The sequence below is a fragment of the Durio zibethinus genome, chromosome 11 (assembly GCF_047325235.1).
Source record: "Durio zibethinus cultivar Kanyao isolate XHJ-2024 chromosome 11, ASM4732523v1, whole genome shotgun sequence".
In the NCBI taxonomy this organism is placed as follows: Eukaryota; Viridiplantae; Streptophyta; class Magnoliopsida; order Malvales; family Malvaceae; genus Durio; species Durio zibethinus.
Window position 1 is genome coordinate 24,065,944 of NC_143172.1, and position 144,179 is coordinate 24,210,122.

Below are 144,179 nucleotides of genomic sequence, written 5' to 3' on the forward strand. Positions count from 1 at the left end.
AAGATTTAAGAACTTACGATGGCGTCTTGGGCAGATTGATCTCTACAACTGTCTGATCTTGTGTAGCAAATTAAAGGGAGCAAGAGATTATGAGGCAAGTAGCCAAGCAAGAGAGTAAAAGGGAGGCAAAGATGCAGGAGATTGAAGGAGAGCAAACTGCAAAGGGCAGAGACATAGTAAGCTGCAATAGAGGAGGAGCAAAGAGCAGAAAAGGGAAACGGCGTGGGTGGATGAGTTAAAAAAGGTAAGTTAAATTTAGGTTTTTTTTAAGAGAATTTACATACTTACTCTTAGTTATTATAAGATCGGTTAATTCGGTTAATTCAGTTATCAATTTTAAAAATCGATAACCAACCAATTTAACTAATTTAACCGATCTTAAAATCGATTACAACCGAAAACCGATTAAACCAAACCGAAATGACCATTTTTCATAATTTCAGTCGGTTAAATCGATTAGAACCAATATATGCTCACCCCTATATATTTGGGCTTTAAATGGAAATGATCGAATTATATATGTAGAAGTCAAACAAACTCAAATTAACCGAACAAAATTAAATGTTGACAATTGGTTCATAAAATAACTCATTATTAGAGTAGAAAACAAACATTAGATTATCAAAAGCACAAGGTTGTTGTGATTCCTAACTTTTAAAATAATTCTGTCCATAAAAATCGTATGTACAAATTTTTTACATATTCTGAAACCATTAAATGAGATGTATCCGGGTGGACTTTTCGTTTAATCAAACTTCTCCAATTTCATTTAGAGAACTTTGATCTTGGCGTTCATGAAGTTTTGTGGTTTGGCCTTGCAATAAGGACACGCAGATAATGTAATTCACCCACGATATGACAGATCTTAATTGCAAATTGAAATATACATGCCACGAAAAACAACCCTGGATGATCAGACATCGTCAAGCCCTCCCACTTTTCACTTTTTCAAGTTGTTTTTCCTGGCAATGCAAATTGAAGAAGATTACAGAAGAACATGGATGTTACTGGTGTCCTAGCTATGTAGGAATTCTATAATGGGTGATGCGGAATTCATCTTCAGGTCTACGAGGTGGATGAGTCTTGTTCCTCAAGTCTCAACTGCAGGTACTCATTGTATTGGAATACTCTGTACTTAGGATGCTCTCCAATGTCTTCTGTGAACTGTGGCAGTGGTTCAACCCAATTCTCGCCGTGCAAGTTGTAGAAGAAGACAACTGAGTACCGGCTTCTCCCTTTAGGCCTCACCACTCTATGAGTTGCGCTCTTGAATTTGTTGTTGCTCAATACCTTACCATGATCAAAATAATCAAACGGATTCATTTTTGAAATGTTAATAGTATAATTGAATTTATACAAAAGCTGAAAAACTGAGTAAACAGAGAAGAAAAGACATCGAAAAGGAAAAGTAATGTTGTACCTGAAGAACATCGCTTCTGTTGACCACTAATATGACCGGTAGAGGGATTACAGGAATCCATTCCCCGTCCTTGCAGACTTCTAGACCACCAACCTCGTCCTGGAACACGGAGTTGATGCAATTGGAATCTTCATGTTCTGTTAATCCATTGTTATCAGTTTCAGTAGCTGGGAAGTAACGAAGTGCTACCATGAAATCCCAGCTCCTATCATGATTGAATTCTCTGAGGAAATTGGAAGGGAGACCCAAGCACCGATTAACAATGCTCTCTACAAGCGTGCCTGTTTTTTTCAAGTTGGAGAAAACATATTCTAAAACTTGCCTACCAAAATCGATTAATCAAATGGTTTATCAATATTTGTTCAATATTGCCTCTCTTTAGCTTTTTTTTTTTTTTTTTTTGCAGAGTACTGATTGAAAGATAGTATATGTTTGTAACAAAGATAAGCATTGAGATAAAAAAAAAAAATACTTGAATTCAGGTGGGTTATCAGGGAAAACATTGAAGCTAGACCCTGGTGGAAACATCAATGAAAACTCGTTCTTGTCAGGTGAGTGTTAGGCTGCGTGTTGTATCCTGCAGGAAGAGGAGCATCTAACGCTGGACTACTTTTTGAGTTTCTCTTCTGCTGTATACTCAAAAGAAAATCCTGGAAAGCTTAGGCGCCCGTTGCAGCAAGTGTATGGGCACGCCATGGTTGGCAATTTGGAAGAAACCATACTCGGAGCAGGCCTTGGTAATGACTTCCATGGCCTTCCTCTTGCCATCCTCATCATCTTCGCCAAAAAAAGGTGAGAGATCTACGGTAGGAATGAGGGGATCAGCCATTCCAAGTTTTATTCCAACTCGCTTGAAAGTCTTTGAAGTTAGAACCCAAGACCTGCCATGTTTTTTTTTAATATACAAGTTCAACCATTCAAGTAACTACAATTCTTTCCTTGCCTCTTCTGTAATGATCCACCACCGTCTTTTCAAGTTCTGTCTTGATGCAAGTTGAATAGACACCTTTTTCCTTCAACAAGATGATTGAAAGAGAGTTGCTACCAACTAATTAATTTTAAGGGAAAACCTCAAGTAATTTTTTTTTTCTTTTTTTTTGGCAAGGTGGAGGAAGGAAGAAGCTATCACTATTTTCTCTTGATAAAAGTTTGGACATCAATCATTACTTACTGCGGCAGATTGGAGGGTCGCCTATGATCGCCAATTTTACTTCCATTGTTGATTCTGATAAGAAATCAGATAAAATACATACAGATGATCGAGGATTTTGCTTGCCTTATTTGCAGTTTGCTTTAGGCTGAGCTCGCCCGATGGTTCCCTTGGCCCATAAAAACCGCTAAGGCTAATGCACATACTGATATTAGCAGTGGCAGACATCAATTCTATGTTCATGGAACATGAGCATTAACTTTTAACATGAGCATTAACTTTCAAGATGCGTTGGTGATATAAAGACAAACTCGTACTAAAGAGTCATCGCAGAACTAGTTAGGCAAAAATATCAGCTATATGGATTAACGTCAATTCCACTATATCATTTCCTATAACAAAGTTAATCATAAACAAACTTCAAATTTTTTTTATTAAAAAAATCATAATTTGAGAATAAATAAGAAGTTTACATATACTGAAATTTAAATTCCAAATATGTTAAATACCATCTATTAAAAGTGATTTCATATACCAACTAAATTAAACAGAACTACAGATAAAAAGCCAGCATTCCAATATCATGTAGAAACTTTCATGTTACCCACAGAGAGGAAACCAGAAACAAAAACATAGAAAAGAGATCAAACGGGTAAAAGCGGGATAGGTAAAAAGAAATGAGTCAGAGCTACACTGACAATAACGCCAATTGCTTATATAGCAGAGAAAGCTATCTTAAAGATGGTTATCCTCCCCATAACCGCACTTAGTGAAGACTGCGAGACAACTTTACACAAGTTCTTACTGAAGCAAGGCAAGCAACTACCATGATTAAGCCCATAAGTGATTTTAGTCATCACCATCATCATCATCATCATCATCATCATCGTCATCCTCGTCGTCTTGATCATCATCATCGTCAGAGTCATCATCATTTTTTCCCTGTCAATGGACATATATAAGATAACAAGATAATGAGAAATTATTGTCTGTAATTTAACAGAGTTCAACAAAATTCTATCTGTTAAAGCAATGAATAGGGCTAAATGGTAATAACACCATTGAGGAGTGCTTGCTGGCAAAATTTTAAAGAAACTTGAGACAATCAGAAAGAATGATGTCTATGTAGTATTAAAAAAAAAAAAAATCCATCTGACATAAGAATGTGCATGTAAATGATCTAAATATATAATGCATTACCATGATTACATAAATATACAAAATTTTGTCAGTCTCTGATATCTTGGCCATCTTTAAACAGAATAGATAATTAAGCCATTAGCATTTGACCACGATGTTGTTATGTCTGACAAATTTAAAAAATTTCAAAAGCAGTTACAAATTCCAATAGAGCTATTACCTAGACTGTGACCCAGATGAATGTATTCCCTAAGAATAAAGAGAAAATGCATCTAAGACTTTCTCAAACCACAACATTTCCATTATTGAAATTTCAGCCTCATTCACCCACTTTCCTCTATACCACTAAATAAAGGACTTCACTGATCAATATACCAAACCATAAATATCATCATTCAGAAACCTGAATCTTTAATTTGGTCAATGATCATTCACCTCATATCAACTAATCTTTCTCTACATGAAATGTATTCCAAACAATTACCTTATGCATCTCAAATTATATTATCAGACACGTGCCACCGGAAATCTCAGAGTGCTTCTTCTCCAATATAAGATTGTAACCATGTTCAATTGGGTAAAGAGTTCTAGAGCTAAACTGATCCGAGACATAATCTAAAAGGCATGCATACATAACAAGATCAACATATCCAATCCCACTGATTTGGGCCGATGGGATAAAACCCCTGCCCAATATTGGTTTATGAAGCACTCGAGTATAATTAGGCCAAAACATAGAAGACAATGTTTTGAGATGTAGAAACATGAACCTAGCTCCTATCACCATCTTGTTTCGCTTCTCCAGATTTAATATGGCAAACATTGGCATGCTGATATATTTACATAATCCAATTGGTTAATTCCACATTACTTTAGCACAATCGGTAAAAGAATTTTTATCAAAAGAAACCAGCACCTTATAGCATCCACTACATTGTAGAGGAGTACTCTGGGTTGACATAATGCTATTATAAAGACGAGAATCATAATTTACAACATAAACTAAATCGTCTTCAGTAACTATGTAGCATATCATTATTAGAATAACCAGTTAAGACTAAATAAGTAACCACGCAATGCATGAAAAGTCCAACTGCAGGTCCAACAAGCAAATTCATACGGCAAGCTCTAGCAAGTATAACTCACACAAATGTCAGCATAATTTAAAACCACCCCAGCAAAAGGAAATGAGCAATTAAATCCTCATCACCATATATTTGAAGTAAAATGATTCAATCCTTTCCAACCATTTGATAAACCCTAGTTATTGCTGTCCATATTCACATTTTTTGTTATTACCAAAACCTGATTCAATTGATAAATTCATATTTTAACAGCAAGAAAAACTCTGGTAAATATACTTCCCCCCAAACATATATTGAACAAAAATGGAACAAACTACTCAATCTTTGGTGAAAAACAAACAAAACAAATGTTAAAATAAAGACCACAAAACCTACAGCCATGCAAATTTGAACTGAAAAGAATATAAAAAAAAAAAAGAAATATAGTAAAAATGGTACACAAAAAGGATGTATTAAGTTTTTCAAAGAAAAAAAACCAAAAAAATGTACCTCTTCATCCCCTTCATCGCCATCAAAGTCCTCTTCATCAGCCTCCTGCATCAAGGAAGTGACCAATAAAAATTAGCAAAGGAAGCAAAACATGATGTCGAACAACAGGTATATAACAAAAGCAAGGGAAGAAGCCAATAGAAAAAGAAGTTACATTGTTGAAATAAGTGAGAGGATTGGGCCATAAATCCTCCTTGATAATCTCTGCTACCTGTAATGTTTATCAAGTGAAAGTTTAAACCAGCTCTGTTAGAAAATGAGTAAAAAAAACTAAACTGCAGATAGATAGTACATTCATAGAGAATTTACCTCATCATGAATTTCATCCATCTCATCTTTCTGCTGAGCATCAGTAAACCAGGTAAAGAAGCTGCACACATTTGTGAATCAAATTTAGCACAATACAGAGCTGATTTGCAGCGTAATTGAGAGTGAGAAATGAAGAATCAAATACAAGACAAAGGATTAAATGGATGCAAACTTTAAAACACAGCAAATGAGTAGCAAGTTAAAGTTATAATGCAACTTATAAGAAACCACTAAGTATGCATAAATACATAGCATCTATAAGAACACTATACAATATTTGCCAATAAATCACAGTAAATAAAGCTTTACCAGAGCAACTAGACCAGTACTAAATAGTACATAGTGCATGTATAAATGTAAATTGTCTACACTAAAAAGGAAACTCAATCTGTCAAGGTTTGCCTCAATAAAAAAGAAGGATGATGGCTCATAGAATAAAAGAGATTCTTATAAAATGCTAGTCTAAAATACAAGAAAATTATTAAAAATATTGAGAAAATGGTAACAAATCGACTACATTTCACAACCTGAAGACATTAAAATAAACTAATCTCAAGTTTTATGTTACTGAAGTCCTAAGACTTAGAGAAAATTGATTGACAGATACAACAAACAAACCTTTCTTCAGCAAATTGCCGCTTGTTTCCTTTCTTCTCATGATTAACTCCATTTGGCAAGCCCTTCACATTTAAGGAAAGTAATTTAATATGGTATCCAAGGAAAACAGATAACATGAAGATGAATAGCCATCAAAAGAGGAGAAACCCTCACCATGCCCTCTTTCCACTTGATTTGGGTGGCTGTAATTTTGGTTCCTTCATCAAGGAAGGTAAACGTCTTCGTAAGTTTTGTATCTTCAAAATACGGATTGGAATTGAAGTTCTGAAAAATTATAATAGAAGTCAGTCAACAAAAAATTAGGACAGATTATAGCATGAATTATGTTTCTTCTACCAGCAGTTGAGTGCAAGAAAAAGAAAGCAAGAGCAATTTCAATTGCCTACAAAATAAGGTAAGAACAAGAACATGGATGAACTTACAAATGTAATAGAGTATCCAGATTTCAGATCTTTAAAATCCTCCACTTCAAGCGAGCTAATATGCTTGAATATCTACCAAGTAATAATAATTAAAAAGATGAAGAAACAAGAAAGCGTTTAGCTAAAATTAAATACCAGGCAAACATCCAGAAATATCTTTAAAAAATAAAACCAAAAATCAATTTTGGGAAGTAAAATAAGCACAGAATGAATAATTTCACTTTGGGAAATAAGTGACATTAAACCTTGTGATCCTCTTCAGTCAAAAGTTCACCAAGAGCAGGATGACTCAAGAACTGCAAGTGAAAAATACAGCCCCATTTAAAACATTCTTCTTAACATGTAGACAACTCTTAAAAAAAGGTCCAGTATATTAATAGGAAAGAATAGAATCACTTACAGCTGTTAACCAGAAATCAGGAATCGAATTGATGATCTCATTCCGCTTATCATAGACCGGCTTGCGAATCTCATTGTATTTCTGCTCCACTTCCAAGACTTTCTCACTCGCCTCCTCATTGATCTACAACAAGCCAAAAAGGAACAAAAAAATTAAATATAGAAACATCATGCGTAACGATTTACCACTTCACTGATAAGCTTGTAAGCAAACATATCCACATTAAAGGGAGCTTCTAAATACACCCAAAAATCTTCTATATACACCCCACAAATTTCTTTCCAAAAATATTTACATACCAAATACCAAATTTAGCCTGAAATAAATGACAAAAATACCCTCATACTCTCATACACTCCATACCTCCTTCTTCGTCCTCTTCCTTTTCTTTGTTCTTCTTCTTCCTCTTTCATCCCTTTTTCTCATATACTAAACCCTAAATCTTTAAAATTAAAACTAAAATTTTGAAATCGAGCTTCCAAGAAGCTTTAGAGCTTCTTGGAAATAGATTTTCGAGAAGCTCAAAGGCTTATTAGAAATGGATTTCTGAGAAGTCTTTAAACTTATGGATTTCTAAGAAGTTTTAAGGCTTATCAGAAATGAATTTCCTAGAAGTCTTTAAGCTTTTGGATTTTCAAGAAGCTTTAAGGCTTCTCAGAAATCCTTATCCAAGAAGCTCAATTTCACCTAAATCCTTTCATAAACCGTAACTTATATTCAAATGCATTTTAATCAAATTTCAACCAAATCAATCAAAAACAAGCTAGAGATCTTACTTTTAATCAGTGTAAAACTCAAAAACACAAGTGATTTGAGGTAAGTTTGATGGATTTAAAGTTCTTTTTTGGATTAAAAATGAAGAGAGAAGAAGAGAGAATGAAAGAGTGAAAGGGTAGGAAGGGAAAATAGAAAAATGGAGTGCGGGTTTATTTAGTAGACATAGGAAATTTAAGTTTGAATTTGGGGTGTATTTAGTAGCGGGGTGTATAGTGCAAAAATGGGGGTGCAATAGAATTCCCCCACCTTAACCCTTCGAGGAAATAAGACATGATACCCTAAAGTAACCTCCCAAAAAATAAAACATGTTAACTGAAGCAACAGGTCACTTAGACACACGGAAGAGAACAATTAAAGTAATTAATCTTTCTACAATAATTCATATATATCCAGCATATAAATGACATTCGAAGCCTATCAGGTACAGAAATTAAAAATCCACATTATAACACCTTCTCCGCAATAAGACATAATAACCTAAAGTAACCTCCCTAAAGAAATTTTCCTGAATTTTTCTCATAAACCCTAAAAAAGCAAAAAAAAAAAAAAACAGGAAATCAGCAATAAATGCATGCTATATAAATGGAAGTAAAATGCAAATAAAAATGGACCTTCTCAAGCTCGTCTTGGACCTCTTGAAACCTCTCGATGGAAAGGACGAGGTCTCCATCGATTTGTTCAGAGTTCTCTTCCTCTCCCTTCTCTGGTACTTTCATCTTTTTTCGTTTGTCCGCCACCATTTTTTTCTTTCTTAAACCAAACAAAAAATAAAATAAAACCCTAACACTTAAAAATTCTGCCTCCTCTCTCTCACTTTTGCTCCCTTCTCTCTGTTTTATCCTCTCTCTAAAACCCTAATTTTTTCTCCCTTGGCATCGACAAGGGAGAAAAGTGAGACAGTGAGTGGAAGGGCAAAATGCTAGGGTTTTGGGAGTTTATATCTGCTATGTTGGGGATATTTTGGGATATACAAATGGATCAATCACAATCTGAAAGCTGGACTTATTGGTATTATAGTCATTTGATTTTGAGTTATAGGGGTATTATGGGTACTTCTTGGATGGATTCCTTATTCTTATGTTTGGACACAGAATCTTCTAACTGCTAAAGTGCTTCACCCCCGGGCTAAGGTTGACATTAGATATTTTTACATTTTTAGCATTAAAATTCGAAAAATCTTTAAAAAATAAAAAAAAAAATGTTATTTTGAATTACAGTGGCTAAAAAAAAAACAATAAAATTTCCTTATTCTAATTAATTAGTTTCTTAAAAATTAATTTTTATTTTTCTTATCATAATTATTGTTACGTCTCTACTATTTAAAATTAATTTTCTAAAAGAATGTTTTAATTTTGTCCACAATCAAATTCGAAATAGAGAGTAAAATATTTTCTTTTTTTTTTTTTTAAATTGCAAACTATGTTGCACACAAAATATACTCGTAGCAATTATGTTTTGACTCGACGATTTTATTTGTTTTATTAAATATGTTAATACAAAAATTATTGGATTTTCTTTATTAATATTAATAGTTTTTAAATTTTAGAGTTTTATCTTCAATATTTTATTCTTTAAAAAAATAAATATTGATAAGAAAAAAGAGATCCTTACTTATAAAATCAGAATTCAATCCTTTAGATGTAAAGTTGTTTTTCTCTCAACATCAACACTTGGTAAGTTTTTTTTTTTTTTTAATTCAATGATTTTACCTTTTTAATAGACATTAAGATCCTACATTGAAATTAATATTTTTCTTATGTTTTCTCTAATACAAAATACATAAAAATAAGTTTAAAAAATATTAAAATAAATCAAATTTTTACAAAACTGAGAATATTGTTTTGTAATATTTTGAAGATGAGTTTTTTTTTTTTTTTTCTTTGCCAAGGTTTTGAAGATGAGCTTAAAATTACCATTTACCCTTTCGAATTAGCAAAAATCTTAGGTATATCAACTTAGAAATTTGCTTCCAAATGGTCCATTCGTTACTGAAAGCATAATGGCCGATATGGAGTTTTTGTACCAACAAGAAATTGTACATCGTAAGCCCAAACTAACACCTCATGATGGGCTCTGTTCCATTTTAGTTCCAAGGGTCCAATTTGAATTTGAAATCTACCTAAAGCATTTTTGTAATTTGAAAAGTTTTCAACCTTTTTACAAACGTGGTCCTATCTAAACTAGCAGTTATATGTAGTGTAAAAAAAAAAAACTAGGAGTAATTTGCAATTCGTTTTAGATTTAATTATTAACAATCCGATCCGGTGATGTGACCCTAATTTTCAAAATCGAAATTTTCGTTGAGAAAAAATATGCTACCAACTGCTGGATTTGGTCTTTAAAAAGTGCTACCGACTTGACAATTATGGAAGCAATAAGTGTAGATGGATAGGGTTGAGTAGATATTTCCGAATCAAATCGGGTTAGATTTGGACTGAACTTAAACATTATTGTAATAAATTTTAGGTTTGACTAAATTTGTTTGTACTTAAATATGAATCTAGTTTTGTTATTCATGTTTGATCTATTTTTAAAATAAGCTGCTCAAGTTTGTTTATACTTTAATTTACAAAAATAAAAAATTTTATAGTTAGTATTAATTATGAAAAAAATTAATAATTAATAAAATAAAATAATAAATGACTTTAAGAATTTAATTTGATGCTTGAATGAAATTGACATATATATAGATATTAATCTAAAGACATATATTATTTAATTATATATTTATTTTTATGTAATAATTATAAATATAAAAAATATATAAAAATTATTTGAGCCAAATATAAACTTTAAATGTCATGCTCAAGACTTAATCCATTTTTTAAACAAGCCTAAAATTCAAATGTATACTTATTTATTAAGTTTAAAATTTAAATCTAAATTCTATAAAATTAGAGACGAATTTTTTAAATTTTGGTAGATAGTCCACCTTTAAATAAGTTAAAGTTAAGTGAAATCAAGTTCAATTAATATATTTAAAGTTTTGTTCAAGATCCAATTGATTTGTTATAAAAATTCATTTAGATATGTTATTATTTAAAATAATAAAAACTATTTATATAGTTAGATTTTAATTTTTAAAAAATATTTTAAAATTAAATTTAGATATAAAATAATTTTTTATTAATAAAAAATAATTGCAGATCGAATCAATCGAGATTAGATGCAAACTTCATGGAAACCCGACATGAACAGGTTTAGTAAGAAGCAAAGTAATTTATAGTAGTCAAAGATTTTTTAAGTGACCAAAATGTTTAGCATATGACTTTTCCCAACAAAATTTTTTTCAAGGGTAAAATGAGCATATAAACAATACCTATATTTTGAATAGTGATTGTATCAAGTTTTGACTTCAGGGACAAAATCTTAAAATTATAAAGAAAAAATAAAACAATTAAAAGTAAAAATAAAAAGTGTTTTATGTAATAAATAATATATAAATAACTTTATTTATAAGAGAAAATGAGAGGTTTATTAAATATAATAATGATATAATCGAATTGATATAATGTTATATAAATCAAATCAATTTAAAAATAAAAAATATTCTTAATTATACAATTTGACGGTGATTTTAAATCCAAACAAACCATAATTAGTTGTTATCAAATTGCAAATATAATTTTTATTAGATGTTGATTTATTTCTTAATGAACAAAAACGGTGAAATTAATGGTGAGGAACCGTGGATTATTAAAAAAAATGGTGTGGATTATTGAATAGATACTATTGTTTTAGAATTTATGATTATAAGTGCAAAAACCAATTTCAGTACGATAAAATCATATGGTTTCACACCAATTTCAATATGATAAAACCGTGTGGTTTCACATGGTTTGTTGTCCCCAGGTTTGTATATCTCCTTCAGTAATAATTCCATTAGTTATGCTTCCTTTTCAGGTGCAATTAGTGGGGTCAATCTTTATGGTTCACAAAAACTATTTATGTCTTTCAGTTTGTATTTTGTCCAAGACATTCCTACAAAATGTTATAGCCTTCAATCCATTTTATCTTGTTTTGCCTCGCCAACATACCTTTCTCAGTGTTTTTCTTTCTGGGTTTATGCTGATGTTAGAATTAGATAACAACAGTGGGGGTTTTTTTTTTTTCTTTTCTTTTAAATGGTTCAAGTAGTGCAGGGTTCATGAATCTCATTTCTTACGCTCAATAATCATTGATCATTGGATGTGTTTTTTTTTTTTTTTTAAGAGGTCGAAATGTGGATAGGAGAAGAGATTATAGTTATTGGGATTTGAGTTTCAAAGTTGTTGAATGTCAAGTTGTATAAATCAACTTAATTAAATCTCAAATTTTAATATGCCTCTTTTGGATATGTACCCTTGAACCAGACATGATTGCCTGTTCTAAGTGGACCATGACAACTATTTGTATTTCAGCGTCTAACGATTTGAAATTTAATGCCATTGAATCATATTGGTCCCTTCACAACATTCCATTGCCAACCTGTGGCTTAATTTATTAGATTTATAAACAACTATTAGAATTTTCTTGATAATTCTGATTTAATGTTGATCTTTTAAGATTGGATGTCATGGAAAACCTCTCCTTTCCCTCTTTCATTTGCATTTTATGGTGTAGCATTCCCTCTTCATCACATCATGCACTTAAGTCATGACTTCAGAATTCTAACATCTATTTGTTCCTTTCTGGGTGAGTTTTTCAAGGTGCAGTCACATAATGTATGTTTTATGCATTATAAAAATAAAAAAAATAAAAAAGAAAAGAAAAGAAAAGACTTTAATAAGTTTGTCAAACATGAGATATCAAATTAAAAGTTTAATTCAGTTAGTTTATGCACATAATCACTGTTAAGAGGTGATATCCAATAAGTTTGGAATTTGAATTTCAGCATCAGTAATTCTTTACCCTATCCCTAGGCGGTGTTTTACTTTGTAGCAAAAACAAAAGATATCTTTAATGTATGTAACATCTGTAACATATATAGTATCTCAGTTTTATGTGTATATAGTTTTTGGGTTGAAGTGGATGTTAAGTTGTGTAATTATTAGCAGTTTTGCAAAACAAATTTGTTTAATGTCTTTAATGTCAGTCCGATTCTAGTATGTTGCAAACTAAAAGCTCATATTCCTTCATATGTTTGCAGTTCATATGTCTTTCTCAGTTTGCCAGGTTGATTTTCACCATTAGACCTCAAGTCAACAAGCACAGAGATTTTGCTGTTATGACCTGATTACTTTATTTTATTATCTGATAGGATTTTCCAAATCAAGAATGGATTGTGTTTACTAGATTCCCTACCTAGTTTCTATTAGATGAAAGGGAGAGAAGAGAGCGTGGGATCCACTCCAACATCAACCTTTAATTTTAAGATGGTTATGGAATTTATTGTAGCTACCCAACTTACTGCAGCATCTATATCTGTATGACTGCCTGTCATCAGTTGAACATGTCATTGTGGGCAACATTCATATTAGTTTCCATCATTAAATTATAACACCATTGAAACTTTCAGCTTTCCATTAAACCCAATGGGAAAGGAGAAATTTGATGCCACAATTTTCGAACTTGTGGCGCTTTGTCATCCTATTGTTTGCATTTCCATCTGTAACATCACTACTTGAAAGCTGGATTATCCATCTTTCAAACAATTAAAATACTGGATAAGACTAATTATATTTTTTCCTAATTACTACAAGTAAACGTAAAATTTATCTCAGTTGATTCTTCTAGTTTTTCTTAAGATGTGACATCCAATAAATTTAAAGTTTAAATTTTAGCACCTGCAATCCCTTTTTTTATCCTAAGGTACAGCCTCTTTTGTAAAAATAAAAAAAAATACAAGCAAAACAAAGAAATACAAGATCTTGTCGTTGAGGTCCTATATTTCAAGATGGCACATATGGATTGCATTGTTTATAATTCATTGCCACTTTTCTGAAGCATGTGTCTTCAAGTTTTAGGATCTTAAGTTTTGGAATAGGGGAATAAAAGCCAAACCAAAGTTCTATGCTTGTAGGCTCTTAAGTGAGGCAAAGATGGCTTGTTAAAAGCAACTTCACTTGAAAGTTGGAAAGAAGCTCCAAAACATGAATGTCCCTCCAGTTGAAAATCAAGAGAACAAGAATAAAACTTGAACTAATGAATAAAGATAATTGATTAGACAAGTGTGGTCAGGTATATGTGGTCTATTAACCCTCTTTTGGGTCCAATTGCCTAGACAAATTCAGATTCTCCTTTTATGTTTTCAGGCTGTTGTGCATTTTAGTGACAAACTATATGGATCATTGTGCTAAATTTTCTAGAGAGAAAATCAGTACTTAAAAGGCATACAGAAAAACAATACAGCAAAGTTGAAATTTATACATGTAATATTTTGGAGAAATTACATAATTAAGAGAAAATTTTTTGTCAAATAGGAAAGTTTTCAGCTATCTTCTTCCATAATCATCTTTGATTTACCCATGCCCTGCTGCATAGGCAGAGGCAGTAATGCATGTGCTAAAAGGTAGAAGAGAAACAGTGAGTTTCCTCATGGAAAAAGCCTTGTTAAGCTTATGGGAAATCAAGATCTTTTACCTTAATATCAGCTTGTAAGAGTCTTGCTGGCATGGCGGTGACTGATTTTGGAAGCTGGTGCAGGTGAGAAGGCTGCTTTGTGACTAATCTCATCTCTTCTGTATGTAGTTTCAGCAACCATGACTGCTTTGTGACTCGTGCACCCCAATATCCCACCTGATCGGCTTCTTTGTGCCTCTTTGTCTGGTAAAACTTTGGCGTTGGCCATTCTACTAGCTGTTTTTGATCCCGGAGCTCTGATATTTTCTTCTGATTTCTTTTCATCATAATCTGAAACAAATGAGTAGTCCGCTGCACTGGCAGTGACAACACTCCATTCAATGCTGGTCTCGCTTGGTGCATATGGGGTCATGCAGCTAGACATGCCATCAGATGCTTGCCTTGTGAGCATGGCCTGACCACAGCCGGATATGTTATCTATCTCAAAGAGATCTGAGCTAGCATCACTCTCAAAATCATCCACTACCTGGTTGCTTCTGGAAATAGATGAAATGGTTGGGGCATTTGGAATGGCATCCCAAGTTAACATGGACAGTTTCCTCTCCATGTTCTTGGCTATGTCTCCCTTCTTCATCGCAGTGGAGCCAAACACTTCAAGGGAATTTCGTGGATCATCCCATTCTGTTTTAACTGTCACATTTTGAAGTCCAGGTTTCACTGGTGGTCCAAAGTACACTTCTCTTTTTGATTCCACGCTCATCTGATCAAAACTCTGGTTGTCAAACTCATCTTTCACCTGAAATTTTGCTTGAGGCAGCTTCCTTCTATCCATAATGATAGGCCTGTGGTTGATTTGAATGTGTTCTTTTCTGTAATCCTTTCCATGAACCCTTCCATGATCAACATTGTGATTGACATAAACAGATTTCCCATCTGAACAAGACCCGCCGCAGCTAAGACTGGAGAAAAAGCTCCTTCCATCTGCCTTCTTTTGCTTGTTTTCAGATCGGTTCCTCATAAAACTTCGTAACAGAACAGTTTGGCTGTTCCAGCTTGCTTCAGAACTTGCACTTGGAGTGCCAGGCCAGCGCCTTGGAGTCATCTGATGCAGATTAATTTGGTTTTTAATCTTAAGACTCTGCTTATTTGAATACTTGTCATCAAGCCTGGGACCATCATCATCCAGCGTCATGTTGAAGTATTTTTCAGCACCAAAGACACTGATTTCACCCTCTTCGGTCTTATTTCTTTCTAAGCGTGCAGGAGCGTGAATTCCTACAGTTGGAGCAATGGCAGGATAGGGATGCTGAATTGCAGGTTCTGCAATCTTATGCACAGAAATCTCTTCTGCTGTGCCAAGATAAGAAGAAAATGAGACCTCGCCGAGACTGGTGTTCTTCCTCTTCTCACCATCCATTATCTGTAACCTGCAGGTACAGGAAGATGTCTTGGAAGTTTTGAGGAACTCTATACGCAAGTTTATAGGAAAAAACAGTTAAACAGACACATAAAAAGAACTACAGGACACAGAATTGGTTCCGTTAAGAATTTTTTGATTCGAGGAAGGACTGGAGATCACTGGGCCTCTTGGGAAGTAGAATTATGTATATGTAGACTTCTAGGGATGCAACTTTCCAAGTTTTGATGAGGCCCTTCTTGCCTGGGGCTGCTTGATTGACAATACATCACCTTTTCTCACTAGATGTACTTGTAGTTTTCTTTTTCCAACCAATTTCATGCTATGGGGAATTACCTTCATTACTATTTCAACATTGTGCACGTATATTGAATACTGTTTTCGTCTTCAGTCTGCTTTCTATATGGAAGGTGTGGCGACAAGTGGCACATGGCTGGAGTTTAAGGTCTCTACCATCTATTGGACCAAAGCTGGCCGATGGAATGACAAGAGCTCAAATCAATCTGAATAGAACTCTAAGTTGTTGCTTCATTCATGCCGTTTTTTGGTTTAAGAGGTCCAACAATGCGAATGATTGTTTGCTACATGATTGTATATTTACTAAGTAACCCCCCAATTCAAGAATTTAAAGTTGTACTCTTCCTAAATCTATGTTCAAAGTACATAGGTTTCAAACTCTTACTAATAAGTCATACTATTAAAGAGCTATGAATCTAAAAACCGGCTAACATGGAAAGTTGTATAGTAGCTCTCAGACAGCAGACTTTGCTTTTTTTTGTTCATCTGAAAAAGTTTGCTTTACTGCTGACTGAAAATGATGACGGTAGTTAGCGTCATGGACAAAATAATAGATTAGACTTAAAAATTTTAAATATGTAAGGAGGATGTTATGATACGAAAATGAGGTAAAAAATAAATAATTTAAAATTAATAAAAAAATTTATTTGTTATATGATATGTCAATATGAATTATAACATTAAAACTTTCATATTTTATATATATTTAATATAAAATAAATACAATATAAATACATAAATTCTTTTTTATAAAACATATGATAAATTTATGTAATGCATAAAACAACAATACACAGCAGAATCATGAAATCAAATATCTTAAACCATCCAGAGCAGTAGTTGAAAAAGAATCATTATGGAGGGGGTGAATCCGAAGTTACCAATGTTCACAATAATTGGTAGCAAAAATGTCATAATCATTGTGGTCATCATCATCATCATTTCGTAAAGGAAACAGCTTTTATTTCTTTATAAATTGGTAATCACATTTTTTAAAAGTGAATAAAATTTTATTTTCTGCAAAAATATTCAAAAAGGAGAAAAAATAGAACAAAGAAAGAAAAATTAGGACCCTTTAAGGGGCATGACCACTTCCTCTATGAAAAGACTGAACATTAAAAACCATGAGATAAATAATACTGGAGTTAAAAGAAAAAGGATATAATGGCAAAAAGATTATGCTTCTCTTTTTCTTGTTAGGATTCGAATCCATCAAAAACTGTAAAAAGATAATTTTTTATGAATTCGCGAATTTCACGTAATTAACCTTACTTGACCGTTCTGGAAAAAAGAATTTACAACACCAAAAATCTCTTACCGATTGGATTAAAAAAAAAATGAAAAAGAAAAAGGAATCTTCTCAGTCTAAGACAATGACACTGATATTTGTAACAACAATTCTTCCAAACATCTTTATCCTCATTCACTACATTGTTGTGCTAACGGATAAATGAGTTTCAGCCATCCGATCACTGCGGCCGAAATTCCTGCTCTAGGAATTGGGTTCAATTGTTCATCCTTACAAGAAATGGGTTCAATTATTGTACCATAGCAAAGCTACTTTCTCATTTCCTTGCAATTCAAGGCCATTTCTCGTGTCTCAAAAACTTTCCCTTGAGACCTTCCATCACTAAATGGAAATGTGGGAAGCAGGATTAAAAACTGAAAAGTGGCACCGACTAAACACTAAAGGTGCACCACTCCAAAAAGGTCCAGAGCAAAGCACGTTTTGACAAAATTCCTCTGTCATAATAAAACATAAATGTTCCAGAGAATTGACCAAAAACAGTAAACCCATATGAAAAAATATGATGGAAGAAAGAATATAAATCTGAAAATTGGTTAACAGTCCAGATTCAGACAAGCCTGAATGGAGTACAAAGAGATAAGGTATATTTGACCAGAGAAAACAATAAATGAGAATCAATAATATGGAGCTTTTTGAAAGAAGGTGATCTAATCTAAAACTCCTTTTCTGTTTTGAGAAGAACACAGACTAATCTATGACAGAGAATGCTGATGCTGGATCACAACCAGCTTGTTAATTGCTGAGATGCATATAGGTGTTGCCATCAGTTTCTTGAATTTACTAGAAATAATTGTATTTCAGGATAAGATCAGCCTAGAGGTTCCTCAGTTTACTAATTTGATCACTCCAAGGATGTTGTATCATTTTCACCAGCAACCCAGTACTTTTTTACTGCAAATAGTATCTTTTCTGAGACAAGAGGACCATCCTCATGATCTACCATTCTTGTATTCCATCTCATTAATCCCACAATTTTCTTTACCTTGTTTAGCACGTCGACTTGATCACGGATTATTACTGTCCCTTCAGGTCGTAAAATTCTATCCATCTCCAAAAGAATGTCTTCAGCTTTACATCTGCAACAGTAAAAACAAATATAAGATTCCACAGAAGTTAGAAGTAGTTCTGCTGCCACCAAAAGTGGTGCACATGTGCATGGATGAATTCAGTCTATTGAAAATCTGGACAAAACATGCTTTCTAGGCAAAGTAATTTAAAATTAATTGTATTCGAGGTGCCTTCCATTATATGCATATTCCAACTGCCGAGTTCTTCAATTGGTACTAAAAAGAATACCTTCGTTCTCTATCAGAAACAGGTGAGGTCTAATGTTAGAGCGAAGACTTACATATTCTTGTACAAGCTGAAGATACTGTTTGCATGAATGAGGTCGTATGTCCTAGGATATGTGGAGAAAGCTTCACACCTGGCATAAAAACAGTGTAAGTTATCCAATAATGGAAACCATTACAAGCCAACAGCTGGGTGATCTGATGGTAGAGTGTTGGACTCTTAGTTCTTGTATTCAAGATTCAATCCTTGACGTCCTCAATTATCAAAAAAAAAAAGGAAAACCATTACAAAAAAATATATGTCAAAGCTATAGTAACTTGATTTAAACTTCAGTAAACCCTTCTTCGATTCCCAAATATTCTATAAAGAAATCAACACATAAACCAGGAAGGATGGAATAGTAGTTTAGATAGTGCAACATAACAAAAGTTGGATACGTTACAAAACAGTACCAGACTCAAGTAGGATCTGAGTTACAATGCCAGAAAGGCAAGGGGAAGACCAAAAATATAAGAACAAGTGGATTACCAAGGGAATAATTGCTTACATATTTTACTTAAAGCATGGAACTTATAGGCTCCGTTTAGTAGATGCTTTTTCTATTTGCATTTTGTTTTTTTGCAATAGAAAGTGAAAAAGTAAAAAATAAAAAATGAACTAAAGATAAAAGATAGATAGCAAAAAGTAAAAAACAAAAGCACCAAGCAAACGGAGCTATAGTTATATTTCATTTAAAGCATGGCACTTATGGGTATATTTCATTTGAAGCATGGCACATACTTCATTGAGAGTGTAAAACAAATCCCTATTGCCAGTTCTAAAGAGTTTAGACAAGAACCTTTTGAGTTGATACCTAAAAAACATATAATTGGACATGTAATAAGGTTTTCCATGTTAAGTTTAATGATTATTCGCATCAAGCAATCAAAAAAAAATAAAAAAGGGAAACATCACAGGAGGTACCAGTCATGATATATGCCAATCAATCCACGCTCATAAATAACCCCCAGTGTGTCTTTCTCAGCTATTGTTGGCATAACATTCATAACCCACAACTTTTGAGATTCAAGGGCAGCAGCAAAACTTCCTAGACCAGCATTCATGTCCATGATGTTGCGATACCTCCCTGAGTCAATGATGTTGTTAATACTCTTATAAGCTTTCACATGCTTCTTCCATAACCGCACATCCTTGTGATACATCTCAACAGATACGCCAGGGACAGATCCGCTAGATATTCTAAAAGGGACAGCATTAAGCCTCTCAGGAAACTGCTTCCAGTCTCCACCAGCAACTTCATCTGGCCCAGTTGTCTCAGGATAAGGTGTAGCACACACTTCCATTTTCTTGTACCTATGTTCCAGGAAAACAATACAAAGATTCTTCAAAATATGCAATGTAATTCCACTGTTCAAATAATTTTTTTTTTGATACTTCCCATTGCTTCATTTCCAAATTCACAAAGTGAACAAACTTTATGGCCCTGGATACAGGCAAGTGATGACTAGAAACTAAAAATGAAAGGCATAATAGGGAAAACCAATATTACTGCCTTATATTACTATAACTTAGAAGAATAGCATGCAGCAATTGTGGAGAGTAACAAGCAGAGCACTAATAGTTGGTTCCATAGACTTTTGTGCTCAAATCATAGCAAGCTTTGACTTGCTGAAGTAAGAGCACGGTGCATCTAACTTTTCCTGAAATTGTCATTTATGTTTTGCCAATAAGCATATTAATTTGTTTGAAGGAGAATGAGTAAATGGAATGAATAATATACCAGACATCATCTGGATTTCTTGATTCACATAAAGTAGGTTTTGTATCTTGCTGGTGGCATGAATCATAATTTGTTCTCTTCCTCCAAACAGAAATCTCACCCATCTTATGCTTCTTTTCCCAGCAAAGGAGTTTTGCAGTCTCTTCAATCTTCCTTTGTTCCTCCTCCAGTTCCTCTCTAGGGCGCTGCCATGCTTGGTAATTGTTCCTCCAGTTGATGGGAGGACCAGAAAGCACCCAGTAACCACCAGGTCTAAGAACTCGATCAACTTCCATCATGTACATTCCATCTGCAGAGAGATGTCCAATAACAATGTTATAAATGGTGCTAATTAAATAGTAGATGTAATCTTAGGTGTACCTAGTGCTGCCCACGAGCTCCTCAAAAGCCACCTTAAATGTCAGAAATCAAAATCTTTTTATCAATTTTTATCCTCACCATTTGCACCCCATGGAATCAAACACCGAGAGCAGTGAGCCATGTCAAAGGCCCTCGAAGGATATGGCATCTTTATAGTTCCCAGAACTCCAATAACAGCCGGCACACCTCTTTCCAAAGCAAATTGAACTTGTGCTTCGTGAGAGTCTCTTGGTGCAAATGACATTGTTAGAACATTCTTTTTGAATAGATATGCACCCAGACTTGCAACCTAAACACCATACCAGGGAAATAAATCAACTGCTACAAAATAATATGAAGCCGTCTAGTAAATATTTCATAAGGGAAGAACCAAAAAAAAAAAAAAAAAACTGAGAATGCATATGAACTCTGCTGTCAGAGGAAGAGGTGCTCATAAATGTTAATGATCCACCCAGAAAACAAGATGAATACGTAAAAGGAAAAATGCTCAGAGTGGTTTCATGCACTAAAGTCAATCAAGATTTTAGATCACTGAATAGTAGTCACGACTCACGATGAACAACTGAATGCATAGTTTCTTCAATGCTAATTTTTCAATTACATCAAATAGAATGTAAAATTTTACGAGAACATCACAGAAACAGAAACCTGATGTAAAATTTAACTTACCCCACATCCAGTATCTAATGCAGTTCTGACCATTCCATTGTCTATTGGAATCACAGATGCAAGTTGATTGATATATCTATCTGCTCCTTGAGGAAACTGTGTTCCTCCACCTGGGAACCTAAACACATTTCCCTCATATTGAATCCAGTTCTGTACTGCTTTCTCAACTGTCAAGCTTTTATAAGGAGCATTTGCATAGGGCACATAATCCCTACTCTTTGGCCATGGAAATGGAGTCGCATATCCTTTGGGTGCTGGAATAAGACAATGCAGCTTCTCTTCTTCAGGTGGACAATGTCGTTCCCTATAGATCATATTTTCTCGAGGAAATGTCATTGCCCTCATTTGATCTTGACAGGGTGTGTAATCAGAATACTTATCATCACACGGTTGGAATTCTTTGGCTGCTGAGTCTGAACCATCAACCGTCACAGCATCACCACCAAGATGAGTCTCATAGTTAAGATTGGAAAGGACGCTGCAATCAGTTTGTCTGGTGATAGCTGAGGCTATCTTGTCACCCTTGCCAAAACCACTTCGCTGCCACGCGCCCAATATATAGAAGAAACAGCATAAACCAACCACTATAAAAATAGACACCGAGCTCCTGGTTTTCAGCTCCCCGGCGTTCCCTTTTGTTGCCATGATGCACCTTAAAACTGCTACCCAGAAAGGAAAAAAAAAAAAAAAAAAAAGAAAGATCAAAGATGAAAGTGATAATACAGATATTTTATATATATACACACACACACACACACACACCTCCAAAAAAATCAAAGTGATCAAGTGGTTTGGACAAATTCAATGAAAGGCCAAAGCTTTAATGACATTCAATAGCAAAGGTTGAAGCTTTTGAATGAATCAAAGTTCACAATTATGACTAGTTCAACAATGCATTAAAACAAAACCAAACCCACTTTTAATTTTAGCAAAAAACCCAAGAAGAAAATGATTGAATCAACATGTTAGAAAGTAAAAATGTAAAGAGAAATGAGAAGTAAGGATCCAAAGTTCTTACAGATCACAAAAAGGAAGAAGAAAAAGGCAATGGCAGTTAGTGGAATCTAATTGTGATTAAATCATAATCATTGATTTTGTTTTGGATTATGACTTTGTCGCAGTGTGGGAGGAGATTCCTAAGATGACAAAAAGGAAGTTTTCAGATTTGGTTTTTGCTTGTAGTTTTGACTTTTGTGGGTAAATGTGTTTCGTTGAGAATCTTGCTCTGTTTTTCGTAGGAAACTAGGAGCTTTGTTCCTGTTCTTTGTCCAATCAGAATAAGCCACTTTTTTCCGTTTGAAAATAAAAAATCATATAAAATTTTTGCCATAAATAAGGTTAATTGTGGAGAGTGGGATTTGAACCCACGCCCTTTCGGACCAGAACCTTAATCTGGCGCCTTAGACCAACTCGGCCATCTCCACCTTTGATGAAAGATGTCGATAACTCCATTTAGATTTATATTATTACATAGCACTTTCACGTTGTTGCCCAATGACGATTCTCCGAAGAAGGCCAAAGTCAGAAACATAGGATTGTTAATCTTAAACATTTTAAGAAAGTTTTTCTGTTTCAAGTTTCAATACCCCAAAGGCTTATGTAAATGAGGTACATGTTGCATTCACGTCACACAATAAAAGCGAGGGACAAGTGACCGGCTACTCTTTCTCCTATATTCTCATGCACTACCCAAGTAATTTGCCTCATCTTTAAGTTAAAATCTTTGTTTTAGATGTATTAGGCAAGGTGGTTTACCTGATTTATCAATTTCATTGTAGTTATCTAGTTGAAGAATTGGAGTACCACAGAGTAAGGCTTTTGTCCCAGTGAAGAAAAAGAACTTTAGCTATTTCATTGATTCACTACTAGAAAAAAAATGTGTTTTTGAGTCATCAACGAAAGATAAAGAGGACAGAACCAAAAATTATAGTACGCAAGATATTGATCTTAATGGTAATCTAGAGAACATTCATCATCATCCTGCATCGAGACCACTGTTTACTTAGGTGTCCTTGCCTAAACTTCCATTTCAAGCTGCTTCCATCTGTTTATCCGTCATAAAATATTTCAATTCATTGCTGTCATGCTGTACCCTCCCAGTAATTTCCAAGCACAAGCCATTGACAGGGCTCCTACTTGGCTGTTTACTCTTAGAAGGCTTCCTACTTGGAGCTGGATTTATAAAAACTGGTTGCAGTCTAAGGTTTGGATTAGGTTTAATCCTGTTCGCTTCCCTTTCATCTGGTGGTCGTAGAAGTATGCTGTTCTCTGATTCTAGTTTTGAAACTTCATCTTCGTTCAATAGGACCTGCAAAAGTATAAATACCATATGTTTGAAGAGAAAAAAGAAAGAAGTGATATCTATTAATATCCAAAAACAATTAATGCACAAAAGAAATAATCAAAGCAGTTATAGCTACATGGCGGAGGCAAGAATCCTTCAAAAGAAGTCAGACGAAGTGAACTTTTCAAGCATTGAAGAAAATAGTGACTACAAGAAAATGCGTGACCGGGAGGTAGGGAAGAGTCAATGCGATTGAGATGCTAAGCAAAATGTTAGATTTGAAAATTTATCAGTAAAATGTCACCGTTCTGTGCCATGGTCATGCACCTTACAAGGAAAAAAAATTGCAGGTAGAAATCAGGTCATTGGGAAGAGCTAATACCTTGCGTCCTACCAAATCAAAAGTCACAATCACTTTACTTCGTTTTAAGCGTTCAGCTTCTTCAATCTCCTCTTGTTTCTTCTTCAAAAGTTCCTTCTCCTGGTTGGAAAAAAAATGCAGTGAAAGTGAATTTCAAGCAAATTCATGCAGAACAAACCTCCAATCTCCAAGAATAAGAGTTTAGAAACAAGAGGTACCTCCTTTGACAGCCAGCTGTTACCCTCAATCTCATAGTAGTCACTTTGGTCATCAATAACTGTTGTACGTGCTGCAGAGTTTCTGTCATATTCAACAAGCCTTTTTGCATAAGCTTCAGCGGCTGCTTCAGCATCTGATACGGGTGTGAAGCTTCCTTCTAGACCAGCATATGTGCTCCCTTCTCTAAGCACCAGAGCACCACAGAAATTGCAAGGCCCCTCTCCCTCCTGCTCACAGACTATCTTACCACAGGAAAGACAATTACTTACCAGCCTGTGCTGACGAGCTTGGCATGAGCATGGTTTCCCCTGCTGGAAGACAATTAACCCTTTGGCTGCCTCAGCAAGTGAAACAACTTTGCCAGCTTTCTTCTTTTTAGAATTACCTTGGTTTCCTTTATGGGTATTTCTTGGATCACTAGCATCATTCAGGATTCTGTTTTCCTGATTACCAGAAATGACATTCTTCTTTGGTTCAGATTGAGAACTGGAGCCTGCTGCCTCTTTTGGAGTTTTAAATGGTTTCTTGGATCCACTGAGAGAGCTTTCACCTGAAGGTGGTTTGACATAGGCTTGAAGTTTTGAAGTTGGGATGGCGGCATTGCCAGTGCAGAGATCTGAGTGACCTCTCCGCCGCAAGTACTCTTCAGTCACACTTTTTCCTGCTTCCTGCCCAATAATATTCTGCAAAAGAATGCAAATTAACATATGGAATACTTGCTGTGGTTGCTCAGAAAACAACTGTCAATGTAGGTAAAGAATTAATGCAGTAGAAAATTTAACATAAAAGCATATATGTATAGTGATAAAATGGTAACCTCTTGAAAAAATCCAAGCCTACAATACACAAAATTAAACCTCATTCTTAGTCATAACTAAAAAGCCTAAAAGGGACAAAAGGAAAAGAAAAGAAAAACACCATTATGATAAGAGTGAAGCTACTTCATATCTTTTATATGGTATGATGATAATCACAACTCAGTAGTAAAAAAACCTGGAAGCCACAATATACATATTATTTGACAGGGGTCCTCATCTCAAAATCAGGCAGCATATTTTCTTAAAGAAATTAGGAAACTTGACATGCCATTCTATGCTAGTTTTTCACTTTAAAGATTGTACTATGGTGACATTCGAACATTTAACTCAATGATTAATGCATATGACCTGTTCAAAGAGCATAGCTCGAATCCCCTTCCTTAAAAAAAAAATTCTACTATAATATGATGGAGGGATAATCATTCATGATTGTCAATAATTCATCAATGGTTAAAACCCAAAAGGTCAATCATGATCAATTTCCTTGGTGCTAACCACATCTCTAATATCAACAAAACCCAATCACAGATCAACAGAAATCTTCAAAACAATCCCTTCTTTTAATTAAAAGCTAAAGAGAAATTAAAATAATAAACAAACAAAAAAAAACATAAACCCAAACTCGTAATTGGATCAGAAAAAAAAGATTCAAAAGAAAACAAGAGAGAGGAAAGAATTACGTCAAGATATTCTTTGGCATCAAGGGGCTGAGCCAGCTCGCAATATGAGACCAAACCAGATATGATTTCTCCATCCAAATCCAAACCCGTCTCTATTTTCTTACACAATTCCACCAAAGCCTTCTCCAACCATTCCCCTGGCGTCTCCATTCTTTTCCTCTCTCTCTCGGTCTATCGGTGCAGAGAAAACCTACTTGGGTTTCAATAGGCAAAAAGCAAGCTCTTCAAAACGAAGTTCAAAGACTAAAGCTGGAAATTTTATATGAATCTTGATAGCCGTTAGATTGAGAATACGAGGTGGGTCCCAATTTTAAGCTTACATGGCAAGATCTGAGTCGTTGACTGGGTGATACTCTGAAAATCCAGTTACCTTCCCTTCGCTAGCATTTTTCTCCATTTCTAAAACCCTAGAGCAAAACACCACAGTAATTCAAATTGGAGATTAATCTCTTCTGGGGTACTTTCTTTTGAGATTTCATTTCATTGCATCAACTTTTTTTTTCTGGGCACTTTCAGGTATTTTTTTTTTCTAATGTTTGTAACATTTTCTTTGTAGCCTCTGCTGCTATGAAGTGCTTATGGCATCAGTGCTTTTGTTTGGTTGCTGAGAAAATGGAAGAAAAGAAGAGAAATTTGTGAACCCATTTGCCTATTTTACTTGTTTCCATTATTATCCTAGATTTTGCTTTAATGGAGTTGATTTTTTTTATGTGCCAAATATTGAAGTTTCGAGCTTTTCATTACTGAAAGGAGTATCTGATATTGCAGACAAAATGATCGTAACTTTGTGGGTTATTTTTTTCTGGTTTTAGGATAAATGGAAGTTCAAAGTGAGAAGAAAAGCAAAACACCTTCAAATTTCAATTGATTTAATAGGCTTTAATGAGTTTATACGGTGTTAGATCTTTCGTTTTGGAATGAGTCCTGCTTTACATCCTAAACATGTAGCCGCAGTTGTAAAATACCAAAGAGATTCGCTCAAAGCGCTTGAAATGTTCAATGCGGTAAAGAAAGAAGATGGGTTCAAGCACACTTTGTTAACCTATAAGTGCATGATTGAGAAGCTTGGGTTTCACGGGGAATTTGAGGCTATGGAGAATGTACTCCTAGAGATGAGACTGAATGTAGATAACAGGCTGCTTGAGGGAGTTTATATTGGATGCATGAGAAATTATGGACGCAAGCAGAAAGTTCAAGAGGCTATTGACGTGTTTGAGAGGATGGATTTTTATAATTGCGAGCCAACAGTTCTATCATATAATGCAATCATGAATATTTTGGTTGAATATGGACATTTTAATCAAGCACACAAGGTGTATATGAGAATGAGAGACAAAGGGGTTCTTCCCGATGTGTACACTTTCACCATTAGGATAAAGTCATTTTGTAGGACAAAGAGGCCTCATGCCGCTTTGAGGCTTCTTAGAAACATGCCTTTGCAAGGATGTGAGATAAATGCAGTTGCTTATTGTACAGTAGTTGGAGGGTTTTTTGAAGAGAACCATCATATTGAGGCATATGAGTTGTTTGATGAGATGCTTAGGCTAAGAATTTCTCCAAATATCACTGCATTTAATAAACTTATACATATTCTCTGTAAGAAGGGGGATGTTCAAGAAAGTGAAAAGCTGCTGAATAAGGTTATGAAGAGGGGAGTATCTCCAAATTTGTTTACAGTCAATATCTTTATCCAAGGGCTTTGTAGAAAAGGTGCACTCAATGAAGCTGTTAGTCTATTGAGCAGTGTGACTAGGGAAGGTCTGAAACCAGATGTTGTTACGTACAATACCTTAATATATGGTTTGTGTAAGAGTGCCAAGGTTGCTGAAGCTGAAATATTTTTGCATAAAATGGTGAATGAAGGTTTGGAGCCTGATGGTTTTACCTACAATGCTGTAATTGATGGATATTGCAAATTGGGTATGGTACAAAAAGCCGATAAGATTCTTAATGATGCGATTTTCAAGGGTTTTATTCCTGATGAGTTCACGTATTGTTGCTTAATTAACGGGTTATGCCAGGATGGTGAGACAGACCGAGCTATGGCTGTATTTAATGAGGCTTTGGGAAAAGGATTAAAGCCTAATATTCTTGTGTATAACACCCTTATCAAAGGGTTGTCTCTGCAGGGACTCATTTTGCAAGCCTTGCATCTGCTGAATGAGATGTCAGAAAATGGTTGCAGTCCCAACATATGGACTTACAATATAGTTATAAATGGATTATGCAAGATGGGGTGTGTCTCTGATGCTAATAATTTGCTGAATGATGTGATTGCCAAAGGCTACCTTCCTGACATTTTTACATTTAATACTTTGATTGACGGTTACTGTAAGCAGTTGAAAATGGAAAATGCAATTGAGATTCTAAATCAAATGTGGAGCTATGGTGTTAGTCCTGATGTTATCACATATAACTCAGTGCTGAATGGCCTCTGCAAAACTTCTAAGTCAGAAGATGTGATGGAAACTTTTAAAGCCATGATGGAGAAGGGGTGCATTCCCAATGTAATCACATACAATATACTTGTAGACAGCCTCTGTAAAGCTAGGAAAGTTAATGAAGCATTGAACTTGCTTGAGGAAATGGAAAAAAAGGGTCTTGCTCCAGATACTGTTAGTTTTGGTACACTGATCCATGGCTTTTGCAATAATGGAGACTTGGATGGAGCATACCGGCTGTTTAGAAGAATGGGACAAAGATACAAGGTTTTTCATACAACAGCAACATACAATATTATGATTAATGCTTTCTCTGATAAGCTAAAGATTAATATGGCTGAAAAGCTTTTCCATGAAATGGGTGTAAATGGCTGTACCCCAGACAGTTACACTTACCGTGTCATGATTGATGGCTTCTGCAAAACAGGAACAGTTGATTCTGGTTATGATTTCCTTCTGGAAATGGTTGAGAAAGGGTTCATTCCATCTTTAACAACATTTGGACGGGTTATAAACTGTCTTTGTGTAGAGAAAAGAGTTCATAATGCAGTTGATCTCATCCATCTGATGGTAGGAAAAGGCATAGTTCCTGAGGTTGTGAACGCAATTTTTGAGTCAGATAAAAGGGATGTTGCTGCTCCTAAGATCGTTGTAGAAGATTTGTTGAAAAAGGGCCATATAACTTATTATGCTTATGATCTCCTTCATGATGGAGTTAGAGATAAGAAACTACTAAGGAAGCTTCAAAGTAGATAATGTCATGACTCAAAGAGGGATTTGTATTATTTTGATCAATCAGTTTCGGATTTAGAAAGTGGAAAGGTTTGTTTGATAGTGGAAGCTGGTGGCATCTGAAAAGATGTTAATGAAGGAGCATGCAATATTCTGCTTCAATTCCTTCCATTCTTGCCTCAAGCTTTGAATATCTTTCTCAGCCAAGGTAATAGCATGTTAATTGAAAAGGATTTTGTTGACATCAACTCCTCTTAAGATACTGTTTTCTGTCTATTCACACACGTTTTGTATTTCAAATCTAGAACTTGGTCTTATTTGAAGTTTCTCAAAGTCAAGAATAGGAATTCTGCATGATATCATTGGCAGTTTGATTCTAGTTCGAACATTCTAAACCTTCATGAGACATTGGTGCATTTGTTGTCAGACATTGTGAAAATGTTTAGACCCTCATTGAGCTTGTAAAAGTTCCAGGAGCAAGTTCCTTACATAGATTGTCATAGAATGTGATGGTAATGAATTTGACTGCATGCAAAGCATTTTCCTCCCAAAACCTTGCTATATTTTCCTTATTTTAGTTTAAGACTTTAAGTTTAAAAGTTAATAAAATCAGATAGGCCCTATTTTGATAAATTAGCTGTAGGCCTGTAGTACATTGCTGTACTGTTGTAAATGCTGGTTTAGTTTCTTAGATTTTCCTAATTTCTGAATCCTGCTAGCAAGCTGCTAATATCTGTCTGTACATTTGCTTGAGTTTATAGAAGATTGAAATAGCATCATCTTTCTTGTAATAGATTCACTTAAATATCATGAATTGACTTGCATTATATTCTTACAAACTGTTCAATGCCTTGGTTCCAGGTAAAGAGTAAATATGCTATGCAGCTATCATGACCCTGGATTGTATGCCAGTGAAAGTAAAGAAGGAAAACTGCTTCCTTCAAGTTTGTACTCTTTGTACACGATCTTCTCTGATCATTTCCTAGTGAATTGGACTTGGAGAAACTGAGGCTCTCGAAAAAAGGATTCAGAGCTCGCAGATGAAGATACACCGAAAAGTGGAGAATAGAGGCTTTCTTTTTCTATCTGTTTTGTTAGTTCATTTTTAGTCACAAGAAAAAAATTTTTTAAGCCATTATAAAGTGCATTATAATAATAAAGATATTGTGTGGGCTAAGGAAAAATTGAAAGTGCATCCTATGTGATAACGGCTTTGTACAATGTTTTGTTTGCACCAAAAGGAATGAAGGATTAAAATGCACAAAAATTCATTACCAAAGATGTCAAGTGAGTCAGTGTTCTTCATATCAGCTACTTCATACAATGGCAAGAATCATAAAGGAGTTGTTCCAAGTCAAAATATTAAAATTCTCATGACCAAAAAAAAAAAAAAGCCTGACAACTTGGTCGATGAGATGCTTTAATATGAAATAATAATTCTTAAGGATCTAAAATTTGTAGTGTTTGACGTGGCGATAGATGAAAAAAGTAGAATTATTTGTCAATAATAATAACAGTTGAGGTTGTTTTTTGTTATATTTTTGTTTTTAATTTTTTTGAAAACTAAAGTAAAAACATTTGCAAAAAAAAAAAAAAAAGCATATGCGATCCGTGTGTTTCATTGTAAGAAAAAAAACAAAACAAAACACAATATTTTAGGGATGGTTGAAAATACAAAAATGATGTAACCAAGTTTTGGCAACAGTTTTTATTGTACCGCACAAGTACTGTTCATCCGTTCCCCTACAGTGTCAATTTTAAAGTTGGAAAATAAAAAATTCACGGAAATTTACTAATAAGAGGATTTGAACTCCTGCCATCTTAAAATTTAAAGCTACTGTTTCAATTTTGAGTACATTTTGAAAACAAGAGAAGTCTCAACTGGAAGATCAAAGATCAACCCAGTTTTAAGAGTGTAACAGTGCATCTGCCTTCCCAGCACCAGGTTTATGCATTCTATCACATTAAAGACACTAAAAGTCCAAAGATCTCACACTCCCTTTTAACGTTGTCTGTAACAATGCAATTACCCATTGACAACTCTGTTTCTGATCAAAAGAACAAATCAACACGGCCCATGTATCTGGACTCCTTATGCTTTCCCACCGTTTCAGCCAAACCAATTACTCCTTTTTTTGAATACGTCTTTAGCAAAGCAGCTTGTATCACTGAATCCATATAAACTCCACTCTTCATAATCCATGAATGGTTTTGTGTCGCCTCTTCAATCATGTTTAGTTTAGCACAAGCAGAAGTTAACACAGATAGCAGTGTAGTTGTTTATTTCCACTTTCATATATCTCATTTCTTTAAAAAACTTGAGGGCATCGAGACAACCATCCTTCTGCACAAATCCAGAAATGATAGCAGTCCAAGAAACCATGTTTAGAGTAAGCATCCATGAAAACATCTTCACAGCTTCATCCACGTCTCCGCACTTGACATTCAAGTCAATCAAGGAAGTTCCCACAAAGACATCTACCGCACCACATGCAATGATCCACCCCTGAACTTCTTTTCCAATCTCAAGGTCTTTGACTGCAGCACAAGCAGGTAAAACAGTAGGGAACGTAAAACTGTTTGGCATCAAAAACTACTTTCCCATTTGAACAAAAAGATCCAACGCAACTCAATTTTCCTCATTCTTGACAGCTGCATATATAATAGCATTCCAACAAACATTCACACAACTTGAAACATCATAAAACGCCCTCAAGGTATCCCTCAGACAAATTATTTTTTTGCGAACAAATCAATTATTCCAGTACGAACATATCCATTACAAACAAACCCATTTTTTATTGTAACTGAATAAACCTGCTTGCCAAAGCTAGTACTTTGCATAGCAACACCAGCTGAAAGCACACTATTATAACTAATCTCATCAGGTTCAAATCCCGAAGCCCACACTTTACAAAACCATAACCAAGAACCCCAAAACAAACTGTTTTAATTATAACCAGGAGTCATAGTATTCCATGAAATTACGTTTGGTTCAGGCAATTTATCAAACAACTTGACTGCTTCTTCCATTGAACCACATTCGCAGTACCCATCAGGCAAAAATTTTGCAGCAAAATACTGCATTGCAGTTTAAAGCAAATGGGTATATAAACGTTTGGTGCTTTTGATAGTATAGTTTCTTGATCCTCTGTAATAAATGAAAAAGTTAGAAGCATTAGAAAAAGTTGGATTTTTTCCATCATTTTCTAATCTCTAAATAGATGGGTTTTCAATTGCAGCAAGAGTTGAATAAGAGATTCGGGCTTGGATTTTTTCTATTGAAAGAGAATGCATTCCAGAGGCGTGAAATACGAAGCATAAAAAAACTCAAACTTGAAGTCTCTATTTTATAATTTTAAAGCCCTTAAATGTCCAGAAATGTCAAGATGGCCGAGTTGGTCTAAGGCGCCAGTTTCAGGTACTGGTCCGAAAGGGCATGGGTTCGAATCCCATTCTTGACAGCCGAAATTTTTACTTTTATTTTTTTCTAATTTAAATCGTCCACTTATTGTATACGACATACAAAGTGTAAAAGTCATGTCAATTCTAGGAAAACAAAGAATCTAAGGGACTTCGTAATTCTCTCTTTATAATAGTCTATATATATAGTTTTTGTTAGGCTTGAAGTAATAATTACAATAATATATTGTAATAAATTTACAGTAATAAATAATTAATAATTAAAAATATAAAAAAATAAAGTATACCAAAATTTACATAAAAAACTATTTAATATAAAGAAAAAAATTACGGATCATCAGAAAAATCTTCACTATTAAATAATAGATATATAAAATTTTTCTCTAACTAAAATTAGAGCTAATCAATAACTAAATAGACAATTGAAGAAATCTCACCAAATAGGTAATTCAACAAATACACTCTTGATTTGTTTTTAAATAGCTTCAAACCCGATCTGCACCATTCAAAATGTAAAATTTTGAATCATAAACCTGCTAATAAAATTTCAACTCAATTGGACCATGAATGGAATTTCGTTTAATCAACTCTCCATTGTCATTTTTTTCTCTATCTTTCTGGCTTTTCTTCTTTTCTTGGTTTTGCGACACCACCTTAAAACTGCCCCACCTCTTTTTATTAAGTAGCTAGGGCATTGTGCAAAAAGAAAAACCAAAGCCCATGGCTTTTGATTGGTCCAAAACCAATTAAATAAGGTTGAACCCCATTTTCCTAACAATCTTCCCATTCAGTCCTATTAGGAGGAGATTCATTACCATAACAGTTTCATTTGAAACTTACCTTGGCCAAAGAATTTATTCAAGCCAAGTTATTGCAGAGTTCAACCTTTTTTTTTAAGAAGTATCTTAGTCAACATATCTGTTATATTCTCATCAATATGGATTTTTTTTAATAGCATATGTTGTTCCTCAATCATTGAATGTAACAAGTGATATCCAACATCAATATGTCTTGTTCTAGCATGGTACAAAGCATTCTTACTCAAATCTAAAGCACTCTGGCTATCACAAAATATCACATACACTTTTCGATTCAACCATAATTCAATAAGAAAACACTTCATCCAAAGTATTTTTTTACCTGCTTCGGTTGCTGTAATATACTCAGCCTCTGTAGTTGACAAAGTAACACACTTATATAACTTAGACTACTAAGACACAGCTTATCTTACAAAAGTAAATAAATACCCTGAAGTAAATTTTCTACCATTAAGATCAGCTGCTATGTCATTATCAGTAAACCTTTCTAGAACTGATTGTGAAACTCCATAATTCAAGCACATTTTTAAGATGTCCCTTAAATATATAAAAATTTATTTCACTGCTTCCCAGTGAACCTTTTTCTAATTAGAAAGAAATCTGCTCACTATACCAACTGCATGAGCAATGTCAGGTCGTGTACAAATCATAAGATACATTAAAGAATCGACTACAGAAGAATAAAAAATACTAGATATAGCTAGTTGCTCTTCTTTAGACATCGAACAAGATTTCTTACTCAGATAAAAATGGTTGGCAAGTGGATTGCTAACTGATTTAGCATGTTGCATGTTAAATTTATTAAGCACCCATTCAACATACTTTTCATATGACAACCATAGCTTTTCAGCTTTTCTATTTCAAATAATGTCCATATCGAGAATCTACTTTGCTAAACTTAAATCTTTCATATCAAAGGACTTAGATAATTATTTTTTCAACCTGCAAATCATACCAGCATCTTGTCTCACAATCAACATATCATCAACATATAATAAAAGAATAATGAAGTTACCATCAAAGAATTTTTTGATATACATACAAGGATTCAATACAGTTCTTTTATAATTATGGTTCACCATAAAAGAATTAAACTTTTTGTACCATTATCGCGGAGTTTGTTTCAAGCCATACAAGCTTTTATTCAGTTTGCAAACTAAGTGCTATTTTCCTTTCACTTTAAAACCTTCAGGCTGATTCATATAAATATCCTCCTGTAAGTTACCATGCAAGAATACAGTTTTAATATTAAGTTGCTCAAGGTCAAGATTTAAACTAGTTACTAATCCTAGTACCACTTGAATGAAACTCATCTTCACAACTGGAGTGAAGATCTCATCAAAATCGATGCCTGATGTTCGAGAAAAACCTTTCACCACCAATCGAGCTTTGTACTTCACTAGCTTGTCGTCATCCTTTTTCAACTTGAACACCCATTTATTTTTCAAAGATCTTCTCTATTTTAAAATTTTAATAAGATCATATGTATTATTTTTCGTAACGACTCAATCTCTTCTTTTATTACTTTTAACAGTGCTCTCTATCTAGAGTAATCTGTACATCTTGAAAGCTCTCTGGCTCCTTCTTACAAGTAACTAAAATAAAATTTAAACTTGAATACCTAATAAATAGTCGATGTTTTCTAGTAGATCTCCTAGGCTGAGACTCTATATCATCTAATGTCGAAAATAGCTCATTTTGCTCAACACTTTTTAGTAGAAAGGATTGCTCTCCTTGCTCAAAACTGATTACATCTAGCTCATCACTAAATGTGACTAGCTCATTCATATCCTCAAGTTCTATTTTTTGTTCATTTTTATTATCTGTGACTTTTTCCTGTGAAACCTCTGTCAGTGTTGAAACATTACACTGAACAGTAATCCGTGTAATTTTTTCATTTTTTTCAAGGTTTGCTATAGTTTTTTTCATGAAAGACAACATCTCTGCTTCTGACTGTCTTTCTCTTCACTGGATCTCATACCCTGTAGTTAAATTCTTTATCACCATATCCTACAAATACACATTGTATGGCTTTACTATCAAGCCTTGACCTCTATTTTTTCAGCACATGCATAAATGCTTTACATTCAAAAACTTTCAAGTGATAATATGAAGCATCTTTCTCTGTTCATACTTTTTCTGGAATGTCAAAGCCCAAAGAAACTTATAGTGATCTGTTAAGCAAATAACAAGTTGTGTTGACTGCTTCACCTCAGAATGGCTTTGGTAATTTTGTCATTTTCAACATACATTTGATTTTTTTCATAATTATCCGATTCATCTTTTTAACTACACTATTATGGTACAATGTTCTAGGTTCTGTTATCTTATGCCTGATCTCGTGCTTTGAATAATACTCTTCAAAGTTTTTGGATGTGTATTTTCCACCATTATCAGTCTAAATGCATTTCAAGGGTAATCATATTATCTTTTTCACCATGACATGAAATTTTTAAAAATACTACAATACTTTACTTTTATTTTTCAATATATACACTCAAATTTTACGTAAAGCATAATTAATAAAAGTAATAAAATATCTACTATCACATAATGACTCAACTTCAATGGAACCACATACGACAGAATAAATCAATTTCAATCTATTTTTTTTCTCTGAAAACTCTTACGAAAAGAAACTCTACGATGCTTACCACATAAACAATAATCATATGAATCGAGAGACATATCTTTGGTCAAAAAAATGAGAAACTACCTTGTCAAAACTTATAACCTCTTCTCACTCGTGTGTGCCAGTCTTTTGTGTCATAAGTTTGCTAAAGCATCATCCTTAATGGTATTTATCTGGTTACTGTTCAATTGCATCCATGTCTTATACATTATGTAATATAGTTTTCTCCTTGTAACTATCATAAATCTTTTGAGCAGCTTCTACTACCCATTCTTTTATTAACTCTCATATCATTCGTTATCAAGGACATTAATAGTAAGCAAGTTAATTTTCATATTCGAAATGTGTTTGACATTTCTTAAAGTCAACATGCAACATGTACTAGTTTGTATAATAATATCACTAATCTCAATCTGTGACACACTCTTGTTTCTCATCTTGGTGCAACCAAAGTCTCTTACTTTGTAAGTTATAAATAACTTTATCTTAAAAATACAATTATATGCCACTCTTGTGTCAACTATCCATTCAATGTCGGGATGGCCAACATGATTACAATCACCATGTGTACAAATCAAAGTAATTAAATCACTATCTGAATTTATTGCTATAATATTGCTATTATCTGAACTCTTACCTTTCTCATCTTTTTGCTTTTACTTCAAGATTTTACAGTATTATTTTATATGACCTGTTTTATCATAATGAAAACACTTCACTTTATCTTTAGACTTGGATTTATATTTAGACTTACTACGACCTTTTAAAGTTTGACCTCTGTCGATGTTTTTACCCTCATTTTTTACAACAAAAACTTGATTTTCAGGATCTACATCTTTTCGCCTTATTTTTTCATTAAGTATATTATCTTTTACTATTTTCAATGTCACCATGTAATCAGGAACTAAATTAAGAACAATCACAACTAAAGTATTTCAACTATCTGACAATGAACTTAAAAAAAAATAATGCCTTCATTTTTTCATCCATCTTAAGCTCCATAATAGTCATTTGATTAAATATATTTTGAAAATCACTCAAGTGCTCTGTAATTAATCGTCTATCCCTATATTGTAAAGTTGTAAGCTTTTTAACAAGTATAGCTTTTTTATACATGTTTTTCTCTTATACAATATTATCAATTTTTTTCAAATAATGTGGGCATCTGCCTCCTGCATTACATAATGGAATACGCTGATATCAACTCATTTTTTAATTGTAGCCAACGTCTTTTTGCCTAATTTCTTTCAGCTTTTATCTTTCATATCTCTGGTTTAGGCGAATCACCCAATACCGAAACTTTTTTTATACATGTTTTTCTCTTATACAATGTTGTCAATTTTTTTCAAACAATGCGGGCATCTGCCTCATACGTTACATGATGAAACACACTGATATCAACTCATTTTTTTATTATAACAAGCGTCTTTTTACCTAACTTATTTCAATTTTTATTTTTCATATCTGCTGATTTAGTCGAATCACCCAATACCAGCTCATACAAATCTTTACAGTATAAATGATCTTCCATCTTAGATTTTCAAATTGAATAATTTGATGCTATCAATTTTATTATAAAACCTGTATCACCCTTCATGATCTCAAATAAAATTTATTTTTGTCTTGAGCTACTTCTGTATCAATGTCTCAAAATAACATTCGTTCTGATATCACTTGTTGGAGAGATAAACCATACCTGAAGGTCATGAAAGCACACTAAAAAGCTCATACATACATATTGGACACTACTTGATCCCAAAAGCTTAAGCTATTAGGTTCTTGGATCCTTTATGCATATATAGGATATCTTATTTAGATTTTTTATTGATGTGAGATCTTTTACTCACATGTGAATCATATCCCAACAATCTCCTCCGTTCACTTGTGAGTTTTGATCAAGTCTCACATTGACTCCCCCGTGCGAGTAAGTCCCATCAACACCTCCTTTGGGTTAGGCAACCTCACATCTTTAGTGTGCTTTTAGGCCAGGCCACAGCACTTAACCTTACCACCTAGGTTGTCTTAGTGCTCCTTCAAGCTTACACTTTAGGTTGACTCAACACATCGTCCACTTAGTGTTCCACTTCTGTATATTATCATATACTCACTACATCAAAGTCGAACCTTTTAATATCGACGTTCGAGCACATGGAATTGATGGATGCGGCCAACCTCTGATCTACCAACAATCTTCCCCTCAGCAACACCACTTGGATCGAACCCGCCGTAACCCTGGCTCTGATACCACTTGTTACGCCTGAAGCAATAATCACAACAATACAAAAGCAATATATCACAATAAACCTACATTATAGACAACAATCAATAATAAAAAAATGCAAGAAAAATAAAACACACCAAGATTTACGTGAAAAATTCTTCAATGTAGAGAAAAAAACCACAGACCACCAAAAAAGTCTCTACTATCAAATAATAGATATACAAAGTTCTTTTCTAGCTAAAACTAGAGCTAATCAATAACTAGAGAGACAATTGAAGAAATCTCACTAAATAGGTAACTCAACAAATACACACTCGATTTGTATTTAGAAAACTTCAAACTCGATCTTTACCATTTATAATGTAGAACTCCGAACCATAAACCTGTTGACAAAATTTCAGCTCAATCGGATAACGGATCGACTTTCATTTAACCAACTCTCTTTTCTCCATTTTCTCTCTATCTTTCTAGCTTTTTTTTTTTTTTGGTTTTGCCACACCACTTTAAAATAGCCCCACTTCTTTTTATTAAATAATTAAGGCTATGTACAAAAAGAAATGTCAAGGCCCATGACTTTTGATTGGTCCAAAACCAATTACATGGGACTGGCCCTATTTTCCTAACAGTTCCCACAAGCGTGGATGATGATGCCAAACCAAAGTAAGAAAAAGTTTATGGCAGAAGAAAGTAAATCGAGGCTATGTGGTATGTGGGAAGCTCCTATGTCAAGAGAGTGGAATTGGCTCTCAAACTTAAAGGCATCTTTATGAATATTAGAAGAAGATTTGTTGAACAAAAGCCAGTTGCTGCTCCAATACTGTCATAACGTCTAGATCCGGGGATCTATCGCCAGACATTGACTTTAGGGAGTCGCCACCAATCTTTTTTTTATCCAGGTGTGATTGGCCACCTAAGGAATCTGCCCTTTTAGGGAACACCTAAGCTTAAGGGTCCCTAAAAGAATAGGTTCGGGTCTGCTTAACCAGAACAGAGTTCGGGAGTTCGGTTACGTGTGAGGAAGGTTATAGCACCCTCACAACGCCCATCAAAAGATGGTACCAGCTTGAATTTGTGTTATCCAAAAGCCTTAAAATTTTACCAAGTAGTTAGTTGTTGAAAATTATTCTCAATTGACTCTAATACTTTTAGCAGAAAATTGAGAAAATTCCCTCACCTCAAGAGTATGCAAGAAAAACTACTGTTTCACTTGCAGAGGCTCCGTCGTCGGATTATTTAAAGAAAAATCAAGATCAACCAATTAATTAATTATCGAAAATTATTCTCAATTGACTCTAATACTTTTAGCAGAAAATTGAGAAAATTCCCTCACCTCAGGAGTATGCAAGAAAAACTACTGTTTCACTTGCAGAGGCTCCGTCGTCGGATTAATTAAAGAAAAATCAAGATCAACCAATTAATTAATTATCGAAAATTATTCTCAATTGACTCTAATACTTTTAGCAGAAAATTGAGAAAATTCCCTCACCTCAGGAGTATGCAAGAAAAACTACTGTTTCACTTGCAGAGGCTCCGTCGTCGGATTAATTAAAGAAAAATCAAGATCAACCAATTAATTAATTATCGAAAATTATTCTCAATTGACTCTAATACTTTTAGCAGAAAATTGAGAAAATTCCCTCACCTCAGGAGTATGCAAGAAAAACTACTGTTTCACATGCAGAGGCTCCGTCGTCGGATTAATTAAAGAAAAAAAAAATCAAAATCAGCCAAGTAATTAATTATCGGAAATTATTCTCAATTGACTCTAATACTTTTAGCAGAAAATTGAGAAAATTCCCTCACCTCAGGAGTATGCAAGAAAAACTACTGTTTTTACTTGTAGAGGCTCCGTCGTCGGATTAATTAAAGAAAAAAGAAAAAAAAATCAAGATCAAAATCAAAGTCAAAAAAAAAAATTCAAAAAAAAAAAAAAAAAAAAAAAACCTGGAGCGGCTCGGATCGCGGCTCGGCTTGGTGCGGCTCGGCTCGGCTCGGCTCGGCTCGGAGGGGCTGAAACGCGCGGGTCAGAAAGCGGGTCGACGCTTCGGGTCGGGTCGGGTTCGGCAAAACGCGCGGATCCTCTTATTAACTTAGAGCCAAAACGACGTCGTTTTGGGAGGGTATAAAAGGCACCTTCCTCCGTTTTTCAGCAGACCGTTCCTCCCCTCTCTCTCTCTTCTTCCCTTCTTCTCTGCCTTCTCTCTAGAATTTGAAGAACGCCGGTACCGGATTCTGGAAATTTCGTCGGAATCTGGGAATTTCGCCGGAAATTGGCCGGAAGTTGGCCGGATGGTCGCCGGTTTCTGGGATTCTCCTCCGGAAACTGGGTCTGTCGCCGGAAACTTCAAAGTTCGCCGGAATTGTCGCCGAAAAATTCAAAAGTCGCCGGAATTTTCGCCGGAATCTGGAAATTTCCCAGAAATTTCCAGAAAATTTTTTCGCCAAATTTTTCTAAAAAATTTTTCTCACTGCCAGAACACTCCTAAACTTTTCCTTAGCTCTCTAAACACCCCTATTCTCTCAATCAGTAGCTTTTGCTTCTGTTTTCTCTCTGTTCTTGACTGTTCCAGGGGGGTCCCTTTTATAGGGATTGATCAGGAGTTTCTGATCAATCCCAATTCCTCTTTGGACGGGAATTCAGTCTTTGAATCCAATTGGACTCTTCTGATTGAATTCCCCTTCAGAGTGGGAGTCTTCAACTTTGAATCCTAGCCCTCCAAAATAAAAATTAAAATAAAAAAAAAAATCTAGATAATTGGAAAGATAAATCAAAAGATAAAAAATTTTCAAATAATATCTGAAAATCAGAAAAAATCAGAACAGATAATTAAAAAAAAAAGATAAGAATAATAATATAATAATAATAAATATATAACTATATACATATAAATCTATTCTAATGAAAAAAAAAAATATATATATATACATATATTAATACATAATAATAAATAATAAAATACACAAGAGAGAAAAAAAAATAAAATAAAAATAAAAAATAAAAAATACGGGTAAAAATTCAATTGGGCCTTGCCCATTTGGGCCAGGCCCAAATGATCTGGGTCAGGCCCAATTGATCCGGGTCAGGCCCAATTGATCCGGGTCAGGCCCAATTGATCCGGGCCCGGACCTGATTGGGTGTCTACAAATACAATCCTTATTTCCCAAGAAAGTTCCTGTGCTTGTTCATGATACTATACTAATTCATATAGGTAGAAATAAATTATGCCCTTTCCATTCATACAAGGACTAATCATGGACTTCATTCATGAATGCAGTTTTTACTTCTTTGAAACTGTGGTGAAATTAGTACAAAGTGATGAGGAAGTTCAAGAAAAGGTCAAGAAGGAAATAGATAACAAATTGAATGCAATCGAGGAGAATATAGGAGATATTGTTCCTGGAGGGATTTTTTCCATTGATGAGAAGGGTTGGGGCTTCTAGACATAGTGATGATTCGCAACTGCACCTTTGGTGTGAAAATTATGGATCAAGAGAAGACACCAATGTTATCTTCTTGGATTATTGCTCTTTATAAAATGCCTGTGGTGAAACAGACAATTGCACCTCATGAAAAGCTGGTGGAGGTTATGCACTTGATCAGACAGAGTGCTCTTCAGTCCCCTGCAACTTAAATCTACAAGGACATTTACATGGAATTTAGCTCATAAGTTGTGAAATTTGGCCAAAACTGGTTTCTTAATGTTTCTTATTCCCTCAGTAATTGACTAATCCTCGTTCATCAAAGTCTATACATCAACAAATTCGAAATGGTTTATCAATGCAGTTGCTGCCACTGCTGGAAATTAGCAGAACTTGACAGTACCTTGACTATCTACTCCCTTTAAGAAGGCAAAATGCTGTTCAGATAAGCTGGCGTGGTGTATCAGTTTCCATTCGTGTAATCATTTCTCCAGAGAAATCAATTGGTAAGTAAAAGTTTCATATTATTCATAGCCATCTTCAGACTTTGAAAGATAAATAGGAGTACCATAGGATTGATTTTGTTTAAGAAATCAAGCCGAAGAAGATTTAAGGGCATTGTCTCTAACTAATTTGAGAAGTGCTATTGTCTTGTCAAGAGGAGGGGCTAACTCTTTCACCAAAGGTAGCTCGTTTATAGCTGTCAACCAGGAGACTATCAGTGGAGTTCTTTCCGGGTCTATAATCTTTATATCAGGAACTTCTTCTTGAAGTTTGTAGGGTCCAAGTAACGAACAAATAAGAACTTCAAGGATTCCCATGCTTTTATTGCTTATCCAAGGAATTCCATTGGGATAAAAGTCCTTCATTCCCTCTTCAAGCACTTTTAGTTTCTCCTGCAGTTCCTTGATGGCCTTTTCCTGTGCCTCTCCTGCAGTTTTCATCACTGTGAGCATAGTCTCATATAGCTGCATAAAAGAAAACGAGTTAGTCTATCTACTTTAACATATTCAAACCTTTTTAGTGTGAGATCGGTTTTCAGTATTCCAACAGCTTGTATGAAATGAAATGCATAAAAATCATGAGAAAGTCAGTAACGAACAGCTTTTCTTTTACCTGTTGATGATGGATGAAGCTGGTCCAGAAGCGAACTTTGGCTCTTTTGTAAGGATCCTCAGGCAAGAGTTGAGGGCTATTCTTCCAGGTTTCATCGATTTATTCGATTATGCAGAGTGATTCAGAAAGAGGTCTTCCATTGTGAACAAGAACTGGAACTTTCTTATGGACAGGGTTGTACTTGAGGAGCAAAGGGCTTTTGTTCTTTAAATCTTCTTTCACATACTCGAAGGGTATGCCTTTAAGCTTGAGAGCCAATTCTACCCTCTTAGCATATGGACTGCACCACAATCCATGGAGTGTCACTTTGTTTTCCTCTTCCATATCTGTCTCTCAAAGGTATGGCCTGAATCATTCATCTTTGTGAAAGCTAAATATAGACTTGAAGCCATCTTCCATAACTCGCCCATAACTTGCGGTTCACATCGAGTCTTTGCTCAAACACCCAAAAAAGTCAATGGTCTGAACAAATTGAGCAGCCAGTCAACACTGTCATATTAAAGAATAAAGCACCTACTAGAATTCTTGGTCACATATCAAATTCAGCTCGTTTGGTTTGATGGAATGGTTTTTTATTCTGTGTATTTTCTTGAGGGAACCACGTGTTCCATTGGTAGTTTCAAAATAAAGGGGTAGAAAAGATTTTACTCGAATCCAATTTTTTACTTCTCACATTTTTTTAATTATTTTTAAATAAATTATTTAATTGCTTTTTTTTCTTCTCTTAACCATTTTTTTTAAGCTTTCGATTTATAAATCTAAAATTTTGAAAAATATTTCAAATTTAAAATTTTCTAAATTTATATGTCTTAAAAATTTATCTATGTATTTTAGATATTTATCTATATATTCATGTAAGATTCCATATTCTATCCCTATCACCCAAACATGAAAATAAAATCAGACTCATTTTTTCATTCTATCAACTGAGCAATAGAATACATATTTAATTTTATTCTTCCTTTTCTTTGATTACAATAGAATATCATTTTTATTCTCCTTCTATTTCATTATACATACCAAATGAGCCAATGGAATAGTAGAATTAGTTTTCTGAGCAAGGGGAAACGCAGATAACACAAAACTGTATTGATCTGCATTATGGATAAAATTAAATATTTTAGAAATGAAGTTAGTGTCAATCTTTCCTAAGTTTTCAAGTGACAACATATGTGTTCCTTGGTTTGCTCCTGATTGTTTTGCTCAAAAACAGACAAAAACAATGATTTTAACCCTTCGTAGTCAGATGATTTTACTGCTACTAATTGTACTTGGTGAGTTGGTTTTGTGTTATGCACTTGTGTAGGGGATTAAGTACAAGGGAATCATCCTATACTTTCAGCAAATTCAGATAATCATTCTCAGTTTTAGTAACACAAATAGACTTGTGTTGTTAAATATACTTTCCTTGAACAACAAGGAAATGATCCTTTGATCCATTACTCGGTCAATGAGCTCATCACTGATGTAAATCAGGTGGAATACTTTATTGAAAAAGTTGACAAAATCTATAAAGAAAATTGTTTATAAATAGCCTCATGAACATGAATCAGATTATGAGACAAACAAGGAAAGCTTTTGAGAGAAAGAGAAAAGAGAGAGATGGGAGAAGACAACAAGGTGATACTACATGGGATGTGGGCTAGCCCTTTCAGCAAGAGAGTGGAGCTGGCTCTGAAGCTTAAAGGCATACCCTTTTACTATGTGGAAGAAGATTTGCAGAACAAAAGCCCACAGCTTCTCTAGTACAATCCTGTTCACAAGAAGATTCCTGTTCTTGTTCATAATGGAAAGCCTATTGCTGAATCACTCGTTATCCTGGAATATATTGATGAAACTTGGAAGAACATCCCTCGTCTCCTGCCCGAACATCCATACAAAAGAGCTAGAGTTCGGTTCTGGACCAGCTTTGTCCAGCAACAGGCCAGTGACATTGCTTAAATTCACTACAAAGAAAGAGTTTGTCTGTTTTCATCAGAATGAATTCTAATGAATACATAATAGGAGATGATACTAAAAGTATGATTCTGTTGAAGTTTAATCCTAAAGCTGATATAAGGACTAATCTAATGCTTATATTCTTAAATGCAGCTTTTTGATACAATAGTCACAGTGAGGAAAACAGACGGAGAAGCACAAGAGAAAGCTGTAAAGCAATTGTTTGAGAAATTACAGGTGCTAGAAGAGGGAATGAAAGAGTTTTTTCCAGATGGAAATCCTTGCATTGACATTGACAATATTGGACTTCTGGACCTTGTGATCTTTTCATTATTTGGCCCCGACAAAATTCAAGAAGGGGTTCTTGGCATAAAGATTGTTGATCCTGAGAAGATTCCATTGATTTTCTCATGGCTGAGCTGCCTTTGGTGAAAGAGTCGATTCCTCCTCATGATAAGTTGGTTGCAATTCTCAAATTTGTTAGAGAGAATGCCCTTAAGTCTTCTTCAGCTTAGTGTCATGCTGTCTTTGCTTGATGTATTAGACATCGTTCCTTTTCACATGCCTCAAATAAGCAGCAGTAAAGGCCATATCATCTTTGTGACTAGGTTGTTTGAATAAACCTCTTGCTTTCATTGGTGTGATTCAAGCATTTCAAACAAATAAGATTCTGCTATTTCCATTGACAACATTTTGAGTTGAAAAGTCATATGGGAAAAACAATTGGATATGAACTTCTGTTATGATGGCATTTTTCTAGGATCATTAAGCAGGAGGAGTTGACCATTTTTCTAGGCTTCCATGAGCAACTCAGCTATGTACTGTAGTTTTCCAATCTGAACAAGAATAAAAATTTCCTCATAGAAAGGTTCATACTTGAGGAAAAATGGAGAGTTGTTCATCAAAGTTTCTTCCACATTCCTAAATGGCATGCCTTTAACCTTATGAACCAATTCCAGTCTCCTAGTCTATGTAGTTCACTTTGTTTTCTCTTCAATCTCTATTATCTGTCTTAAATTGGCCTGGTGGAGTAGAAGCTCCATCTTCCTTCGCTTTCCTCTTAAGGCTTTGCTCACCCATGCCAAAAAGGACATTGTATGACAGTGGTGGATCCAAGATTTCTTTTTCAGGGTATCCACTTATAATATATATAAAATATTACCAACGGATTTATCAATTTTGTAGATGGAAAGGGTGTCAAGAGAAATTCCAAATACTGATTCTTTTTCAGTGTATCCACTTATAATACTCACTACTAGCAGACCTTTTTTTTTTTTTTTACAAAAATAAAAAGGTTTAGGGTGATGGGAGGTTTCTCTATTCCAAAGGCAGGTAGATCACATGGTCAGAGCAATTCCAAAAATTAAACAAATGCTGAATCTTTGACCAGAATAATTAATAATGGAGTTGATCTAAAACTGAATTTGCCAACAAACTAATTGAGCATGAAAATTTTTTTATTAGACAATTTGATTCAAGCCAAAGATAAGGGCCAGCAGGTCAAGAATCAGATCTCAAAACTAAGACAGAAACAAGAGTAACAAGAATTTATCTATTGTCAATTGTCATACAGCAAAAAAAAAAAAGTTGTGATTTCAACAAAGAAAAAAGCACAAGGAGAAAAGTCATACAATTGGGCGCTGGCCATGGTTTTCTTAAGGACCAAGGTACTATATATAAAGCATTCGTATGTACCAAGATATTGGATTTTATCATTGTCTATCCAGAAGGGAAAAAAATAAAATAAAATCTTGGATGGAAGAAGAACTGTCTATGAGCACTTTATTTGTTCAATAAAATATGTTCTAATTCAGAAGGTCATATATTGACTGTTGAGCATCAATTGAGCTATTAAAATATATTACCATTAATGGGGAATTGAGGCAAGTGTCCTTTGTGGAATCTTTATATGACTGTCAGATAACTGAACTGAACATCAAGCAATAGCTCATTGAAAAATAGTTACAGGAATTGAGATGGAAGAGGGAAACAAAGTGAAATTACATGGGATGTGGGCTAGTACTCTCTAAGAGGGTGGAACTGGCCCTTAAAATTAAAGGAATATGCTATGAGTAGATTGAAGAAGATTTGAGCAACAAGAGCCAACTGCTCCTCAACTACAATCCTGTTTTCAAGAGGATCCCAGTGCTTGTTCACAATTGAAAACCAATTATTGAGTCCCTTATCATCTTAGAATACATTGATGAAACATGGGTTAATGCTCCTCAGCTCCTGCCTGTTGACCCCTACAAGAAAGCTAGAGTTCGCTTCTGGGCTAGTTTCATTCAACAGCAGGTAAAAACAGCTTTATGTGATTTCATTTAACCCTAATATTTATCAGTACAGAGTTCTCAGAAGTGAATATGATACCAAAACATTGATTAGTGATAACTGATTGACACCAATAATTTTGTGAAAATGCAGCTGTTTGAGGACATGGGCAGAGTGATCACAAGTGATGGTGAAGCTCAGGCAAAGGCCATGGAGGAAGCACATAAGAAAATGAAGGTGTTGGAAGAAGGAATGAAGGAGGCTCTCCATCCATTGATGGTGAGAATTTAGGATTCTTGGACATTATGATTAGGGCTACATTCAGCCTCCATGAAGTTTATGAGGGAGTCCTTTGAGTGAAAATGTTAGACCCTGAAAGGAACCCATCGATATTCTCATGGGTGAAAAGCTAGAATGAGTTGCCTGTGGTGAGAGAGCTACTTCCTCCTCATGACAAGCTGGTGGCACTTCTCAAGGTTATCAGACAACAAGCCCTCAAATTTTCTTCAGCTTGACCTTTTAGAATTAGGACTATTGCCTACTTCGATTCAGACTGCTTCAGCTTTAAAGCCATTGTTTATATCATGAATAAATAGCCTGCAAAATTCAAACCACCTTCCTCTGGCTTATCCATACAAAGCCTACACATAATGTACCAAAACTTTATTTTCAATAATAAATTTTGCTTGCAACTTGCAAGCAGAACGAGGTTTTGTTATTAACATGTGGTACAAATAACAATTCGAATTAGAATTGTTAATAATTGAATCAAATTGTTTTAATATTATGTTGCCAATGATGATTTTATTTCAACATAAATTATCAAAGAAGTAAAGAGGAAAATCTCCAACGTTTTCATTGACGGATTGTTGTCTTCTATGTTTTTCTAAAATAAAGGCATTTTTGTTTCTTATAAGTACAATTCATATCAAAAGTACAAAATTGACTGTTAAAAATTGACTGTTAAAAGGCATTCCACTAGCAGCAACAAAATATTTTGATCAATTTAAGTCTGAATTTAAATTTGGGCAGCTACAGCATCTAAATAGGTGTTCTCCGAAACACAACTTAGGTGTTAAAACATAAGACTTTATATTAAAAATCTCCAGTTTGAATTGCACGATGAACAAGTGAGATTTATGTAACAAAGAAATATAAAATAAAATAAAATAAACCAATCTACCTATAAACCTAAAAGATTTAACACAATTGATATAAACAACTACTTTTATACCTTTATTCATAAATAAATAAATAAATAATCTTCTGATGCGTAAACCAATATCAAAAGTGGCTTCTCAAGGGGAGCAGAGCAGATAAACTATATATTACCATATTACAACTTTTATAGGTATCTTATAAATTCAAAAGATTGCTTACATATAAGTTTATATCCAGGCAAGCACACATAATAACGTCCATGAGATTAAAGTATCAACAGCATAAAATAAGACAAACCATAGCTTTCCAACCAAAGCCAACTAGGGCATAGCAGTATCCTAATTTCTATAAAGTAGAAGAAACAAACATTAATAGCTCCATACAACCAGAGTCTTGAAAACAAGGCAACGTCAAACCGCAGACATATGAATCAGAAGTTCCAGATTTTAACATATGCAAGGCCCTGGTCCAAGAAAATAAAAAGGAAGGTCCATGAATTCCCTACAAATTTGAAGAATCTTCCCAGCTACGCCTTCACATTTTAGCTGCTCCATCATTCAGTTCACGCAACATCACCACATAAAGCCTGTTGTAAATCAAATAATGGAATTTATTATGGAATTAAAGAACGCGAGGAAGGGGGAGAGGAACTGGGAAGCACAGTCGTACAAGCACAAATCCAAATGACGAAAACAATCGCTTATACACTTGTTACCTTACACACTTATACGCTTATACACACGCTTATAAACTACAATTCATCAGAGTAAAAATAAAACAGTTTAAAACCCAAACCTTAATTAGATGCATGGGAAAATTTTGGGGCATTGTGAGCAGCAGCAGTATGCGCGAAAGCTCGGGCGCCGGTGCAGGCTTTGCTTTTGACCCCATCATCCTGCACCATTAATGGGGCAGAGTTGATTGATTGCTATTCAGAATCATCATAGACTTCTCCATCATCAGAAAGCTCATCAAATGATCTCATGTCAAGCTGATATCGAAGGATGCCTCCAATACCACCAAACCCGCGGCAGAATTGAGAACCCTCCTGTGATTTGTTGGTAACAAACTCAAGACTACAACCAAACCGCTTGTATTCATTAGCAAACCACTCTAAAAGCGGCATCTTCTCCTGAACCTCCATATCAGCAGAGCTGGCTGCATCACGGAAGTTGCTCACATTAGCTTCCTGCTCCTTGTTCAAATGTTTTATGACAACTTCACCAGTAACACTGTTCTTCAGCACATACCTATTAATGTCCATATTTTCCCACACAATAAGTATCTCAACAGCTCCCATCTCCAAGGCCTTCAATGTGTCATCCACTCCGAAAACATACTTCCCAGTATCTTGACTGATCTCCTCAAAGTATTTCCCTATTAAGCGCTTCTCCTGTATGAATTTCACATTCGACAGGATTTCTGAGGAAAGCTCAATTGCCTGGTTGAAACCATTCTCTCCTCCATAAGAGACATCAACCACATTCAGAATCTTAGCCTGAAGCCGCTGATCAAACATATCTGATTGACTCAGCTCAGTTTTGAAATCAGCTGATCCAGCCAGTATTAATCCAGCAACATTAGGCTGGCTGGTGGCAGGATTGATAAAAAATTGTGTGGCAAGTTCAGCAGTCTTCCTCACATAGTTGTGGCGCTTTTCCATTCGAAGTCGAGCAAAACGAAGGGCCGATTGTCCTCCTCTCCCATGCTTCTTTGGAAGATCAACACTGAACTTATGAAGCACCTCTCTGGAATTACCACTTAACGTCCCAAAAAGAGTCCCATTGCCATCCATCACAATAAAACCAAACTTATCATCAGATTCCAAAAGTTCATTCAGCGCCTCTGTGTGAAACTTGTTGTCACACAGATAGAGAGATGCATTTATAGGCCTGAAAGGCTCAAAATCAATTGTGACTTTCTTCTCCTTCCCATCTTCAGTCACAATTGTTCCTGTGTAGAGCACAAGCCCATTGGGTGGAACCTTACTATAAAGTTTGAGCCTCTGCTGAGCAGAAGTGATTGCACCTAACACAGATTGACGGTTAACTCTGCTTTTGATGTTTGAAGCAGTTCCAAATTCATCTCCCAGCATCTTGGTAACCCTCGATATCTGATCACGTGGTGGCATTATGAGAGATATCATGCTGGTGCCATTACCTCTAGCAGCTTCAAGTGCTTTAATCAGCTTCTTGATCTTCCATATCTCAATATTTTTATCAGTCTCATGACCATCAGCCATTGCTACGAAAAGTAGTAATTGCCGAAAAAGAGCAGCTACAAAATTACCAAGATTATTACCAAACCATAACTTAAAATTATTAAAATCTAGCGCTCTGAGCTGGGCATATAAAACCCGAAAATTTTCTCCTGACTATAAAGTCAATCAAACAAAAGAGTCATAACAACATGAGTATTGACAAATAAAAGATCTACATCCGATAAACTACCAAAGAAAAAGCAAGTGCGTATCAAATCATAAGCATCACCTACTCCAGGCCAAAGCAAGCATCAAGAAATTATATATATAACTTCACTTGCAACACATCTAATTTGTTCGTATTAAAACCAAAGCAAGTTCAAATAACCTAAACTAATTCAGACAATACCACCGACTAGTTTAGTAATCCTTCAAAGAACCATGACAAACTTCAAATACGCAAAGACTCTAGAAAAAAAAACAAAAAACATGTGGCATCTAGTAATTGGTACTAAATTCCTAACCCTAAATTTTAATAGATATTCACCAAAAAAAAACTAGAGACTTTTCCAGTTTCAATTTATTTGAAAAGAATGGGATATGTTAAACCCTAAATTCTGAAAAGAAAAAAAAAAAAAAAACAATGAAATTCGAAGCGATTTATGCATAAGAAGGAAACAAAAGATCGAATCGGAAATCAGACGGAGATAAAATAGTAAAAGCAGGAAAGACAGAAACCTAAGGATAATCGGCTCCGACGGCGTGGAAGATGCTGAAAATCTGTTAGCTTGAGAGGCAGTATGGGAATCGGCAAGTTTCTTTGTATATATAGCTATACAAGAAGCAGCCCTAGCACCCTGCTCGAGGGTACAATAGTAATTTTATTTTTAAATAAAAAAGAATTTTAATACATATAAAAATTTATTCCGATATTAGTTGCATTAGGAGAAATAAAACATTGAAAGAGTTTTTGTTAAATATATTTAAGCAAATATCAATGTATACATTTTTTTTTTAGGAATTATAAAAAATAAAGCTGAGAAAGAATGCTATTTTTTTTTCTTATGCTATATATTCCTTTTTTACCAATAAACTTATCTCATGTTAATTTTTTATTATTTAATATTTTTAAATTTTGATATATATTGTTTTAAATATTTTAATTAATTAAATTTTACAAAATACATCTAAATTTTAATGCATTCAAAATTTTTAGAAAATATTTTTCATAATTTTTTTAATGATAAATATAAATATAAAATCACAAAATGTCAAATGAAATAACAATAGTATGTGACAAGTTTATTAAGGGAAAGAGTAAATAAATTATCATAATTGTTTAAAATTTTTTGTCAAATAAGTCACAAATCAATTATCAAAACTTACCATTCCCTTTTTAAACCTTAAACCTTACTAACTACAATTAATTTTCGTATTAGCAAAAAGAATAAATATATATATATATATATATAATTTAGCATCACACCTTTTAAATTGTTAACAATTATTCATTGTAATTGCTAAAATCAACGTAACAAAATTAATCAATCACTCACCATAGGTATCATTCTAGAAAATACCTACATGTGCAAGGGGTTTATGTATTTGAATCATTATTAAACTCATATTAGATATTAGCAGTAAAATAAAAAGAAGGGGATAAAAGGCTTTTAAAATTATGGGTTTTGCTTTGCTGGTCATTTAATTTATCCATGCATGGGTAATGGAGCATTTACCCAATTTTGGAATTTTGCATTTCAATCCTCAAATTCGGTGCCCTAATTAAGAACTATTCTCCTCAATATTCTCGCATGCAAAAACGCATCAATCAAAGCAGTTTTTTCTAAGGATTTACTACCAAAATTAGTAGTCACCAACAAACGTATTAAAATGATATGCTTTACATTTTGTTAAAGTTTAAGCATAATATCCTCATCACTTTAGATATATAGGAGTAAGCAGATCATGACCACAAATATTTAATCCATGAAACACCAAATTCTTAAAATTAATATTACCACAAAAAGAATTAAAAATCAAGAACATTATTGTAAACTGAAATTAAATATTTTATAGACCCTTGGTGCAAAGGATTATACTACATAATAGATAGAGAACAAAAAAGGTTATTTACCTTAATTCCTGATAGGATCTTATTTTGCAGAAAGCAAACTCATCCAGGTATTGATTGACTGACCAAGCCATTTCTTCATACATCACAGAAATTAGCATCTGTTTCTACAATTCAATTTAGGTTATACTGATATTGATGCTTACACTGTCGAGAACAGCTACTGGTTTAATTCGATCAGGCTGACTGCAAGTGCACCTAGTTGAAGAAAACACAGTGACTCGAGTTTGGAATTCTTTGAAGATAATACTCTTTAATGAGAAACTACAAGTGATAGGAGGAGAAGGAAGAGGTAAACATAGTGAAAGCTGGATGGGATAGGGGTTAATCCTTATTCTAAGAGGGTTGAACTGGCCCTTAGAAGTAAAGGCATACCCTATGAGTATATAGAAGAAGATATGAGCAACATAAGTCAATTGCTCTGTTTCAAGAGGATCCCAGTCCTTGTTCACAATGACATCTGTCGTCGAGTCCCTTGTCATCTTAGAATATATTGATGAAACTTGGAATAAAAAAACACTGCTCGGCTCTTGTCTGATATTGATCCATTTAGAAGAGCTAGAGTTCGCTTCTGGGGACGAAGTTTCATTCAACAAGAGGTAAAAATTTGCTAGTATTCATTGTACCATTGATATTGAACTCCTACAGCTTAAAAAATACTAATATTTATATTGTCAGTTACAGTTTTTTGAGGCCTTGACTAGAGTATTTAGTCACATGTGATGGAGAAGTTCAAGCAAAAGCAATTGATGAAGCTCATGATGAAGGTACTGGAAGAGGGAATGAAGGGGTTGTTTTCCAAAATCAGGGTCTCCATCCATTGACAGTGAGAATTAAGGATTGTCAAACATTTTGGTTTGTTCAATAATAAACCCCTACAAAGCTTATGAGGAGGTCTTTGGAGTAAAAATTTTAGACCCACCCGTTCTTATGCTGCAGGGTAAAAACCTTGGAAAGAGCTGCCTTTGGTGCAAGAGCTATACTTACCCCTCATGACAAGCAGGTGGGTCTGCTACAGGTTGTCGGACAAAATGCCCTAAAATTTTCTCCCTCAACTTGACCTCCTATTAACATGGCTTAAAGTTTGCATGTTTTTGTTCGACAAAATTTTGCCTTTGAGGCCCTTCTATGTATAAGAGGCACAGCAATCAATAACTTCAGCCAATAGCCACCTTTTCTGTAGCTTCCTTGACAGAGAGCTCTTTTGGTCCACCCCAGATGCGTACTAAATTTTGTGATTATGTATAATATGCTTATTATACAATGATATAAGGGTGATAAATACTTGCCCTAACTCATAACTTTACCAAATTGACATTATTGAACCTTATTCCAATTTTTGGCTGAAAACCAGAAGCAAAACAATGTTCTGCTCCTCTATGATTTGGTGAGTTACTGGATGATCATTTTTAACTACTACATTTTCTGTCACTCAAATAAACAAATATACTTTGACCTTGATTGCCTTGGGAAAGAAGGAAATGATCGGGTTAGTTAGTTGTTATGAGCTCATTGATGATGTGGGATCATTTAGTCTAATGGCAAAGGACGTAACCTCGAAAAAGCTAAAATTAATATATTAATGGGCATGACCTAATTATAATTAGACTTAATAATTTTAAATAGACACGAAAAAAAAAAAAAAAGTTTACAGTTTAAACTTGACAAATCCCATATGGATTTAGAAAAATAAAAAAACTATTATGCTTGTTTAACATATTTATATAAATTATGATATAATAATTTTTATATTTTTACATATTCATGAATATAGATATAAGTTATTATCATATCATTTCTGACTTTTAGCTTAGGATAACTTAAAAAACCAGCGTCCCGTTTTTTATATTTTATATTTTACTTGATGGCTGGGCAAGCAAACGGCTGACAGATAACTATAGTAAGATTGTTTAAACTCTATATATAGCGATCAGACCTGAAACTACTAAAAAGTGAGAATTAGGAATTAGCCCTTTCATTAAGAGAATTGGCCTAGCTGTTGAAAGAAAGAGAGATGGGAGAAGAAAACAAAGTGATACTTCATGGAATGTGGGCTAGCCCTTTCTCTAAGAGGGTGGAATTGGCCCTCAGGCTTAAAGGAGTGCGCTTTGAGTATGTGGAAGAAGATTTGGGGAATAAAACCCCACAGCTCCTCCAGTACAATCCTGTTTACAAGAAGGTTCCGGTTCTTGTTCATAATGGAAAGCCAATTGCTGAATCTCTCGTCATCCTGGAATATATTGATGAAACCTGGAAGAATAGCCCTCAACTCCTTCCTGTGGATCCATATAAAAGAGCCAAAGTTCGCTTCTGGACAAGCTTTATCGAACAACAGGTTAGACAGTATTCGTGATTCTATATGTAATAGAAGATAATACTAATATGATTCTATATAAAGTGAAGCTAATACAAGGAGTTTTGAAAATATTCTTGAATGCAGCTGTTTAAGACTATGATCACAGTGATTAAAACTGATGGAGAAGCTGTTGCGCCTGAAGCAATAATCACAACAATACAGAAGCAATAGACAACAATCAATAATCAAATACGCAGGAAAAATAAAGCACACCAAGATTTACGTGGAAAACCCTCCAGTGTAGAGGAAAAAAAACCACGGGCCACCAGAAAAATCTTCACTATCAAATAATAGTTATACAAAGTTCTTCTCTAGCTAAAACTAGAGCTAATCAACAACTAGAGAAACAATTGGAGAAATCTCACCAAATAAGTGACTCAACAAATACACCCTGGATTTGTTTCTAGAGAGCTTCAAACCCGATCTTGACCGTTCAGAATGTAGAACTCTGAATCATAAACCTCCTGACAAGGTTCCAACTCAATCGGACCACAGATTGACTTCCGTTCAACCAACTCTCCCTTCTCCTTTTTCTCTCTCTGCTTTTCCTGGCTTTTCTTCTTTATCTGCTTGGTTGTCGACACACACATAAAACAACCCCACCTCTTTTTTTATTAAGTAGCTAGGGCTCTGTGTAAAATAAAAGATCAAGGCCCATGGCCTTTACTTGGTCCAAAACCACTTACATGGGACTGGACCCCATTTTCCTAACAATCTCCCCCTCCAGTCCCATTAGAAGGAGATTCATCACCATAGCAATTTCATTTGGAACTTACCTTGGCCAGGGAACTCATTCCGGCCAAGTTACTGCAAAGCTCAAGCTTTTCCCTGAGAAGTATCTTAGTCAACATATCTGCCACATTTTTATCAGTATGGACTTTCTTCAATAGCATTTGCTGTTCTTCAATCACTGAACGTAACCAATGATATCTAACATCAATGTGCTTTGTTCTAGCATGGTACATGGTATTCTTACTCAAATCTAAAGCACTCTGGCTATCACAAAATACCACATACTCTTTCTGATTCAACCCCAATTCAAAAAGAAAACGTTTCATCCAAAGCATTTCTTTACATGCTTCAGTTGCTGCAATATACTCAGCTTCTGTAGTTGACAAAGCAACACACTTCTGCAACTTAGACTGCCAAGATACAGCTCCTCCTGCAAAAGTGAACAAATACCCTGAAGTAGATTTCCTACCATCAAGATCGCCTGCCATGTCAGCATCAGTAAACCCTTCTAGAATTGGTTGTGAAACTCCATAAGTCAAACACATTTTTGAGGTACCCCTCAAATATCTAAAAATCCATTTTACTGCTTCCCAGTGAACCTTCCCTGGATTAGAAAGAAATCTGCTCACTACACCAACTGCATGAGCAATGTCAGGCCTTGTACAAACCATAAGATACATTAAAGAACCGACTGCAGAAGAATAAGGAATACTAGACATAGCTAGTTGCTCTTCCTTAGACACTGGACAAGATTTCTTACTTAGGTGAAAATGGTTGGCAAGTGAACTGCTAACTGATTTAGCATGTTGCATGTTGAATCTACCAAGCACTCGTTCAACATACTTTTCCTGTGACAACCACAGCTTTCCAGCTCTCCTATCCCGGATAATGTCCATACCAAGAATCTGCTTTGCTGGACCTAAATCTTTCATATCAAAAGACTTAGACAATTGTTCTTTCAACCTGCAAACCATACTAGCATCTTGTCCTACAATCAACATATCATCAACATATAATAATAGGATAATGAAGTTACCATTAGAGAATTGTTTAACATACACACAAGAATCCGCTGCTGTTCTTTTATAGCTATGACTCACCATAAAAGAATCAAACTTCTTGTACCACTGTCGTGGAGCTTGTTTCAAGCCATACAAGCTTTTCTTCAATTTGCAAACTAAGTGCTATTTCCCTTTCACTTCAAAACCCTCAGGCTGATTCATATAAATGTTCTCCTGCAAATCACCATGCAAAAATGCAGTTTTAACATCAAGTTGCTCAAGTTCAAGATTCAAACTAGCTGTCAATCCCAGTACCACTCGAATAGAACTCATTTTTACAACTGGAGCAAAAATCTCATCAAAATCGATGCCTGGTTTTTGAGAAAAACCTTTTACTACCAATCGAGCTTTGTACCTCACTAGTTTGTCACCATCCTTTTTCAACTTGAACACCCATTTATTCTTTAATGGCCTCTTTCCTGTTGGAAGTTTAACAAGATCATAAGTACCATTCTTTCGCAATGACTCCATCTCTTCTTTCATTGCTTTTAACCAGTGCTCTCTATCCGGAGTAGCCTGCACATCTTGAAAGCTTTCTGGCTCCCCTTCACTGGTAACTAAAATAAAATCTGAACTTGAATACCTGGTAGATGGCCTGCGCTCTCTAGTAGATCTTTTGGGCTGAGACTCTACATCACTTGATGCTGAAGGTAGCTCCCCCTGCTCAACACTCTCAGGTAGAGAGGATTGCCCCCCCTGCTCAAAACTAATAGCATCTGGCTCATCACCAACTATGGCTGGCTCATTCATATCCCTAAGTTCTGTTTCTGGCTCATTTTCACCATCTGTGGCTCTTTCCTGTGAAATCCCTGTCGGTGTTGAAACATCACACTCAATAGTAACTCGTGTAGTCTTCTCATTTTTCTCAAGGTCTGCTATGGTTTCTTTTTCATGAAAGACCACATCTCTGCTTCTGACTGTCTTTCTCTTTACTGGATCCCATACCCTGTAGCCAAATTCCTCATCACCATATCCTACAAACACACACTGTGTAGCTTTACTGTCAAGCTTTGATCTCTGCTCTTTCGGCACATGCATGAATGCTTTACACCCAAAAATTTTCAAGTGAGAGTATGAAGCATCTTTTCCTGTCCACACTCTTTCTGGAATGTCAAAGCCCAAAGGAACTGATGGTGACCTGTTAAGTAAATAACAAGCTGTGTTGACTGCTTCACCCCAGAATGGCTTTGGTAATTTTGCCATCCTCAACATACATCTGACTTTTTCCACAATGGTGCGATTCATTCTTTCAGCTATACCATTATGCTGCGGTGTTCCAGGTTCTGTCCTCTCATGCCTGATCCCATGCTTTGAGCAATACTCTTCAAAGCTTTTAGATGTGTATTCCCCACCATTATCAGTTCGAATACACTTCAAGGGTAACCCTGTCATCCTTTCAACCATGACATGAAATTTTTGAAAATTCTGCAGTACCTGACTTTTATATTTCAACATATACACCCAAGTCTTACGTGAAGCATCATCAATAAAAGTAACAAAATATCTGCTACCACCTAATGACTCAACCTCAATGGGACCACATACGTCAGAATAAATTAATTCCAATCTATTTTCTTTTCTCTGAGAACTTTTACGAAAAGAAACTCTATGATGCTTACCAAACAAACAATAATCACATGAATCGAGAGACATACCTTTGGTCAAGGGAATGAGAGAGTGCCTTGCCAAAACCTGTAACCCTTTTTCACTCATGTGTGCCAGCCTCCTGTGCCACAAGTTTGCTGAAGCATCATTTTCAACGGTATTTACCTGGTTACCGTTCAATTGCATCCATGTCTTATACATTGTGCAGCATAGTTTTCCCCTTGCAACTACCATAGATCCTTTGAGAAGCTTCCACTGTCCATTCTTTTGTCGGCTTTCATATCCCTCCTTATCAAGGACATTAATAGCAAGCAAGTTCATTCTCATATCTGGAATGTGTCTGACATCCCTCAAAGTTAACATGCAGCCTGTACTAGTTTGTACAACAATATCACCAATCCCAACAATCTGCGACACACTCTTGTTTCCCATCTTGGTACAACCAAAGTCTCCTGCTTTGTAAGTTGTAAACAACTCTTTCTTAGGAACACAATGATATGCCGCTCCTGTGTCAACTATCCACTCAATGCCGGGATCACTAACATGATTGCAATCACCATGTGTACAAATCAAAGTAACTGAATCACTATCTGAATTCACTGCTGCAACATTGCCATCATCTGAACTCTTGCCTTTCTCATCTTTTCGCTCTTGCTTTAAGATTCTACAGTTTCGTTTTATATGACCCGCCTTACCACAATGAAAACACTTCACTTTACCTCTAGACTTGGATCTATGTTTAGACTTACCACGGCCTTTTGAGTCCTGACCTCTGTCGATGTTTCTACCCCTGTTCTCTGTGACTAGAGCTTGATTTCCAGGGTCTACATCTTTTCGCCTCGCTTCTTCATTAAGCATACTGTCCTTTACCATCTCCAATGTCACCTTATAATCAGGAGCTGAATTAAGAACAGTCACAACTAGAGTATTCCAGCTGTCTGGCAATGAACCCAAAAGAAATAATGCCTTCATTTCATCATCCATCTTAAGTTCCATAGTAGTCATCCGATTAAATATATCTTGAAAATCACTCAAGTGCTCTGTAACAGATCGTCCATCCCTGTACTGTAAAGTTGCAATCTTTTTAACAAGCATAACTTTATTTATACCTGTTTTTCTCTCATACAATGCTGCCAATTTTTCCCAAACAATGTGAGCATCTGACTCCTGCGCTACATGATGGAACACGCTGATATCAACCCATTTTCTGATTGTAGCCAGCGTCTTTCTACCTAGCTTCTTCCAGCTTTCATCTTTCATATCTGCTGGTTTAGCCGAATCACCCAATACTGGCTCATACAAATCTTTACAGTATAGATGATCCTCCATCATAGGCTTCCAAATTGAATAATTCGATGCTGTCAATTTTATCATGGAACCTGTATCACCCTCCATGATCTCAAACAGAATTTACTTCTATCCTGGGTTGCTTCTGTATCGATGTCTCAAAATAACCCTCGCTCTGATACCACTTGTTGCGCCTGAAGCAATAATCACAACAATACAGAAGCAATAGACAACAATCAATAATCAAATACGCAGGAAAAATAAAGCACACCAAGATTTACGTGGAAAACCCTCCAGTGTAGAGGAAAAAAAACCACGGGCCACCAGAAAAATCTTCACTATCAAATAATAGTTATACAAAGTTCTTCTCTAGCTAAAACTAGAGCTAATCAACAACTAGAGAAACAATTGGAGAAATCTCACCAAATAAGTGACTCAACAAATACACCCTGGATTTGTTTCTAGAGAGCTTCAAACCCGATCTTGACCGTTCAGAATGTAGAACTCTGAATCATAAACCTCCTGACAAGGTTCCAACTCAATCGGACCACAGATTGACTTCCGTTCAACCAACTCTCCCTTCTCCTTTTTCTCTCTCTGCTTTTCCTGGCTTTTCTTCTTTATCTGCTTGGTTGTCGACACACACATAAAACAACCCCACCTCTTTTTTTATTAAGTAGCTAGGGCTCTGTGTAAAATAAAAGATCAAGGCCCATGGCCTTTACTTGGTCCAAAACCACTTACATGGGACTGGACCCCATTTTCTTAACAGAAGCACAAGAGAAAGTCATCAAGGAAGAGTTAGAGAAATTAGAGGTGCTAGAAGAGGGAATGAAAGAGTTTTTTCCAGATGGGAGTCCTTCCATTGATAGTGAGAATGTGGGACTCCTTGACCTTGTATTCTGTTCGTCGGTTGGACTCGAAGAAATTCGAAAAGAAGTACTCGGCATACAGATTATAGATCCAGAAAAGACTCCATTGATATTTTCCTGGTTAAAAGCTATAAACCAGCTGCCGGTGGTGAAAGAGCACACTCCTCCTCATGACAAGTTGGTGGCATTTCTTAAATTCATCAGAGAGAATGCTCTCAACTCTTCTTCAACTTAGTATGATTGACGGTTTGCCTTTTAGGCCCTGATACGTGTGTTTAGCCACCCTTCCTCTAGCTTCTTTTCCAGAGAGCTTTCACCCCTACATGTGCACTAAAATCTTGGTTTCAATAATAAATTTTGTTAAGAAGGACAAACAAAATAATCTACTTCTCTAACGAAGCCACAGATGGCCGGTTGTTCGATTAACATAATTCAGAGACACGACAAGGCTTTAATTAACTACCAAGCAAAAGTTACAGGATGAAATGGGGACTGTCGACAGATTTCACTTTTGTCTTTAAAATCTGAAAATAATGGCTAATGCTAATGATATTTAAGATAACCAGTATAGGGATATATTCCATGGCTTCCGCGCTAACCAAGACATTGGACTGGTCAATGGCCCTGGGATTGAAGTCAGGAAAAAAAAAATAATAGCGATTCAATCATGAAAAAAAAAAAAGAAAGAAAGAACTCATCCCATGGATATGCTAGTTGTTTAAATCCCAAGTCAAAGTTCATATTTATTTGTAGATTTGACAATCCCAAAAGTGTCAAGACATGTTGAACATTCTATTCATTAAATGGTACAGCATAAATACAAAACCAAAGCAATAGCAACAAAAAGAAGGGGAAGATACAGAGATGGAGGAAGAAAAGGAAGTGAAATTGCATGGGATGCGGGCTGCTAAATATAGAAGAAGACTTGAGCAAAAAGAGCCAGCTGCTCCTCCTATATAATCCAGTTCACAAGAAGGTCCCCCGTACTTGTCCGCAATGAAAACCCCATAGCTGAGTCCTCTGTCATCCTGGAATATATTGATGAAACCTGGACTACTGCTCCTCGGCTCCTCCCTGATGATCCCTATCAGAGAGCTCAAGTTCGATTCTCGGCAAGTTTTATCCAGCAACATGTAAAAGAACGATGTTTTAACTTTTAAATCACCTGAAATAGGTATGCTACTCTTTATTTTCATTTCCCTTCCTTATATACTCGTGTGACAAATTTGATCAGGGTACCGATGAAGAAAGAGCTACCACCTCCATATGAGAAGCTTTTAGCGCTTCTTCAATTTGTTAGACAAAATGCCCTCAAATCTTCCACTTACCACTCCTCTTTGATACCATATCAATGTTGCAAAACTGAAGTCCGGCGAACTAAATTGAATCTGAGGAATTATTCCTTTTATGTTCTTGTGAGTTAATCTTTTCATGAGTTAATAGCTCAATATGTTAGCTTTTATTTAAATAGTAGAAAAGGAAAAAGAAACCCATCCCTCAAAAAATTTAGTTAATTTCCTGCAACCAGATAAATTACTAATTACTATGGCATGCAAATGGTTTATCTTGGATAAGCATGAGTGATAAAAGAGCTGAAGCAGATCCATAGACAAGAAGAAAAAGAGTCAAACCAAAAACTAAATGCTCATTCGTGTTTAAACAAACACCTCACAATAATAATTTGCAAAATTCATCATCTCTTCAAGTCAAAATTTAATTGAAACAAATTAAAATTGAAATTAGAGCTTGTCTCATCTCATCTTTTAGCTCTTTGATGTCTGCTTTTCCTTGGCCTTCTGAATCTTCAAAACCTTCTTCACAATCTTCTGCTCTTCAACCAAAAAGGCTCGAATGATCCTACATAAACATTGAAATTACCAAGAATTATTCATCGGCACAAAAGAAAAGAGCAGTGTCAAGCAATTCACGTTTCAAGTATTTCTATCATTGTATCAAAAAGAAAAGAATTTACTTCCGTGTGGATTGGATATCAAAATTACTTAAGCTCCGTTGGACGGTGCCTTAGATTTTTGCTTTTTGCTATTCGCCCTTTGTTTTTAGTACTTTTTTTTTGTTTTTTTTCTTTTTCACTTTGTACTGTGAAAAGCAAAAAGCAAAAAACCCAAAGCAAAAGCCCAGCAGAGCCTAAATTTGACAAATAGATAAAAAAGCACACCTTTCCCTGACTGCACCACCAGACAACACACCACCATAGGCACGGTTCACAGTCCTCCTATTCCTGGGTAGCCTAGACCTCTTGTATTCAGCAGGTCTCAAGTGAGGGATCTGCACATAGAGCAATATCGTATACAACAGGAAGATTTATTACTACACGAAGCAGTCGGCCAACTAGCAAAATCAGCACATATTATGTGAAACAACTAAGTTTAACAAAGGCAAAATCATTTGAGCACTCTGAAAATAATCAAAACAATAAGTTCGACTTGTCCCCAAGACAGAAGAAAAATAAATAGTAAAATAAAACACAACACAGTGCAGTAAGAAAGCAGGTGAAGATCAACATAGCAAACTGAACAAGAGAAGTTCAATTCAAAATAAAGTTTTAATCCCAAACCAACTACATCTCCTCACAATGGTACTATTTTGGGGAAACACATTAAATTTAACGGGGGCAAAATGCCCACAAAAAAACAAAATCGGAGCAGTGACGCAATATATCCTTACAGTATGAAAGTAAATCAGAATCAAACAAAGTGCTCAGTTCAAAAATTAAGAACTTGGTATAGTATTTGCATCTATGAAAGTTAGGACAACGTATATAACAAAACAAAACTACATAGAGCTGACCCAACTGTTCCCAGCACTAAAGTTAACTTAACTCTGACAATATCAACTGATTAGCATTGTATATTATCAACATTCTAAGCTCATTCCCGCAGAATATGACAACCCCAACCATCGAAACATTGTAATAAGTCTAAAGGCATTCTTTTTCTTTTTCCTTTTCTACTTTTTACAACATTCATAAGCTCGAAATTCTCATATTCGTGACAATATAACAAAAGTTAAATGCTGATACCATGTTAGAGCTCATAAGCTATTCAGAAAGAAATTAATTAAAGAAAATACCCCTTGGATGCGTTTGCCAGTAACAGGACATTTGGGACCGCTAGCTCTCTTCTTAGTTGTCTGGTAGACAAGTTTCCCACCTTCAAATTTCAACCAATGCCCACAAAAATAAGTAAAGCTTTTATTTAAAAAATGCGTATATAACAATATGAATCAATTATTGAAGTAGTATCTAATTACCAGGAGTTTTCACGACTCGATGCTGGTTGGACTCGGTGGCGTAGCTATGGCGCGTCCTGTATGTCAGCCGTTGAACCATTTTTTCCTCTCTCTCTCTCTCTCTCTCTCTCTCTCAGAGTGTGGCTGGAGGCAGAGACCGATGGGCAGCAAGTTAAAGCTTTGGTAATGATTACGTTGCCCTAAATCTGACGGCTATTCTACCTTCTCTTTTAACGGTTGATATTTGCTCTCCCTTTTTTTTTTTTTTAATTTACTCTTAAGCAGAAGTGTCAAATATAAGAGCCGGTATTGGGACAATAACGATTTGAATTAAATTTTTTTAGTTAATATATGATATTATAATTTTTTTAAATTTTATATGAATTTGAATTTATCTTTTCTTGAAATCGATATAAATTAAATTTTATTAATTTGATTTGATTTATTGATTTTTTTAATTTTAATTTTTTGTTTTTATATATTATTTTAATATATTTAAATAGATTTATATAAAAAATCATATATAATATTTTATTTATTATATTGAAAATAATATTTAATACATTACTTTATAAAATTTTAATATATATATAAAAGTTAATAAAAATATACAATTTAGTTTAGTTTAATTTTTTTAATTTTTCACTTTTCAATTCAAACCTAATTTATATATTTAATATCTAAATTTAATTTAAACAAAATAAAACATTACGGTAACACAACACAATATATATTGAGAGTGACACGATCCATTATTAAATAATTGAGTTGGTCAAGCATAAAATATATACATGCATCTAGGAGTAAGAAAAAAAAATCAAAAATCAAAAATTGATTTGAAATTATAGGGTTCGGTTATATTTGGATCGTTATTTTTTTATTTGGTTCAAATCAAGTTATATATTAAATGCATATATTAAATTTAGATAAATTTCAAATTAAAATGTGAAAAAAAAAAAAAAAGAAGAATTGACTTATATATGTTTATTAGTTTTTATATATTTTTTAAAATTTTATTAAATAAAAATAATTATTTTTTATATAAATATATTAAAATCTTATTAAAATATATAAAAATAAAAATAAAATTTAAAAACCGATGAATCAAACTGAATCGGTAGAATTTGGTTCAGAATGGATCAGTTTCAAAAGAATATTGATTCAAATGCAAATCAAATTCTAAAATTTTACAATATTATGTATTGTCTAAAAAATTAAACTGAATTCGATTCAATCTGAACCGTCATCACGTATGTCATAAATTAAAGTTTTTGAATCATTTAAAAAGATTGAATGCAAATCATATTTAATAGATAAAACAAATTTACATTTATAAGAAGATTTATTCTTTGCATATTATTTTGATTTTGGTAAGTTAAATCATTTTAAAATTTTTCAAGTTTTAGATAAAAAATTCAATCTTTTATTTAAATTTATTAAATTGTATGATTGTATGCATTATGTTATGTGTTAAGAATATAGACTGTACTCATAGGTATACACAAATTTATATTTTATCATGTATCATTGTAACCAGGGACGAATGCACATTGAAGACATTGGGGCAACTATCCCCACCGTTATCTTTATACCCTTTAAAAATATATTATAAAAATATTAAACGAATTTAATTCCTTTATATTGACTCACTGAAAACAAAAATAAAAATATATAATATATGTAAAAGTCAAACTCACATTAATTAGAAGTGATATGTTTTTAAATAAAAAAATATTTTAAGGTTATTACAAAAAAATGGGGGCAAATGAATTGGTTGTAAAAATAAATAATCGATTTTCTATTTTCCTTCATCCACCTCACTTGCAACTTTCAGTTTTTCAAGCAGGAACAAAGAGAACCAAAGAAGAAAATTAAAAAAGTAAAAAGAGGAAAAAGAAAGTCTTTAAACTAATGAAACAAATTACAAGTTGGTTATTTTCTTTTTCCAACAAGATATTCAAGTAAATTTTTTTTAATATATTTTGTGATTAGTCAATCAATTTTTTTAATATTTTTTTATATTTTTATATATAATGTTTTTTACTATTTAAAATTTATTATATTTATAAAATAATTTGATCATGTATTCATGTTATTGATAGCATTTATATTTTTTTATCATGTTTGAATTTTTTGTGTTTTATATTTTTCTTTATTTTTTTAGTTATTACTCATTCAGCTAATTACTTTAAGTTTGACAAAGATTAATTTTTATATGGAGATTATAAAATTAGTTAGAAGTTTTATCCAATTTCTTGAATAGTAGTGTGGTTACAGTATGTGAATTGTATTTTTATTCATATATTTCAAATCTAGGGTCACTTGATCTTCATTAACATGCATAATTGTATTTTAAATATGTGTTCTTATTTTTTAAATTATATAAACTAAACTATTTAATTTAATTATTTATGGAGAAATATCTTATTAAAAGGAAGTTAATTTTTAAAAAATCATCTGAAATTAATGCTAGTGACATACAACATTGTACAAAACAAGTTCGTGTTGAATTAAACTTAGATGATTTTCCGTTGTATCCTAGGTTACAAAAAAAATTTTAGACTATAATGCTAATGATAAAAACAAAGTTCAAAGAGCTTATTTACAAAAAAGTTCATGTAAACCTTATAAACATAATTTTTTTCAAAGAAAAATTGGAAAGGCAATATGTCGTTTTATTCTTATGTGGTTCAAAGATTATGTTAATCAGTTTGGAATATAATATAAAAAAGGATGCCATTTTTTGTTTGTATTGTTATTTTTATAGAACATATATTGAAAAGCAAACAAGCGTTGATTGTTTTATTTCAAATAGATTCACAAATTGGAAAAAGAAATAAATATTTGATATTCATGTTGAAAGTCCTAATAGTGTTCATAACAAAGCTCAAAAGCATCATCAAGATTTGCTAAATCAAAATCAACATATTCAATTTGCTTTTGCAAAATAATCTAATCAAGAGCGAAAAGATTATCGAGTTTGCTTAACTGTGACACTTGATTCTATTTACTTTTTTCTATGTCAAGGTTTGGCATTTCATAATAGAGATGAAACTAAAAATTCTCATAATCAAGAAAATTTTATTGAGTTTCTTATATTTCTTGTCAATCATGATGAAACCATCAATAATATTGTCTTAAAGAATTCACCAAAAAATTCAAAAATGATAACGTATGATATTCAAAAAGATCTTGTTCGTGCTGCAACAATTGAGATTACCAACACCATCATGAAAAATCTTGGAAATGGATTATTTTCAATTTTACTTGATGAATCTCGTGATGTTTCAATCAAAGAACAAGTTGTTATTGTTTTTCACTGTGTGGATTCTAAAAGGTATGTTATTGAACATTATTTTAGTATAATACATGTCAATGATGTAACCGTTTTGTCTTTTAAAGCAACTATTGAAGTATTATTCTTTAAGTTATGAATGAGCAAACAACATGCAAGGTGAATTTAATAGATTAAAAACTTTGATCATGAAAGATAATGCATCTGCTTGTTATGTTCATTGGTTTGCTCATCAACTTCAATTGACATTTATAGCCATGGCAAAAATTATGTTCAAATTGCATTATTTCAACATTTGGCAAATGTGGTGAATATTGTTGGGTTTTCATGTAAACGAAGAAATATTCTTCGAGAAAAACAACTTGGTAGACTAGTTGAGGCATTACAAGTCGGTGAATTTTTTACGGGAAGGGATTTAAACCAATAAATAAGTCTTCAATGAGCTGAGGATACATGATAGGGCTCATATTATGAGACTTTGATAAATTTGATCCTTATGTTTAGTTTCATCATTGATTTGCTCGAAATGATTGTAGAGGATGGGAATAGCTCAGAGCAAAGAGGTGAAACTTCTACCTTGTTAGATTCGACCAAATATTTGGACTTTGCTTTCAACTTGCATTTGATGAAAAATATCTTGAAGATTATAAATGAATTATCATTGGTATTATAAAAGGCGAGATCAAAATATTAGGAATGCGACGCATTAGTAAGAATAGCAAAGCAATGACTACAAATAACGAAAGATGATTATAGGAATCTTGGCATAAAGAGGTTTATTTATTTTATGAGAAAAATAATATTGGCATCCCAAATATGGATGATATGTTTGTAACTTGTGAAAAACCTCGATGCAATGCTCTAACAATGATAGTGTTACATTATTTTTAAATTGAATTGTTTTATATAATAATTAATATGCAACTTTAAAAGCTCAACAATCATTTTAATAAGGTGAATATGAAGTTATTTCTTCGTGTGACTTTTTAAATTCTTATGATTTTTTTACAACTTTTGATAAGAGAAAGTTGATTTTTCTTGCTCAAAATTATCTAGATGAATTTTCTAATGTAGAGCTACTAGTTCTTGACAATCAATTTAAGACTTACATTATTGATTTAAGATCTCATGATGAGTTTATAAGTTTAAAAAGTATTAGTGATATTTTCATGAAACTTGTTGAGACAAAAAAATATTTTGTATATTTATTGGTATACTTATAGATTTAGCTATGATATTATCAAATTTTACTACATTAGTTGAAATAATTTTTTTTGTTATGAAGATTGTGAAGAACTATTTGCACAACCAAATGGAAGATTTTTGAATGAATTATTATTTGGTTACTATATAAGAAAGATATATTTTATAATATTGATAATGAAAAGATTTTACATTGTTTTCAAAATATGAAAAGTCATAGAAAACAATTATAATATGTTATTTTTATATATACAAAAATATTTTTTTATGTATTTTAGTTAACTTATATATATATTTAATATTATATATTTATATTTTTAACCCCACTAAGTATAAATCATAAATTCATTCCTGATTGTAACTTATATATAATATATTAACTTACAACTCATGTCCGTAAAAATTACGTTTATCTATTTAATTATGCATGTACATACATATATATTCATAATTTTCTAACATTTGTATATCATTCACAAAAAAAATATATAGATATCCAAATATTTAAGAAAATGGTATGGAGTAAGAAGAAAAAGCTTAAATATATATCCAACTAACAAATTATAAGAAAATTATTATAATAAAAAATAAGATAAAAAAATAAAAATTTTAATTGAGTCAAATTAAAACTATATATTCTTTTTAATTAAAGAATGAGAACTCTCTAAACGAGGATGGGACAATGGACACTTTGAAACGGGTAAATTGGCAAAATTTTTAAAGAGGTGGCGACCAGAGGTATAGTAGACCATGGACATAACTGAGAAATGAATAACACATCCCGCCATTGCCTCTCTTTGTTAACCAACTGCAAAACCCTCAAAACCCTCAAACAAATCCACGCTTCTCTTGTCAAAACCGGCCACCACTCCGACCCTTTTTTCGCTGGTAAACTGATCCTCCATTGTGCAGTAACGATCTCCGACGCTCTCCACTACGCTTGCCGTTTCTTCCTTCACTTTCCAAAACCGGATGTTTTTATGTATAACACGCTTATTCGAGGGTTCTCAGAATCGGGTATCCCTCAAAATTCAGTATTTACATTCATAGATATGCGTAGGAAATCAATGGTTCCTCCTGATAGCTTCTCTTTTGCTTTTGTTCTTAAGGCTGCGGCAAATTACGGGTCGTTTATAGCTGGGATTCAGCTGCATTGTCAAGCTTTAGTTCATGGTTTCGATACCCATTTGTTTGTTGGGACGACTTTGATAAGCATGTATGGAGAATGCGGTTCTGTTTATTTTGCAAAGAAAGTGTTTGAACAAATGCTGGAACCAAATGTTGTTGCTTGGAATGCGATTGTTACGGCTTGTTTTAGGTGTGGTGATACAAAGGGTGCACGAAAACTGTTTGATATGATGACTTTTAAGAATTCAACTTCATCGAATGTAATGCTTGCAGGGTATGCGAAATCTGGGGAGATGGAGCTTGCCAGGAAGGTGTTTTGGGAGATGAAAGTGAAGGATGATGTTTCTTGGAGTACTATGATTGTTGGATTTGCTCACAATGGGTGTTTTGATGAGGCTTTTGGATATTTTAGGGAGTTGCGAAGGCTGGGCTTGAGACCCAATGAGGTTAGTTTGACTGGGGTGCTCTCAGGCTGTGCACAAGCGGGGGCGTTTGAGTTTGGTAAAATCTTTCATGGGTTTATTGAGAAATCTGGGTTTAATTGGATTACTTCTGTGAATAATGCACTGGTGGACATGTATGCAAGGTGTGGGAATGTGGGGATGGCTCGATTAGTTTTTCAGAGTATGCCACATAAGAGTGTTGTTTCTTGGACTTCGATGATAGAAGGGCTTGCAATGTATGGTTATGCAGAAGAGGCAGTAGAGGTTTTTCATGAGATGGAAGGGTGCGGAATTAGGCCTGATTGGATTACCTTCGTTTCACTCCTATACGCTTGTAGTCATGCTGGGTTGATTAAACAAGGATGTAGCTATTTTTCTAGGATGAAGGATGTGTATGATATAGAACCAACAATTGAGCACTATGGCTGCATGGTTGATTTGTATGGTCGAGCTGGTTACCTGCAGAAGGCCTATGACTTCGTATGTCAAATGCCAATATCACCTAATGTTACAATTTGGCGGACTCTTCTTGGTGCTTGCAGCATTCATGGGAATGTTGAGTTGGGAGAGAAAGTAAAGGAAAGGCTTTCTGAGCTAGAACCCAATGATTCTGGTGATAATGTGCTGCTGTCAAATATTTATGCAGTTGCAGGGAAATGGAAGGATGTTGCCACTTTGAGGAGGTCAATGACCGATCAGAAGATAAAGAAATCTCCTGGGTGGAGTATGATTGAAGTTGACAGGACCATGTACAGTTTTGTAGCAGGGGAAAAATCTAATAAGACTACAGCAGAGGCTTATGAGAAACTGAAGGAGATAATTTTGACACTTAGGATTGAGGGAGGTTATGTTCCTGAGGTTGCAAGTGTTTTGCATGACGTAGAAGAGGAAGAAAAGGAAGATTCTGTATTCAAGCACAGTGAGAAGCTTGCTGTAGCTTTTGGGATCTCAAGGCTGTGTAAGGGAAGGGTTATAAGAATAGTAAAGAATTTGAGAATATGCAGAGACTGTCATACAGTTATGAAGTTGATCTCTAAGGTGTATGGATTGAAAATTGCGGTCAGAGATAGAAGTCGCTTTCACTTGTTCAATGATGGCTCTTGTTCTTGCAAAGATTACTGGTGATTGGTAAACAGTGAGCATTCAAGCAATGGAAAGTTTCTGCACTCATCAGAAAAGAACTTAAATTTTAAAGGAGAAAACTAACACCAGAACCTGAGAAAGGAAAAACGAGCTATGAATCTGCTTATTAGGGGAAAGTGTTGTGGGAAAATACAATGGCTGAGCTAACCAAGGGATTGGATAGAAGGAAAATTTTGAAAACTAACAATGTTTGATTGAAATTGTGGCATACTGAATTGAAGGGGTGTAGAGCAAATACTTGTAGAGTCTTTCATCAACTTGGGCGGAGATAGTCAACTGAACCTGATAGTGCAGAGTTACTGCAGAGGGACTTGCTGGCCACAGTCTATACTTATTTTAATGACCAGCCTGTACAAATATCAATCCACTTGTTTGTGATGCACCGAGAATTTTCAACTGGAGCTAATCTATGTAGGTGATTGAGAATATGATTATGGCATCCACTTTGGATTAAAATGGGAGAGTAAGAAGACCATTCTTTTGTACCAAACTAAAAAAAAAAAAAGAAAAAAACTATTCTTCATGTGTTCAACATTAGATATTGTTTAGAGAGAACTATCATTTTCCTCGTATTTCTTGCTTTCGCAACTCTCTTCGCTTTATGCCTGTATAATACCTATATCATTATCTCTGCTTTTCGTTTTCATCTAGGTTGTATTTAGAAATTTTTTTATACAAAGAACACATCAACACGAAAATAAGAAATGAATTTTAAGGGTTGACATTTGAATTCAGATTTTATTAATTATTTTTAAAAGTGATTGTATTAATTAATTAATTTAAATAGTTTATTTTTATTTAGATACTTGTAATTCTTTTCAAAATTATAGTAATAATAATTAAATTTAATAATTTATATATTATTTATTTTGTATCAAATAAAAAAAATTATTATGTTATAATTTATATCAACATCTTAAATATAAAATTTAATTTTTAATTTTTAAATCTTATTAACTACATAAATTTTATTAAAATTTTAATTTTTAATTTTTAATTTTTATATTTACGAATCCCGCTAAAAATTAACAATCATGAATAACAATAACGCACGAGCAAAACGAGAAAGTTGACAGAGACAGGACTCGGAATGACTGAACATTGATATCGTGAAAAGGTCTGCAGGCTCCTAAGTGCCAAAAAGGTGAGGCAAAAAATCTTGTTCTACTGGGTGGTTCCTGTTTGAAACATATTAAGTGGTTAGTAATACTTGAGAATTCCAACAGAATTTGTCTTCTCAAAAGACCATTGTTCTTTCTTCTTCTTCTCCTCCTCCCCTCCATTCATCTTTAATCTCAAAAAGGCTCTTCCTTTTTCTCTCCTCAAAAGAACTTTTCAATTCTTTTCCATGGCCTCCTTTGCAAACTCCACGTTTTCAATATCACCCTTTGCTGTTACTTGCAAAAACTATAGACCATTTCTCTCTCCAACCTCCGTCTCTCTAAAACCCATTTCCATCAAAGCTTCCTCTGCTTCCCTGGATTACTCTACACCCTCCTCTGTCATTGAACAGAAACCCCTCGAACCCACTAAGGTAAAACATCATGGGAAGTTTTAAACCTGGAAAAATTTTCCATACTTAAACTGTAATTTTGTTGGTCTGGGTTAGTTTGAATTCCTCAATATTTGTTTCATTTTAGTTTGTTTATATTGTCGGTTGTCTCATAGTTTTTTTTTAATCATTCAGACAAATTGTTGGGAATGGAAGTTCAAGGACAATGTAATTCATATATACTATGAAGAGCATGAGAAGGAGAAGGTGAGCAATGATCCTCCAAAGAATATTCTTATGATTCCAACAATATCTGATGTAAGCACTGCGGAAGAGTGGAGAGCCGTAGCTAAAGACATTTTGGAAAGATCTGGTAAAGCCAATTGGCGTGCAATTATTGTTGATTGGCCTGGTTTGGGATACTCTAGCAAGCCAAAGATGGATTATGATGCTGATTTGATGGAAAAATTCATAGTTGATTTTATTAATGAGATAAGTTCCCCAGGTGGGTACCAAAACCTTCTTTCTTTTAAATACGTTTATCTATGTTGGTTTTGTTAGTTTGATGCTTTTTCACATTTATAATTTTTAATTGCTTTGATTGTTGTTGATAGTTTGCTTGAATGACATGATTTATCCTTGTTGTGCTTAGCACTGCACAATCTTCTTATTCCTGTTGGGATTTAGGAATGTTTTCTTCTTGTATATCTGTGTTCATTTCTGTTTGTATTTATTTGCAATGTGATTAATTGGTTGGCAGTAAAGAATACCTTTCATTCATCTTCAGTGTCTGTAAAAATTCCTCTTGAAACTACTTTAACATAGGGGATTGTAATGTTTGAGAGCATGTAGATTTTTAACTGCCCCAAAGATGTGAATCAACAAACTAACAGTAAGTCCCTACTAAATGGTCATGTTTGAGGTCGATGTCATTTTGTTTTTCTTGTTTCTTCCATGTTCGGTGTCCTTTCTTCAAACATGATCTGCAATGATGCTTGACCTTCTTGACACTTCTTTCTAGTATGTTTCTTATTATGATACTTTATGCTATTGCTTCTTCTATCCTCTTATAATTCCATGTTTTCTAAGCATGTTATATTTTCATAGTCAAAGTAGCAGTTTATAGTGCCGTATCTGCAAGACTGCTAACATTTTGTCTTCTTTTTTGATATTTTAACCTTTAGATGATATTATGAGAAAGTATTTCTAGACAAATTTAATTAGGAGGCAATATAACTTGCTAATAATTTGTTGCAATTGAAACAGAAAACGATTTGATTGTCTTTGGAGGAGGTCATGCTGCTGCAATAGCAGTTCGTGCAGCAAAAAAGCGGTTGGTGAAGCCAAAAGCTATTGCTGCTGTTGCTCCAACCTGGGCCGGTCCCTTGCCTATTGTGTTTGGTCGAGATTCCAGCATGCAAACAAGGTATTTTAAATGCCGATAACACCTTTGTGGATGTTGACAGCCTGTTTCCAGGCACCACCAATTATGCTTTCTAGATTGTGAAGTTTAATTAAGGCCTATGCATAAGGTCGTACTTGTTGAGAAAAGGAGTTCAATTTACTCCACCTGATATCATTTCTCTCCTTTGGGACAAAGCTTAATTGCATTAGAGCATCCATTCAATTCTAATGGTGCTAGATTTCTTAACATTAGTTTTGCATCTTCTTTTTACCTAATAGTGCGGTGTTTTTGAACACTCTCTAGTCTCAACCTGAGCATTGTTGTTTGATTGCTTTTAAAATTCTCTCATCAATTTCCACCGTATCAAATTTTTTTTTGAAATTATAAATATGATGATTTATATTTGTTTACATTGATGAACCGCTCAATAGATCTTTCATCTATCTCCCATGTAATTATCAGGTATGCGCTGCTGAGGGGCACCTTAAGAGCTCCAGCTGTAGGGCGGATGTTGTATAATATGCTTGTGAGCAATGAGGGCGCAATTGAGTCGCAGTATAAATCTCATGTCTATGCAAATCCTAAAAATGTGACTCCAACAATTGTTCAAAGCAGATACAATTTAACAACGAAGAAAGGATCCCGATATGTGCCTACTGCTTTTTTGACTGGTCTCCTTGACCCTGCTAATTCCCGAGAGGAGTTCCTTGAACACTTTGCTGATTTGGAGGGGAAGATGCCCATTCTGGTTGTGTCAACTGAGGGGTCTCCAAAGAGATCAAAAGCAGAGATGGAAGCTCTCAGGGAAGCCAAAGGAGTAAGCAAGTTTGTTGAGGTTCCTGGTGCCCTTTTGCCTCATGAAGAGTACCCTACTAAGGTGGCAGAGGAGCTTTACCAGTTTTTGCAAGAGAATTTTGAAGTCCATGCTTAGAATCCTTCATGATGGAGCTTCTAACTTCCAGGGAACAATTTTTTTCCACAACAATCATGCTCAATCATTTTTGCATTGCTAGTCAGAATGGTTGTGTCAATGCAAATGTACCCAAAAGGATACCCTGTACAATAATATCTTTATATATATTGCACCTACAATAGGATCAATATTGTTCATCTTCCGGAAAGTAAAAGGTAATGGATGAGAAATATTTTGGGGGTACTGATGAAGAGAAGTTATATAATCTACATCATCACCCGATTGGCAGAAAAATTGCCTGCACTTTATGGTGATCTATGAGGATTATGCATCTTGTTTAGGCTTTTGTTCAATACTGAATATAGTTGCTTGAATCCCCTAGATGGTTTTCCTTTCTAAAGTATTGGTTTCATCTCATGAGGACAAGATCATGTTTGTGTAACTATCTCTTTTGCTTTCTATGTTGTTTAACTTTAGCTCACCCCTTTTCCCTGGGGATGATAGCAGAAAAGATAAAAGAGATGTCAAATCAAAGTTCTTCCAAGCCCAAGATTCTGATATTTTCTTGTTTGTGGTGCACATTAGATCCCTAACCATAACTTAAGCCTCGGACTGAGACTCTGCCCACTGCCTTGCCGCTCAAGCAACACCCTTGGAGACAATTATTAAAAGATTCCATTCCATGAAAATGCTGTAACTTGTGACCCTATAGTTAAGATAATAATAAATGGAAATCTTTTTTCCGTATATTATCAAATTTTAAAATTTGATTATTTAAATTAAAATTAAAATTTTTCTTTAATTAGTTACGTTATTGAATAAATAAGTTATATTTGGAGCTTATAGGAACATATCAAATAATTCATATATATATGTTTAATACCATTTAAACACAAAAATTTAAGTTTTTGGACTCAAATGCTATCCAACATGTATGTAAGGTTTTCTGATATGCTTTCATAGGTTCTAAGTGTGGCTTATCTCCCCAATAACTGGTATTAAAGCAAAAACTTATTGGTTCGAGCTCCAGTGATGATGTTGAGGGGAGAGATTATTGACAAATAAAAAATTGATCACGTCCATTAACTCCATATGCCCAAACGTTGGTATCAGAAGATTCGATTTGGATGTAGTGAGTATGTGGAATCGGAACACCTAAAAAAGAAGGCAATGTATTGAATCAACTTGTGATGCAGCGCAATGTTAAGGCTGTGATTGATTGCAAGCTTAAGAAGCACTGAGATAACCTAGGCAACAAGCTTGTGTGTTGTGATTAAGTATAAGCTTGAGGGTCATTGAGACAACCTAGACATGTAGAGAGGTAAAGTTAAATATTGAGCCTAAATACACTAAGATTTAATCAAAATTCACAAGTGAATAAGAAATATTGTTAGGATAAGATTCACATGTGAGTGAAAAATCTAACATTCACTAAAAAATTTGAATAAAATGTCTTATATATATATTTATATGGAAGACTCAAAAATTCAATAATTTAAGCTTTTAAGCTTAAGTAGTGTTCAACATATATGATCTCTCTCATGTATTCTCATGGCCTCCAAATATAACTTATTTCCTCAACATACTTGGCATTTGGCATAAATGAAATTGTATTATAGGAAGAATATAGGTTTTGTCTTGAAATAGAAAATGCTGCAGAGGCTCTAACGGCATTGACAATAGAGAGAATGCAAAATTGCACTCATCGAACCGTATACAATGAAAAAACCCATTTGAACTATATCAAACACTACAATTCAAATCGATTTTCGATTATGTCATTTTTTTTTTCTCAGCCTTATTCGAGATTGAGAGAAAGGTTCAATTATTGGGGCTACCCATGTAAGGGCCTAACAAAGAGAATAAACCATTCTGGGCTTTTAGTTTTCCAAATCATTTGGGATATATAATAAAAGGGTTGTTGCCTCTAAATCATCCCTTCATGTCTATCACATTTATTTACCCGGTTTAACAACTCATTTTCACTTTCAAGAATAAATAAATAAATAAATAAATATATATATATATATGCACTCAACATAATTATTCACTATTGTCTCTTATCACATAAAATAAATAAATGAATAAACAAATCTTCGTTGAAAGGATTGATTCATTTGCACATATAGGTTCACAGTCCAATCGAGTTAGTTGAGCTCTCGATTCCTTTCATATTTGAGTCTAGCTTGACTGATTTGAAACTGGATATGTTTTAGCTGAACTTGATTTAATTCAAGCTTTGTGTTTTGTGGCAAATATTCATTAAAGTATTCGTCATATCCGTGTTTAAGCTCTGATAATGATAATCAAGGAAGCTTTAGTTTGAATTAACATTAGGTTGACATTCTAATTAATTAAGCCACATTAAAATAAAACCTCAATACGATTAACTTATTTATCAGGCCTTTGTCATTCAAAGCTTAGCAAATTATCAATCTAATTCCACTCTATATTAACTCAAATTAATTGTTGAACTAATCACAAGCTTAACAACACCATATATTTATGTGTTTTGAACTCAACTTGATTGTTTAAGGGAAACGGGTCTTACATCTAATAGAAAAGTGTTAGATTGTTGCTTTTAAGGAACATCTTTATTTATCAAAACATCAAAGACTAAAGTGTAAGAAAGATAGCATCATTTTTCAAAAGGGATAATATTTCATATTAAATAAAGTGCAATTATTATTACAAACTTTATACTAACTACTAAGGAAAGCTTAGTCCACACCCTTAATTAGAGGTGATGTTTAGAGGAAAAAAGATTTGACAACCAATAGTCAAGAATTGGACTAGATTTGTAAGTAAGGATCATCCTTCTCTTATTGAGACACATTTTTTCAAAAAACAAAACTACAAAAGAGGTCACATCAAACCCTCAAAGCAAAAAATATTTCATAACATATGCAGTTCAATAATTCTTACATCAATATTTAAAATTAAACAACCCAATTGAATGAGGCATGAGATTTTTACTTGTTTATATATAAGATAAATTAAGTTCAAGTCCAACTTTATAACAATTATATCAAAGTGAACATAAACAAATTGATTGCTATGAACAACTAGCAGGTTTGATTTAGACCCTACTAATTTAAAATTTCCATGAACATACAGATGTGAATAAGAAAGAAAATTGCAACGTTTAAGCCATCTTATGATATAACATGTCAACATCTTGCAGTTAAGAGATTTTATGATTTTTGAACTTTTAGTACGTGTGTTGGAATTATCTTTCCGTATCAATTTAGGAAACTTATACGGTTAAAGTCCAATTACGTTTTTTTTTAATCATCATATTAGGTAATATTATTCATCACAATTAATTAGGTAGGTTTTTCATTAGTTTCTTGATCTGATCCGTTAGATGTTGGTGATTTTCACCTATAATAAAAGTGACAGTGATTTTTCCTAATTATTAATTAAAATCCATTGAACTTGATTTTTTAATTAATTTTTATGGTATTTAAAAGTTTAGATCAGTCTGCATGTACCCTTATTATTTTTCCAATATTTTTTTGGTGTTTGGAGTTCCTTAAAAGATAGAGGCAATGGTGGCTTGAGGGTGTCCATGGAGATTGGCAGAAGAGGCAAGTTTTATTTTTGTAAATTAGTTTTTTAAAAAATATATATTTATTTTATTTTTTATTTTTTGCAGCAATAAGGAATAACACATGAATATTAACTGGTGAGTAAAATCGCATCAAAATCTTCATGTGCCATGGTGAATTTTGTACCCCATCATCTGCCACATGTTAAAAAAATCTAAGTGTATATTGATTTAACGGTAGCCACAAATTTCATTCAATTTATGATTTAATTGATGTAAAATTAAAAATAAAAAACTTAATTAATTGTTTTAAAATTTAAGAATTTAATTTATTTTTTAATTATTTTTCAAGAGTTTTTAATTCTTTGATTTTATATTTTACTCTCATAATAAAACACGAGCCTGAAACCTAATTCCATTAATTAACACCTCTTAATTATTCAATTTTGGAACTATTTATTTCTCTATCTTTAGTGAATTATAGAACAACACGTTTCCGAAAGTTGGACTAGGAAGCAATGATAAGTCATCCGTGATGTTATAACAAGTCATCCCTAGTGTAGAAATGTCAAGCTGCCATTAGACGCCGTTTTCAAGTTGAAAACCATAAAAACGACAGTACAAGATGGTTGCATTATCCTCTACTCTCTAGTCATTATACTTATGATAATGTTTAAACTTGCAATCAATTTTGCAATCGATGTAATTTTATTATTATATTTTTAATTTGAAATAAAATTATCATTATATTTCAAATTTTAAATCAATTAAAAAAATTAATAAAAATTTTTGTCAAAATTTATTTTACGATTCAAAACATAATTTTTAAAATTATATGATAAAAGAAAAAACAACTATGAAGCTAAAATCTAAATTTTATTTTATTTTTTATTTTATCATGATATTTTTTACTAAATATAATGTCATATCTTTTAAATATACTATAATATTATATTTTTTCAATGGGTCTTGATTTTTTTGTCGTGTTTTTTAGAACTTTATTTGAATTGTAAAATAAATTTTAACAAAACTTTTTTCATTGAATATTCTTTAGTTATTTTAAAATTTGAAGTTTATAAATTTACTTTAAAATTAAAAATATATTCATTAAATTAAATCAATTAAAAAATTAATAACAAATTTAGACTGTTCACATAAATAAAATAATAAATTTATAGCTTATTCCAAATTTAAAACAATAAAAAAGAACCTCAGCCCTCGAGTGGACAAAAGAAATTTCTCTCAAAGGTTTGACTTCTATAAAAACAAAAACCAAAAACTAACCGCAAAGGTCAACACCTCACACTTTCTTCCCTAGATTAAACCGCATTGAATCATTTATCGGCTCAATGGGACACCTATCTACAGATCAACACGTGTTAATCTCTGACGTGGTTTTAGATGTGATTTCCACAGAAATTGCTTTTATTTTGGTTCTGTTATTTTCTAAGTTCTTCTACTGTTTGAAAAGTGTCCCTGACCTTTCCTATATCCTAAAAGAAATAAAATAAAATAAATAAAATATTTAGGATCTTGACACCTTGCAACCAAAATTGAACCTAATAATACTGATAAGTGCACCCCAACTATTTACCAAGCCCCACTCATGTGGTTGCTGTCCTCTTTTTTGGGGCACATTTTTTTTTTTTTAAAGATTATGCTTATCAAAAAGAAAAAAAGAAATCTCTAGAAATACATCTTGAAAGGTAGAATTTGAGATCAATCTAAAACCGATTTTAATATCATTAAATTAAAAATTTTGAATTATGATATTGAAATAATCATAATGAAAATTTTGAAATAAAAAAATTATATTCTATTCTACAATTTAAAATTCATAATCATATATGTATTAAGATATTTTTATTTTGTAGATACTATATTAATATATAATATAAGAGAAAAGATTATTCTAAATTGTAATTTTGTTTTTGTCTTTTTTTTTTCTTTAAAAGGAGATGTGACTATTTATTAACAGCAGAAGTCGCATGGCCGCCTCTCTATGATTGGTTACTTCTTCTTCTCTTAAATGACAGTCCCACGTGTAGGTGGGCGCATTGGCTCAATGGGCTGTTCTACTTTCACGGTTGGCGGAGACTTGTAATAATTATCATACTTGATTGACTCTTCGGCGGAGGGAAAAGATTCGCACTTTTTATGAAAAATTTGTAAAATATTTTTTTAAAAATAATTAAAATTAAAATAAATAAATAAAATTTTTTTATTACGCATATTAAATATACAAGATTTGAAAAAATTTTAATATATTTTTTTAGATAAATATTGATAAATTTTTTTTATTAAATAAATATCAATTAAATTTAAATTGTTAATGATATTTTTAATAATTATATATATTATTAATATTTACATTAAACTCTAATAGTTTGATTTTTTTAATATAATTTTTGTTAAAACATTTTTTAAAATGAATTTTACATGCTTTACTTAAAAAATTTTACCTATGTTTTATCCAGAATTATATAACCTTTCTATTTTAATTGATGCAAGAGAAGAAAAAATAATTTGAAAAGTTTTGATGACAAACATTTATGTTTTCTAGTAATTAGTAATTAGGATTTTAATTTAAAATTTTCGAAATATTATTCTACCATATGAAAAGATGAAGTTATAATACAAGAAAAAAACCACTTATTACATAGCTTAAAATTAAATGCACTTTAAACTAAAAATTTAATTTATTTATACAATCACTCTTAATAAATGATATTTAATAAATTTAAATTTTAAATTTCAGCATGTGTAACTTTTTTTTCTCAGACTACAATCTCTTTTATTAAAAAAAAAAAAACTAAACATAATTAGAAAAAGGACAAATTTTCTTATTTCACCATGTTCAAATGATCCAAATCCAATCTCTCTAAATAAACAAAAAATAAAAAAAAATCTAAAAAGCTAACTATCCAATTTTAAATACTTTTTAATTATTTTCCTTTTTGTTTTTCATCCTTTATATACCAAATGCCAAGAAGAAAACATCATTTTCATTTTTTTTTTGGTTAATTTCAATTTCCTACTAGCTCTTTTTTTTTTTTTTTTTTTTTTTTCTTCTTTCTTCGCATCTTACTTTATAAGGGGTGGTGTCGATTGAAACAAAGTGCAAGTAAGGTTTTAAAATAATTTTCAATAGTGATACATGAATGTTATCTTAGAAATACCTTTTTATTAATTAAAATAAAAATGAAAGTGGCCAAAGCATGGTCATATATAAAAGCAAAACTTATGCATGATGCAAGCCTTTTAATTGAGTGACGTGACCTAAAAAAGGCACAATAAGTAACATGGATTCCATGCCTAGTGAAGTTGAGCTCATAATATCACATACCATTCTTACACGTTTTTGCCATTCTTTTGCTTCTTTTTTTTGCTACTTGATATCTATCATATCTTAATATGTATGTAAATTTCTAGCAAATAAAAAATAGTCATTAACTCAAGCCTTAATTTAGTTAACTCCAATGATGGATTTTTACAGTTTAGTTTGAAAAAGTCAATTAATATTATATTGAATCTTAATTTTTTATATAATATATATTATTATATTATTAATAATATATACAACAACATACTAACAAAATATATATATATATATATAAGTTTTCAAAATTATTAATTTTATCATTTCATAAACTAACCTTTTACAAAATAGTCCAGTCTGACTTCTGTGTTAAAAAAATGCATGATTACAAGAGAAAAAGATCTAAAATAGAATTGAGAATTATATGGAAATGAGGAATTGTAGTCAACTTAAAAACAAAGAAAAAATATGTTTGATACTTAACTGGAGATTCAAGAAGCTAAAAAGTTAATTTGATTTTTGTTAAATTTAAATGGCTAATTTAACCCTTGTGACAAATTTTTTGGTTTTAAAGATTTGTAAGTATTGATTGGTCGATACAATAAATAGATAAATAATAATGTAATTTAATTTTAATTCATCTTAAATTATAATGAATAAAATTAAGTTATGAGATCAAATAAAAAAAAAAAACAAAATTAACAAATGTAATTTAAGTGGGTCATTTAATTTTATTTAATATATATACTAGGAGAGATTTAAAAATCTTGGGGGACCGAGACCTCCTCAGGCTATTGGGACCATATGCCCTTGGTTGATTCATGCATGAATCAACTATCTTTAAAAGGAGACATTTAGTAAGTACATGATTCAAATTTTAGCACATGTAATCTCTTTCATTATTTTCAAGTTAAAACATATTTTATAAAAAAAAAAAATCATGTCCTTAAGGGATATATAATTAGCAAATATTCATGGAGGTTTCATAAGAAATTAAGAATGTTACTTTCCTTTTTTATTAGGAGCCTTTTTTTTTTCTTTACAAAAAAAAGCTAAGGCTCATAGAAGATTAAGTAATATAATAAAAGGTAATTATGTATATTAACCTTAAAATACTGATATAAAAACTGGCTTTTTTTTATAAGACTCAAATTTGAGATTTTCAAATTAAAATTTTAAGTGCTAATTATTCAAATAACAACTTATTTTTCAGGAGTTAACTCAGTTTTGTAAGATTGTCGATTTGTTTCTCTCTTTTTATTTTATTTATTTATCATTCCTTTCTTTAAACTATAATTCAACAAATTTTCTTTCAACATGATAATTATATATTAATAAAAAATTTAGAAATTAGGGTAGGGCCAAAGGTAGATAAAGAGGGTATGATGTAAATGGCATGAATTAAGAAAGGTTTAGCATCTTATGCTCTTTCTTTTCTATTTATTTATCAATTTCGTTTTCAATTATTGTTTGTAATTACTCTTCTTTAAATGTAAAATCCCATGTTGCTTCATCAGCCACCACACAATTTGATTTGTTTACAAGTTATTTGATCAAGTTGGAGAGAAAGTTGGTACAATTAAGAAGGTGAGTGACTTCGTGTATAAACCAAGCAAATGCATGATTGCAGTTTGGTTTAAGGATGTGAGTATCATTAATTTAGGTATAATTTTGAACTGTTTAAGGGATTTGAGTCATACATAGAGCTTTAAGTTAGTTGTTCACACACATTTTGAAGGGTGTTGATGTTGATTTCTTTACATTTTTTCCTTGATTATTCTTTTCTGCGGAAAATATTATTGATTTTTCAATAATCTGAAATTTATCTAATCAAATTAATTATGAGTATGGATGATTGAGCTCCCCAATTTAAAACAATGGCCATGGATATAATTTTTCATACATTTTGATTATATGACAATTTGGATTTGATTGATCTACAATGGTTACTTTTATTTGAGTGGACTGAGGTTTTTTTTTTTTTTTTTTTTGAATTCATATATATATATATATATTTATCATTCTATTGTCCCATAATATTGTGTTGTTCGCATACTTTTTGTCATTCCAATTAATGTTATATTTAAAAAATTAAGAAAAATCATTCTTTTTCTTTTTTTTTTTTCTGTTATTACCCTTAATATACTATAATCTTTCACTTTTTTTTTTTTTTTTTGTTTTAGTCAAGTATGATTCTGTAAAGAAAATTTATAATCAATGAAAGTCAAAATTCAATTAATTTGTTTAATTTTATTCAAAATAAAAAATAAAATTTTTTGTATTAGAAAAATTGAATTTTACCAAGAATAATTTTAACTTTTAGTCTCAGTTTTTTAACCAAAAAAAAAAAAAAAAAAAGAAACATTAGATTTTCAATTTTTTTGCATAGATATCTTATAAACCAAGAAAAAAAAAACCTTTTTAGCTAGCATTCATATTTCCCTTTTTCGTTTACTATTTTAAGACCACTACGTACAATGGAAGTTTGCTTCCAAATTCGCAACAATTTATAGCTTATTAATCAGGAATTCTTCTTTAATAAGACAAGAAAATTCAAAATGTTACATGGGTAAATAATTGGCCCTATAGATCGTAAATGTTTAACTTAATTAATAATATTGAAGGTTTGAAATTCCTAATTGAAATAGACATACCTTAGCTTCAACTAAGCTTGTTTATGGGTCAAATTGAATTAGATCCTATCAAACTATTAAAAATTTTGCCTAAGAGATTTTTTAAAAAATTATTAAAATTAAAATTAGAAAATATATTTTATTAATAAAATTTCGAACTATATTGAATCAATTCCAAAATTCATGTCCAGGATGTGACCCATATGGACAAATCTAGCTTCAACTAGTTGGAAATTAGTGGTGTGGCCATGGTGTTGGGCTAAAAGCCTCCAATCTAATCACATCAGCGGAAGCAAAATCAAATAATAAATCAAACACACAAGAGACAATAATTTGACGTGGTTTGGTCCAATTGACCTACATCCACGGATGAGAAACAAGATCCACTAGTTGTAGAGAATTACAAACTTACATCAAATCATCAACCTCACTCAATAATCAATACTCATAAGACACTCTCAATCTCCTCTAGTCCTATGAAGTATTCTCTACCCAAACAAACACAAACCCAAACCCTTGTGCACTCTTTCAACATAATCAAACACATACCCATATGTTCCCATACATCATAACTATGCGGACCTTCTCAATCTCCTCTAGTCCACTCACAAACAAACATACACACCCATAAGATGTAAAGCCCCAATACTCCTATGGGGTGTCTATCCCACAAAACCCTACAACTCTCTTACATCTTTTTCTCATACCTAACCCTGTAGAGACTTCACCTATTTATAACCATACAAACTTGCCCATTAAGAATCCCTCTCCTCTTAGAATTCTTCTCCTGTAAGTCAAACTTGCCTATTAAGAATCCCTTTCCTTTTAAAATTCTTCTCTTACAAGTCAAACTTACCTATTAAGAATCCTCTTTCTCTTAGAATTCTTCTTTTGCAAGTCTTCTTGTCCATCAAGCAATATCTGACAAATCCCAAACAAATCTCTAACAAATCTCAAACAAATCTCTTATGGGATTTGAGTCAATATTCCCAACAATCTCCACCTTGACTCAAATTCCATCAATCATCTGTCTCAATGCTAGACATTCTTGGCTCCACCTGTAATGGAAGTCTCACAATCATCTTTTCTTCTCTTGTGTCTTCACGCTTCATACAAATCAATCCTCAATCTTCAAAACTTAAACTCGAACTCTTCTCTTGAATCGAGCTCCTCTAACCTTACTTCTTCCCATGTCTCAAACCAAGCTCTTTCTATATCTCGAACTATCAACTCTTTCACGTCTCGAACCTTCGACTCTTTCCACACCTTGAATCTTCAACTCTTCTCACATTTCGAACCTTCAGCTCTGATACCACTTGTTGGAGATCACCACAGCTCTGATACCATTTGTTGGGCTAAAAGCCTCCAATCTAATCACATCAGCGGAAGCAAAATCAAATAATAAATCAAACACACAAGAGACAATAATTTGACGTGGTTTGGTCCAATTGACCTACATCCACGGATGAGAAACAAGATCCACTAGTTGTAGAGAATTACAAACTTACATCAAATCATCAACCTCACTCAATAATCAATACTCATAAGACACTCTCAATCTCCTCTAGTCCTATGAAGTATTCTCTACCCAAACAAACACAAACCCAAACCCTTGTGCACTCTTTCAACATAATCAAACACATACCCATATGTTCCCATACATCATAACTATGCGGACCTTCTCAATCTCCTCTAGTCCACTCACAAACAAACATACACACCCATAAGATGTAAAGCCCCAATACTCCTATGGGGTGTCTATCCCACAAAACCCTACAACTCTCTTACATCTTTTTCTCATACCTAACCCTGTAGAGACTTCACCTATTTATAACCATACAAACTTGCCCATTAAGAATCCCTCTCCTCTTAGAATTCTTCTCCTGTAAGTCAAACTTGCCTATTAAGAATCCCTTTCCTTTTAAAATTCTTCTCTTACAAGTCAAACTTACCTATTAAGAATCCTCTTTCTCTTAGAATTCTTCTTTTGCAAGTCTTCTTGTCCATCAAGCAATATCTGACAAATCCCAAACAAATCTCTAACAAATCTCAAACAAATCTCTTATGGGATTTGAGTCAATATTCCCAACAATCTCCACCTTGACTCAAATTCCATCAATCATCTGTCTCAATGCTAGACATTCTTGGCTCCACCTGTAATGGAAGTCTCACAATCATCTTTTCTTCTCTTGTGTCTTCACGCTTCATACAAATCAATCCTCAATCTTCAAAACTTAAACTCGAACTCTTCTCTTGAATCGAGCTCCTCTAACCTTACTTCTTCCCATGTCTCAAACCAAGCTCTTTCTATATCTCGAACTATCAACTCTTTCACGTCTCGAACCTTCGACTCTTTCCACACCTTGAATCTTCAACTCTTCTCACATTTCGAACCTTCAGCTCTGATACCACTTGTTGGAGATCACCACAGCTCTGATACCATTTGTTGGGCTAAAAGCCTCCAATCTAATCACATCAGCGGAAGCAAAATCAAATAATAAATCAAACACACAAGAGACAATAATTTGACGTGGTTTGGTCCAATTGACCTACATCCACGGATGAGAAACAAGATCCACTAGTTGTAGAGAATTACAAACTTACATCAAATCATCAACCTCACTCAATAATCAATACTCATAAGACACTCTCAATCTCCTCTAGTCCTATGAAGTATTCTCTACCCAAACAAACACAAACCCAAACCCTTGTGCACTCTTTCAACATAATCAAACACATACCCATATGTTCCCATACATCATAACTATGCGGACCTTCTCAATCTCCTCTAGTCCACTCACAAACAAACATACACACCCATAAGATGTAAAGCCCCAATACTCCTATGGGGTGTCTATCCCACAAAACCCTACAACTCTCTTACATCTTTTTCTCATACCTAACCCTGTAGAGACTTCACCTATTTATAACCATACAAACTTGCCCATTAAGAATCCCTCTCCTCTTAGAATTCTTCTCCTGTAAGTCAAACTTGCCTATTAAGAATCCCTTTCCTTTTAAAATTCTTCTCTTACAAGTCAAACTTACCTATTAAGAATCCTCTTTCTCTTAGAATTCTTCTTTTGCAAGTCTTCTTGTCCATCAAGCAATATCTGACAAATCCCAAACAAATCTCTAACAAATCTCAAACAAATCTCTTATGGGATTTGAGTCAATATTCCCAACACATGGATGGGTCCGTTTAATTATAGTTATTTAGTGTTAAGAGATACCTAACTATTAACTAACTATGGAATCAAGCCCAAGACGTGCAAATCAATTATGCTTAACAAAGTCTGAGCTTTTTAATTAGTTCTTCATATTCCCCATAATTATATGACCCCATCCATATATACAAAACCAAAAAAAAAAAAAAAAAAAAACCACTTACCTATTCTTTTGTTTTTGGCCTTCTAACAATAAATTTTCCTAATTGAGATGAACATTTTAGAGTATGGCCTAGGAGTAATCTCGTTTCTCATCACTTTCAAATGCATCAACATAATGGCCAAAAACCCTTTTCTTTTCTATCATTTTCTCAAATGTGAAGGCAAGAGAAAGAAGTGAAGGAATGGGACCAGAAAAACGATTTCTAGAAATCCCATTGTTGTACTTGTTCTGTGTCTTTTAGTAATATCAATATTTCAGCAATGGCTTGAAATTTCAAAGCAAAACCAAATAATAAAAACTTGGTTTTGTTTGCTTGTTATGTCATAGTCTAAAACGTAACAGACTTTGCTGTGTGGAACATGTTATAATATAGCAATCGTTTTGGTTTTTCCGTTTTGTCGCCAATCGCCATGTGGCTTGGGAAGTGTACATTTCAGCCAACCCCGCCCGATAAATGCTTACTCCTTTAAGTAAGAAATAGTCAAGATGTTTATTTAAGAGTCATTAGTTCAAGTTTGGCGTCCTAGTCTTTCCCTTATGAATAGTAACATAGTTTTGCTTTTGCTTTCATTGTCTTTGCCTTATTTTACAATCAACCACAAAATTTAATTTAATTTAATTTAATTTAATTTTTTTTTATTCTATAATCTTAATGACTCAAGGTTGTATTTTTCATGCTATGAATCGTGCTAATCATGATGAGATAAGGTAAATATAGACCATTACATGATTTAGGTTATTTGTTCAATTCGACCAGGTTTTATATAATTAGATAAGACTGTAAATGAATCAAATATAAATGAATAAATGTATATTTATAATATTCAATTTATGTTCAATAAAAAAATTAATTTGTTTATTCAAATTCGATTTGTTTAAATGATAGGATATTTTTGTTCAATTTATATTCAATTCAATTAATTAAGTTAAACAAATTTATTCATAAATATTAAGTGAATATATTTACGAATATATATAAACGAATATTTTTATAAATAATAAATAAGTTATAATCAAATAAATTTAAATAAATAAATTATAATCAAATAAATTTAAATAAATAAATCTTAATCAAATATAAATGAATTTCAAAATAATATTAAGATAAAATAAAAATATAATTTTATTTTTATTATTATAAATGAACAATAAATTAATTAAATTTTAAATGAATAATAAACGAATAAATTTTAAATAAATTTTAAATGAATTTATTATAAGCATAAATAAATTTTTATTTATATTCAATTTATTTAATAAATAAATATAAAAATATTATTTAAAATTATTTATTAAATTTTATAAATAAATATAAACGAATAAAAATCAAATATATTTACCAATTTCAGAATTCGATTATATGCCGTGGATAAGAATTTTCAAGCCTAACCTGGTACCACTCAAAATATTAATATTTTAATAATTTCTTAAAATTATAAGTCAAAGGGTAGTGTGCTGATTAGGTCTTGTCCAGCCACCTGACACATGACAGCTCTACATGGGTCTTATGTCCTCACAATCTTCTGGAGCAGTATTCAACTCATTATCCCGTTACGTGTGTCTACATGGGCATTACAAGTTCAGTTTCAGTAATGGTTTTCTCTTATATATCCTTTTTCTTATTTCACACTGTTTTTCTTTTCTTTTATTTATTTTTATTAATTTGGTTACTATATTATTACAATAGATGAAACACCAAAAGCCAAATTAATCTTTTTGTCTGAAGTCATCTCCCTTCGAGCCAAACTCAAATGGATAATATTGAGGTATGTTAATTTGAACAGTTAATTATGCGATGGGGTAAAAGGAGATATAATATAGTGGATTAGGGTTTTTTTTTGCTGTACTCGTTTCTAATTTAATTCAATAATATTTAATTATCCCACAAGCTATTTAGATTAAATGTCCTATAAGAAGATTATAATAAAGAGAAAATATTGATTATATTCTTATTAAATGAACTTATCTACGCATTACCAGTTCTCTAGCTTTTTTTTTTTTTTTTTTACAGATAATTATATACAATAAAAAGAGTTTTTCAAAGAGAAAAATCAAGGTATGTTTTTGGATGATAAGTCATAATTGTTAAAGTAATATTATCTCATATATAATTTATTATAATTTATATTTAAATTGAATCTTTTTATTTATTATTAATTGATTTTAAATTGAATGTTTAACAATAATCACTACAAAAAAATGTAATATTTGACAATAAAAGCTTTATATTACGTTGCAAGATACTACAAAAGTTTCATAGTTAACAATAAGTGCGTTCTTATTTCCAAATGTAGTTTTTGAATTTATCTACAGCATAATAATACTTTTTTTTATTGAAAAAAGGAAATAATTTACAATATACTTCAAAACATAAATTTTGTTGCTAAAAATGAATGTTTTTTGAAAAAATTATAAGTATAAGAAAAGTTACAATTATAGTTAAGTACTAATTTTAAACTCGTTTAATACACAAGCAAATGATTTATTATATTTTTTTACATACATAAGTATTTAAAAAGTAAATGATTATGTATTTTAAAAAATAGTATATTATACTTAAAAATTTTGATAAGAAATTTTATTTTCATAATAATATATAATGTTAGAAATCTCATTTTGTAATATGGGTGGTGTATATATATATATATATATATTGGTATACTTAAAAGAACTTAACCTATTGGTATCTATAAATTAATAATTTAATATTCATACTTATCTCATCCTTATCATAAATTTATAATTTAATAGATGTGTAGACACCCAATTTAATCCAGGCCAAGATCAATTGGACCTAATTTCAAATGGGTAAGCTTATTTTATTTTATTTTGTATTTTTATTTTTTGTATCTTATTTATTATTTATTATTACTATTTATTAATATATATATTTTTTATTATTATTTGTCTGTTAATATATATACTTTATTATTATTTATCTATTATTATTGTTATTTATCTATTAATATTTTTTATTTATATAATTATTTTCTTTTAGTTATCTATTAATATATTATCTTTATTTTATTTTATTTTATTCTTTTCTTTCTTTCTTTTTCTGCTTACCCGATTGGGATTAGAATTAGGAACAACTAAAATTCTGACGTGAATTTGGGGCTGACAGAGTTGGGATTGGATTCAAAGATTGAATCCAAACCCTAGAGAAAATTGGGATTGATCAAAAACTCTTCTGATTAATCCCTATAAATAGGTGTTGGAATAGAACAGAAAGGACACTAACAGAGAGAGCGAAAAGAGAAAGAAAAATTCGTTCAGAAGGGTCAGAAGTAATTTCAGGATTTTTTTAGAAAATTTGAAGAATTTTAGGCGAATTTTTTTTGAAAATTTTTGGAAAAATTTCAGATTTCGACTGAATTTTTCGACGAAATTTGAATTTTTCGGTGACTTTTTCGACACCAATTGAATTTTTTGACCAGCTACCCAGTTTTCAACAACTATTTCTAGAAATCGACCAACTTTCTAGCAAAAAATTCAGATTTCGATGATATTTTTCAGAATCCGACAAGATTCAACTGGAGTTCTTCGTTCGGGTAAAGAGAGAGAGGAGGAAAATAATGGAAGAGAGAGAGAGGAAAGGAGAGATTTGCTGAAAAACAAAGGTTAGAGCCTTTTATACCTGTTGAAAATGACATCGTTTTGACGTTACTATTCCTAGAAGATCCGTGCGTTTTGAAATCGGGCGACTCGACCCGAGCGTCAACTCACGTTTGATTCGCGTGTGACCTGAGTGCGAGCTGTTTTCGAAGTCGAGCCGAGCCGAGCTTTGTACTCTTAAGCCGCGTCTTCGAGCCATTTTCTTCCTTAAGTCGAGTCGAGTGAGCCGCTAAGTCGAGCCGTTCCAAGGTTTTTTTTTATTTATTATTTATTTATTATTTATTTATTTATTAGATTAGAATTATTTAGTATTTCTTATTTTATTTTTATTTTATTTTATTAATTTTATTTAAATAAAAATTTTAAAAAATATATTTTTGAGGAGAAGTTGAAAGTATTAATTTTCTTTGAAAATAAGTTTTTCTAAAAAATATTTTTTGAGAAGAAGTTGAAAGTATCAATTTTCTTAAAAAATAAGTTTTCTAAAAAATATTTTTAAGACAAAGTTGAAAGTATCAATTTTTCTTGAAAATAAGTTTTCTAAAAAATATATTCGATGAAAAGTTGAAAGTATCAATTTTCTTTGAAAATAATTTTCTAAAAAAGGTTTTTTTTTAGGAAAAGTTGAAAGTATCAATTTTTCTTGTACAAAAGCAATGAGTTTTTGAAGGGAAAAGGATTTATACCTAAAGCTGAATCATTTTTTTCTTTCATTTTTGCTTCTTGAATTTTCTTTAATGTTAAATAATCCGATGATAGAGCCTCTGCAAGTGAAGGAGTAGTTTCCTTGCATACTCTTGAGGTGAAGAAATTTTTTCAATTTTCTACTAAAAGTATTAGAGTCAATTGAGAATAATTTTCAATAGTTAATTACTAGGTAAATTTTTAAGGCTTATTGGATAACATAAAATTAAGCTGGTACCATCTTTCAATGGGCGTTGTAAGGGTGCTATAACCTTCCTCACATGTAACTGAACTTTCGAATCCTGTTTTGGTTAGTAGACCTGAACCTATTCTTTTAGGGACCTTTAGGCTTAGGTGTTCCTTAAAAGGATAGATTCCTTAAGTGACCAATCGCACCTAGATAAAAAAGATTGGTGGCAACTCCTTCAAGTCAATGTCTAGCGATGGATCCTCGGATCTATACGTTATGATAGTTTGGCTACTCCACTGAGAGTCAGACCAGCAAATAAATTTGTGTTATCCAAAAGCCTAATAAAATAGAACCTTTTTATATATATATATTTATTCATTCATGTGCATAACATAAGCTCTATACCCGAGCTCCATCCCTCTAGGAGGGAGTAAAGTACCTATTACTTTCGTAAGGTTTATTGCCTCCGCAGTGGCTAGCGAAATACTCCCACTCAAATTGAACCTTTTTCGTCTGTAACCTATAATGGGTGAGGATTAGGGTGCTTTACTAGTCTATGATGGATAATAATGTAAGGAGCAATTTGGAAACCTTTAGACGTTAACCTCAAACCACATATAGTGAACCTTAAGAATGCCTAACCTATACATAGAGCCATTATCCTTCCCTTTTAGAATTGACCAAAAGCATAGGGTTCATTCCTCTTATTTTGTGTGAAGTTTTAATTTACTTAGTTATTTATCTATTCTTTTTTTTTTGGATATACTAACCTTTTTTTCTCATTCTTTTGCACTGGTTCATGCTCATATCATAAAGTTACATAAAGAACATTTGCTTGAAAGACGATCTTCAACAAAAATTTTTCATGGACTCCACAGAACGACTAGTTGATTCTTCATCTGTATTAGCTTCTTGCGAGTAGCCCAACGAAGTAAGGGTCCAGTCAGAAAAGATTCAACTGAAGATGAAGGATTACTTACCATTCGGATATGATTTTACCTTGTCTTAAGAAACATCTATCCTTCTCAAACAAAATAATCTGAAGAATTTAGTTAATATATAAGAGAAGATGAGTCCATCAAGATAAGAGTAATTTTGCTAGAGACACAAGCATATAGCACACCTTCTCGTAGTAGTTATCGATGATCAACTAATCAGAGTTGTAACCTAATTCTGAGATTCTGCATACAAGTGTTTCATTTTCAATGAAGCTGATATGACACCGACCATCGAAAAATACTCAACTTTGTTGGGTTTGCACCTCAAGGCTCCTGATAAGATATATGTCAAAAAACACAAGTCAAGATTTCATAAGGGTTTAGCTCGACTCATGAGGATAGACAAAGAAGTTGTGGATTCTCATACAAAGAAGAAACAAGAATAGGTTTGCCTACCTTAAAAGTTTTTTCATAAGTTTTTAATGCAACATGTTAACAAAGAACATGTGTAAGATGTATTTACCTTAGCTATATATGGAATTGTGATATTTTCAAAGGTTTTAGGTTATATTGAGATAGCGGTGGTTGACTTTTTTTAGAGTGTGATCAATGGCTTAACCCTTCAACGATAATATTAGCAGAGACTATCAAATCTTTAAGTTACTGTCGTCGAAATAGATAGCACTTTATAGGCTGCATGCAATTATTATACTTATGGATAAAAAGCCATTTTGAATGGAAAAAAGTACTTTCTCGAAGCTTTATATCCACAATCGAGCTCCGATCAAAGAATTTTATGAAAGTGGGTGGTCAGAACAAAAGTCTAAAAAGGAATGGATAACTCTCCTATAAAAATTGACCAGTGTCAAAGTAAGATAGTTGGCCCCGTAAATGAATCGTGAACCTATGTTGTATAAATGTGGGGATAATACAATGGTCCCATTTTTGGGTTTATGGAGAGCGATAAATTATGCACCATTTCTAGTGAGAAGGCAGTTTGAGGCAGAACAGTTCATTTCTATGACGCATAGGCTTCATCAGTTAGATTTTTCTTACAGTGAGTCAAAAGCATTTCAAAGGATGAGTGAGATGATTAAAGCATGAAAAAATTCTTGAAGAATGAGTCATGGATCATTTACTAATAAAGCCACCATAGAGTATTTACCTTGGAGAGCAAAACGAAGATAAGAAATGGTATTCACTTATGAAAGCTTTCAACCACCAACATGAGGAAAACTTGAAGAGACACCATCAGAATTAGAGCTTGCAATAAAAGAGTTTGAGTCTGAAAAGGATAAGTTAAAGCAAGAAATCCAGAAGCTTCGAGAAGAAAAATATCAGTGAAAAGATAGAGCTAAACGTCATGAAGCTAGAGTTTATAAGATTGCTAGAGAACGTGATACAGTTGTTGAAAACTTAGCAGAGCTACACCAAGAACATAAAAGGTTATGTGTGAGAGAAAGGGCAAAAAAGATAACCATCATTGAGCTGACTGAAGAGAATGCAAGATTGAAACAAGAATATACTGAATTGGAAGAAAAAAGTACCTAAGTATAGACAGAAAATAACATGTTAAATAGCTATCTAAGCAGGCTTAAACAAAAGTTGAATGAATAAAAAGATCATATTGCTGCATTGGTTAGAGAGCATAGAGAGTTATCATAGCAAGTTTGGTGTGATAAAAGAGAGAACTTAGGAAGATAAAAATACATTGAGCACTTAACGACCTAAATTTATAAAGAGGTATGCAAGGTAAGAGAGATGGTAGAAGAGGCAGAGGCATTGAAATAAATTGTGGCCCTAGTAAGAGAGCATGGGTAGCATCTATTAAACTTCATCGAAGAAGCCAAGGCCCAATATGAGCAGATCAAACGATTTTATGGTTATAACTCTAGGATGATAAACTCAATGTAAATAAAAGTTTTTTTGGAATAAATGAAATCTTTTAGTTAAATACCGTCTTAAGGTAAATATTCTTTGCATACATGCATTTTTATTCATTGCATTCTCACTCATTACACTTAACAAAGTAACCATGAGATAGTCGTATAAATTTGCTAATTTTAAGATATGGTATTCAAGGTTCAATGATAGCTCCATCTAACGAGAACCCTGTCCATCGATATAACACAAGAGTCAGAGCCAGACAAATGGAGTAAAAAAATTCTCACAGATTTAAAAAGTTAGAGAAAGCACATGAGAAGATTAAGAATGAGTTGAACAAGATTCTAGATGCTCTCAATAAGCTAAACAAGAGAAAAAGAATAGAAAAAAATACAAGTCAACAAGGCCTCCCATTATAAGAAGTGATCGACCTTTTGTATCCTCCAGGTTTCGATCCACAATAAGCCCAGTCCACACAGGATATTTCGTCACAACAGTTCTCATATCTTGTATACCCCGGAATACCATCAACTTCGAATCCAGGGTATTACCATAGCTATATAAATCATGTCTTTACTGAAAAGATAGTAGAATCGATTCTTGATTTAGATGACTTAAAAAAGAAAGAGCAGGAAAAAGTAAAGGTGGTAGAGTCTTAAAAAGATCCAAAAATTAATATGCTTGAACAAAGATTACGGACTGTAGAAGGGATTAAATTTTATGGTTCTATTAATGCTGTTGGGTTGTGCTTAGTTTTGGATGTAGTCATTTCACCAAAGTTTAAAGTATCAAAATTTAAGAAATATGATGGTACGAAGTGCTCAAAAACTCATATCACTATGTATTATCGAAAGATGGTAGCCCATGCCCATAATAAAAAATTATTAATGCATGTTTTTTAAGATAGCCTTACAGGCTTTACTGCCATATGTAAATCCAACTAGACAGAACCTGTATTTATTTTTGGAGCAATATGGCTCATGACTTCATTAGTCAATATCGACATATTATCGATTTGGCTCCTAATCGTTTGTCTTTACAGAACCTGAAGAAAAAGGTAAATGAGTCTTTTAAAGAATACGCTCAGAGATGGAGGGATGTAGTTTCTCAGATACAACCTTTTCTGACTGAAAAAGAGACTACTACTATTTGTTAGCACTTTAAAACCTTCATATTATGAAAAGATGATAGGAAATGCAACCAAAAATTTTGTTGACATAGTAATTTTGAAAGAAATTATTAAGAATGCCATCAAGCATGGTAAGCTAGAAGGAAGTGAAACATCCACTAAAAAAGCCTCGAAGAAGAAAGAAACTGAAGTTCAAGCTGTGAGCTTTGATAGGCAACAATTCAGGGTTATCAACCTTACCTATCACAAGGATACCCCTTATACTATCCTGATGTGAATAACACCTCTCCTTATCCATACCAACCCATCCCACAACCATCCTACCCCAAAAATATCAACATTCCTTCTGACCTCAGAATGTCACATACAGTCCTAACCCTCAACCTACCTCAAGGCCTCAGACCTGTCCAGTCAGCCTAATGGTTAGTTTACGAGAGCAATGAACTACTCACGAAAAACCTATATTTGATCCAATCCCAATTACTTATACAAAATTATATCGTGAGCTTTACAACAGTCATCTGATTACTCCTAGTAAATTAAAACCCCTCAAGCCACCTTATCCTAAGTGGTATGATCTCACAGCCCAATGTGATTATCACTATGGGATTGGTGGTCACTCCACTAAAAATTACACTGTCTTGAAATACAAAGTGCAATGGTTGATCAAGGATGAAATGATTAGCTTTGATACAAAAAGGGTGATTGCCTCAAATGTTAGTGGTAATCTTTTACCTAATCATAATGTGAACACTTTGAGTGAAGAACAAGAATGCCATTTGAAGAAAAAAGTGGCAGATATTAAGACATCTCTGAGTCAACTGTTTGATGTTTTATGAAAAGCTGACATGATACAATCAGTGAGTCCACATAGTTATCATAGAGTATATATAGCAGGCACTAGTTGTAAACATCATAATGGGGCAGTTAGACACTTTATCAAAACTTATGAGTAGTTTCACCAAGAGTTACAAAAGCTTTTAGATTCATACCAGATGGAGGTCTATGAAAAAGGAAAAGACTTAGAAAGTGTTGAACTATCCATGACAGATAAGCCTGTAAAGTTGTTTTTAAAGTCGATGATGATTTATTACGGGAATAAGCCAAAGTCAGTCCTAGATAAACTCATTCTCAGGTCGATAAATTTTAAAGTTTTGACTCCATTCTCATATAAGGATGATAAAGCTATACCCTAGAAATATGGTTGTAATACAGTAGTTCAGGAGTAAGAAGAGGATGTCTCTAAAGCTGATGCCTCCAATATAACTAGTGTATGAGGCATTACCCGAAGTAGAAGATGCTACACTTCAAAAATATTAAAAAAGGCTAAAAGAAAGAAAGCCAAGGTAGAAACAGAATGAAATAACCCTGAAGTAGAACTTGAGAAAGATCGCCTGAAGTCGGTGTCAGAAAAAAAGGTTTGTGAATTTTTGAAATTAGTAAAACATAGTAAATACTCAGTTATTGAACAGTTGAACAAAATACCAACACGAATCTCATTATTATCACTGCTATTAAATTTGAAATCACATCAAAATACCCTGCTGAAAGTATTGAACCAAGCATATGTGGCACATAATGTATCGGTTGAATATATGAATCACCTGACTAGAAATCTAGTCATGCCAAATTACATTTCATTCAGCGATGATAAGATTCCCTTGGAGGGAATGAAAAATGCCAAGGTTTTGCATATCATGGTCAAGTGCAAAAGCCATATCATAGCCAAGATCCTTTTTGATAATGGCTCCGCTATTAATGTCATGCCTATGTCAACTTTGGCAAGGTTACCTATTGACTACTCTCATATGAAAGATAGTCAAATGATCGTGAGAGCCTTTGATAGGACCAAAAGAGAAGTTTTGAGAGATATTGAGATGCCTTTACAAATTGGGTCGGGCATTTTTAATGTGAAGTTTCAAGTGATGGATATCTTTTCATCCTACAACTATCTGCTGTGAAGGCCATGAATTCATATGGCAAGTGTTGTGCCCTTTACCTTACATCAGAAGATCAAGTTTAATGTAGAGGGTCAATTGGTAGTGGTAGTTAGGGAAGAAGACATGCTGGTGACCCAATCGTTGAATACTTCGTATGTAGAGGATGTCAAAAAAGTAGTAGAATACTCCTATCAATCTTTTGAATTAATTAATTATGTAGGTGAAGGACTTAAAAATTAACTTTTTTTAAGAATAGTGATGAGTCAAGTCATCAATAAGGGCTGGTATCCAGGATTAGGACTGGATAAGAACTTATAAGGAATAAAAGAACCCCCGACAATGATAAATAATAGTGAAAGGCTAGGCCTAGGCTATGAAGTAACAGAATGGGAGATCAAAAGAAGGCTAGCAGAAAAAACAACAAGATTAATGGATATTTCACACCTGTACGAGACTTTCAGACTTTGAAGATTCATGTACCCAGATACAAGAAAAAGCATGGAAAAAGTTTTTACCCAGTTAACCATTTCATGCTATTAAAGATGAAGTGGAGTTTAATCAAGAAGGGTGGGTCCGTCTTTGTCCGTCAGATTATGAGCTGAATAATTGGAGTGCTATTGAAGTGCCTTTGACTTTTGAAACTAATTCAATGTAATTGTTACATCCCAATAGCTATTACCCAAGGCATTAGGGTGATCTTTCTTGTTTAAGTCATTTATCTTTTATTATTCTAATAAAGATTAGGAAGGATGTATTTTCATTCATTTCTTCTTGTGTCTTCATTATTGTCATTTTTCCAAATATATCTTGTCAACATATCCCATTTCATCCAATTTCAAGTCCTTAAATGAACATGAAGATAATTATGATAACAATCAAGAGGTTAGTTTTAAGGTTAGTTTTAAGAATTCAATTAATACTGATGAACTTGACAATAAAAAAAATTTTGAGGAATATGTTATGCCTCCAAACCTAATGAGATTGATTGAATAAGAAAATAAGTTAATTAAGCCTTATCAGGAGATAGTTAACTTAATGAATCTGAGAGATTAAGAGAATAAGAAAGATGTCAGAATTGGCACTTAACTTTCATTTAGAGATAGGTAACATTTGGTAGATTTACTTTGAGAATTCATAGATGTGTTTGCTTGATCTTACCAGGATATGTCAGGACTGATCATAGAGATAGTAGAGCATAAATTACCCCTAAAACCAAAATATAAGCCAGTCTAACTGAAACTAAGATGAATGAAGCTTGAAATGCTACTAAAGATAAAAAAAGAGGTGAAAAAATAGTTTGATGTAGGTTTTCTATAAGTGGCTTAGTATCCAGAGTGGGTAGCCAATATAGTATCAGTTCTTAAGAAAAATAAAAAGGTACGAATGTGTATAGACTATCATGATTTGAATAAGGCTAGTCCAAAAGATAACTTTTCTTTACCTCATATCGACACACTAGTAGATAACATGGCTAGGCATTTAATTTTTTCCTTTATGGATGGGTTTTCAGGGTATAATCAAATAAAAATGGCTACATATGATATGAAAAAGATCACTTTTATGATCATGTTTAAAAACCTTTTGTTACAAAGTCATACTTTTTGGGTTAAAGAATGCTAGGGCAACTTATCAAGGGTCATGGTAACACTCTTCCATAACATGATGCATAAAGAGATTGAGATATATGTAGACGATATGATTGTAAAATCTTATGAGGATGAAGATCATGTCACTAGCCTCAAAAAATTATTTGAGAGGTTGAAAAGATTTCAGCTCAAGTTAAACCCAGCTAAGTGCACTTTTGGGGTAAAGTTAAGAAAGTTACTAGGCTTTGTGGTCAATGAAAGAAGAATTGAAGTCGATCCAGACAAGATACGGGCCATTCACATTTTGTCACCTCTGAGTACACCAAAGAAAGTTCAAGGTTTTCTGGGAAGATTGAATTACATTTCTTGATTTATCTCTTAGCTTACTTTTAAATGTGATCTCATATTTAAGCTTCTTCATAAGAATAATCCTGAAAAATAGAATGAGAAATGTTAAGTGGCTTTTGATAAAATTAAGCAATACTTGTCAAACCCTCCAGTGTTTGTACCACCTGTTTCAGGGAAACTTTTAATTCTAACTTGACAGTGTGTGAAAATTCAATGGAATGTGTGCTGGGATAATAAGATGAGTCTAGCCGAAAAGAGAGAGCTATTTACTATCTGAGTAAAAAGTTCACAAAATATGAATCTAAGTATTTCTCATTGAAAAAAATGTGTTGTGCATTAGCGTGGACTGCCAAAAGACTCAGACAGTATATGCTCTATCATACCACATGGCTTATAGTAAAACTGGATCCAATTAAATACATCTTTGAGAAGCCTTTTTTGTTTGAAAGAATTACTAGATGACAAATAATGCTCTTGAAATATGATATTATATATGTAAGCCAAAAGGTAATAAAAGAGGGTGCTATAACAGAATTTCTTGTAGATCGTGCTATTGAAAAATATGAACCAATGAAATTAGAATTCCCTGATGAAGATCTAATGACTATTTCCTAATTGAAGAAAGGGGAGCATGAAGAAAAGTGTTGGAAAATGTATTTTGATGGAGCTGTCAATGCCTTGGGACATGGAATTGGGATAATTCTAATCTCTCCAGAAGAACAATATTGTCATGTAACAGTGATGTTAAATTTCAATTACACAAATAACATCGTTGGATATGAGGCATGTGTCATGGGCTTACAAGCTGCTATAGATAGAAGAGTAAAAGCATTAAAAGTATTTGGAGACTTAGCTCTAGTTATATATCAGTTGAAATGAGAATGAAAAATAAGAGATTCAAAACTTGTTTCATATCATAAGTGTATTCTAGAGTTGATAAAATAATTTGAAGATATCCAGTTTGACCATTTACCTCGAGAAGAGAATCTAATTTTTGATGCATTGGCTACTCTGACTGTAATAATTTGAATTAATGATAATACTGACATTCAACCTATCAGACTAGATGTTAAAGATATGCCAGCTCATTGTTTCAATATAGAAAAAAAATGAGAAGCCTTGGTATTATGATATCTTACAATATATTAAAGATCAACAATACCCAGTTCAGGTAATAGAAAATGATAAAAAGGTCATCCGAATATTAGCTATGAGCTTTTTCCTGGATGGAGATGTTTTGTACAAAAAATCGTGATCAAGTATTACTAAGATGCATAAATAAGGCTGAAGCAAAAAAAATCATTGAAGAGGTACATGATGGAATATGTGAGACACATGTCAGTGGACATATGATGGTGAGATAGATCATGAGAGTAGGATATTACTGGTTGACAACGGAGAGTGATTACATTGACTATATTTGTAAGTGCCATAAATGCCAGATATATGCTGATAAGATCCATGCTTTGCCATCTACTTTATATGTTATGGCACCACCTTAACCATTCTCAATATGAGGCATGGATGTCATTGATCCTATCACCCCAAAGGCTTTTAACGGGCATAGATTTATTTTTGTGATGATAGATTACTTCACAAAATGGGTGGAAGCAGCATCATATGTAAATGTAACATGATCTGTGATTTGTAAGTTCATAAAAAAAGAGATTATTTGTAGATATAGACTTTCAGAGAGAATTATTTCAGATAATGCCAAAAATTTAAATAGTAATATGATGTAAGAAATATGTGTTTAATACAAGATCAAGCATCATAACTCAGTATCATACCGTGTGAATGAGGCAGTTAGGGTAGCCAACAAGAACATAAAAAGAATTCTTAAGAAGATGATCGAGACTTATAAAGATTGGCATGAGAAGTTGTCATTTACACTGCATGCATATCGAACGTTAGTGCGTACCTCTACTGGGACAACCCCATTTTCTTTAGTTTATGGGATAAAAATTGTACTACGAGTGAAAGTGAAGATCCCATCCTTGAAGGTTCTAAAATAAGTTGAATTGGAAGAAGCTGAATGGATTCGAGAATACTATAAACAATTAAATTTCATAGAAGAAAAGAGATTGACTGCATTGTACTATGGTCAGCTATATCAAAAAAAAATGATGAGGGCTCATGATAAAAAGATTCGACCCCATTACTTTCGAAAATGAGAGTTGATCTTGAAGAGAATTTTTTTAACCTAACACGATAATAGAAAAAAATAGACTCCGAATTAAGAAGGGTCGTATGTAGTGAAACAGGCTTTCTCGGGTGAAGCACTGATACTGACTGAGATAGATGGAAATGATTTATCCTATCTTATAAATTCTGATGCTATGAAAAAATATTATGCTTAAAAAAAAGGAAAAAATAAAAGGAAAAAATGAAAAAAAAAATGAAAAAAAAAAAGAAAATGAAAAGAAAAAAAAGAAAAAAAAGTGAATAAAAAAAGATGACTCAAGGCGAAAACCCTAAAAGGGCAGTTTGAGTCATAGAGGGTTTATCTAAGTTAAAAACCTGAAAAGACAGCTTAGATAAGGAGAATATAGCATCAAATTTAAAAATTCGTTGGCATGAAGACTAGCAAATTTAGAGGAGCTCTAAGTTGTTGAATGTATCAGATGGTTGGGTTTTCAGAAAAACCTTAAGATGTGTTATCACGATTGTTCGATTGTTCATTTTTTAGCTTTGTCTCCCCATACTTATCCTTATATTTCTTTCTTAGCCAAAGTCTGTCAACATTTTGCTAATAAAAGACATTATATTTCACTCTTTATGTGCCTCTTCTGTTGACTGTTTCTCAACCATTCTTATTCTTTTCTTCTTAATACCCTACAATGGAAGAAATGTGCAAATGCATTCTTACTTTTTGAGTTTGAAATAATGATTGATAAATGAATAATGGCATGAAAGATTTTTATATTACATTGAAAAAGTCAAGTGTGATAAAGGCAGAATCGAGATGTTCAGTTCTTGATAAGGATATTGAATTTGGAAAGATATTTCTTATAGGAAGAATGTGAGAATTGAGTGGAAGAGATGATTGAGAGTTACACTGGCTCGATCTTAGAAGAGCAGCGTAATTTGGTTTTTGAAGAATCAAGAGTTTGCCTTGAGAAACTTGAGTACCACAATTGAATAAGAATCAATTAGCTAACATTTGCATAGCATGCATTAAATTTCACATACATTGCATAGCATATACTACATTCAAAAAAATATAGTGCATAAATTCAAGAAGCAGAGGTATTCCAAAATCTCACATAAAAAATACAGATGTGAAGACATTTTCAAATTTGAGAAAAAGCTTGTCAGGTAAGTTTCTAATCCTTGAAATAGGATATCTCTCGATATCAGGGTTGATTTGTAAGACCTTTAGGCATAATCTCCTAAAATTCTTTCAAACACGATTTTTAACTCCTTTGGACTTGATCGTCAATGAGCAATTTATTTTTTAAAATTATGGTGCCTCTGTTTAGAGGAGCAATTTATTTTTCAAAAGTTGTGGTGCCTCTGTTTAGAGGAGTAATTTATTTTTCAACAGTCATGGTTGCCTCCGTTTAGAAGAGCAATTCATTGTTCCCAAAGTTGTTGAGCCTCTGTTTGGAGGAGCTTTGTTTATTTTTCCAAAGTCGTGGAGCCTCTGCTTAGATGAGCTTTATTTATTTTTCTAAAGTCGTGGAGCCTTTGCTTAGAGGAGTTTTGTTTATTTCTTCAAAGTCATGGAGCCTCTGCTTAGAGGAACTCTGTTTATTTTTCAAAGTCGTCGAGCCTCTGTTTAGAGGAGCTTTACTTATTTTTAAAGTCATTGAGCCTCTACTTAGAGGAGCCTTGATCAAAATTTTAACAAAAAAAATGTCAAGTTGAGTCTTGAATGGGTGTCTACGTCTTTGCACAATTCCTGCTTTACAGAAAATGTGCAAAGAATGGCAACTATAGACACCCAATTTAGTCTAGGCCTGGATCAATTGGGCCTAGTCCAAATGGGTAAGCCTATTTCATTTTATTTTATTTTATTTTTTATTTTTTATTTTATATTTTGTATTTTTATATTTTGTATCTTATTTATTTATTTATTATTACTATTTATTAATATATTTATTTTATTATTATTATTTATCTGTTAATACATATACTTTATTATTATTTATCTATTAATATTTTTTATTTATCTAATTATTTTCTTTTAGTTATCTATTAATATATTATTTTTATTTTATTTTATTTTATTTTTTTTCTTTTTCTGCTTACCCGATTGGGATTAGGATTAGGAACAACTAAAATTTTGGCATGAATTTGGGGTTGACAGAGTTGGGATTGGATTCAAAGATTGAATCCAAATCCTAGAGGGAATTGGGATTGATCAAAAACTCTTTTGATCAATTCCTATAAATAGGTGCTGGAATAGAACAGAAAAGACATTAACAGAGAGAGCGAGAAGAGAAAGAAAAAAGACGTTTAGAAGGGTCAGAAGCAATTTCAAGATTTTTTTAGAAATTTTAGAGAATTTTAGGCAAATTTTTTTTGAAAATTTCTGAAAAATTTTCAGATTTCGGTTGAATTTTTCGATGAAGTTTAAATTTTTCAGTGACTTTTTCTGCACCGGTTGAATTTTTCGACCAGCTACCCAGTTTTCGGTAACTATTTCCAGAAATCGACCAACTTTTCGACAAACTTTCGATGAAAAACCTAAATTTCAGTGATATTTTTCAGAATCTGGTGAGATTCAACTGGAGTTCTTTGTTCGAATAAAGCAAGAGGAGGAAAGGAAGGGAAGAGAGAGAGAGAAGGGGAGATCTGCTGAAAAATAGATGTTAGAACCTTTTATACCTGTTGAAAATGACGTTATTTTGGCATTACTATTCCCAAATGATCCACACGTTTTGAAATCGAGCGACCCGACCTAAGCGTCAACCCGCGTTTGACCCACATGTGACTCGAGTGCGAGCCATTTTCGAAGTCGAGCAGAGTCGAGCCAAGCCGCTAAGCCGAGCCGTTTCAAGGTTTTTTTTCATTTATTTTTTTTATTTTTTTTATTTATTGATTAGATTAGAATTATTTAGTATTTCTTATTTTATTTTATTTTTTTGATTTTCTTTAAATAAAAATGCTAAAAAATATATTTTTGAGAAAAAGTTGAAAATATCAATTTTTCTTAAAAATAAGTTTTCTAAAAAATATTTTTGAGAAAAAGTTAAAAGTATCAATTTTTCTTGAAAATAATTTTCTAAAAAAGTTTTTTTTTTTTAGGAAAAGTTGAAAGTATCAAATTTTCTTATACAAAGTAACGAGTTTTTGAAGAAAAAATGATTTATACCTAAAGTTGAATCATTTTTTTCCTTCATTTTTGCTTCTTGAATTTTTTTTAATGTTAAATAATTTGACGATAGAGCCTCTACAAGTGAAGCAGTAGTTTCCTTACATACTCTTGAGGTGAGAGAATTTTCTCAAATTTATGGTAAAAGTATTAGAGTTAATTGAAAATAATTTTTAATAGTTAATTACTTGATAAATTTTTAAAACTTATTGGATAACACAAAATTAAGCTGGTACCATCTTTCGATGGGCGTTATGAGGGTGCTATAACCTTCCTCACATGTAACTGAACTCCCGAACCTTGTACTGGTTAGTAGACCTGAACCTATTTTTTTAGGGACCCTTAGGCTTAGTTGTTCCATAAAAGGATAGATTCCTTATGTGGTCAATCATACTTAGATAAAAAAGATTGGTGGCTACTTCTTCAAGTTAATGTCTAGCAATGGATCCCCAGATCTAGACGTTATGACAAGATGTAATTGAATTATCTTACTTTTTATCTTTAAAAGTACAACACATAAATTTAAAAAAAAATTAAAAAGAAACAATTATTATGTATTAAAACAAATATCATATTAATTTGATTAGTGAACTCTTAATCAAAATTAGTAGTTGATTGATCTAATTAAGAAAAAAATCATTTAAAATGAAAAAAAAATCATTGAAATGCTTTAAGTCAACATACGATTATAAGAAAACAAAATCATTGGAAATGAAAATCAATTATTTTTTTTAAAATTAGAAAAAAATTTCAAAATATTTTTCAAATATAATTTTTTATTGACATTTTTTGAAAAAATTATCATACGAAAGTTTAACAAATTTATAAATAGAATTTAACTCGCTAAGAAAAAAGAATTATTTTAACACCTATTTTGTAATATATGTTTACTATGTGTAATTGTATGAATTGAAATATAAAATTAAAATACAAATATTGTAAAAAAATGCATGATAAAATGTTGAATATAAAATTATATCGAATCAATATTTTTGAATTATTTGGTGAAAATAAGTATGTCACTTACCTTCAAATTTATATAACTTATCTTGTTATATATCATCAAATTGAAAATAAAGAGCTACTTCTGTCTTCTAATAATTTTCATTAATAATAGAATTTATTTAATTGTTTATTATGTATCATGTTGGATATTAGATAGCAAAATTTGTCTAAGTTATTATTTTTAAAATTTTTAAATCATCAAACAATGATGCATATATTAAAAAACACAAATTAAATAAACAACATATTTCTTATTTAATTCTTTTATTCAATAGCAATTGAATTAACCACGACTAAATAATTTTGATCATGACAAAATTATTGACAAAAGGCACCCATTCATGGCATAAGTGAAAGCAAGTAACATCTTAATTTAAAATTTATGGTATTTACCAAAAAAAAATTTGTTGTTGTTTCATGCTAAGCAAATTAAACATAATATATATAATAGAATAAAACCGCATATATTAAACGTAAATAGACATGATATTCGAAAAAAAACTATAAATAAAAGGAAAAATCGTAAAGTGAAAGTAAAAAACTTTTATGTTTTCTTCTCTGTTTCATGGAATGTGAGATTTTTATTTTGTTATATTATGAAAATTTAGATACAATATTTTAAAATCAAAGAGAGATTCATGCTAGTATGACATCCAAACCAATAAAAGAGTAAATGACTTAAGATCATTAAAAATGAGTAAATTATGAATTGAGTTTAATCGAATACCTATAACAAATAAATAAAAGAAAAGTAATACTAAATACGATAAAGTAAAAACATTTATTGGTTGAAAAAAATAAACAAAAGAAAGACAATACCTAAAGTAAAAATAATACACTTTTATTATTAACAGTGATCGGAAAACTAAATCAGATTAAAAAATAACTAAAAATAAAAATTATTGGTTGCTATATAAAAGATTCAATGGAATTTTTTAAAGCACCAAAAGCTAAAAGCCAAATTTATTAGGTTACAAATAACTAAATTAAATATGTACATTATTTGGTTATTACATTATTACAATTAATGAAGCACCAAAAGCTAGATTTATCCTTTTGTTCAAAGTCATCTCATCTTATCATCACTTTGAACCGAAACCCAAATGGCAAATATTGAGATATGTTAACTTGAACAGTTAATTATGCCATGAGGTATAAAGAGAGATAATAAAAAGGATTATAGTTTTTTCATTATACTCTTTTAAATTTAATTCAATAATATTTAATTATCCCACAAGCTATTTAGATTAAATGTCCTATATGAAGACTATAATAAAGAGAAAATATTGAGTAGATTCTTAGTAGATGAACTTATTTACCAATTACTAGTTCTCTAACTTTTTTTTTTTTTTTACAGATAATTATATACAATAGGAAGAGTTTTTCACAAAGCAAAATCAAAGTGTGCTTTTGGATGATAAGTTATAATTGTTAAAGTGATTTTATCCCATATCTAAGTTCTTATAATCTTATATTCAAATTAGACCATTCTATATATTATCAATTGATTTTAAGTTTGATGCTTAATAATAATCATTACAAGAAATATAATATTTCCCAATAAAAGTTTCATATTACGTTGCAAACTATTGCAAAAGTTTCATATTTGACAATAAGATGTGTTCTTATTGCAAAATGTAGTTTTTGAATTTATCTACAACATAATAACACTTTTTTTATTGAAAAAAGGAAATAATTTACAGTACACTTCAAAATGTAAATTTGTTGCTAAAGATGAATGTTTTTTTTAAAAAACTTTAAGTATGAGAGAAGTTAGAATTATAATTAAGTAATACATTCATATAGAAATCATTGAATAATCAAATAAAAAACCAAAATATAATTAGACAAATTCAACATAAAGTTGAATAACAAACTATAGCATAATTAAACAAATTCAACATAAAATTGAATCAAATCCACACATAATAAGACTTGAAACCTTAAACTAAAGAGTTCTAAGACATATTCCTTTGCACTAAACCAAAACTTCATTGTGTTAAAGATGATTTATTTTCTGTAGTTTTTAACTAATGTTAGATATTGTCAATGGACATTTAAAGAATACGGTCCAATATTGATATGAATTCAGATTATTATTTTACGTATACATGGGATTTTCAAAAGTATTTTTCAGTAATTAGCAAAGGTCATTGACGTGCATGGACAACATTATCTCAATTTTTTTAAAATTGATGAACATTGTTTTTATATATTTTCTTCCTTGTTGCCAAACATCTAGTGTTGTTCCAATCAATTTTTTAATTGTCTCTACCTAGATTGTTCTAAGTGATTTCTTAAGAGAAATTATTAACTAAGCAATCATCTTTAAGCTAATTGACATGTCGAAAATGTTGGACAAAAAGCTCCAATCAATTAAATATCTAAGTAAGCTTAAATATAATTAAATAATCAATCAATCACATAAGATACATAAATTTAATATGGTTTGACCCAATTAACCTACGTCCACAAATGAAAAAAAAATTCACTAGTTATAAAGAATTATATCAAAACAAATCAAACTAACTCACAATTAATACCCATAGACCCTTACAATCTTCTCTAGTCTTATGAAATATTCTTAACTAAAAAAAACATATAATCATGTGCACCAATGCATCATACTTATGTGGTCTATCTCATTCTACTTTAGCCTACTTAAACATACACACCCATAAAAATTTTAGTATAGTCCTATGGGGTGTCTATTTAATAAAATCCTATAACTATATCTTACATTTTTTTTACCTAATTTTGTAAATACTCCACCTATTTATAAGCATATAAACTTGCCTATTAAAAATTCATTTCTCCTTATAATTTTTCTTCTCGCAAGTCTTCTTATTTGTCAAGCAATATCTTGCCAATCTCGAATAAATCTTTTATGAAATTTGAGTTGCTATTCCCAACAATCTCCACCTTAACTCAAATTCCATCAAATCATTAATTTTCATGCTAAACATGCTTGGCTCCACCTACAATAGAAATCTCATAACAATTTTCTCTATGTGTCTTCATATTTCATGGAAATCAATTTTCAAAATATGAATTCAAACTCTTCTATTGAATCAAGCTTTTTTGGATTTACCTCTTCACACATCTCAAACATTTTGATCTGATACTATTTGTTAGGCAAAAAAGTCTCAATTAATTAAACATCTAAACCGATGAAAGTATAATCAAACAATCAATCGATTATACAAGAAACAACAATTTAATGTGGTTTGACCTAATCAACTTACGTCCACGGATGAAAAAAAAATCAACTAGTCGTTAAAATTACATCAAAACAAATTAAATTTACTCACAATTAATATCCATAAACCTTCTCAATCTTCTCTAGTCCTATATAGTGTTCTTAATCCAAATAAACATATATCTATGTGCACTCATGCACCAAACCTATATAGACCATTTCATTCTCATCTAATCTACTTAAATATACAAACCCATAAAAATGTTAATCTCTTGTAATCCTTTGGGTTGTCTATCCCATAAAATCTTATAACTTTTTTAAATCTTTTTCTTTTACCTAACCCTATAAAGACTTTTCATATTTATAAACATATAAACTTACCTATCAAGAATCTTTTTTTAAAAAAAAAAATTTCTTATGTAACTCTTCTTATCTATCATGCAATATTTTGATAATATCAAACGAATCTTTTATAAGATTTAAGTCACTTTCGATCCTTAAAATACACACTCAAACTCTTCAATTAAATCAAGCTTCTTTAAGCTTACCTCTTCTCACATCTCAAATCTTTATCTTTGATACCACTTATTAAGATTACGACAATTTTGATGTCACTTGTTAGGTCAAAAATAAAGAAATTGTATATTGGGAATCAATTAAACATTCATGTCAGTGGAAATTAAGCCAAACAATCAATGAACCACACAAAAAACAATAATTTAACGTGATTTAGCCGAACCAACTTATGTCCATGATAAGAAAAAATGATTCACTAGTTGTAAATAATTACAAATATACAATCATCAATACTCAATCCCAAACAATGCCCATTAACCATCTCATTATCCTCTAGTCTTACAGAGTATTCTCAATCCAAATAAATATTAACACATATATGTGTACTCAAGCATCATACTTATATGGACAATTTCAATCTCCTCTAGTCCATTCACAAATATACACACATCTAAAGATGTAAATATTTTGCAGTCCTATGGAATGTCTATCTAATAAATTTTTATAATTTTTTTACATCTTTTTCTCATATTTAACCCTACAAAAATTTTATCTTTTTATAAGTATACAAACTTACTTATCAAGAATTAAAATCTACAAAACTTTGAATTGATTGTGCCTAAAGATCCAGAATTGAATCTTAATTGTAACTTCAAAGATCAAATAAATAAATAAAAATAAAAATTTATATGTTTTATTCGTATTATTCAAACACAATTATTTCATTTTTGAATTATTATACAACCTTGATTATATCATGATTACAAAATCTTTATAATAAAAAGATGGGCGAGAGATTAATTTTTTAAGGTAAAAGAATGTTACTTTTCTCTGTATGTCAATTATTTAGACTTTATTTGTTTTCAAATGATTTTAAATCATATGCCAACCCTATAATTCAAATGATTTATTATTTTGTTTGTTTCCACAGGATGTCTGCAAAATGCATGCCTGAGAGATAAAATATCAGAGGTGTCATAAATTGTTGGTTCCTTTCGAGGCAAAGTTAAGCTCTCATTTTCCATCATTTTCCACATATTCAATGAAGGGCCCAAGCCCAATGCGCAGATCTCACCATTTCTTTCTCTCTGAATCATCCTTATAATCTTGCTATTTACAATCACAATAATGACAGTTCAATTGTCATCTCAAAAACTCTTCGATCAAATCCAAACTTGATTTATCAACTTATTGTAATTTTGATGTTAAAAAGTCAATACGGTAAATTTTTTTTAATTTCTAATTAACTTGATCACTTTCAAATAAATTTTATGTATCCAATTAACGGATGCTTGTAAATTATATTGCTTAAAAATATAATTAAATAAAAAGATTTTATTTAATGTATTATTTTTTAAATGAAAACCTTACAGGTTTTTGGTTTTTTTTTTTTTTTTTTTTTCTGGTTTTGTTTTTGAAAAACGTTGGGAAAAGTCATAACAAGTTTTCGTTGAAGCAAAGGTGTTCGTCAAATAAGAACGACATTAATGTGAAAGAAAATTAAATAAATGATGTGCCTGCTATTGCTAGTTGCTATTCATTTAAGTAGGGGTTTTATTCTATCAACCACAAAGCTTTATCTTAGCCAATAAGCTTCCAAAAGTATTAATGTTGCAAAAGGATATGCTATGCCTATGCCCATGCCGATACAAAACGGGACAAAATTAATTTTCTTTGTTTTGAATCTTCATCAAGGAGCAGGAAAATCGCTATTAGAAAATTTAAAAACCAAATATTTTCTTTACAAGTTTGATTTAGTCCTTGATGGGTTATTTTGAAATTATTGGAATCAAATTAAGAGAGATCCCATTAATTGATTAATTGTTGATCAAAGCTGCAATATGGAATTTCATTGTGATTATACATACCTAGGTTTTCTTTTGTTCATATAATTCACATATATAAACGAGATTTGAGAGTTCAAATTAACAAGCTTTGTATATATAAATATAAATATATTTATATATAAAACTTTATTTATGGACGCTTGGATTTATAAATAATCAAGCATGAGATTCATAGGGTTATTAACTTTGACGGTCCGAGAAATAATATGCATATTTCAAAAGATTAACATTATTAATGAAAATATAATTTTTTTTAAAAAAATAATTATACACACACGTACACAAGAAAGTTTTTATCACAAATTTTTTATTTATTAACAATTAACAGTCACTTCGGCTTAATTATAGTAATAAAAATAGTGTAGTTATGCTAAATATTCTAAATTCTTGTTATAATATCCTTTCTCTTGTATAAAAAAAGTCCCTTTATTTAGCATTTAATTAAGTTGCAGAAGTGAAATTTAAGCTCAAATTTTTTTTAAAAGATAATTGGAGTGGTTTATTATTAGATTGTCGCCTTAGCGACAGTTACAAACTTCTTTTTTGACCTTTAGTTAGTAACAACTAATTATATGAATTTTCATAATGCAGATGTTGATTACTTGAAAAGGACTATAATTATAGTCAAGCAACAATTAATCCTATGATGAATTTTTCAACAATTTTTTTATATAAAAAGAGATCACGACCTAAAGATAATAAAAATATATATTATAAACGTTGAAATTTAAAAATCAAATATACTTTAAAACTGACTGTACGAATCGATCTATTCATTTTTGAACCATTTTAATTCAACGATTTAAAAGAAATTGCCAATGCCATGTTGATTACTTGGATCCTTTTACTGCTTATTCAACGAATCTGACTTTCTTTTCTTTTCTTTTCTTTTATATTTCTTTATGGGATAGTAATGGGTCAGACTCTTTCAAAACAAAACAAAAAAAAAAAAAAATTGCTGTCATTTTTAGCTGGTGGAACTTGGAAATTTTATTCTTACTCTTCCTTTCTTCCGTCGATCTTCTCTCTTTTATAAATGAGTAGGGCATGCAGTTTGCACGGATATAGTTATTTTCTTTCTTAATTTCCTTGATTTCAATTTAAGTTATTAAATCAATTTGCAATTTGTCATGAGATTATTAAATAACTTTTTTTGTTGCATAATAGAAAAAAATATTAAAATTATTAAAATTTAAATTTCAAATTTACTAAATATTATTTTTTAATGATAATTGCATGAATTCTCGTGTACTATTAGTAATAACAATTATACTTATGAACATATACCTTTTATTTTTCTCTTTTTTTTTTAAACATAAAAATGAAAACTAACTCTTTGTCATCTTATAAAACCTATTTCGTCTAACTCAAAATTGGAAGCCTGCCTCTAAGATGAAACGTCTAAATCTTTTCAAAGGAAAATTCCCTTAAAGACAATTTTTTTTGGACAATCTACCAAGTAAACCGAATTTTTAACTTTCTTTTGTTCTTTTACGTTATTATGCTTTTCTCTTTTATTGAAACTTTAACAAGTTATTAATTAGAATCAATCAATTGCAAATGGGGTGTTTTTATTAATTTAAGTAATGCTGGCCTAATAATTTCAGCTGCATGCATCTATTTTCCTTTTTAGTATAGTTACTTTGGATGATGAGTAAGAGCCTCTAAACCTTGAAGAATTATTTTCATTTTGAGTTCAAGCAATAAAATCAAGGCTGGATCAATATATGTATGCAAAAGGATCAATAAACAATAATGGGTAACATGCAAAAATTGATTTCACCATTACTATTAAATATTGATGCATATGCAAATTAATAAGAAGGCTACTTAGGGCATCCCTTCCTATTGATACACACATCGCAAAGTTTTAGGAGAGGGGATGATTGTTTTCCATGAAAAGCCAACTTTCTCTTGTATGCAAAGGCACAAAAATGAACTTATCCTAGAAGATCTAGTCACTTAGTAATTCATGAAAAGTAGCCATTAAAGAGAACAAATAAGAGAGTGAATAAAAGTAGGGGACTGCTTTTCGGTGCCACTGCCACCTCCATCTCTTCACCAAACCCCGCAATGAATGCTACACGGTTTTAATTGAGAGAGAGGGAAAGAGTCTAAGCATAAGCTGACTTTTGGCAAGCAATGAGTAAATGCTGTTTGCTATCCGTTTTGACTCTTTTGGATGCAAATCCCTTTTACCTCATTCCTCAGGTCAGCGTAAACACCTCCTTCCGGGGTCTCTTCTCTATATATAGACAAGGCAAACCCCTGCCTTTGAGGCTTGTCTGTCTCATCACCATTTCTCTTAGGATATACAATTAGAAATAGATTTCAAACTCTAGCTAGAGCTGAAGTTCTAGCTATATATCAAGATAAATATTACACTCAAGACCCTTTTTTTTTTTTGAGAAAAGAATCAAATCAAATCTTCTTCTTCATCAACTTCTCTTAGAGTACTACTGTGTCTGTTAGTGATCAGAGTGAACAAAGTGGACATGGGTAGACCTCCTTGCTGTGACAAAATCGGTGTGAAGAAGGGACCATGGACTCCTGAAGAGGATATCATACTGGTCTCTTATATTCAAGAACATGGTCCAGGAAATTGGAGATCAGTTCCTACTAATACAGGTATCAGTTCTCTCCATTTTCAGCTGACAAGTTTTCTTTTACTTTTAAGTTCAATCCCCTTTTCTTGGTTTTTAAAATCTGTGTCCAGTGCTTTTTTTTTTTCTTTTTTCTTTTTTGGCTGATTTTCACTTTTTTGTTTGGATTGGTTGTGATCATTAAATCAGGTGCAATAAATATACCGACATCTTTTCTTTATTGTACAATACTTCATCTTGGATCCTTCCATTACTCTTTTTTTTTTTTTTTATAGATGTGTAAGTTTAATAATAACTCTTTATCTTTTCTTTAGGGGTCTGGTTTTATTCACATATATATTTTTTTTATTTATGTTGATTTTTCAGGTTTGCTTAGATGCAGCAAGAGCTGTAGGCTTAGATGGACTAACTACCTCCGGCCAGGTATTAAACGAGGTAACTTCACTGAACAAGAAGAGAAGATGATAATCCATCTCCAAGCTCTTTTAGGCAATAGGTAAGATCATCTCTCTCTCTCTCTCTCTCTCTCTCTCTCTCTCTCTCTCTCTCTGAAGATGATGAGAAAGTTGTTTTATGATGTAAGGAGGAAAATAAGTAGATAATACTGAAAAGTTGTGTTTTTGGGTGCAGATGGGCTGCCATAGCTTCCTACCTTCCTCAGAGAACAGATAATGACATAAAAAACTATTGGAATACCCATTTGAAAAAGAAACTGAAAAAGCTCCAAACAGGCGTTGATGGCCAAAATCAAGATGGGTTCTCTTCTTCACAATCGGTCTCTAAGGGACAGTGGGAGAGAAGGCTTCAAACAGATATTCGGATGGCTAAACAGGCTCTTTCTGAGGCTTTATCACTTGATAAACCAAACTCTTTAACAGACTCAAAGGACTTAAACCTCTCTCACCCTTACTCGAGACCATCTCAATCTCAAGCATCTACTTACGCCTCAAGTGCTGAAAACATATCCCGGTTGCTCCAAAACTGGATGAAAAATCCACCAAAACCGGCTGCTCATCAAACAAATTCAGCTGAAACAATGACTCAGAATTCCTTCAACAACACAACCACAGCTGGCTCCATCTCTAGCGAAGAAGGTGCACTCAGTGCAACTACAGCTGAGGGTTTTGACTCTTTTTTTAGCTTCAACTCTTCTAATTCAGATAATGTTTCTCATGAATCTGTCTCGGTGGATCAGATCCCCAATTTGACACCTGAAAACAGCGTCTTTCAAGATGAAAGCAAGCCCAATTTGGGGGATCAAGTCCCTCTCACATTGATAGAGAAATGGCTGTTGGATGATGGTTCAGCTCAGGCTCATGAAGACCTAATTAACTTGTCCTTAGAAGATGGTGCTGAGTTGTTTTGAACAAAAAAACATTAACTTATTATAATCAGGGTCTCTTTGTTTTAGGTGGGTTTTTAGACCTTTTCTTAATTTCTAGTCCATAAGCAGAAGGATAACACCCTCTATGGGGAGAAGCAAGAAGTGTAAATTACAAGTACATCTATATTATTATGCTATATATGTACTGGATATCAAAATAAATTAGAAATCTTTTCTTTACATAACTTGAATTTTCTGTTGTTCTTCTTTGCACCTTAATTATAGTGCAAATTTTAGATGAATATATATTAAAAAAAGCTTAGAATTAGGGTTTCATTCCTCATTCTTAAAGGACCCAGTAAGTTCGAATGAATTTGTTGTTTTTGGTTAATACTTATTTACTTATAGGAAAATGGTAAGCAGTAAAAAAGTTGCAATCTAAATAGAGATGTAAACATTTTTTTACAGTTGAAGTGGACATTATCTTTGCGCTTCTCATATCTTATATGGTACCATATGGATCAAATTAAGATTGGAAATAACCAAAGCCCCAAACTTATAGGTGCAAATGAATGCTCATATATCTATCAAAAGCGGCACTGTTGAAGAAGAAAACAATGTAGCATTATGGTCTAAAAGCTTTGTAGTGTCGGCAGGTTTACCAGACTTAGTATCAATTGCTTAATTGCAGCAAATTGGTTTTTTCTTTTTCCAAACTTAGAATTAAAATTAAACCTTCTTAAAATTAATTTAAATTTTTTGTATAAGGTATCATGGTGTGTGAAATAAAAACTTTTGTGTGTTTTAAAGTAAAATAAAGAAATTATTTTATAATATTGATACGCAATGGTTTTTATGCTCTCAATACAAAAAAAAAAAGTTAAAAAGATTGAGGACAAGCCATAGATACAATTTCTTAGCTGATTTTTTTTTTATATAATTCAAATGAAGTGTCTAACTAAAAATGATTAAAACAAACTAATAAATCGATAAAATTTAGTGAGAAGATGGATATCATGCATGTAAAAAAAATTAACTAAAAGGATTTTGTTTACAGAAGTTAAATATTGTTAGTTTATAAATGGTGAACCAATTTTTAGTTAAAGCACCAATATATTTAGATAAAATGAAATATTTGTCCATATTCTTTGAATTTTTACATATCATGATCTATTGACAAAGTTCTATCTATTTAAATTGGTTTTGATTATTAATTGTAGTTTTAAGTTAATTCTTTTTAGTTACGAATTTTACTTAAAGAATGCTAATTAATAGTATTAGCAAAACATAAAAATCAATATTAATTTTATATCTTCCAAAAGAGAAAAGAAGATATGTAGTTTTTGAACATTCTAAAACAAATAGACGGATATTCTTTTTTTATTTCAATTTCATTTAGGATTTTTTCAAAATTTAACTAAAAAATTTCACTTACTATTTTTGTGATAAACACCCTGTCCAATACAATAGTTTTTAGTAGAGCTAATTGCATTTTTGGTATCTAAATTTTGAAAAAAAAAATGCATAAATTGATATTAAAAAAATGTATAATTTGCATAATGAACTTTTAAATAATGTGTAATTTACACATTGAACTTTCAAATTATATACCATAATAACTTAAATTTTAATATCACTAATCATATTAATTTATATATACTGCACATGACATATTATCAAATTATGTGTTTATCACATATACTATCAATATCTTTTTTAAATATAAATAAAAAATACGTGTGATTTAATTTACTTAAATCATAAAAAATATCTATAATCGAACAATCTTTTTTTATCACGTGACATCCATATAAAATTTTTTACAAAATATTTAATATTTTTATTTAATAAATAACATGTATGTAATAAAATTATATTAGTTAAATACCATATATGTGAATTAAATTAATAATATTAGAATTTAGATTAAAAATATGTTATTTGAAAGTTTATGGTACAAATTATATATTTTATTATTTTAGGTCTCAATTTGTATATTTCTTAAAGTTTAAGAAAAAAATGTAATTAAGTCTTTTAAGTACTGTCCTGGCAGCATCAATGGAGTAGATGAGTGGCTCTGCGAGAAGGACTGAAAATCAAATTCCATCTAAAAATACTGTTCAATGGCAAAATCATCCTTAACTATGACGTTGAAACCTGAATTAAAGCAATGGTGACAGACCGTTCTGGAGTTGTTGAGCATAATAATACCAATGCGAAGTCAGCAAAAGCACACTCTTAAATCAATAATAAGAAACAAGATAAATATATATATATATATATATATTTCAAGGGAATACTCTAATTAAGATTTAAATTTTGAAATTTTATCTCGGAGTTATCAACTTTGAATCTTGAGATGGATAATTTGAGATTTAAGAAATCAAATTAAATAATCTCTCCGTTATATAATCTAAATTTTTTTAAAAAAAATACTCTTCATATTTAAAAAATAATATTGGAGACATTCACTATTTTATCCTAAGGTGATACATGTACTTTCAGATAAATCTATGATCCATATTTGTCCAAATTCATTTTTTTATAAGATAGCTAAAAATTTAGATACGTCATCCATTATAATTTTTATTTGAATAATAAATTTTTCGTCCAAAATATAAAATATAAAATTTAAATCTTATTGTATTTTCAATTGTTTAGTTATGATCTAGTTTGTTTGATTATTTAATTATTGTAATTACGATATAATAATTAATTATTTAATTAATTATATGAATGTAATATTTAATTATGATTATAACTTTAAAAAAAGTAAGATTTCACTTACAATTATCTTTATTACTATTTTATAATTAACCAATCATAATAAATAATTATTTAATGAATTATTTAGTCATCCATTTGTAGATTCTACATAATTTTTTTTATAGATTTTATATAATACTAAATAATAATTCATTAGTTGCCTCATAATAATTATAAGTGATATACTCTTGAAATTCTATCCACTTTACTCATAACTATTAAATCAAATTGAAATATATATCAAACCAAAAACCAATTAAGAAAATTTTTTTCCTTCAATTGGGGTTGGGCAAAGCACTCCTAGTTCCATCAATTGCAAGCTAACAGGAAAAAAGCACTCTCCATGTTTCATTGGTTTCATGCTTTCATTTTTTAACCTCATTATTAGTCTACTTGTGATTAAAATATAAAAAGTAATAGGGATCACAGGTTTGCTTATGGCATTCTTCATCTTCAGGCTCTATTTATCTCTCTGTACATATATATATATATATATATATCGTTATTCTCTTTTAATAAAGAATGTAATTGTTGTACGTAGGTATACAATGACTAGGAAAATCCAAGTGTAGCCTGAAATTGGATTGGAAATATGCAAAAATACCTATTTAATGCAATACATGTGAAGGGTTTGACATTTTTTGCCTATTTTTTTTTCCAATTCTCTGGATACCCATACATCCATCTGTAACCCAAAAAACTGTGAAAATGCAGAAGCTGAGTCACATCCGCACGTGAATATATTATATCTATACCTAATTTCCTCAGTTTTTTTTTTTTTTTTACTCAACCTCTCGTAAAATTGTCAGAAAAATGAAAATTGTTTGTCAAAAACGTTTCTACTTTTGGTACTAATTTCACAGGGATCGGCAGTCTCAACTCTTAGTAGCAATTATGGGTTCGGAACTTTCCTTTAAATTGGGAGACATCTGCATGTCAAAGTTATGGGATTAATTGGCTGCCTGCCTTCTAGCCAAAGAAAAAAAAAAATAGCTGGCCTCAGATATTTCTTGAAAGCCCATGTTCCTTCTCAGAAATGTCGCCACTTTCTATATACGATTTTTTTTTTCTCGTTTTTCTTTGTATTGCCTTTTTAATTTCTTCACTGTGGACCATACTTTATCTCTCAGACGATCGAATTTCTCTATCATACATTCATATATACTAGACAAAAGCATGTGCTTAAAGTCCTCTCTTTTACACCTAAAAAGTCAAATTTTAATATATATATACATCATGTGGAATAGATTTTGGCAAACACATTTTGACTAATCAAGATTGGCTTATTGGTCCCCAAATATATATGTTACATTATTCTCATGTTGTTTAATTATGGTCTATTTCTTCGCTTTTTATTAAACTTTAAAAAATTAAATTCTATTATGTGTAAATTTAATCAGTGATATAATTGATTTTCTCAAGCTAAGCAATGATAATTATATATATATATATAAAGAGATTAAGATTGTTGATATTACATCTGAAACAATAATCACAATAATACAAAAGTAATAGACAATAATCAATAATAAAAAAACGTAAAAAAAATAAAACACACCAAGATTTACGTGAAAAATCCTCCAGTATAAAAGAAAAAATCATGGACCACCAGAAAAATCTTCACTATCAAATAATATGTATACAAAGTTCTTCTCTAACTAAAACTAGAGCTAAACAATAACTGAAGAAACAATTGGAAAAATCTCATCAAATAAATGACTCAACAAATACACCTTTGATTTGTTCCTAGAGAACTTCAAACTCGATCTTCACCGTTTAGAATGTAGAAGTCTGAATCATAAACCTTCTGACAATATTTCCACTCAATTGGACCACGGATTAACTTCGGTTCAACTAACTCTCCCTTCTCTTTTTTCTTTCTGTTTTTTCTGGCTTTTCTTCTTTTTCTACTTGGTTTTCGACACTTCCTTAAGACAACCCCACCTCTTTTTTATTAAATAGTTAGGGCTCTATGTAAAATGAAAGATCAAGGCCTATGACCTTTACTTGATTCAAAATTACTTACATGGGGTTTGACCCCATTTTTCTAACAGTTGATATGTGATCCTAATCATAATCAAATCTGATCATGTACAACAAGAAAACTTGATGTGATCATAATTGAATTTTGTCTAGTGATGCCAAATTCTTGCAAAATTGTTTAGAGAGAAAAGAAAAATTTGGAGACTTGAACTTGTCACATTTTATTATAACTTGAGAGATGTTATATGATAATCATGATGCTTAATTTTTTCTCATCAATAATATATCATGAGTGGTTTTATCAAAGTCCTCTTACCCTAATAAGGTCATGAGTCCTTCAAAAACAGGGTTTACACATTTATTCAAGTTCAATTCAATAAAATCAGTAAATACTTCATATATATATATATATATATCCTCTTAAGATATATTATAAACTAAATCTCTTGCATTAACACTAAAAATTAAATTTTCAAAGCAAATCTATCATCTTTTAATTCTAATTAGAATATTCTTTTAGTTCTACTAAAACAATATTCGCATTTTATAAACGTTAATGATCCAATGTAACTTTTTATAATTAGTTGATTAAAATAAAAGTTCATCTAAAATTAGATAATTAAACATGTAATTTACCCTATATTTTATTACATTTCAACATTGTCCTTTTCCAATTTCTACGCATTAATAATTAAATTTTGAATGGTTATAAAGTTGGATATTTATCTATATGTGTTTTCATAATTCTAATGGCATTAAATTACTAACTAGAATTGACACCAAAGAGCATTTAAAAACTTTTTTGAGCCATAGCAAAATTGAAATTCAATTAATCATTATAAATCCTGCGGAAGACCCACGCAACGCAAAGGGGCTGAGCCCTGTTTCCAAACGGGCCTAACTTCAGCGATTTTGCAAATCCAGGCTATCCGAAGATCTTACGTTGGGCTCAACAATGGTGTGTAAGAACTAAGAAGGTCTGGGAGAGCTGCAAACAAGGGAAAGAAGAGCATGGCCCAAGACTTTCATATTGTCAGATAGAGAAACAAAAAATGTTCAAGAAAACTCTGAAAAATCTCAACGTCAAGTTTGGTCAAGGCTCTTCTTCAGGCAGCTGTCAATGGAATTGTTGTTTCCTGGGTTTGTTTGTTGGGGTCGCCCACGAGAGGTTTTTGCACATGCATCCATGTGCCGCTGCTGCTTTCATTCCGTGTAGGTCCATGGAACATACCTCCCCTCATCATCAAAGTTCAAATATAAAAGCAAATAAACTAACGGATGACTGATTCAAAAGATAAAAGGGGTTATATATATATATATATATATATATTATTGTTTAAGTTTAAATATGTCAAAAGATTGTAAAATAATAATTTTTTATAAATTTATTATAATCGATATTAATAAACATGCTTAAAGAGATTTCAAGGGAAAATGTATTAGATGAAATCCAAAAACATTTTAATGCAAAATAAAAAAAATAAACATATATATATTTTTTGTATCTTCTAATGGAATGCTGGAATATATTAGTACTTAAACTCACTCCTGAAATATATTTTAATAAAAAAAGTTTATAAGTAATCAGTCGATCGTTAATAAAATATTTTAATAATTAAAATTTAATTATTAACAATTTTAAATAAAAATTAATAAAATTAATTAAAATTGCGACTTTGCTCAGCGTATTCAACCAACGTACATAGGTTAAGACCAGCCAATAGGTAATTTATTCATAAAGACTAATATTTTTTTTTCGGAAATTAATTAGAAAAGCAAAGGCTGTAAGGCCAAAAAAAAAAAAAGAAAAAAAGACTGGGAGGAAGAAGAGAAAATATAATTATGAGAATGACTTGAAAAGGAGAGAGATGCTAAAACTAAAAAAGAACAACTAATAGAAAAGGCCAAAGGGGCCTGGGCCTGTGTTGATGGAAAATGAGGTTGGGTTTTGGCATGGTGCAGCCACCAAAAGCAACTAATTCCAACCATATTAATTTCAACACAATGAACCCACATGGGTCTGAGAATCCCATCTCTATCCCCAGTCTTCAGCAACACAATCATGTGTCCCAGCTCATAGGTGGATTGGTTGGTTACCATGATGTTCTATAGTGGTTATTTTTATTCATTTAAATTAATTTTTAATCACTTTTAAAAATTTAATATTCAAACACTTGCAATTTTCGTTTCTATCCTTAAAAACATTTTTTTAATCCCAACCGTGAAAACTTGAGATTTCAATTTTTAGATCTCAACTAAATTGAATCTTGATATGAAAGATGACATTTATAGGAGACAGTCACTTCACTTTATACAACCCAAGACCCAATAAGTGGGCCTCTACATGTTAAATATATATATGTATATAGTCTTATTTCCACAATTGGATTTAGATGGAACTTCTATTGTCAGGTGTATTTGTCATTGATAAGTAACCCCCACGATTTAATGGGAAAAACATTATTTGGCATGGCAGTTTTCTATATGTATATGTACTTAAAAGGTATCCAAACATAGCAATCACGACAAAGAAGATATCTTAAGAAAAGCATGGATTGGAAATTAATAAATTATATTTAAATTTTCAATTACTTTTATCTAGCAAAAGAAATTTTGGATTATTATTATTATTATAAATGCCACTAAATATACTACAAAGATTTAAAAATGGGAATTTACATTTTCTCTTGTTTTGGATAAATTGACTATGATAATTTTATATAGATTCATTATAATAATTTAATTTTCAAAAGGAAACTTTAGCAAAAATGTAAGCACACTTGATACAAAAAATAATATTAAGAAAGTTAATGTGTTCGATTATAAGTTCATTTTTTTTTTAAGATTCATATTAGAATGTGAAGATTCAGTTATAAAACAAAATTACGATACAATCTCACCCGTCATACTATCACATGAATCCTAAATCTAGCTAGGAAAGACGCATTGATCAGAGGAAAATGCTGAACAACCTTAAAAAATGAGTTATATAGCAGTATGAATTAGTCAAAATAGATCAAACACAAAAGATTGTCTTTGAGATTAACATTATATACTCTTTATGTCATTGTTTTTATTTTCGGGATCATTTTCAGACCAGTTGTTTTCGGTTTACTTAACATTAACCATTAATTCCTTAATTATAGTACTAAAATGTATCGACCATCGTGTAGACTGGACAACATGATTCCATTCTTCTAACTCACTTTATTAGTATGGCAACATTCAAACTTAGTAGATATTTCAAATTTTATTCAACAAATTGATAAAAAAAAAAAAAAGATATAGTTTAAAATATTAATAAAAAATTATATATAAATCTAATAAAAAATAAAAATATATTTTATATTTAAAGTAAGATATAATATATATATATATATATATATATATATATATAAAAGGAGCCTACAAGTAAGAGATTTAGAGAGTACAAGTAAGAGATTTAGAGAGATTATTGAGACGAACGCTTTAGGCAGCCTCTATTTGGGCCCACAAAGGGCAAAACTGAAGGGGGAAAATGATATATGATTGGTAGGGTGGGTGTATGATCCTCCACAGGGAAAAGATTTTTGGGCAAAATCAAAAACTGGGGCCACTGCCCAAAATTCTAGCACATCACAAAAATCCCGAATGTCGTTTACATAGAACAAAAAGACAGACTTAAGTGTTGGCATTTGGATTGATTGATGGGTCTTTGGGCCTCCTCATCGCCGCCCCCCACGATTTTTTTTAAAGGGACAGAGTTGCACTGCTGTCTGCATAAATCATAATCCTGCCTCTGCAAAAAAATTGCTGTCCATTCCAAAAATGAGGACCATAACTTTTGTTCATAGAAAGAAACCCAGAAATTCTCAGATGAGAATATAAAAAAAAATAGCAACAACAAAAGAATAAAGCAGAAAGCAGTGGTGTCTTCACTTTAAGCCTTTGATAATTCTTCAAAGTTCACCTTGTGAAGAGGACAAAAGCACTGCCAACTCTTCATGCTGAGCCTTCCACACATTTCATGTATACTTTGGCAATCATGTTGGACCTTTTTTTTCTGCCCTCTCTTTCTTTTCTCTGCTTTTTTTTTTTTTCTTTTTAGAATATTGTAAATGTAAAACATTATTGTATATTCTTTTTTTTAAAGACAAATGGCTTCTTCTAGTGGTCAATATGAGCTTATAATTAATAATTGAAGCTTCTAAATCTTTAGGCTTCTCATTTTCTCTCGTTCCAGCTTGACAAATGATACTTTTCTTTTGAGTACATGAATTCTAATCAATAATTGCTACTTGATTTTTTAGGAAAATCTTATAGCAATCTCACTATTTAAGCGACCAAATGGTTTTCACCTTTAATACCTCAAGCAAGAAAGAGAATAGACGACATAGAAAAAAAGCTTGAATATTTTACCATGTTAAAACAAATTTAAGTGCATGAAGTGTAAAGATAGTATACCAAAAGATAAGCTAAATGTGTTGAAAGATACGATAAATTGTAATAAAACTATAAGATAAACGTAATTGCATTGTGTTTGTAGTTTCTCAAAATCGTTTTGTATTTTTGAAACACATATTTATACAAGTAAAATTTGAAAAAAAAAAAAAAAGAAAACAAAAACTCTACTTTTTCTAGTTATAACCCAATTAATTCTAAACATATTTGGGTTTTAATTAACTAGTAAATGACTAATTATTTTGACTGTTAATCCAATGCTGAATAATTATTGGGCTTGGGTTGAACTTAATTACTTATTTTTTAGGCTTAATCCCTCGGCTCAATTTATAGATTATTTTGATCGTCAACAATAAACTTTGAAATGAAGTTGTCCGAATTTAATTACAGGAAATGTAGTTTCATAAATTTGACGGGCTTAATTAGCAATTTAGAATGGTATAAAGATTTCCTGTAATATATCATTTATCACAAACCAGGTCAAACTATATTTACCAAGTCCTATGTGTGCTTTGGATGGCCAAAAGCCCAAACCCTAAGTCTCCAAGAGTAAAATGTAATTAAAATAAATGAATATATATGGTACAAAAAATATGAAAATAAATATATAAAAACCCCACCAGGTCATACCATTGTGTCTTGAAGACTGAACATATTGAAAATTTTAAAGGCATATTCAACCTTCAAAGAATGAAAGTTCTAACTTTTAAGTTCATGATCCAAGTAAGATCGATTTTTTTTTTCAAATATGCAATGGCCTCTAGGCTCTATATGTAAGAAATTTTTTTTTTTTTTTAAATCGGCTCTATATTAGAATTAAACCAAGTGAAATATAATAATAATAATAATAAGTATCAAACGTAACGAGGAATATACCTTTCAAATCAAGGAAACCAAAATCATATACCATATAATTGTATATGATGAAAAAAAATTAAGAAGCAGGAGATAATAAATCAATTTCAGAGAGCTGGGGATTAAATTATAGGACTTTTCTTTTTGAGCAAAAAATTATAAAATTATAAGACCATTACAAGTTGAAGAATTATGAGATAAAATTAAAGATTTGAAATATAAGGGATTGAACGTGAGGATGATGTAAGTATGAATGATGAAGGCTTTACTCTTTAGTGAGAGAAAAAAGAAAAACAAATTCTGATTTAGCAGTAAATTAATGATTCTTCATATTTAATAATATGCCATTGGAAACTAATTTCGTCCGATTTTGTCATTGTCAATAAAATTTTCCATAAGAGAGAAAGTCTTGGAATTAATTAATTACTTTAGATATTGGAAAAAAAAAAGTTACTTTAGATATGCTCAATTAAAAGAATCAAATCATGCAATTAATCTATTTACTCACATAAAATTTGAGAGTTAATTCTTACAATATAATTGGTGTAAATTAAATATTTTTACTTTAATCATATGTTAATATCAATTCAATTTTGTTGATATGGTTATTAACTTTGCTAATGCAAGTCTATAAAAAAAAAAAAAAAAAAAAAAAAAAAAACTTTGCTGATGTGTGCTCTATCTAAAAATGACACCATGGCGTTTTTTTTTTTTTTTTTTTTTGAGAAAAAACAAAGGAAAATCAAGATTAACCCAAAATCCCAAGACTAAAAACCCTAATCTCTTCCATCTGAGTTTAGCTCCACGAGGTCTTCTTCACTGGGAGGTGACCAAGGTTCGAGGTGTAATGCTCTCTTTCCCAAGTAAATATGGAATTTGTGAATTCAAGAGTAGATTAGGAAATTAAAAACCCTAATCTCTAGTAATTAGAAACCAATGGAAAGTTGCTTCAGCCTTCAAGATTGGTGAATCAATCTTCTGATTCTTCTCTATCCGTTACTTTGCTCTATCGATCAGTTTTCTTCTCTATCTGTCACTGTCCTTTCGCACTTCGAACACTTTCCCAGCAAAATTTTAGAGGAAGAAGAATCAAGAATGGGTAATTTTTTGAACTTTGATATTAAACCTTCATTTGTCTTTTACTACTAATTAATAGTAATAGATTCTTCCTGACTTTGTACAAGAATTGAAATTTTATATATCTAGTGTCTTTTACTCCTAATCATTATGTTTCTTCAGTTAATTCGTGAGTGTTTATTATTTTCTGGGAAAATATTGCTTTCTATATCAAATAGCTTAGTGGGTTTCTTGATCAGTTAATTCGTGAGTGGAAAGTTAGTGGGTTTAGGTCTCTATGCTAAAATTTTCATTTTTGATAAAGTTGCATCAACTCATTTGATAGGCTAAATTGCATCAATCTATTCAAAGTTTCAAGCTAAACTTTTTCTTTTCTGAGTCAACACTCAACATTGTCTAAAAATAAAGCATATATATATATATAAGATCCTCAGTTTTATTATAAGCTTCACAAGTTTGGCTCGGTTGGTGAGTGGCAAACTGTCTCATCATAAACCCTCCCAAATTTACAATCATTCATTCCCCATCATCAGCCACTTTAATCCATCCGGAACATACTTATCCCATCTCTTAATTTTCATATTCTATTACCCGAAAAATAAGATAGATAAATATATATATATGTGCGTGTTTAATTGTCAAATTAATCTTTATAAATATTTATTAAGTATCATTTTTAAAAATATTTATTATTTAATTCAATTGGTTCATATAATTACTCTTATAAAATAACATCAAATATGTTCAAAGTTTAAATCTCACTACTCTTAGTATTTTTATTTTTATTTTTAAGCTGTGATTTCCTTTGTAAAAAAAATACTATTCATGAAAACAATATTTCTTCTATAATTAATTTTTAAGTGATCATTTGTTAATTGACTTTTTGAAAATATTAAACGTCTGAATTTATTTAGTTCTTTTTTTTTTTTTCGATGAATTTATACAGTTCACAAAAATTCAGTTATTGTGAGCATTGAATAACATCAAACCGTTGGTTTTTTTTTTTTCCATAATAAAGAACATAACCATGATATGTTGGTACTAAAATCCAAAAACATGGATGCAGCACCATGGAGGAGAGTAGAAATTACAATATTTAGTTATTTTAAGATGTTTTGACAAAAATAACTAAGCATTCACAACATTTTCATTCCATTTTTAATATTAGCCCATTGAAAAGCCAAAAATTGTACTGACAGACACTTATTCCTCTTAGAGTATACTAATATGTTCAATAGTTCTTCTCAATATATATATAATGAGAGAGAGAGAGTGTGTGAGTGATGATGTTTATATAACTTTGACTCTTCTTCCCAACATTCTAAAACAGTGTAACTGTTTTGCAACACCTAATAATAATGTTTTTTTTTTTTAATAAATGTCCTCAACAGCATAAAGCCTGCATACTATATGTTTGTTCTATTTAAACTAAGGTTTTATTTTTTATATAATGTTGATGTATTAAGTTGAAACTTTATCACATGTTTTATTTTTTAAATACGCTCTACAGATATATATATATGTGCCTTCTTTATTAACCGATTAATGAAATTTAAAAATTTCGGACAACAAACAGATAATTTTTCATGTTTAAATTGATTTTTCCATAAGTTTTTTTTTTTTTTTCGTTTGGGGTTAAAGATTTTCATTTGACATTTTGACAGCTAAATTTAATACGATAATGATCACAATAATATATGACAGCGAAATTTAATTATGATTATGATAATGATCACAATAATTTATATTATATTGATAATAATTAATTTACTCGCACGTGTTTTGGATTAACATCCATACGTGCCTGTGTTTCTCCTCTCTTCTCCACGAAGGTCACAAATCATGTACATCACTTTGATTGACCACCCCATTGCGTACTTGTCTCTTCCTTTTGCTTTAATTTTTTTGGTGGAGAATTTTTCCTCTTTTTATTTTCCTAATTAATATATAGAGTTTGAAGAGATAAGACCCCCTGGGGTTTAGGGGTTCCCCCACTCTATGGTAGGTCACCCCTAGGAAGGGTAGGGACACTATTTTAGAGCCAAACTCCGGGTTTTCATGGCTGCTTTTTGCATGCATTGATTATTGATAAAGAGCAGCAAAAAATTTCCATTATTTAGTCACTTTCCCTTGTTTTGTCATGCACAATTCAACCGACAAAGTCCACTAGCTAATACACGACAGTATGATTGGAAAATACACATTTTGATTCTATACTAGCTTTTGGACTGTGGGCTAAAGCCTCGACTCGATCTCTCCCTCCCACAAGTTTCATGCATTCATAATTTTCTTTCTAGTTCATCATCTTATAATTCCTGAAGACTATAAGAGTTCTCTGAGAGATATCCATTCCCAAACTTTATTTCTTCGAACTAAAGGATTTGAAGGGCATCTTATTGATGGTGAAATTTTGTAAAGATATGATTGTCCTCATTGATATGATGCAAAGGGAGAGGGGATCGATCGAGAGTGGTTCATTCATACATGGTGGGCTGGGCACTCAGTGGTCCTGATTATTAGAATCTTGGTAACTAGACAGGAGTAGTTGGCACAGTTCCAAGGGCCATAGCAACCTGCCTTTTCAGCATCACCTCTGACCCACTCTCATTAATTAAAACAAGCTACCATTTTAGTTAATTGCTCCATTTTTTACTAATCGTTCATCACTGTTTTTGGTCATAAAGCCATTACATTTCATCAAATTAATTAGAGCTTTTTCTATTTGCACAAAATTGGCAATATATATTCCATGTGCCACACTTCCATGTACAGGTCCCTCCTATTATCTTCAAAGGCAGTTGAAACATCATTTCCAAAGATAATTATAGGGCACGTCCAACTTTTTTGTGTAAGGACAAGGATTTCCTCCACTCACCTATCTCGCTCTCAATCCCATTCTTGATCTGAATGCTACACGTTGCAAAGAGGGTGATGATGGCCCTTTCCATGGACTAGAGATGTGCCACCGAGGCCTTATAAATATACATATGCTAGGGTTAGGGTTAGCCATCAAACCGCATAAAGCTATGTAGCTTTCCTTTCTTTTCTATTCTTAATTTTTTCTGTTTTCCTTTCGTAGCTTAATTAACAAGGAGAGAGCTGGCTTTTTCTTCTTGCTCGCTTCTGGGGTTGGATGAGAAAGCCATTGCCAAGAAACTAGTACCACTACAGCTACTACAGTACAGTACATTTCCATCAAATTGTAGAGAGGAACTAGGGTTTCCAAGGGATGAAGAAACGTCAAGTGGTGCTGAAAATTGGAAGAAGTTCCAGTACTTCGTCTTCAGTGATTAGAAACGTGAGATATGGGGAGTGCCAGAAGAATCACGCGGCGAATATTGGAGGATATGCTGTGGATGGCTGCCGGGAGTTCATGGCAAGCAGCGCGGAGGGGACGACTGGGGCTCTAACATGCGCGGCTTGTGGTTGCCATAGAAACTTTCACAGAAGGGAAGTAGAAACTGAGGAAGTCTGTGAGTATACTCCACCTAATTCTTCATAAGGTCCACAGCTAAAGAACACCAAAATAGAGTAAAAAACCCTCAAATATATATATGAATTTAGCTGATTATTGCTGTTTGTAGATTAATCTTGTTGTACTGGATTCTTATCATCAAAGAATCTCAAACTTCATGTACTTTGCTCTTGAAATGTTGATCATTAAAGATGTAAACTCTATCAAACTCTAAATATATATATGATCAATTGTGTTCTTCCTGAAAGGTTGAGAGATTGTGTTGAGTCTTCCCTTTTTCATTTTCATTCAAATAAGATGCACATGATCGAGGAAATGGAGGGCAAAAAATGGGCATATTACTTATCCCTACAAGGCTACAACATAATGCTCATGTCAAAGTTAGCAATCTGAATCTTGTTTTAGATGTGTAGAAAACAATGGTGAGCTGCTTATCATGGCCCAATTAATTTAGAATACCTGGACACATTCATGGTGAATATTAATTCTTTCCTTGCCTCTGAAGCATGAGCTGTCTTGGCAATCTATTGCAAATTATGTTTTAATTCAGTTTGATGAGGATAACACCCGTGTTTCTTTAATCAATTTGCAAATTGGAAGTCTCAGCATGCAATGAATACTGCCTGAATAGAGGAAAAGGAAGAAGCTAATTCACTTGAATGAAATTATATATATTGGCTTTATACATGTTTCATCTAGCCATCTGATTAAGTCAATGACAAAGTCTAGATATAAACATGTTAAGTTTATTTAATTGTTTTAGAACAGTTAGACTCCTTTTCAACATATGGATTCTTGAAGCATTATTCTTTCTATACTCTGGAGTTCTAGTGATTCTTCTAGTTTGTTCTTGCTCCAGGTTTTTAGCTTCATTTCGCAACATAATTAACATCAGTTCAAAGGGGAATAGAATAGCACATCAAGCAATAGGACATACTTCATCATTTTTTTTTTATATTGGGAGGCAAAATGTACATAGAAAGATGTAGCCTTTCTTCAATCTTCTTTTGACAATGAAACAGGTTTAGACATGGTTGTGCAGTCTTGATAAAGACAGTCTCTATCCTTAGCCTTTTTCTTGTTCTTATTTTTTAAATAAAAAAAAAGAACCTTTCTGTGTGGTAGGATAATTTATCCTTGTAACAATCATTTAGCATTTGGAATATTTTATGTTTCAGAAGGCCCGCAGATATTCAATCACGTTATCTCCAATTGTTCTTTCAAAATTTTTTTAATAGCTCCTTAAATGTCACTAAAACTTATACACTTCAGAATATGTAAAGTAGCCTCCTCTATTTTGGGGTCAGTGGGATATAACTGAAAAGATCAACATAGAATATATCTATAAGAGAGGAGAGGAGACTACAAATAAAAACCAATAAAATTTAAACAAGTGGAATGAGTTCTCTCCATCCATGTGCATGTTAGCATTTTTCAAATGTGTAATTTTTATGGGAGAAAGATATGTCTAGGTTGCACTACCCTCTGCTAATATAAAATTTAATCAGAATTTTGTCAAAACATAGGAACTCAACTTTTGAGTCTGATGGGTCTAGTATGAATGGCTTGTCTTTATAAGGCAAAAGAGAACATGTTTAAGTGTCATATATATAGTATAAGATTTGCTTGACAATTACTCTAGAGCTTTTCAACTTTTATCATAAAATCTAGACTACTAGAGGTTGAAACTTGTATTTTGAAGAAAGAAAATATCTTATAGCATGCAGCGCAAGGAATGAGTTATAATACACAAAGGATAGAATCAGTTCAAGCAATATGCTTGTAGGGAAGTTGAAGTTCTTTTCTGTTGTTACAAGTTAAAAAATGATGGGATAAAATAACCTCAAACAATATTCAAACCGAATATGTTACGCAGCGAAAAATCAAATTATCCGTCTCTTGTGTGAATTTAGCAGAAATCAAATAAATAGAGCTAACAAATAAATCACCAAACCACAAACACAAAGACACAAGCAATTTACGTGGAAAACCTTCCCAAAATGAGGAGTAAAAATTATAGGTAGCAATAAATAATCTCTACTATCAAAATAATGAGAATACAAAATTCTCTCAAGCTAGAACTAGAGACATACAACTACAATAACTCAAAATTAAACATTCTTGGTAAAAAAACAATCTTGCAAGAGAAAATTGAAGAAGTTTTAGCAAATTTAAAAATTAATAAATACCTATGAAATTAGTAGATAGAAAACTTGAAACCCAATCTCCTCTGTTCAGACTGAAGAATAATGAGTCATGAACACACTGATAAAATTTCAGCTCAATCGAACAATGAATTGACATCGATCAAACTACTTGATCGGAACTACACAAAATTTTCTTTTTTCTTTTTTTTCTCAATTTTGCCGTTACACGAGTTTAAAATCCTATAACCAAGCATGAAAGGACTAAAAAGTCCTTGGTAAATGGGTTTTAGTTTTAAGCCACCTCTATATGAAGGAAACACTGCCTAACAAATCTTCCCCTTTTCGACTATGTAGAGAGAATCACCATTGCAGTGATCGAACAATAAAATTCAAGCTTCTCCCTTGATAATGTCTTTGTTAACATATTAGAACAATTGTAATCAGTATGAATCTTTTTAAGTCCAAACAAGTTATTATTGAGAGCATCTCTTAACCAGTGGTATCTCACATCAAGTGCAACGCATTTCTGTAGTATCAATTACTAAGATACAGTCCCCCTGATAATGAAATCAAATAACCTGAAGTAGACTTTTAGGAATCAACATCTTTTGCTATATCTAAATTAGTGTAGCCGACTAGCACTGGTATTTTACTTCCAAAAGTGAGTCTCAAGTCGGAAGTACCTATACTTAACTGCATTCCAATACTTTTTTTCTAGATTTGACAAAAAGTGACTAACAATACCAACTGCATGGGCTATGTTTGGCCTAGTACACACCATTACATACATCAAACTTCCTACTACTAAAGCATATGAAACTTTTCTTATGTTTTTATTCTCTTTAGTTATAAAAGGGCATTGATTAATACTTAGCTTAAAGTATATAACAAGAAGAGAGCTAACCACTTTAGCTTGATCTATCTTAAACCTTTCAAGCACCTTTTCAATATAGTACTTTTATGACATATACAATTTTTTGATTGCTCCATCTCGATAAATTTAAATTTTAAGAATTTGCTTGTTGGCCCCAAGAAGATTATACTCAGTTATTTTTTCAACTAGTCAATTCTAGAAGCATTTTTACCAACAATCAAAATGTAATCAACATAAAGTAATAAGAATATGATAAAATCATCATCAAAGAATTTTTGCACAAATACACAATAGTCAGAAGTAGTTTTTCGGTAGTCTTGCTCACCTATAACTGACTCAAACTTCTTATATCACTGTCTTAGTGCTTGTTTCAACCCATAAAGACTTTTCTTCAGCTTGCACATAAAATTCTCTTTTTTTTTACTATGAAGCCCTTTAGTTTCTCCATATAAATCTCTTTGTTCAAGTCACCATAGAGAAAAGCAGATTTGATATCTATATACCCAATCTCCAAATCAAGATTAGCTGCTAAACCTAGAACCACATGAATAGATGACATCTTAATAATAAGAAAAAAGATTTCATCAAAGTTAATACATTTCTTTTGACTGAATCCCTTGACAACAAATCTACCTTTGAAATGTGGCTGTAAAACGTGTTCTTCTTACTTCACTTTATATAGTCATATATTATTTAAAGCTCTTTTTTCCTTAAGTAGCTTTATTAGTTCAAAAGTATTATTTTCATGCAAAGACTTCATCTCATCTTGCATGGCATTAACCCATTATTTCTTGTGTTCATGTTCCTTGGCTTCTACATAACATATGAGTTTTCTCCCGTCAGTTAATAGCACATACTTATCAATAAAATATCGTGTAAAAGGCTGTCGATTTCTAATAAACCTTTTCAATGAAACTTATAGTAAAATCTCTTATTGAACCTCTGATACTGATGACTGTTCATGAGTATTATCACCCACCTCAACTTGTGTAGGACTAGTATCAACATCACTTGTATCTTGTTGGTTATCCTCAATATCTTCAACCTCTATAGGCATATGTGTTAAATTAACTAGATCCAAGTCAATCAAACCACCATTGCATCATGAAACTAATATATCAATCTTCTGAATATCTTGTATGGTCTAGTCTTGAACAAAAATAACATTTCTCCTTCTCACAAGTTTTTTTTGCACTGGATCATAAAACTTAAAGCCAAACTCATCTTGACCATAATCAAGAAACATATATTGTCTAATCTTGACATCAAGCTTAAACTTCTCATCTTTGAGAATATATACAAAAGTCTTGTATCCAAAGGTATGCAAATGATCATAGGACACATTCTCACCTAACCAAACTTTATTTGAAACATCAAAATTTAGAGGAACATATAGTGAGAGGTTCAAAACATGTACAACTATATTCAAAGTCTCACCCCAAAAAGATTTTGATAATTATGCTTGTAAAAGCAAACATCTCACTCTTTCCATTAGTGTCTTGTTTATCCTCTCAATTAATCCATTCAACTGAGAATTTTTAAGAGCTGATCTTTGATGCCAAATACCCTGCTATCTATAATACTCATCAAAAGGTTCAGTGCACTCACTCTCATTATCAATCTTTATGTATTTTAATTTCAACCTTGTTTGTATTTCAACCAAAGCATGAAATTAGTTAAACACATCTAACACTTGGTTTTTTTATTTCAAGGTATAAACGTATATCTTTCTAGAATGATCATTTATAAAAGTCACAAAATAGATGGAACCACTGAGTGTTTTTGTTTTCATAGGACCATAAACCTCAAAATATACTAAATCAAGTATACTCGACTTTCTTGATAGAGGGGATATCTTGAATACAACTCTGGTTTGTTACTCTAGCAAGCAATGGTCACACTTCTTCATGGATATATTCTTCACTTTAGAAAGAAAATTTTCTTAGCCAAAACCTTCAAACCCTTCTAGTTCATGTGATTAAGTCACTTGTGCCAAAACTTAGTAATATCATCATTATCTACTGCATTGATAATGAAATCAAATACCTTTGCTTACATCAAATACAATGAAGATATTAAATCAAGTATACCTGGCTTTCTTGATAGAAGGGTTTTCTTGAATACAACTCTGGTTTGTTTCTCTACCAAGCAATGATCACACTTTTTCATGGATATATTCTTCATTCTAGAAAGAAAATTTTTTTAGCGAAAACCTTCAAACCTTTCTCGTTCATGTGATTAAGTCACTTGTGCCAAAACTTAGTTATATCATCATTATTTACTGCATTGATAATGAAATCAAATATCTTTGCTTGCATCAAATACAATGAAGAGTGCTTCATATCCTTAGCTATAAACACATAATTTTTAGTGAACTTTCACTAACCATTACAAAAAGTGCTGAAAACCCTTCACCATCAAGCTTTTTTATAATAATCAAATTCATACGAATATCGAGAATATGTTTAATATTTTTCAAAACCAACGTAATGCCATTATTGATCTCTAAGAGCACATTTTTCATATTATGGCTTTAATTGAACCGTCATTATTTATTCTAACATTTCTAAAATTATCAGGTGTGTAAGATGCAAAGTAGTATTTTTAAAATGTAACATGGATTGTGGCACTAGTATCAATCACCTAACTAGTCTCATGATGTGCAAGATTAACAACATCATCATCATAAAAAATAAGAAAGTCATATGTGATAGTTACAATTTTATCAACATTATTACCATCACCATTATTCTTTTCCTTATCCTTGTCACTTTTGTTCTCTCTTTTCAACTTTCGAAAATATTTTCTTATATGCCCTTTCAGACAACAATAATAACACCCAACATTGGTAAATTTGTTAAACTTACTCTTACTTCTATCTCTATTCTTCAAACCTTTACTTTTACTCCTCTTTTTATTTTTTGTGAATAAGACCTCAAATTGTGAAGAGAAACCCTGTAATTTTCTTCCCATCTCTTCATTCAAAGTATCATTCTTAATCAAATCTATAGTAATAATACCATTTGGGATTGAGTTAGATAACATTATTCTAAACGTCTCTTATGAGTCTGGTAATGTATGAAGAAGCCATAAGCCTTGTGTCTCATCTTTAAACTTGAGATTCATGCCAACCAACTAATTAATAATATCTTGATGTGCATTCAAGTGATTTGTCATAGGAGTGCCATCTTGATATTTCATACTCATCAATTGCTTAACTAAAAATAATTTATTATTTTCAATTTTTTGAGCGTATAACTTTTCAAGCTTGCTCCAAATAGTGCTTGCATGTGTTTCTCTACTAACATGGTTCAAAATATTATCATTTACCCACTGTCTAATATAACCATATACTTGTTGATGAAATAAATTATATTCCACATTTGTTTTACTTTTAGGCTTTTCAGTGACAAACATGAGCAAATAATAATTCTTCACATAAAGCAAGTCATCCATCTTCCCTTTTCACACATGGTAATTTGAACCATTCAAATTAATCATTCTACATGTATTGACTTTCATGATTCAACATAAGGTATAAATCAAATAGCATGAGCTCTGATACCACTTTAATGGGATAAAATAACCTCAAATAATATTCAAATAGAATATGTCACGTAACGAAAAAATCAAATTATCCATCTTTTGTGTGAATCTAGCAGAAATCAAATAAATAGAGCTAACAAATAAATCATCAAATTATAAGCACGAGGACACAAGCAATTTACATGGAAAAACTCCTTAAAACGAAAAGTAAAAACTATGGATAGCAACAAATAATCTTCATTATCAAAATAATGGGAATATAAAATTCTCTCTAACTAGAACTAGAGGTATACAACCACAATATTTCAAGATTAAACAATCTTAGTAAAGAAATAATCTTACAAGAGAAAATTAGAGAAGTTTCAATAAATTTAAGGATTAACAAATATCTATGAAATTAGTAGGTAAAAAACTCGAAACTTGATTTTCATTGTTCAGACTGAAGAACAATGAGTCGTGAACACATTGATAAATTTTAGTTCAATCGAATAATGAATTGACCTCGATCAAACTATTTAATTGGAACTACATAAAATCTCATTTTCTCCCTTTTTTTTCTCTATTTTGTCACCACACTTTTTTGTTTTTTTATTTTTTTCACCCATATAAGAATTTAAAACCCTGTAACCAAGCATGAAAAAACTAAAAAGTTCGTGGTGAATGGGGACCAAAACTAAGCCCATCAAAAGAATGTCATAAACTTTGAATTTATAAGCAAAAATTAGATTGGGTGTAGCCATTCCCATTAGCATTATTTTATTACTCAAGAATAATTATTCAACCAGAATATTGCTGATAGATCATACCACATCTTGATCTTGATCCTGTTGAAATATTGTAGGACCATCGAGCATGGAGAACACTATAAAAAAATAATTCACATTGCCCTTAGTGGATGTGAGCTTGCCTAGTTTCTTTTTGTTTCCTTTGTTTCTATGCTGTTGACGGTCTCATCTGATTGTAATGTCCATGTGAAATATTTGTCAAAAGAACAATTCAAGGAAGTAATGAGTAAGATGAAAAACAGAAGCTAAGGAAGGTTAATTAAATGTTTCAGCCCCATAGCAGAATATATACCATTCACTTGCTCGCTGAATATTGGCCTCAGGAATCTAAAGAGCCCTTCTGAACTACACTGTCGATCGGTTCATTGTTGATTCTTAATTATAACATTATTAATGACAACCAAATATGTTCCTTGATTTAAGTATTTTGTGTAATATATGTGTATGCATGTGAAACGTGATAAAATTGAAGGAGAAAACATTTAATTGCTTGGAAAGGCATTCGAAGCCTATATATTTTTCCATTTAATATCTTGAAAGCGAAGGGCTTTCAGAATATGACAGGCTGATAGCATGATCATATCAAGATATATACATCATACTGGTAAGAATATTATAGGGTGAAACTGAAGACTGAACATGAATCTTTCATATATCCAGAGTTAATAACTATGAAAGTGGAATAAGGATATAATATCCAAAAGCAACTTGTGCCTTTTGCTTGTTGCGTAACCTTCTCTTGAAATATTTTGCGATTAACGAGACCTCATCGTCTATTTTCCCTACGAGCAACTATATGCATGGAGGTTCTCACATATTCTAGGTCTAACTTTGTCTGCAGATGGTATACAATATTATGATCAGTTTCTTATTTTTACATACATGTTAGGGAAGACTATTGGCTCACCACAAACAACAACATTGTGTAGAATTCTTCTTGCTTCGACACTCAATTATATATGGAACTGCGATTGAATTTGGAAGAACAAAGGATCAAAGAGTTATTTTATATATCCGATCGATGACATCAATAAGATATTTTTGTATTCTATTGTTATTTATGTAAACAAGTTTGATACAGGTCATCCTACATGTTGTTCTTTCTCGAGCAGGTTTGATACTTGCATGTATCCTTAATGGTCAATAATTCTATGATCGTTAATTCTTTCCAATGATCTCAGTAAATTTCTGAGAAAAAAAAAATAGCAAATCATTATATTCCCTTCCACTTTGGGACTATATATATATATATATATATATATATATATATATACACACATTTACATATAGACGCGCACACACAAACTGCATGCATCCTATTGATGTTCAGACTAGCCGTGCTACTAGAAATTAATTAGGCTGCCCTTAGCATTTATATTTGCTGGGCTAAATGGGTATGCCCGGCTTCATGGGCTTTCTCTCCCGTTTTGAGGCCTTAAAGTGTAACATGTGAAAGCAAACCCCATTACATTATCCAGTCCAGATAATTCCCCGAAGAAACTCATGGAGATTATAATGCCAGGGAAATTGAATGGAGAAGAATGAACCGGGGAGATTACATACAATCCAAGAATCATCCTATTTTTTCTCGTGTGCGAATAAATGGATGAGGGCGAAACTGTTATCCTCAAAATAGATGAGGCGAAACTGTCAAACAAAGAAAAAGAATATCTGAAGGCTAAATTATGCAGTACAAAGTACAAACAAATAAAATCCAATGGGCTCAAAGGGTTTAAGGTTTGGAACCGATTCAATCCACAAATGCGGTGACCCTGCCTCCATTAAACATACTCTTAGATCCGGCCAAGAGCCCAAGACGACACCGATAGAGACCAAAAATAAAGGCAAAATGAATTAACTACCCATATCGCTCGGTTCATGCACAAAGACTATAATTAACTGAAGAAGATACGAAAAAGACATGAGTGCATGGTTTACAGCTTAGGGTATGCACTGCTGTCGTTTTGGCGCATCTTTTGGTCATGTGCTTAATGCAGATAAGACTCTAGTTCCCATTCAATTACGAGCTCCTATAATTTCCCCTCGGCAAAAATCCCATGTTTGAACTTGCCAAAGGCCTTTTATGTTCACTCACTCTATGATCTTACAGTGTCGAAACTCTACCAACGTTCGATGATGTATGATCCTAGGCTCCCAATTTTGATTCCTGGATTGATGAAGAACGGTATTTTGCATACTCAATTGGGATAGGATAAACTCTTTGTGATTTTTTCCTTGGAACTGTAATGAATGTGATCTAATGTTGCCCGCTGACTGTTGTTGAGGCCTACATATAACCAACTACCCATGTTACTTACCCGGTATCAATGCACCGCCATTTCAGTGAACTTACTGGCATTCACTTTATAAAATTTTTATCATGCTGATTATGATTAAACTTCTGCAGGTTACGGATTGAAAAGGACATAGGCGCAATGTTTTCAGGTGATCATGAGTTTGAAGTAGATAGGAGTTGGGCGTTAAGGATAAATAAAAATTAAAGAAAAAAAACTCTTCATTTTAAGGAGAAAGTAATCTTTTTTATTTAAAAATAGTTTTTTAATCCGTGCCACGCACCGAATTTTTTTTATTATTTTTCATAATTTAAAAAAAATTTATTAACCTTAATTTTTTTTATATTACTTTAATAAAAGGATATGCAAACTTTTATTGATTTATTATATATAATCATGCATTCATATATATTAAGGTATAATTAAATAAGAGTTTTTATATATTGAATACTCTTTCAAAGTTACACTTTTTTGTAAAATTTCAAAGAATTATTAAAATTTTTTTTATAAAAAATTATTTTTTCAATTCATTTACTAAACAATGAAAATTTTGCTACTCCTTTTTCTTATTCGATCAAAAAAGCAAAGTTCAATTTTAAATAATCAACATTTTTATTGTTAGTTTATATGTTTTTTTAGTGTTAGGAATATTATTATTTATGCTTTTGGATTTCTCGCGTGATGTTGATACAATTTCTTTAAGGTTTATATTCTTTTTGTGCTTTATTGTACTCTCAATTATGGTTGGATATTTATAACCATTTTGCTATTTTTAATAAAATTTTAGTTTGGCTTATTAGAAAAAAAGTCAAGATTAATAATTGTTTATATGTTGACATAAATATATAAAAAAAAATACATCATTTGATTAAATTGTGAAAGACATTTATATTAGCAAAATATTCTTAAATTATTAACCCTTATAAACCTAAACCAAAAATAAAACATCAAATAATAATAATAATAATAATAATAATAATAATAATAATAATAATAATAATAATAATATATTTGATTGAAAATCATAATTATTAATTTGGTCATATTGCTTTTTATTAGTTCTTGTATTTTTGCATAGTAAATATGCAATTTAACTAAATATATGTGAAAACATATAGACCAATTTTTTTTTAGAATAAATTAAATCTAAATGTATATGTTAGCTTTTTAGGTTAGATGATGATCCAAAAGAAAGGTGATTTAGATTTCTCCAAGTTTTTCTTAAATGATGATTTCAAAATAATTAAATGAAGAATTAAAACAATAAGCATTTTTTATGAAAATATAATGCAAGCGATAATAATTAATGAATCTATAATCAAATATAAATAACAATAGATGTAAGGAGATAGAGATACAAAAATCAAACACAATAATTTATAGAAGTTCGATCCTTCTCCATAATGCACATACATCCTCTCTTCTTGGATATCCGCACCAAGACTTCAATCTACTAATCTTGAATTGAAATTACAAACTTATCTTTTTCTTTCTAAAACTTAAAATAGAAACCTTACACTCATTACTTTTTAGACTAAGTAGTAACCTCTTAATCCTACAAAATTAAGAGAATGCCTCACCTCTTGATTACAAAATCACTTAATAAAAATACAAACTTAGAACATCTTTTAAAGGCTAAGTGTTTGTCTAATGAAGTACAAAAAATTTTGATGAATAAACAACAACAATAATTTTGATACAACAAATACAAAAATGTAGACTTTAAAGCTCTAACAACTCTTGATTCTTTAAAAAAATAAAAATATAGCTTGTTGACTGTTGCTTTCTTGATTCATCAACCTTCTTGGTGTGTTAAAGTGCCCAATTTATAGAGAAATTGAAAAAATAACCATCAAAGATGGTTTAGAAGAAGAAATGTTTGTTAGAAGCTTGAAAAAACTAACTGATATACACAATCTATGTAGACTCGATTGATCAAATAAGGGACCTGATCGATCTTATACCAAGGTGATCGATCTCTACAGGGAGGGAATCGATCCGATCAAGCTAGGTGGTCATCTCTTATTTTGTACGCCGCTCATTAATTTGATCATATCTTGAGTTATACAATTCCAAATTAAAAACTGTTTGAAGATTTAGAAACCAAACTTAAAAGGTTTTCTATCCATATAAAATTTATCACATCATTCATTGTATACAAATTATAGTGAATTTTTAAATCTATCAATTGTGTAGTTTTTAGACAACTATAAAACGTCCAGTAAAAATTTAAAATCTTCTCTTAGAAAATTTGGATTTTGATTTTATTTCATGCATTAGAAATTAGACTCAATGAGCTTTCCAACCATATAAAATTTAAATATTAAAGCTTTGTGAATTAATATAGAAAAATAAAACAAACTCAATTTTAGAAAATTTTGTTCTTGTAAAACAACTTTATTAAATTAATTTATTTCTCAAAACCAATATTATTATAATTGTATTAAGTCCAAAATAAATAAGTTCACTTTAAAAATAACAAATGAACTTTCATTAAAGCTCAAATAAATAATCTTTAAAGATAGATTTGGTTTGAGAAATAAACAAAGAAAGGTTTATTTACACTTTGAAAAACATATTAGTTATTTAGTACCAAAATATAAAACTTAAGAACATATACTAAATAAATCTTTTTTAAAATCTTGATTAAGTTTATTTAGCTTAGTATTTTGTCATTTTAAAATAAAGATCAATTCAAGGTTAACAATATATATCATAAAAAATAAAAATAAAAGAATAATAAAGGCATAAAATTAATTTACTTATTCATAAAAATAATGTGGTTATTATTTTTTCTAACTTTTGCTCGTTCGTGTCAAAACTTATAAACCATAATTGTGAAATAAAAAAAAAGATTGTACTCTTCAATTTCTAATTTTAATAATAACAAATAAAATAATGTTGCTTAGGGGGTGACACTCTTACTTTATGAGTTCTTAATTTTTATTTTGAGATTTTAATTTTAGTAAATTAAAATTTATTAAGCTTACATACACACACACACACACACACACACATATATATATATATATATGTAAAACTAGGATTAAATTTAAAAAGAAAAGATAAATTATGATTTAATATATTTAAATTTAAAATTTATATAAAATTTTTATTTTTTGATAGAGTTTGATTTGAATTTAAATAGTTAGCCAAAATATTAATTTTATATAATTTATTAAACAAAATTTTTTGATAGCAAATAAAAGTCTATTAAGCCTATATATATTTAGAATATGATTAAATTAAAAAAGAAAGGTAATTTATAATTTAATATATTTGAATTTAAAATTTATGTAAAATTTCTAATATTTTATAGATTTTGATTTGAATTTAAATAATTATCCAAACATATTAAATTGACATAGTTATCCAAACATATTAAACTTAAATAATTTATTAAATAAAATTACTTGATAAATAATACAATATAAATATTATCTTACGTGTCATAAAAAGAGACTAACCACATAAGCGTCCATATCAACATATCTTATCCGATAACTTTATATTCTGTAATTATATATACATTATTACAATATAAATAGTTATCACTTAGCATTTATTGATATTGACGTTTATGTTGACAATTTATTTTTAGACATATAAGACAATTCCTAAAACTTCTCTTTATGATAATACATAAGATATTTATTTATTTTAAATTATTTATAAAAAATATTTTTTAAAATTTATTAAATTATCTAAAATTTTAAATTTTAATAAAAAACAACTTTAAATTCTAATGAAATTCATTTCTCATGTATATCATCTCATTTCAATTTAAAATCAATTTTAATGTAATTTATCTTTTTTAATTTATCTACACTTAACATGATTATTTAAATTTATCAAAACTTTTTAAAATATTATTTAATATCTTTAATATTTTTTGTAAATAACCCTTGTATTATCTTCAGCTTTTAAATATATTAGTTATAGATAAAGATAATTTTAATAAACAATCCATCAATTTTAAAAAATAGATTTAGATATATCTAAATTAAAATAAAATTTAAATTTAAATCAATATTTGTCATAGACTTTTAATGTTAATATTTTTAAAAAATGTGAAAAAAAAATATATAAATATCAAAACAACTTCGAAAAAACCCTAATTATTAGTAGTTCTTAGTTATATAGTTTTTCTAATGTCATTTACTATTAATTTAATCTCTCTTTTTATTAGTCTATTTTTACTATAAGGACTAATATATTTTTTTATAATAGGTATTGTTTCACTAAACATACTATTCACTCCATCAGGTAGGATTTTTTTTTTTCAAATCAGCTATAACATTTCTTCTTTCTGTTTCTCAATTCATAAAAATTTAGTTAGAACCCACTTAAGCTAATATATTTTTTATTATGATTTAAAAACAAATAAAAAATAAACTCAATAAATTTGTTTCATTTATCTATGCAGATAAA

General features: G+C 31.9%; 12 protein-coding genes, 1 long non-coding RNA gene, 2 other non-coding genes and 6 pseudogenes across 20 annotated transcripts; 10 read left to right on the forward strand and 11 right to left on the reverse strand.

Moving 5' to 3' along the window:
• Positions 1-583: 583 nt before the first annotated feature.
• Positions 584-2,952, reverse strand: LOC111290648 (1-aminocyclopropane-1-carboxylate oxidase 5-like; annotated as a pseudogene). The gene is made up of 3 exons (XR_016346541.1): positions 1,893-2,952; positions 1,421-1,742; positions 584-1,290 (listed from the first exon to the last, which is right to left on the reverse strand). The product of XR_016346541.1 is annotated as a 1-aminocyclopropane-1-carboxylate oxidase 5-like (transcript).
• Positions 2,953-3,083: 131 nt separating this feature from the next.
• On the reverse strand, positions 3,084-8,789 carry LOC111290649 (NAP1-related protein 1-like). The gene is made up of 10 exons (XM_022882052.2): positions 8,422-8,789; positions 7,034-7,156; positions 6,879-6,929; positions 6,634-6,705; positions 6,365-6,475; positions 6,212-6,273; positions 5,594-5,654; positions 5,439-5,495; positions 5,285-5,329; positions 3,084-3,512 (listed from the first exon to the last, which is right to left on the reverse strand). Exons 1-10 carry the CDS (start codon positions 8,548-8,550, stop codon positions 3,420-3,422), a joined length of 804 nt encoding a protein of 267 aa, XP_022737787.2. The 5' UTR covers positions 8,551-8,789; the 3' UTR covers positions 3,084-3,419.
• Positions 8,790-13,986: 5,197 nt separating this feature from the next.
• LOC111290868 (protein PHYTOCHROME KINASE SUBSTRATE 1-like) lies at positions 13,987-16,393 on the reverse strand (annotated as a pseudogene).
• A 1,458-nt stretch (positions 16,394-17,851) lies between these two features.
• On the reverse strand, positions 17,852-22,720 carry LOC111289769 (putative methyltransferase PMT2). 2 transcript variants are annotated; one of them, XM_022881079.2, is made up of 7 exons: positions 22,455-22,720; positions 21,437-22,095; positions 20,846-21,056; positions 20,408-20,696; positions 19,591-19,980; positions 18,683-18,760; positions 17,852-18,410 (listed from the first exon to the last, which is right to left on the reverse strand). In XM_022881079.2, the coding sequence occupies exons 2-7, from the start codon at positions 22,079-22,081 to the stop codon at positions 18,176-18,178; spliced, it is 1,848 nt and encodes a 615-aa protein (XP_022736814.2). In that variant the 5' UTR covers positions 22,082-22,095; positions 22,455-22,720; the 3' UTR covers positions 17,852-18,175. The 2 variants fall into 2 exon arrangements, with proteins under 2 accessions (XP_022736814.2, XP_022736815.2); XM_022881080.2 differs by having other exon boundaries at positions 21,437-22,098; positions 22,455-22,646.
• A 59-nt stretch (positions 22,721-22,779) lies between these two features.
• Positions 22,780-22,860, reverse strand: TRNAL-AAG (transfer RNA leucine (anticodon AAG)). Its single transcript has one exon. It is a non-coding gene; the product is annotated as a tRNA-Leu (tRNA).
• A 403-nt stretch (positions 22,861-23,263) lies between these two features.
• Positions 23,264-25,948, reverse strand: LOC111289985 (transcription regulator/ zinc ion binding protein). The gene is made up of 4 exons (XM_022881362.2): positions 25,799-25,948; positions 24,300-24,983; positions 24,103-24,201; positions 23,264-23,744 (listed from the first exon to the last, which is right to left on the reverse strand). The coding sequence occupies exons 1-4, from the start codon at positions 25,946-25,948 to the stop codon at positions 23,466-23,468; spliced, it is 1,212 nt and encodes a 403-aa protein (XP_022737097.2). The 3' UTR covers positions 23,264-23,465.
• Positions 25,949-26,026: 78 nt separating this feature from the next.
• Positions 26,027-30,165, forward strand: LOC111289984 (Pentatricopeptide repeat (PPR) superfamily protein). 2 transcript variants are annotated; one of them, XR_016346542.1, is made up of 3 exons: positions 26,027-26,255; positions 26,355-29,179; positions 29,833-30,165. XR_016346542.1 is itself a non-coding variant. In XM_022881361.2 (2 exons), the coding sequence occupies exon 2, from the start codon at positions 26,716-26,718 to the stop codon at positions 28,993-28,995; it is 2,280 nt and encodes a 759-aa protein (XP_022737096.2). In that variant the 5' UTR covers positions 26,214-26,314; positions 26,611-26,715; the 3' UTR covers positions 28,996-29,179. The 2 variants fall into 2 exon arrangements, 1 of the variants encoding a protein (XP_022737096.2); XM_022881361.2 differs by lacking the exon at positions 29,833-30,165 and having other exon boundaries at positions 26,214-26,314; positions 26,611-29,179.
• Positions 30,166-30,656: 491 nt separating this feature from the next.
• On the reverse strand, positions 30,657-32,357 carry LOC111290631 (pentatricopeptide repeat-containing protein At1g74600, chloroplastic). The gene is given in 5 exon segments (XM_022882024.2): positions 30,657-30,947; positions 30,949-31,074; positions 31,076-31,227; positions 31,229-31,711; positions 31,714-32,357. Coding segments are annotated over 5 exon segments (1,458 nt in total). The 5' UTR covers positions 32,269-32,357; the 3' UTR covers positions 30,657-30,805.
• On the forward strand, positions 32,355-32,435 carry TRNAL-CAG (transfer RNA leucine (anticodon CAG)). Its single transcript has one exon. It is a non-coding gene; the product is annotated as a tRNA-Leu (tRNA).
• Positions 32,436-41,215: 8,780 nt separating this feature from the next.
• LOC111290968 (glutathione S-transferase U9-like) lies at positions 41,216-43,499 on the reverse strand (annotated as a pseudogene). Its single transcript, XR_016346700.1, has 2 exons — positions 42,602-43,499; positions 41,216-42,453 (listed from the first exon to the last, which is right to left on the reverse strand). The product of XR_016346700.1 is annotated as a glutathione S-transferase U9-like (transcript).
• Positions 43,500-43,775: 276 nt separating this feature from the next.
• Positions 43,776-45,389, forward strand: LOC111289436 (glutathione S-transferase U9-like; annotated as a pseudogene).
• Positions 45,390-46,486: 1,097 nt separating this feature from the next.
• LOC111289437 (glutathione S-transferase U10-like) lies at positions 46,487-47,925 on the forward strand (annotated as a pseudogene).
• A 213-nt stretch (positions 47,926-48,138) lies between these two features.
• On the reverse strand, positions 48,139-50,971 carry LOC111289435 (eukaryotic peptide chain release factor subunit 1-3). Of its 2 annotated transcripts, none has more exons than XM_022880480.2 (3): positions 50,910-50,971; positions 48,767-50,248; positions 48,139-48,557 (listed from the first exon to the last, which is right to left on the reverse strand). In XM_022880480.2, exon 2 carries the CDS (start codon positions 50,211-50,213, stop codon positions 48,900-48,902), a length of 1,314 nt encoding a protein of 437 aa, XP_022736215.1. In that variant the 5' UTR covers positions 50,214-50,248; positions 50,910-50,971; the 3' UTR covers positions 48,139-48,557; positions 48,767-48,899. The 2 variants fall into 2 exon arrangements, with proteins under 2 accessions (XP_022736215.1, XP_089624489.1); XM_089768363.1 differs by having other exon boundaries at positions 48,767-50,345.
• Positions 50,972-54,280: 3,309 nt separating this feature from the next.
• On the forward strand, positions 54,281-54,829 carry LOC111291028 (glutathione S-transferase U10-like). The gene is made up of 2 exons (XM_022882574.2): positions 54,281-54,637; positions 54,743-54,829. The coding sequence occupies exons 1-2, from the start codon at positions 54,317-54,319 to the stop codon at positions 54,827-54,829; spliced, it is 408 nt and encodes a 135-aa protein (XP_022738309.2). The 5' UTR covers positions 54,281-54,316.
• A 7,011-nt stretch (positions 54,830-61,840) lies between these two features.
• On the reverse strand, positions 61,841-63,645 carry LOC111289971 (large ribosomal subunit protein eL34). Its single transcript, XM_022881341.2, has 4 exons — positions 63,486-63,645; positions 63,306-63,385; positions 62,392-62,501; positions 61,841-62,072 (listed from the first exon to the last, which is right to left on the reverse strand). Exons 1-4 carry the CDS (start codon positions 63,562-63,564, stop codon positions 61,979-61,981), a joined length of 363 nt encoding a protein of 120 aa, XP_022737076.2. The 5' UTR covers positions 63,565-63,645; the 3' UTR covers positions 61,841-61,978.
• A 2,983-nt stretch (positions 63,646-66,628) lies between these two features.
• Positions 66,629-68,086, forward strand: LOC149516203 (uncharacterized). The gene is made up of 6 exons (XM_089768739.1): positions 66,629-66,801; positions 66,932-67,066; positions 67,264-67,423; positions 67,516-67,632; positions 67,782-67,937; positions 68,045-68,086. Exons 1-6 carry the CDS (start codon positions 66,629-66,631, stop codon positions 68,084-68,086), a joined length of 783 nt encoding a protein of 260 aa, XP_089624865.1.
• A 558-nt stretch (positions 68,087-68,644) lies between these two features.
• Positions 68,645-70,684, forward strand: LOC111289964 (Tetratricopeptide repeat (TPR)-like superfamily protein). The gene has a single exon (XM_022881333.2). It carries the CDS (start codon positions 68,730-68,732, stop codon positions 70,656-70,658), a length of 1,929 nt encoding a protein of 642 aa, XP_022737068.2. The 5' UTR covers positions 68,645-68,729; the 3' UTR covers positions 70,659-70,684.
• Positions 70,685-71,902: 1,218 nt separating this feature from the next.
• Positions 71,903-74,886, forward strand: LOC111290432 (alpha/beta-Hydrolases superfamily protein). Its single transcript, XM_022881733.2, has 4 exons — positions 71,903-72,210; positions 72,364-72,673; positions 73,435-73,594; positions 74,036-74,886. Exons 1-4 carry the CDS (start codon positions 72,025-72,027, stop codon positions 74,502-74,504), a joined length of 1,125 nt encoding a protein of 374 aa, XP_022737468.2. The 5' UTR covers positions 71,903-72,024; the 3' UTR covers positions 74,505-74,886.
• A 10,530-nt stretch (positions 74,887-85,416) lies between these two features.
• Positions 85,417-87,342, reverse strand: LOC149516204 (uncharacterized). Its single transcript, XR_016346543.1, has 2 exons — positions 86,593-87,342; positions 85,417-86,454 (listed from the first exon to the last, which is right to left on the reverse strand). It is a non-coding gene; the product is annotated as an uncharacterized LOC149516204 (long non-coding RNA).
• Positions 87,343-113,606: 26,264 nt separating this feature from the next.
• On the forward strand, positions 113,607-115,751 carry MYB31 (myb domain protein 31). The gene is made up of 3 exons (XM_022880929.2): positions 113,607-114,207; positions 114,549-114,678; positions 114,813-115,751. Exons 1-3 carry the CDS (start codon positions 114,075-114,077, stop codon positions 115,546-115,548), a joined length of 999 nt encoding a protein of 332 aa, XP_022736664.1. The 5' UTR covers positions 113,607-114,074; the 3' UTR covers positions 115,549-115,751.
• Positions 115,752-129,624: 13,873 nt separating this feature from the next.
• LOC111290964 (mini zinc finger protein 3 pseudogene) lies at positions 129,625-130,349 on the forward strand (annotated as a pseudogene).
• The last annotated feature ends 13,830 nt before the right edge of the window (positions 130,350-144,179 follow it).

Excerpts from the sequence above, each read along its gene's own strand:
- LOC111290649 (XM_022882052.2), bottom strand. The coding sequence starts at position 8,550 with ATGGTGGCGGACAAACGAAAAAAGATGAAAGTACCAGAGAAGGGAGAG. Across the intron at positions 7,157-8,421 it reads TCCAAGACGAGCTTGAGAAG|ATCAATGAGGAGGCGAGTGA; the intron begins GTCCATTTTTAT and ends GGCTTGTTGTAG. Across the intron at positions 6,706-6,878 it reads TGACTGAAGAGGATCACAAG|ATATTCAAGCATATTAGCTC; the intron begins GTTTAATGTCAC and ends ATTACTTGGTAG.
- LOC111289769 (XM_022881079.2), bottom strand. The coding sequence starts at position 22,081 with ATGGCAACAAAAGGGAACGCCGGGGAGCTGAAAACCAGGAGCTCGGTG. Across the intron at positions 20,697-20,845 it reads GATTCCATGGGGTGCAAATG|ATGGAATGTACATGATGGAA; the intron begins GTGAGGATAAAA and ends ATCTCTCTGCAG. Across the intron at positions 19,981-20,407 it reads AGAAATCCAGATGATGTCTG|GTACAAGAAAATGGAAGTGT; the intron begins GTATATTATTCA and ends CCTGGAACATAG.
- LOC111289985 (XM_022881362.2), bottom strand. The coding sequence starts at position 25,948 with ATGGAGACGCCAGGGGAATGGTTGGAGAAGGCTTTGGTGGAATTGTGT. Across the intron at positions 24,202-24,299 it reads ACAGCTGGCTGTCAAAGGAG|GAGAAGGAACTTTTGAAGAA; the intron begins GTACCTCTTGTT and ends TTTTCCAACCAG. Across the intron at positions 23,745-24,102 it reads TTGATTTGGTAGGACGCAAG|GTCCTATTGAACGAAGATGA; the intron begins GTATTAGCTCTT and ends ATACTTTTGCAG.
- LOC111289984 (XM_022881361.2), top strand. The coding sequence starts at position 26,716 with ATGAGTCCTGCTTTACATCCTAAACATGTAGCCGCAGTTGTAAAATAC.
- LOC111289435 (XM_022880480.2), bottom strand. The coding sequence starts at position 50,213 with ATGGCTGATGGTCATGAGACTGATAAAAATATTGAGATATGGAAGATC.
- LOC111291028 (XM_022882574.2), top strand. The coding sequence starts at position 54,317 with ATGGGAGAAGAAAACAAAGTGATACTTCATGGAATGTGGGCTAGCCCT. Across the intron at positions 54,638-54,742 it reads CAAGCTTTATCGAACAACAG|CTGTTTAAGACTATGATCAC; the intron begins GTTAGACAGTAT and ends TCTTGAATGCAG.
- LOC111289971 (XM_022881341.2), bottom strand. The coding sequence starts at position 63,564 with ATGGTTCAACGGCTGACATACAGGACGCGCCATAGCTACGCCACCGAG. Across the intron at positions 63,386-63,485 it reads TCGAGTCGTGAAAACTCCTG|GTGGGAAACTTGTCTACCAG; the intron begins GTAATTAGATAC and ends TGAAATTTGAAG. Across the intron at positions 62,502-63,305 it reads CTGGCAAACGCATCCAAGGG|ATCCCTCACTTGAGACCTGC; the intron begins GTATTTTCTTTA and ends CTCTATGTGCAG.
- LOC149516203 (XM_089768739.1), top strand. The coding sequence starts at position 66,629 with ATGATAACGTATGATATTCAAAAAGATCTTGTTCGTGCTGCAACAATT. Across the intron at positions 67,424-67,515 it reads TTATAAATGAATTATCATTG|GAATCTTGGCATAAAGAGGT; the intron begins GTATTATAAAAG and ends AGATGATTATAG. Across the intron at positions 67,938-68,044 it reads GTGATATTTTCATGAAACTT|ATTGTGAAGAACTATTTGCA; the intron begins GTTGAGACAAAA and ends TTTGTTATGAAG.
- LOC111289964 (XM_022881333.2), top strand. The coding sequence starts at position 68,730 with ATGAATAACACATCCCGCCATTGCCTCTCTTTGTTAACCAACTGCAAA.
- LOC111290432 (XM_022881733.2), top strand. The coding sequence starts at position 72,025 with ATGGCCTCCTTTGCAAACTCCACGTTTTCAATATCACCCTTTGCTGTT. Across the intron at positions 72,211-72,363 it reads AACCCCTCGAACCCACTAAG|ACAAATTGTTGGGAATGGAA; the intron begins GTAAAACATCAT and ends TTAATCATTCAG. Across the intron at positions 72,674-73,434 it reads TAATGAGATAAGTTCCCCAG|AAAACGATTTGATTGTCTTT; the intron begins GTGGGTACCAAA and ends CAATTGAAACAG.
- MYB31 (XM_022880929.2), top strand. The coding sequence starts at position 114,075 with ATGGGTAGACCTCCTTGCTGTGACAAAATCGGTGTGAAGAAGGGACCA. Across the intron at positions 114,208-114,548 it reads ATCAGTTCCTACTAATACAG|GTTTGCTTAGATGCAGCAAG; the intron begins GTATCAGTTCTC and ends TTGATTTTTCAG. Across the intron at positions 114,679-114,812 it reads CAAGCTCTTTTAGGCAATAG|ATGGGCTGCCATAGCTTCCT; the intron begins GTAAGATCATCT and ends TTTTGGGTGCAG.